Source organism: Pyxicephalus adspersus, chromosome 1 (assembly GCF_032062135.1).
Source record: "Pyxicephalus adspersus chromosome 1, UCB_Pads_2.0, whole genome shotgun sequence".
Lineage (NCBI taxonomy): Eukaryota > Metazoa > Chordata > Amphibia > Anura > Pyxicephalidae > Pyxicephalus > Pyxicephalus adspersus.
Genome location: NC_092858.1, coordinates 111963978 through 112108156, shown reverse-complemented (window position 1 = coordinate 112108156; position 144179 = coordinate 111963978). Strand labels below are relative to the sequence as shown.

The window sequence follows — 144179 nt, the reverse complement described above, 5'->3', positions numbered from 1 at the left end:
GAAAGCTAAGGCCTCCCTAGCAAAATGTCAATGCTTATTTTACATGTTTGACAGTAAATGCAGCAGGAACATGGCTAAGGCTCAACCTTTGTTTCAAAAAATTGTAGTTCAGGAGGCGGTATGCACCATCACACTAAGGATACTTCTAAAGCATATTATATTTAATGTTTTTAAAGCATATTATATTTAATTATAAAACATCCAAACTCCCCCAGCAAATACCTCAGCTAATCCACGTATCCCATCCATACAGGAATACCTCGCTTCCTTGAGCATGCCTTGACTGTTTGAGGAACAGCAACAATGGCTCTGGTCTGTTAGCAATTCTGCCTTAGGGAAGGACCCAGAACCAGATGGTTTAAAACTTTAACTACTGTAAAACACTACTGGCTTCTCTGTGCACTTACTTTGTAGAGACCTTTTACACCCCTGTCATCATAATTTTTTATAATCTGAGACCTACTTGAGGCCAACAAACTGGTGATACCCAGAGAAGGAATATACCCTTAGTCTTGTGTCAGTTATAGACTAATTAATTTGCTGAATACTGATGTAAAATTGTATTCCAAGATTCTTGCTGCATGCCTCCCCCTTTCCTAACTCGATTGATACACCTAGATCAAGTAGGATTCATGCCGCACTTGTCAAGGCTTCCTTCTCTCCCCTTTCATATTCATATTTACCCTTAAACCATTGCTCCGGGGGATCAGAAAACAAAATATACACAGGGTCCCCATTGTGGGTCGTGAATAGTGTTGGTGTTCGAATTTGGGTTGTCCTTATATTCAAATTGCTGCTCGAATTCGCATAGACCTGACCCGAAAAACATGGAATTTGATTTTGCAAATTCGTGTGTAAAAAATGTGTTAAAAATGTTAAAAAAATGTAAAAGTAATTTTTTGAATGTGTGTGATTTGTGTAACTAACTTTTAGTTTTTTACAGGATTGGGAATCCTTCTGTCAGTGTGGGATCCCCGGGCACTAGAGGTTAAATGAGGACAAGTCTCCCCATTCATCACCTCTAGTGCTCTGTGATTGGCTGAGGAAAGGAAAACCCTGATGACAGCTCAAGCGTCATTAGGATTTTCCTTTCCCCAGCCAATCACAGAGCACTAGAGGTGAATGGAGAGACTTGTCCCCATTTAGCCTCTAGTGCCCGAGGATCCCGTGGGACTCCTGTGTTCTTGGATAGAAAATTTCTATCCAAGAACACATACTACATACTACAGTTACGCTAGGGCTGCAAAAGCAATCCGGGGAGCGGAGCTGTCAGCTCTGCTCCTCTTATTGCTCTTACAGTTCTACACAGTCCCGAATTTTAACCCGAATTTTCCCCCCATTGACTTTATTGGTGTTCCAATTCAACGTTCGATCACCCGAACAATATCCCCCCATTCGATCGAATAGCTGTCGAATTGAATAGTGAGATATTCAACCAACACTAGTCGTGAATATAAGCTAGTGGCGTTTGGAGACGACCTTCTGTTCTATATACCATCTCTATCCTTCTTGCTCCCAAATTTACTATCTGAACTTCAACACTTTTGGTCTCTCAAATTTTAAAATAAACTATAATTAAAATCAGAAATCAGAAGTCCTGAATGTTTCATTGCCTGCAGACCTATGCAAATCACTTAAAGATTTTTTTTTTATTCCATAGGTCCACAGAGGCAGTAAAATACTTGGGGGTCCGCATCCCTATTGATCTGTCCAGATTGTACGACCTGAACCTTCTTCCAATTACTAAATGAATTTTGACTTAACCTGAGTGGGATGCAAAGTTACTCTCATGGTTCGGTCGCTGTAATGCTCCCAATTAAGATCCCTGATCTTTTTTGTTAGACTCACCGCAACACAGCTAGATGCACACACCTACAAATATTCTGGAAGTGTGCTAGGGTCCATCCTTTTTGGAACAGGGTTCATCCCCTGATCACAACTTTACAAATCTGCACTTTCCTTTTGGTGCTGGCTTCAACATAATGCACTACAATTTTTTCAGACACAATATATACCGTCAATCACTGCTGATCTGCCTAGTGGATGCAAGACTCTTTAGTCACTGGCAAGGTACCGATGGACTGCGTAAGGCCAATGTGGTTCCTATCTTCAAAAAAGTAATTCTGTAAATGGATAAAGAACTGGCTTAAAGACCGCTTTCAGAAAGTTGAAATTAATGATTCATACTCTGAATGGTCCAAGGTTATTAGTGGTATACTGCAGGGTTCAGTGTTGGGACGTTTGCTGTTTAACATCTTTATAAATGATATAGAGTTTGGAAATAAAAGTGCCATTTCTGTGTTTGCAGATGACACCAAACTATGTAATGGAATTAAGTCCATACAGGATGTCTATAATCTACAAGCAGACCTGGATGTACTGTTTGATTGGGCAGCCAAGTGGCAAATGACATTTAATATAGATAAATGTAAAGTTATGCACTTGGGGTTAACATCATGCATGCTTCAAACTGTCTAGGGGAATACATTTGGGGGAGTCAGAAATGGAAAAGGATCTAGGGGTTTTGGTAGATCATAGACTTAAAAACAGCATGCAATGCCAAGCTGCAATATCTAAAGCTAGCAACGTACTTTCTTGTATTGAAAGAGAAATAGACTGCTATAGATAGTTACATAGTAGGTTAGGTTGAAAAAAGACATAAGTCCATCAAGTTCAACCACTAGAGAATTAAACATATCCCAGATATAAAACCCTATAAGACATAGTTGGTCCAGAGGAAGGCAAAAAAAACCTTGGTACAATTTGCTTCAACAGGGGAAAAAAAATTCGTCCTGATTCCAGGAGACATAATGGAGATGGAGATGGAGACATAATCCTGCCCCTGTACAAAGCATTAGTCAGAACACATCTGGAATATGCAGTCTAATTTTGGGCACCAGTTCACAAAACTGACATTGTGGGATTGGGAAGAGTGCAGAGAAGAGCAACTAAACTAATAAAAGGAGTGGAGGAGCTCAGCTATGAGGGGAGGTTAGCTGAACTGAATCTATTCCCCCTTGAGAAGAGACGTTAAAGAGGGGATATGATCACCCTGTATAAATATATAACAGTCCATATAGTCCATAACAGTCCATATAGAAAACTCTCTTCCCCATTATTCATTTTGAGATCATTACAAAGAACAAGAGGGCACTCTTTGCGTCTGGAGGAAAAGAAGTTTAAGCTCCAGATAATGGGGGAGGAGGGGATGGGGAGAGAGAAGAAAAAATGACAAACAGAGCACAAAAAATGCACAAAGGAACTGCACATACCCTAAAATGTTTTTTGCCACATAACATGTATGACTTAATGACAGCAAAGGTGCAACAGAACACCAAAATACATATATCTGAATTCAATTGAATACAAAACATTTTATGTTGGAACAAATGTACAATGTACAAATGTACAGTTCATTTTTCTAGTACAGTACTTTATATTGTAGTACAGCACAGTATAATACAGTATATACAATATTATAAAGCATATAGGAATAAAACAAAATAATAATACGTGATTGTGTATAGTAACCGCCCAACTGGGAGAATAATTCCCAGTTGTTTTTGATTGATCTGCCAGACCCCAGATGGAAAACTTATACTTATTGGAAACATTATTGGTTCCGGTTTGAGTGTCTTTCCTTTTGCTGCTGGAGAGGGTTCTCCTGTCCCCCCTGATTGCATCCCTTGCCAGGTTCAGTTACACCCTATATTATTCATTTTCTGGTACGTACTTATACGGTTCATTTAAAATTATAATATTTGTAAAATGTGAGAATTGGTGGAATAAGGGAATTAACCCTTTTATTTGTTTTATTCTATAGTGTACTCTATTCATTGAGGTTCTGTACATATATATACCTGATGAAGCGGATTCATTCTGCGAAACGTGTTGGATTATCGGAATTTGTCATAATATCTCAATGATATAGATATGTGTTTGGTGTTGTGTGTTTTTATGTGTTTTTATATTTGAGTCACTCTGTGATATGTACTGAACTGCCTTTAAAGTCCCATGAACACAACTGTTTGTCTATATACTGTTTACCTTATTCAGTTTATTTTACTTTGATGTGTGCTGATATCCCATGTTAAATTCTTTTAATAAAAACTTCAAATTTAATTAAAAAAAAAAATAATCTCACATATCTGCTATTAAACTTTTTTTTGTATACATGTTTTGAGACTGCTGCTTCTACCAGTCAATTCTAGCTTAAGTGATAGGTTGAAATGAATCAAACTAGTATGCCACTGCTGCATTTGTTCCAAACTTTGGGATGTAGATATGTTTTAAATGTCTTATAAGAAGGAGAACCCTCTCCATGACGTGAAGTATTTTTTCTATTGTTATCTCCGGGGCTTTTTTTGAAAATAGATTGTCCACTTTATTTAAAAACTGACTGAATTTAACAGCAGCATCTAACTAAATACTTCATGTCATTCGCTAAATTATTCAAAAATAGGCATTTGGGCCTCTGATGCACCTCTACCACTATTTCAAAATAGCACAGTCAATTTAAAACTGAAGTATTTAGTACCATAGTGACTGCTGTGTGATAAATAAGTTTGATTCTGTTTTGGTGATTGTATGAAGTTGAGCATGTTTATTTGCTGCTTACATATTTGTGAAAAAATCACCACATAAAAACCAATCTGACTCAAAAATCTCCTTTAGATCTATCACCAAATTTGTAGAACCTGCCTAATTGAATACAAAATAATTGACTAGTTAAGGTAGGTCATATTGCAAATCAATTGGTCTTGATCTTTATAGATCAATTTTTTGGGGTTTTGACTGTTTGTGGATAATCAGATGTCTTGTATTGTATGTACGAACAGATCGGAACCTGTGTTTTGGGACTTCCTAATAATTGATTACCATTCATAATACTGTTTTTATTGGCTGGTCAAACGAAAAATTGGAAGCACATTTGCTCTTGTGTACTAGGCCTAAAGAAGACTGGTCATTCAAAGTGTTATGAAACTCATCATCTCAATCATTTTATTCCTATTTAATTTGGCCACTTATTTAATTACTTATTATGACAGTTTGTATGTGCTCTGTAATTCCTAATACCAGTACCTGTAAGGTATTTTTTTTTACACTTTTCATGCCTATATTCCTAACACTTTATCTGAATCAGAAGTGCATATAATTGATCTGTGATTCCATGATCTAATTTCTAAATGGAAGTTTATTTTAAATATGTAATTACTTTATATAACAGTATATAATATAGTTTAGCTGACATGTTCATCACATTTATATTATTAACACTGTTAGCAAAGTGCACTCTGCAGGTTAATTAAGTTTAAGGGGCCACACAAGCAATTTTAAAGTTATTACACTTTGTTAAATCAACACATGCACCATTTATTAACCATACAATGAATCCTATATACTTATTAAATAATAAATATCTGCACTGACAAAAAAATGATATGTGAGCCAAAACAAGTAGAAGGTAGCAGAATCAAATAAGGACACTAAACATATTAATTTCAAGTAGTCCTGTGCTATAGCATCCTACAGTCAGCGTTTGCATTTCTGATGTGCTCTCCTCCCTCTGTAAGAGTGCTACTCTCTTTTCTTCCCTAGGGATCCTGCAATTTGCTTCAGGGCACAAAGTGAATGATCTGGTAACACAGAAACCTCACAGTCTTGTTTAGTAGCCCCAAGAAAAGACAGATCCGAAAGCGCTAAGCACAGAAGATGCCTGCAGCAAAGTCAGTGCTAGAACAGGAATGTGTCACAGTTGTAAGATGTAATCATGGCTGGTCCAGGGATGCAAACAAAATGATGACACCCTTGTTGTCACAATTTCCTACTTCATTTGCTTGTATATTTTAGCTTTGTCTGCACAAACTTACTTGATTAGGCTTGATCTTGTCAACTGCAATAAAATGTATACCACATATGAATGTTTTAATGTTCTGGGAATAATAGAAATAGCTCCTAGTATCTGATTTGTAAATTTTACAATAGACAAAATGCATGTTTCCTCTAATGTAGTGGATATAGAGAAATCACTGTATTACAGAAGTGCATGTCTAGTTACAGAACTAAAATAATCTGATAGCTCTTTCTGTCTAACCATATTACTTTTTTTATGTATGTGAGCAGTTTGAATCTGTTTTTTTATTCTCAGTTTGGTACCACTGTCAGCAGATGAATATAAGATAGTAATGGCAAGATTGTGAAAAGAAAACAAAAACACTTATTCACACACAATCCCTGTTTACAGACTTCTGATAATGGCACAGTGACTTTTTTTGTAGACTTGAATAAAAAAAGATTCCTTGCTCCCTCAAATATTTATGACCCCATATCTATGGGATGTAATAGCATTGTTTTATTTATTTTTAATGATATTAAAAACACTGTACTTCTCATCCAGCATCTTCCATTTTTTTAACTTTTCATTTAAGTTTCAAGGTCATCCAGGACAAAACAATGCCACCAGCCTCTGTTTAAAATAAAAGCGCCATTGGCGTCCATTGCCACCGTTTCCGTGGCAACACAGTAACCATTAATTTTCAATTAAAGTAGACAAAAAGCTCGATGACAGCTCTAGGTCTGCTGAAGATGTCAAGAATCTGTATTAATATACAGCAAGAGAGTATAATTGTGTGTCCATCTTCACGAACAACAAAGATGGGGGATAATTAGCAGCTAGAAAGCCACTCTGTAATTTTGTGCTTATTGTCACCACAGCCCAGCACATTAGCATATATTAAAAGCCAGTTTATTCCTATTAAAGCACCCTCACGTGTTCAGGTTTTCCTTTCGACCAATATTTATTTTTTTCATTTTTCTATCTTGGTTTTATCTGCCAATATTACATCATACAAAGATATGAAATCAATAAAAATTTAATATCAGATAATGAAATGCAGATGGTTTAAAATGTATACTTGTGTTTTAGGAGTTTTAATATTGAAAATATCTGTACATATAAATGTATACACAAGTATACATTTTAAACCAGCTGTATTTCATTATCAGATATTTAAGTCTCATTGATTTCATGTCTTTATTTGATAAATATTTTGCAGGCTATGAGTTAAGACATTTTGTATAGGTAATATATAATATACATCTTAGCTGACAATAACCACCATTACCACACATGTGAGCAAAGTGCTAAGGGTTTTATGGTATTTCCAGAAGTAAAATTGTCAGTTGGCTTTTGTTTGTAAGCCTTTACAATTTGGTTTTCTACAGAACCAAATAAATAATTCTAGTGGCCCCGGAAATTACTTGTACTTTTTAGGAATAAGGATGAGAGATCCCATGTACTAGTTGAAACTCTGTAAAAACAATTAACCCTAATTCTCCAGATGGAAGATAAATCATATTTCAAATTTACTATAAAAATGGGCTTTGTGAGATATACTACTTCATTTTTTGTTTCACAATATAGAAAAATTAGCACCTAGAAACTAGCAAAAAACAAGCTATTTACTTTGCCCCTATATAAGAAAAAAAGTACACTGCTCATGTACAGTTAGACACAGAAAAAAATTACCCTAATTTGTTTTCTGGCTGATTGAATTTTGCAAAGTTCTGTTAAGTCATTTTAGCAATGTGTCCGTGGCAGACTGTTTAATAGGAAAGGTCTAGATGATTGTCCATTGTCCTCTAGCAGGCTCATCTTGCTTTTGATCATTCAAACATACTCTGCCTGACAAGGAATGGGCTCTGTGGATATAGACTAAACAAGGTGTGATGTTTAGATTACGTAATACAATTGCCTGATTTGCCCCTACAAAGATGTGGGTTTTTTCCCTTTCATGAACAAGTCAGAATGGTGAATTTAGTTAGAGGCTATTGTTGACACTACCATGATGACTCCATGAGAGATTCAACAGTTTTTTTTACACCATTCTCCAAGAGATGGAGCTGAGGTGTACTCCTATTTTTTATGCTCTTGTGTGAACCTGAGTCAGGAGCTCCTCTACTTCTTTACAATTCCCTTGTCTGAATGGTGATAATTTACATTTCTTAAACTTAGAGATCACACCAGGAGAGGTTGCTAATGTTATGAAATGATCTGAAAATGCAAAGACATCAGGTCTGAATGAGATGGCTAATACGTTCTTTAGGATACTATCAGACAAGGTCACTGCTCCATATACTACTCCTTAATACACTTTACATTCTTCTCACACTTACCTCGACTCATCGGGGAAAACCAACCTATTTCTTTAATTTTTTAAGATTTGAAACTTCTTTCCAAAAATCCAGCCAATCCTCTGACTTCCAACTTTCCTTTACTAATTGGCCCTGCTCTATCGGGATTTGTATTTAGTGAAATGACGAACTACAATATACATAGGAGAGACAGATAAAGAAGGCCTTTGACATCATTAAGTAGAGTGGGATTTAATTTGGTCCTGTAACATTTGGGTTTCCAAGGTAACTTGCAGGTAAAAAGCTGGTGTATTAGTAGGCATGTACTATGCAATCTAGCCATAGAGCCACTAACTGCATTGTTGCTTTTTCCCACCCTTTTTCCTGTTGGGGCCTTAATATACCAGATATTCAAAGGTGAAATTTAGCCTTTTCAGGCATACAAGGGATTGGTGGCACGTCTTTTTTTTTTACACTGCTCAAATTCCTAGTTTGACCTTGGCATGCTTCCTAGTTTGACATTGGCATGCTTCCTAGTTTGACATTGGCATGCTTCAGCCAACGTTGAGGATGTCATCTGTGCAGTCCTTTATCAAAGACTATGCACTCACCAGTGGCCATTTTCTGAGCTTGACATGGTTCACATGCTTTCTCATGACACAGTAGGCCTGATTTAATAAAGCTCGCCAAGAGTGGAGAAGATTGACTATTATGGGGAAACCTGGGTGATCCAGCAAACCTGCAACTGATTTCTTTTTATCAGAATAGAAACATTTCTATTCAATTATCTGGATAATGTTTTCAACCCTGGTCCAGATCCATTTCTGGTTTTAAGGGCCACCCAGGTTTTCCCCATTGTAGTCTATCTTTCCCAGTCCTGGTTAGCTTTAACAAATCAGGCCCAGTGTCTGAAACACAAGGCTGACAAGGTTTTGGTTATGAATTTCAGTTGTAAGGTATGATCTTCAGGAAAGATAAGGCATGGGCTTAATCAGGAACTATACTGAGGTAGGCTGTAGGATTTAAACAATGCTCGATTGGTACTAGGAGGCCCAAAGTATGCCAAGAAAATATACCCTATGCCATTACAACACAATTTTCAGCCTGAACCCTTGATACAGGCAATATTTAATAATACTTTCATGTTGTTGATGCCAAATTCTGACCTTACCATTTGAATGTTGCAGCAAAAATCATTATCAAATTAGGCAAAGTTTATTCAATTTCTTCTTCTTTTACCTATATTGACAATATAAAATTTTATAAGTGAGAAAGATGCAGAGAAGGATTTCCTAAAAATACCTATGACAAAAATAAGAGCATACTGAAGCATATTGGTTAAAAAACTCCAGGTAGACACCCACCTGTTGCTGTGGTCACTTCTTTGGGTTGCTTCTGAGCTCACCCCCATTAGGTTGCTGAAAATGGAAAATAATCTCTCCACTCTCTCTATTTCTATCTCTATCTCTCTCTATCAGATCACTTCTACTTTAGTCATTCTACCTGAGCTGATGGCCTATCCTGTCACACTGGGGTGTGTACTGCTTGCTGCCTAGTGCTGGTCTCTAGAGTCTATTCTCTAGTTGGAGTAGCTCAGTCCTAACATAACCACACCGATTCTTCCAAATCAGCATGAAACCAAACAAAAACACAACTGCACAAGACTAATAGTACCAGCAATGTGCAAGTCAGTCCTACTTTGTCATTCTTTAGCTGAAATAAAACATATTTATTTTTACCTTTGCATAAATTTATGATCTAGTCTTTTTTTCTGGAAGGAAGATTAAAAAAAAGGTAATTTTTCTCTTTTTCAGAAACCGGTTTTCCACTTTGTTTTTTTATTTTCTTTCAATATCAAAATTTTCTTTTTCTAATGTTTATATTTTTGAACAAAAAAGCAGGGATACTGTAGCATATAATGGAATAAAAAAAGGATTATATTTTTTGATTTTCCTACTACGCCCAATAAACTTTATTATTATAATTAAGAATATAGTCTAGGGTGGTATAGTGAGAAACCAGAGCCAGTAAAGCAGATGAGCAAATGTGCAGGATGCATCTGTTTCCAGTCATTTCTGTGATAAGCTGGGAAACAGAATGCTTAAAGCTCTGGAATTGGAAAGTAACACATTTCAGTGTGCTGTCTCTTTAGGAAATGGAAAGATGAAAACAAAATGAGGGAGACAGAAAGATGAGTAAACAGGAAACAGCCAATGATGTGGAAGGAATGTGTTTCAGGCAGAATGTCTGAAATGCTGCATTTACGTGATATTAGTAGTCCAGGCAAACACAGAGCAAAATGTGGACTAAAATACATACTCTGGTTAGTCAAATAATTGACTCATATAACACTTCTCTATTAGTAGGCAGATACAAGACTAGATAAGGACATAGCTCGGGGTGAGAGTATTTTCAAGCTATATGCATTGATAGAGTCTGCAAATACAAAGGGTTTGAGGCAGGAAAACATGTTTCCACTGATTACTATTATACCCCTTTGGTTCTCTCACACTCCTGGCTTGAATACCATATTGTTCTTCCTCCTCCTAGGTGTATACTTGGATTTCTTCCCTTCTCCTCATGGGACATGTAAAGTCTTACAGATTACACAAATTTCCACCAAACTTTGTACACTCCTAATACCTACTCTCTGGTTACACGATTTCTGCTCTTGATATTCAGGTATCTTCAGGGGTGTAGTTGCAAAAAAAGAAGAGGGGGCACTGTATGTGCCCGCCCCACTACACCCCTGCCTGTGTCACTCAAAGGGAAAGACACTTTCCCCAGAGTGACATCATCATACCAGACCCCAGAGTTGTTTTGAGAGAGACAACCTCGCCCACTGCCTGGAGTCTGCGATCAGTACGGGGGACGCGGTCCACCAAAGACTTCTTTTTAAAAAAAAGTGGGCACGCGTGCCCACTCCCAAAAAAAGTAAGGGCATGGTGTTTCCACCCATGCCTGCCCCACTACACCCCTGGGTATCTTCAAGCTCAATCCCCACTCCCCAAGCCCAATGATCAGTGGGTGGGGCATGCCAACATGCCACCTGCATCCCAGACAAGTAAAAACAGGTGGGCCAGTTGTGTATGGTTGCTAGGAGACTGTGCCCCTTGCAGCTTCTGCAAAGCATCTTCAGATTATCCTGGTAGCCTTGGCTGCTTCCCAGGTGCATAAAGGACAGTACAGAAGAAAACTGCATGGCAAGCACAGAACCCCCAAGTATGTGAGACAGGGCAGAAAAGACAGCTCAGAGAGGTACGGACATTGTCAGGGGCTCAAAAGTGGCCATGGCACCCAAGACCATTAAAGAAAACAAAAACATTTGTATAATTTATCTGGTGAAAATCCAGTAGATGTAGGCTTTTATTATAGCCCAATTGCGAACCCTAAGTTTAATCAAAGTGAGTAAAAGACAAAGAAAGTAGGGTTTCTTGAGGCAAATAATTCAATTGTATTTATAATGAAGTCAAGTAGTACAGTTCGATAAATTCATACAGTTTGGTATGACCTCAGACTTGAGTTTTGGTCAATACCAATTTGGCCCTAAGGGGGCACTAGACATCCGACTTATAACCAGAATATACAAATCCTTGGTACTTATGTCTTATACGTAAGTCAAAATACCCGATGCGTTTCGCCCGGTATGGGCTTCTTTAGGAGTGTGGTACCTATACCAAGGGTGTACAGAAGTTCATTTGCAGTGTCTATATATATATAGCAAAAAATATTCAATAACAGGTAATAACAGTGTTGGTAAGTGCATAATCAAAAATGTATATGGATAATCTGTCAATGAATAATAAATATTAATAATTATTGTACAAACCCTTCTCCTTAATCTTTCCTCTGCTTTTGACACTGTTGATCACCCCTTTCTAATACCGGTACAAATCATGTTCTCCATTGGTATCAGTGACACTGCTCTCTCTTGGTTAGCTTCCTATCTGTCTGACTGCTCCTTTCAAGTTTCTTTTGGTGGTAATTCCTCCTCTCCCACTTTTCTCCCTGTTGGTGTTTCCCAAGGTTCAGTCCTTGGACTGGTTCCCTTTTCTCTGTAGTCTCATATCCTCCTTTGACTTACAGTACCATCTGTATGCTGATCACACTCAAATCTATCTGTCCACCCCTGACTTGTCTCCCTCAGTCACTTACCTTTCTGACCTGGTAAGAAAATACTCCCCCAGCCGCTCTCTCCGCTCCACTGATGACCTACTTCCTCACTCATAACCACATCACACGCACGGCTCCAAGACTTTTCTAGAACTGTCCCAACTCCCTGGTATATATTAAAATGATTGTAAATCAATGAATGCAGTCACAGCTGCAATCATTGAGAAAATGTCCAGCACATGCGAACCTCCTGACATTGTAATAAAAGTATTGCTTACAAATGATACATTTGATTCTGTGGCTGCATTCATTGAGAAGAGTGTGCGATCCCCGGGGCACTAGAGGTTAATTACCTCTAATGCCCGGGGATCACGCGTACAGGAGATGCAGCCCTTGAAACCCTCTGCGATCCCCAGGCACTAGAGGTTAATTGCAAACAGGATTCCCAGGGCTGAATGCAGCTCTGGGAATCCTCCTGATTTAATTTCCTCTTCTGATGGTTTCGCAAAATCGGTTCGCCCAAATTTTGCAGAACCATTGGAAGTACAAGGAAATTTTTCGCCCATCCCTAGAAGTTCAAAATATTCCTTAATCATCTGCATACACACAGGCACACATATATACACATACAGTATATATTTGTACACACAGTCTCTTACTACTTTGATGGCATGGCTGGTTTTCCCTTTTTATACTTCACATCTCATTCCTGCCAGCTTGTGGTGTTTAAGCTGCCCTCCTAATGCACTGTACTAAAATGAAATGATATGACATGGAAGTCACAGGCAGGGACTTCGGGTCCCAGGGCACCAGGCAAGAGATGCAAGATACATGCCCTGGGTGCACAGGGAAATAAAGTTATTACTCTGAACAAAAGTGCAGTATGTCTGTTTTTTATATCATATACTGTAGGGATGCAACAAGAGATAGTCACAGACCATATATTTGTTATAGGATAAGGTCAAAGACGTAACAGGAGGTGGTTAGAAACTGCAAACATGCAACAGGGACAGCACAGAAAGAAGGCAGATGATGTGAAGGAAATAAACCAAACTACTAGAAACCAACCTAATGAATACATTTCTTCACTGGCCTGAGTAGGCACCATGATAACAATGATAAACAAAGATTTTTGTCTGCATGGGCTGTGCATGCCACACAAGAATAGCCAAAAGGCTTCATCTTATACACTAATGGAAAAAGGCCCACAGTACTGTGAATAGAAAGTGTTGGCTCTTTGCTAGCAATCAGAAAGATGGTTGGTACTTGCATTGTGGATTTTGGGTGTGTAGGGATAATAAATCGAAACAAGTAAAGAAAAACAATGTACCACACATACAAAAGTAACATATACCACGAGTAACTGTTACCCGACATCAAATTTTTGTTTTGAAAACCTGTCCCACCTTTCCTCACCCCTGTTCCTTACTTACCTGTATACTGTGGTCAGGTATTGCTTGTTGGACCAAAAAAAGTGTAGATGTCTTCCTTTGTATCTTTCTTTCTATCTTTCTTTTCTCTCTCTCATATATATGTGTAAATATTATTCATAGCACATGCTAAAATTACTAACTCCAATTGTCTGAAATCTTCAAAGTTGGTTGCAAAAACTACTAATCATGTATTTACCCTATTAGTTGAATTTTTGTGGTGTTGCATTTGTTCTTTTATCATGGACTCCAAACATTTACCCAACCTAACATTCTCTAACAACATTTCTTCTCTTTTTTACATTTTTATGTCACCTTCACTATTAAAATAGCAAGTTGTAATCAGCAGCACAGCCTAGTATACCTCACAAAAAAAGAAGTACTTGGAGAATATGTTTATCTTCTTAGGGATCTTAAACAAATCTCTTTTGATGCTCCCACTGATACCACTGCCCTGCTAAGAACCAATAGCTCCTTCAACATTGAATATTTTCATAGTTAAAAGCACTCTTGTGAAATCAAATGATAAGACCTCAAGAACCCTCCAAGATACTGGTTAAGCTTGTCAAGGAAATATGGATTTTTTACATAGTAATTCAGAACTAATAGTACTCTTAAAATTACCATTAAAGTGCTTCTTATTTACATTGATATCTTTTTTTTTTATTATTATAATAAATAAAGTAGGTGAAAGATTCTGTTGCATCAAATATCACACCAGACAGCCAATCAACCAAGCATTTGGGATGCCTCATGTTTAAATGAGAAAAGAACAGGTAGGCGGGGTGTAAATAGGAACATTTTTTAGGTATCTTACTCAATTAATAAAAATATGAACATTATATCTTTTGATTACTGTATCAGAGTGCTGTGCATTGAAACAGAGGATGAAAGAGTTTGTTGTGGAAAATGGTTTAATTTATAGAATGTGTTTTTATAGGCATGCTATTTGTTTTGGATGCCATTTAGTTTTCTATTAATCATTCTGCATTTCAATTATTACTTTACAAAAAAAAACACTTACCCTCCCTCCCTATAAACAATAAACAGAGAGCAGAGAACAGAGTCATGTGTAACACTTTCCTGTTGTCCACTTTTATTAATCAAGCACTAAATACTAATAGGAGAATTCCTTGGAATCCTACATACACCATTTAACCACTAGAAATTTTGAACCTGTACACATGGTTGCTAGTGCTCATTCTATTATGGACAATGCCTAGTTGTCTAAATGCCATTTAATGGTTTCTGAGGATCCTGCAAATTTTAACACTAGAGTATATGGCTGTTTGTGACAGCTGGGGTTCAGCACTAAGCCTTTTCTCAGTATGTATTGTATATAGAAGCTAGTTCTTTTTCTGTTTGCTGTAATTCTCTATATTTGATATTATGACCGGCCATGCGCTCCAGAGTTACAGTGTCTAAGCACCTGCTCCATTGAAAAATTTGTCAAACATGGAAATTTTTGTGGCAGAGACCTGCAAGGTCCTTTATATCAAAAAGCTCTACATCATAGCATTTTTTCACATTACGTTAGAAAGTAATTTCCTAAACTAAAATCCTGACCCTAAAAAAATGCCATATCATTGTTTGATTGCATTATCTGCTATGATTTTTTATTAAAGTGTATGTTCATCCAAAACATTTTTGTTAGTTGAAAAATAGGAAAGGTTTGAGCCTCTATGAGATGCTTTCCTTCCTGTTCTACTGACAATGTTTTGCTACACAAGAATGAAGAGGTACTCTACAGCAGCAACATAGAAAAAAGTAAAAATTCTTTCCTTTAATAGAGTAGGGAGACCTGGAACACCTGTCAGTTTATCTCTGTCTGTGTCTTTGTTGCAGATTTCCCCTCATTACCTGTTTGGTGTTGACATGTGTTAGAATGCACTTGAATTTTTATTATGCTTTTTTCCGAGTAGGACCAAAAATGTTTTTTTTTTTTTTTTACTTAATGTGTGTTGCAGAACACTGTGAATCAGTGTAACATATCGCAGCACGCTCCACTGCTTTTAAATACAGCATGTTTCCCAAAGAGTGTGGTGACGGTGTGACCTCGGCCTATTAGAAGAAATACAGTTCAGCTTGTCAACATTACTGAGCCCAAAAGAGAATCCGTTTTTTACATTTTACTTAAAGTTTAACAACTATTAGACTAAGTTTATCTGCCCATGATGACTTTCTTAGCATTTTTGCTAACAAGATAATTAACACATTTGTATCACTCATAAACTTATTTGTAAAGTTTCATAGTGTCAACAATACTGAGCCCAAAAGAGAATCCGTTTTTTACATTTTACTTAAAGTTTAACAACTATTAGACTAAGTTTATCTGCCCATGATGACTTTCTTAGCATTTTTGCTAACAAGATAATTAACACATTTGTATCACTCATAAACTTATTTGTAAAGTTTCATAGTGTCAACAATACTGAGCCCAAAAGAGAATCCGTTTTTTACATTTTACTTAAAGTTTAACAACTATTAGACTAAGTTTATCTGCCCATGATGACTTTCTTAGCATTTTTGCTAACAAGATAATTAACACATTTGTATCACTCATAAACTTATTTGTAAAGTTTCATAGTGTTTTTGGTTTTGAAAAAAAAAAAGGTCACTGTATCCAAAAGTTGCAGTATTTGGTGATAATTTCAAACCTAGTGCACAAAAAAAGAATTGGGTTTTTGTGGATGTACATCAATTAAACTTTATTTCATTTCAAAAACAAAGAAAAAAAGAAAAGTGTTTGAAAAAGGTTTGATTGACGTACAACCACAAAAAATTCCATACTCTGACGCAGGTTTTGGCCACAAGTCTCTTTTGTGCTTTATTTGTTTTTATTGGTTTGGTTACTGAACTAACTAAACTTAAAAAAGGTAATCTCTTGGTACGCTATTGTACATATCTCATAATAATAATTTGATACATTAAACATAATAAAAAGAATTTTAAGACTATAAAAAATGAGTTTTATGTCAGTTTTTTTTAGTTTAGAGGTCTGAGGGGAAAGTCTCATTCTTTAAACGCCCACTGACTATGATCATTAGAAGAGACAATAGCTTGCTCTACCAAACTGACTGCATGGACAGTTTTTATGCATGCTATCACAGCCCCCCATTCTTTAATCCAGATCCAAAAAAGGTGGTGCTTGTCAGCTCTGCACTAAACTGGCTGCTTTCTGCTTTTAAAGGCAAGCTATTGCCTTTACCTGCTGTTGCTGTATGGCATGGAAAAGCATGACCCAAACAGCTCTGACACAGTTCTTCCTTCTTGTAGCAACACTTACTAAGTAGGTGGTTGTTAGCAAGCAGTATGAGTCCCTGTATATCTCCCTCCCTACTATCACCAGTGGTCTTTGATTTGCTTCTGTCTAATAATATAATATAATGTTTTGTGGAATACCTTTTAACATTACCTAATTTTGGAATACCTAGTGGTTATCTCAGAAAGGGGATGGGGTGGATATATAAGGAGTGTTAGTGCTTTATTTAAACCTTAATTTTGTTTTTAGTAATAAGCAAATACAACAACAATAGAGAAAATAAACCAAAAAATACCCATCTCTAAAACAGTTCCCAATCTACTGACAACTAAAACAAAAGATTAGTGTAAAATATTAATTTGATAGTTATTAGTTTTAAAATTTGATATGATATAAATATGATTTCTGATCTGAATATCCCACTAATAATTTGGAATTTTTTGTGGTACTCATCTACTTTTTTATTTTTGTGTATATTTGGTAGATATATTACTCATGACTTGCATTTGGTTGCCTAATTATTTAATGATAGATTTGATGCTGTCCTCTGCTTGAAGAGCCTAACCTTCCCTGCATTCTTCTGTGTGGTTTTTGGTCTATCCAAATTATCATTCTGTGAAGGAACCACCATGTTCTATTTAGGCGTACCTACTACATATGACCATGGATGTAAGTTTATAAATTTTTGAGAAAAATGTATGATCTGTTATTATTAAGAATGGGAAATATTTATGTGTGTTCTTGGTTTTTTACATGCAAAGTGTACTGTGATTATTTATAAGTTATTGATATTGTAGGTCTCCTTGTTCCTGATGAAGCAGACCTTGTTCCGCAAAACTCGTAGAACATATGTGAGACTACACATCATATGGCTTTGTAATGTGATTTCATATTTGTTTTAATTTGATTTTAACTGGAACAAATAAAAAGTTTTTTATGTTTGTATTAACGACAAATTATGTGTAAGTTCTGTATGATTAGTATTGCCTTTAATGTCCTAAGGGATGTTGTTTTTTTTGTACTGTAAAATTTTGACTAGAGTTATTAAAACAATTTAATCATAAACAAAAACACCCCCAAAAAATAAATACAAAATTACTCTTTTCAAAATGGCTCCTTCCTCATGGAAACTGAGTTACATAAAACAACAATAGTCATTAGCAATGGCTTGTTTATTGTCTTTCTGTATAAGACACAACTTCGCCTCCACAGCACCAACTACATACAGAATGAGGGGTAAACATCCTTATGTCATCTATTAGAAGCAGGTTAGCTAAGAGAAGATTGGATCAACCTGCTTTTTCCTTAATCAAAAGGCGTGGCATGGGTAGGAAAGGTTAGCCGGATGTGAAAATAGCTTTGAGAATGTGTTGGGGTAGGAGATAAAATAAAACGTTATTGTGCTCCCTGGCTGGAGATTGGACATCCTCAAGGAATTAGTGCAAACTGTCGGAGATCTATGTGTGTGTGTGTGTGGGGGGGGGGGGGGGGCGGTGTTTGCAGGCTACTTCTATGCCTGCATTGTATTGCCTCTGTATTGCTGCAGCTGTTCTTTTGATGCAGGTGTCTTAAAATTATATATTATTTGTTGCCTGCTAAATGTAAATGTAATTACCCATTTGCAGCCCATGTTTTATCAAAATTCTAATTTGCTTGCCAATGTATTGCTAAATTTGCATTTTGAATAGCTGACAAGGACATATTTTTGCACATATCCCAAAGATATAACCAAATAGGTTTGTGGTTAGGGTTTACATAAACTTCAAAATCCTACATCATACTATATGTATCACCAATTATCATATGAACCTACATACAAATCTTGTGCTTAACATAATGTCAGAGATAAGCAGGATTGGCAGTAAAATTGCGCTATAACTTTTCTCATGGGCTGCTTATGAATAGCATGACTTTCTGTGAGATGGCTTAAGTATGAAAAGTTACTGTTCTATACTATTCTATATTTTTGGGAAATTGTTCTATAGCATTTAGCAAACACAGGAGATGTTATTCATGTACAGAAGACTAGTTCACCTGAAATCATTACATGATAGTGAGTAGTGTGTTGTATATTGTGGAAAAAAGAATAGCCTGTGTGTTTTTTTTACAATTTATCAGATTGACGTCTGTTGGGTTTTGCAGGCGGAAGCTGCTTTGACTCTGTATGTTTACATATAAGCAGCTGGATATTGCATTTTACCTGGAAGCCACAGGCAAAAAAACTCCCATGTTACTGATTCATGAAATTTTAAACCTTTCAGTGCTTAACTTAGGTCTTGCCACACTAAAGGTGCGTACACACTTCCAATTTTTATCGTTCCAATCGAACGACGAACAATCGATTGGGCAAAAAATCGTTCGTAAAAAAGTAACCAACGACGCCGACGAACGAGGAAACTCGTTGGAAACGAACGACCGGACCGGCGGATCGGATTGGACGACGATCGTTGAACATCGTCCGTGTGTACGGTCGTTCGTTGATCGTCCATGTTCAGAGCATGCGTGATGAACGAACGTCCGTTCACTTTCCTGTCATGCACATAGTTCCTCTATCGCTTAAATGATCGTATCTATTGTGTGTACAATATCTACGAACGATCGTGTCGTTATCTCTATGTGCAGGATCGGTGCTATACGATCGTTCGTATATATCGTGCAGGAACGTTCGTCGTTCGTTTTCCAACGATAATAATTGGAAGTGTGTACGTAGCTTAAGGTGCAATGGTGATTTAAGAAGAGTAAGATATAAATTGTTGATTTTATATTTTAGCTCCTTTGTCCCTGTGGCCAATGGTTAAGTGGTCTTAAACTGGAGGGTCCCACCGCAGAGTGTAAGTTGCAGAACACACATTCAAATTTAATGAATCCTATTCTATCAGAAAATACTAGGGCCAAAGCCAACTGTGTGGCACAAGAATATTTTTGCATTATCTCTACACAGGTGGCTACCTAATACTTGTTAAGGAATATTCTTTTCCTACTGACACTAAGGAAGGAAGCATACTATTCAACTGACACTGATATAAGGGAGAGCATGTTACATACATACATACTTCTGATTGCAACATCCATTATGTTGTGATATATGGTACAAACATTTGACTCACTGCTGCACTTGGTAAACAGTGCTGCATACTGTCCTGACCCCTGTACCCTCTTAGCTATGTTGTTTATGCTAAACAGTGTATATAGAAAGGAATCACTTCCTTCAAAATATTTACAATTAGGTGTAGTAACTAATTAGCTAAACGGGATTTGAAGTAAGTAAGCATGCCAATTTGTAGAGGGAATCTTATTATGCAGTCACTACTTGATAATACGGAAAATTATGGGGTGTCACTGTATAGCACCTGAGTAATATGTATGCTGTTTATGTAGATATAGTTGCACTTGATATGGAGGTGACTGTTAAAAACTGGCGTTTGTATATGGCTATGGAGTTGTGGTTGCACTTACTTTGGAGGTGACTGTTGAAATCTGGCAAACTTTTGCACATAGCATTTGTTGCATTGGTTGGGGCGCCTGTGTTTTTCTGCAAACTGGTGAAGTGCTGCACACTATGAAGATCTCATTAATTGTTTAATAAAGATCCAGATAGACCACAGGGATACTGGTGGCTGGCTCCCTTGCAATTGGACAGAACTATGTCCAGCTAAATAAGGTGAATAAAATGTTTGGTGGTGTGAATTGGTGAGGAGTGTACTATAGGGATATTAAAAGACCATTTGTTAATGATCTAGACAATAATGCCAACTAGTCTTCTTATCATCAGACCTAATGAAGCCTAGTAAAACAAGGCGAATAAAGATTATCTTTTTAATTATTCTTGTAACTACAGTATACCATTGCCGCCATAACCACCTCCTTCCTTGCAACAATTTTAAATACGAGGGCTGCTGGAAGTACAAACATCAGGTACTTGTTAATGTAATTTTGTGTATTTGTATTTTTGTTTTTGGATAGTTGTGTGATTTGGGTTTGTTTTTTATCTTGTATTTTCCATGCATGAGAGTAATATATGTCTCTATGGTTATAGACTTCTCTTCTCCTTCCTTCTGAAGAAGCGAAATTTTTCTGTGAAATGCGTCGAGAAGTAATTCAGAATTTAAACCCTTTGGGGGTATTCTGTAAGAAGAGGTCATTATATACACCCACAATTTTATTATGTTTTATGTATTTGAAATGGTGTTTGTTTTTAATGTTTATTATTAATAAAATTTTGTTATTTTTGTAATATATTGATGGTACTGGCATTAAAAGTCCCGCTTAAAATTGATGTCTTCATCGCATATCTTTTCCTATGAATGTTAGGGATGTGGCCTTTTTAAGATAAAGAAATGTATATAGGTGGATGTTTCTTTATACATTTAGGTGTAACCAATCACCTTCTCTACCACACACCCAGCCATGTAATTGCCTCCCACCATCAATTTTATTCTTTTTGGTGAGTTCTGCATAAAACAGCTATTCCTAGGGCATTCCAGTGCTGGGTAGTGCAACTGAAACAACTGTGGGTGGCAAAGCTATGTGAAAAGATATCAGGGAAAATTTTGTGCACAGTCACCAGTCAGAAGATGAATGGCAAAACATTTTTTAGGCTTTATTAATCCCCAGCAAGCAAAGTAAAATCTAAAATTAGAAAGTGGAAAGTATTTGATACTACTAGAACCCTCTCTGAATCAAGATATTCTTTCAAACTAGATGGAACAGCAATGAGGTAAATGGTCAACAAGGTCTATTACAACTTTCATAGGGTTACAGGAAGGTATGGTAAAAATGGTCATTATGTGAATGTGGCAACAATATCACTAATACTTAAAAGGGAACTAAACCCAGGCAGGTCACCTATACACATTCCAGAGCTGGTCTTCAGAGACATGGGAGTTCATTCATTCTAGCACACACAAGAGATGCTGGGATTGCTGGGTTTCCCTGGCAACCAAAGCTGACACTGCCCAAGCTTCCAACATTACAAAGACCTAAGCTGAAATTGAGAACACTGGCTGAAGGAGACAGAGGCAAATTTAGAATAATATACCATATACTGTATTTTTTTTTGTGTTGAGAATAATGTCCATTTGTGAGACTCTGCTTGTAACGCACCTATTAAGGCATATTTTGCTGGGTAAAAGCACCTTGGTATTTATACATAATGTATACAGCAAGGCACAGCATTTTACTTTACACCTAAGTATTACTGGTCATGTTTAACAATACAACCTCCAAAGGATCCAATATGATGTGCTTTGCAGATACAGTTGTGTTCTGCAATGAAAGATTGTGTCACGATCTGGCAACAGTCTTGGAGGCCAACAGCTGTAGCAACAAGCGAATACGCAATGATTAACACATTGGGTTCAGTACACAGGTGGATGTAACAATACAGGGGTGAGAGAAGAGTGTAGTCAGGGAGAAAGGCAAAATTCAGTATCCAAGTAAATAAGGTAAACACAGCAAGCAATAAAAAGTAGCCTAAGGTCAATACACAAGCAAGTTGCAGAAAAGGCAATGAAGCAGCAGTGGTAGGGCAAGACACTGGCAGGAGCACAATAATCTGGTTAACAGTAAATTCATGGCAGGGCTCAAATAGGATAACAGGGGGAGGGGCAATGAGTTCAGAGTTCATGGCAACGCAGGGTACCAGGGAAGGTTAATTGTGAATTCAGGCAGGAGCTATACAGCACTTTAGGTAGCTTAGTGGGTGGAGCTACTGCCAGACACAGAAACAGCCCTGGGTTTGGGTCCCAATCCTGACAGATAGAATGTTGTGCAATATGGCAATACCTCCAAAGTCACGTAGGGACAATGGGGAAGCACTCCTGGGCCAAAAAGTGTAGTGTAGTAGTAGTACAGCAGTACAGCCCCAACACTGTACTGTGTATGAAAAATCCTTTGGCAGGTAAAAAAAGCTGACTCATATGTTTCACCTGTTTTTCAAATCATACTATGTGAAAATCCAACATGGTAAATCCTACTTAAGTAGTCAAAAACACCAAAGTTTTAGAAATACACACTTAGCATGGGCTAAGCACATATCAGATAGATGAGGTCAATGTAACCATAATCGCAAAATTCTAGAGTCGTAAAAATCCAGGGTTTAGCAATTGTCAACCTAGGGCTACTAAATACTTTCAAACTCAAAATACCCAAAATTGCAGGTGTTTTTTTAAGCTAAATCGAAAAAAGTATAATTAAGCTTTTTTCCATTTCTCTTAGTACTTCAGAAGGGGCAGTTAAAGGAGATGTGTCCATTCATTTCACCTCTTAGAAAATGTGAGGGTTCTGCAAAGCTCTCTCATTATCAATAAACAAATTTTGTTTGCAGGCATTTAGCAGGCAGTGTGGTTGTGTTTTGGTTTTTTGGAATTGCTGAAGCACTACATGCAACTACTCAATTGCTTCTGAATGGTAATGCTTTTAAAAACCTGCTGAGTGGTCTTTAAGCATATTTAAAGCTTTTAGGAAGTTTTATAAAGAAGTAAAAATAACTAATATGTTTCTACTTCCTATACTGCCTTAAATGTCTGTTTAAAACATCAGCACTTGAAAACCACACATTTTTCATGCTTGCTAAAGTCCAATAAACACCTATCCAAACCACCTGTAACTGCTACTAGATTCCTAATTGGTAAAACTGTGTGATTGGTGGGTAATACCTGCTACGCAACTTGACCCTCTGTGTGAACAAATCATAATTTTATTATATTTGACACTCCATTGAGAGACTTCATTTCCACAGCACAGTACTTTTATCAACAGTAGTGTCTGATAATACTCCACTTTTGGTGGAAAACTGCAAGATACTAAAGGATACTGTGTATGTTGTATAGAGCAGCGGTCACAAACCGGTGGTCAGCAGCTCTGGCCGGTGCCACTCGAGCGGGGTCCGAAGAAGGACCCAGCTGGTGGGGTGCACCAGCCAGAGCCGCAGACCACTTCCCCTGTACAAATCCCAGGCTCAGGGAAGTGGGCGGGCTTTGTCCCTGGACACAACCTGCCCACTCTCTCATCGCAGGCTTCAGATCTGCAATGGAAGAGTGGGCGGGGTTATGTCATGATGATGTCACTACGGCGAGGTCTCATCCCCTTTGATTGACACCCGGCTCCTGCGCATACGACCACTGGTATAGAGTACTGTATAAATCCTATAATGTTTTATCAAATTTAAAAAATATATCTTATTTTACAGATCCTTTTAGGTATCATCTGTTAGCTAGCAGTACATTTGAACCAAAGTTTTTGGGGTAATGTGGCCAGATGCATGCATAACCACACAGGGCATTGTCCATGACCACAATGTTTCCACCCTCATCTGATGGTTTAATAGTAATCTATTACTTAATTTGCAGTTTTTTGAGACCCCGTTCTTGGGTGGGGGTGAAATTGCTTCTTGCATGTGTGCTGTTCAGGTTCAAATTCTTGATTTCTTTGGTTATCTCATTTACAAAGGTTTGGACATGGGGGTTGAATGAAGGCTGATTTCAGGTGTCTGGTATTGTAGCTGAATATGGGTTGTCTTTAGATATGGTGGAAGTTTGTGATTTATGACATTCATTGTTATCAAATATTTAGTAAAGCATTTTAGGGATCCTGAAGTTCTCCATTTCGAGGTCTTTGAATTGAGAAATGATTTGCAGTGCTCTTTTTTCAGGGGTTTCTTGAAACATCAGTTTAGGAGTGAGATTCCGTGTGAACAGATTGTTATCTTGTAAAGCCCTAGTCCAGCAACAGTACTCGCCAGACTCCAGTACCCCAATCTAAAAATGCACCCTTCGCCAATAGCAATCCCCCGCTCAGCCTCCATCTCAGCACATGGTTGTCCTCAGGACTTCTGAGCACAAGGATTGGTGTCTAGCAAAGGACTGACAGAGAACCAGGAGCCCAAAGATAATGCAGTACCAAGATTCCAGCAGAGACAAGTCCAGTATACAGAGCCAAAGGTAATTTACAGGTAATCCGTCAACCAGACCAGGTATTCAAGGGAAAGACAAAAGCTGAGTCGAGGTCACAGGCAAAAGGTTGGTCCAGACAGCATACATTCACAGGGTCAGAAACAGGGAAGGTCAGCAACAGTAAATCTTACAAATGCACACTTGTAAAACCCTAGTAGCCAATGACAGGATTGAGCCAGGAACTAATCTGCACCTAAAATCCCTTTCAGCAGTGTAAAGCTTCAGAGTGTGTGCTGAGGATGCTGATAAGGTACATCACTGGACAGAATAAACAGTGTTTATTACTGCACAGGATTGCCAGCTAGATAAGCATCCCCTAACATATCTTTAATTTGTTAAAATTTGTCCATTTCTTTAATGGCAAAGTATAAACCCATTTTAACACTTTTATTACTGTGGATGATAATGTGTATGATGGCAGGTTAATAATTTTCAAGTCTAGTGGTTGTCTTGGTCAGAAATTGGGTCTATTGGTGCCTTTTCCGGGATTGGTTATAGCAGATGTTGTGTACCCTGTTCATCATTCAGATTATCTTATGTCCTGCCAGTGTGGCTGTTTCTACATTGGCAAAACAAGATACTTTTTAACCCTTCAAAAGTATTAACAAGCATGTTTACTCCATTATTAGTGAAAAGATGGACACCTCATTAGTTATCACATAGGGACCAAGTACAAATTTAATGCTAGCGTCATTATGTTCTCAGCAAAAATTATTGCAAAAATAAAGTCTATGCCAATACTGTAAATCAAACACAATTTTGACTTTACACTGCTTAAGAGAAATGTATATTTTTTATTGAGGTATATTGTTTATTGCTTAATATATTGAAATGTAAGTATTCATGTTATGGTAACTATTCTCTATTATTAATAATATTAGTAAACAGGATTTATATAGCGCCAACATATTATACAGCGCTGTACATTAAATAGGGGTTGCAAATGACAGATATTCTCTAGTATTATTGTATTATTCCTAATCACACATATGACTTATCCCACACAAGTTCTACAATGTATTATTATTACACAGTATTTATATTTTATGTTGACATTTTACACAGTGCTTTACAAAGTCGATAGTCATGTCACTCAAAGGGGCTCGCAATCTAATGTCCCTGACATAGTTATATTTCTTTAATACAGTCTAAGGCCAATTTTAGTGAGAAACGAATTATTCTAACTGCATATTTTTAGAATGTGGGAGGAAACAGAAGTACCCAGAGGAAACCCATGCACACATGGAGAGAACCTGCAAACTCCATGCAGATAATGTCCTGGCCAAAATTTGGACCTGGGACCTAGCACTGCAAAGGCCAGGGTGCTAACCTCTGAGCCCATACTGCCCGGTCTCTTAATATTGACCTAACATATGTCTTTCATATACCCTCCGGTCCTCTCCTCTGTGCTTTGCCGATTTGTCCCCTGTATGGATGCAGAGCTTCTTTCTGTGTCCACATGATCCACATGAAAGTTTTAAGGGGAGGAGGGAACTAGGGTGCTAGGGTGGGTGGCAGAAAGTGAAGGAAGGAGGAGCTAAAGAATTAATTGAAAGATCTAGTTGGCACATGCGCAGTGTCAACAGACTTTCGATGCTGCCACTCTGCTGTCAATCTGGACTGGTCTAGGCTGGCTACACAAGCTGTTCCTTCACAGGCTGCTTCACAGGGAACTATGTTTGTCTCTCTGCCTGTTCTCCCAATTAAATACACATACCTCCTTATTTGCACTACAGGTAAGCCCAGAACATACTTCTCATTTATTCTTTTCTTTGAATATTTGTCACAGATTCCCACAAGATCAGGGGATCTGTGCTGCTGTCTATGTTACCCACCTCATATTCCTCTGCAGCCAGCAGTAGCAGCTGCAGCAGCCCAGTTCTGGAATCCTGATGGCTGGTCACTTCCTGGTCTCAATTATGTGATCCTCTGAGAGCTGCCACTTTACCCCAGATAACCAGAGTATTTCGCAGAAGCACTCCCTCTGCTGGCAGAAGTGTAAACTCCACCTGAGCTGCCTCTGCTTCAGCACTCTCTCTGGTGGTGGGTCCTCTCACTTGCTGGTCATGTGACTTTCATCTGCCACAAGGCCTCCCCTGGAACTGGAAGTTGCCAGAACAAGGAGTTCCCCTAGGCTCCGTTTCCAGGTTCCAGCTATTCCTGTCTGTGTCACCAGTTACTGCCCTGACCTCTGGTTGTTTGATCAAGCTTCTGTCTTACATTCCCGCATCTTGTCTGATTCCTGTCTGTCAGAAATCGCCTGCATCTGCATGCATGGGAGGCAACGTCAGTTGCCTGCAGTGTAACATCCTCACCACTAGAGGCTCTGGTGAAGACCGGGTAGCTGCTTATACACTGCTCCCCTTGCACGTCTGTGCCAACTGAGCTGGTGACACAGAGGGTTAACCATCCTGCCCTGTGGTCCCTTGACAATATTCTTTAAATACAATTTACTAATAATATTTATTTCCCATTTAGTGACATAAATACCCCTTCTTTTGAATGACTCTTTCGTCTTTGAAACCTCACAAAGATCAACAATTATGTAATTTTTCATTTACTAATTATCCATACACCAGCAAACAATCACCAGATCCTGAACATTTCTCAATCATACAAGCTTTACTACCTTTTAGTGAATTATTTACCTGGTCATGATTGACACTACTTTAATTATACAAATTCCACATTCATTTTGTATTCTATTCCAACCTTTTTAGGAACTAAATTTACCCACATTACAATTTCCACTTACCTTCCTATATATTTTATTTTTCTTCCTCTTGTTAATTGTGATCAAATGTGGAGGAATATTGTTCTGTTATTCAGTTTATACTACATCTTCAGTTTCTCTACCTCCCCTGAGGAAGCCTATAACGGTGAAACGAGATGACTTTGATCTTTTCTGGATTCCTAATATTCCTCATTCTTATTGGTACAATACAATTAGTATGTCATAGCACCTTTTTGCCACTTTTTCAGCGTAATAATATCTAATCTTGTGTATTTCGTTTTATAAAATTTAATGTGATGTTCTGTGATGCCATTTTATGTTGCCAGGGAATACTGATGGGTACTTTGTACAAAGAAAAATGTATTATCTTTTGGGTTGTGGTACTTTGTGTTTGTGTTAGGAATATTTTGTTATTCACAATCCCTGGAATGTGAAAAATACTGCATATGGGCACTGTGTTAGGAGCTTATCTGTCCAGCGATCTCACAGTATAAAACACTGTTTTTTTGTCATTTGCAGGGGAACTAAAATAGCAGCAGCCCCTGCTTCCCTGTAATGCAGCCTGTGTGAGGCTGTGCACAGCATCTGATTTACTGTTGCAGACTTTGCTTGTTACTCCGACTCTGCTTGTGTTTGCCCCTGAGTACTTCCTCTGGTGGATTGATTATCTGTTGTGACCTCTGGCTCTGTATTCTGGACTTGTCTGTTGGAATCTTGGTACTGCATTATCTGTGGGCCAGCTCTTCCCCAGGCACTATACCTTAAGCACTAGGTCCTGGGAGCAACCCTGTGCTGGGAAATGCAACCAGTCACCCGAGGCTGAGCGGGGGCCTGCTATAGGTGAAGAGTACGGTGTTACATTGGGGGACTGGTGTTTGGCGAGTACTGTTGCTGGACCAGGGCCTTACACACTTAGAGATAGGTCCTGAAGCATGTGCTGTATTACTTAGAGTCTGTTTACACCAGGGCAAACCTTTGTGTTGTGTGGTAATATTGTGTAATAACACTTGAGGTGGTTGGAACAGACAAACCAGATACCCAGGGATAAGAATGTCATAGTCCAGTGGCAGAACTTGATGAGTAGCAGAGAAGCACAATCATTACACATCCCTGAGGAAGTCATATCATGGTCTGTGTCTATAATTATTATTATTATTTTTATAAATTCATAGCAAAATCACTGCCTTAAATGAGTCACAATGGCTCAAAATTGATATGATTGCTAAACAGTTGGGAAAAATTAAGGTTGACAAAGCACCAGGACCCGATGGATTACATCCACATGTTCTCAAAGAGCTGAGCTTGGTTATTTCAAAGCCATTATTTCTAATTTTTAGAGACTCTTGCTAGAGTCACTGGCGTGGTACCGATGGTGGTTCCTATCTTCAAAAAGGAAGAATCCCTTCCTTATCTGGAGCTTATACTTCTTTTCCTCCAGACACAAAGCATGCTCTCTTGTTCTTTGTAATGATCTCAAAGTAAATAATGGGATGGGGAGTGCTCTATATAGACTGTTTATATATTTATACAGGGTGATCATATCCCTCCTTAAATGTCTCGTCTCAAGCGAAAATAGGTTCATTTCAGCTAATCTCTCCTTATAGCTGAGCTCCTCCATTCCTTTTATTGATTTAGTTGCCCTTCTCTGCACTCTCTCCGATTCCACAATGTCCTTTTTGTGAACTGGTGCCCAAAACTCGACTGCATATTCCAGATGTGGCCTGACCATTGCTTTGTACAGGGGCAGGATTATGTCTCCATCTCTGCAGTCTTTTCCTCTTTTAATACAAGAAAGTACTTTTCTAGCTTTAGATATTGCAGCTTGGCATTGCATGCTGTTATTAAGTCTATGATCTACCAGAACCCCCAGATCCTTTTCCATTTCTGACTCCCCCAAATGTATTCCCCCTAGACAGTATGAAGCATGCATGTTGTTAGCCCCCAAATGCATACCTTTACATTTATCTATATTAAATGTCATTTGCCACTTGGCTGCCCAATCAAACGGTACATCCAGGTCTGCTTGTAGATTATATACATCCTGTATGGACATAATTCCATTACATAGTTTGGTGTCATCTGCAAACACAGAAATGGTACTTTTAATCCCAAACGCTATATAATTTATGAAGATGTTAAACAGTAAAGGTCCTTACACTGAACGATGGCGTACACCACTAATACCCTTAGACCATTCGGAGTATGAATCATTAATTACAACTCTCTGGATGCAGTCTTTAGGCCAGTTTTCTATCTATTTATAGATTGACTTTTCTGAACCTATTGACCCTAACTTGCATATTAACTGTCTGTGGGGTACTATGTCAAATGCTTTAGCAAAGTCCAAGTACACTATATCAACTTCTATTCCACTGTCTACCTGTTTACTTACTTACTCATAAAACATCAAACTCTCTAGGACCTTTCCAACTATGGACGTTAAACTAACCGGTCTGTAGTTACCTGGTAATGACTTTGCTCCCTTTTTGAAGATAGGAACCACATTGGCCTTACGCCAATCCATCGGTACCTTGCCAGTGACTAAAGAGTCTATAAAAATTAGAGTACAGTAATGTAAAAAGTACAGTAGGGTTGCGTAAAAAAAAAAAAGAAATGTGCATATGGTCACAATTTTTCTAATATAAAGCAATACTTTTTTATTTTTATAATATACTGCTGATAGAAAGCATGACCCTCCCACTGGTGGTGCTATAAAGAAAACAATTGTAAGTGCCATTTACACTTACCATGAAATCAGGGCTTTTACTAGGACCAGTAATACTACAATTTTCTTTTTTTTGTATAATTTTAATTCATCACAGGGGTTTTAATGATTTGACTTTCATCAGTGCCCTTTCAGAAAGGGCCTGATTTATTAAAGCTCTCCAAGGGTGGAAATGATACAATTTCATCAGTGAAGCTGGGTGATACAGCAAACCTGAAATGGATTTCTTCAAGGTAATTTGCTATTTGTGAGCAAATGTTTTGAATCCCAGACTAGATACATATCGGGTTTGCTGGATCACCCAGCTTCACTGATGAAAGTGTATCCTTTCCAGCCTTGGATAACTTTAATAAATCAGGCCCATAGACTTTACTTTTAGCTGGATTCACTAACATGTGAACATATTATACCTTTATTTGTGATTGATTAATATGGAATCCAGCCATTCAAAGTGGCAACCTAATCAACAGATATTTTTGTTTTTTTTAATTTCTACTCTATCAGGTTTTAGTTTCAGCCTTACATGACATGGGGCAATGTATTATTATAAAGAATTTGCTACATACATTTTTTTATTTTTCAAAACTCCCATAAAAAATACAATCTAAATAGAATTGTGCAGATGTTATATTTTGATGGAGAGTTAATCATTGTCAATGCATTTTGTATAATGTGTAGCAAGTAGCATTCTATAGTTTTGCAGCATATGTTTTAGAAATTACATCTGCATCTTGCAGGGGTTAAGCTTTTTTCTGCTCACACTTGGGTTTCAGAAGACATTGAAGAGAAAAGGGAGAGCCCTGCTGATTTGAGAAGCCAAGCTCCCTGTATTTATACAAGCTGCATGTCAGAGGGGTAACCCCATTGCTATAACACACTGTCTTGACTACAGCCGCTTAACAGATCCCTGGGTTACAGACTGCACAGGCTCAAGGGACAGAAGCCAAGGAGAGAGGCTGTCTAGCCGCAGATCCAGATGTGGAGCCACTGAACGCCAGCACTCCCTGAAAAGCCTTTCAGACTAAACAATTGTGCCTTGGCTGTGAGAAGCAGGACAGCTCCAGCTGCAGCCTCCCCCTCATGTCCCTTTAATTGAGCTGGCAGGCACTGGGGTGCACTCAAAGAGGGTTGTTCTTGCCATGGGGCTACAGAGTTTTGGCTCAGCTCCCTTCAGCTACCTCAATGAAGAAAAGCAAAGGGAGGAGGAGAAAAAGAAAATTGGGAACATGCTGTTAAGGTGTTTACTACTAAATCCAGCTGGGCCTGCTCCTATTTCTCAAATGTTGCCCTCTGCTCCTTGTAGCACAGAAGTTGAAAAAGCCTTAGGGAGGTAGACTTTGTTATTTTTTTCTGAATTTGATCTTGGAATTGGAGTAATTTATGGTGGTTTGATGGAGTGGTTCAATTGTCAATTGTTTGTACCCTTGATATATATACAGTATTTCATGTATCAGTGAATGAAACTAAAATTACAGAAATACGTGTCAAGTGCAGTACTAGAAGGAAATTCATGAGGAAAATAAAAAATGAGCAAACAAGTACCTAAGTAGACATCATTTTAACAATTTGATTTGATTGGCACATTCTTGGAATTTTTTTTATAGTAAAATACCTGTCATTAATTCCCTAGTTTAGATCCAGCACACTAGCTACACACTTGAGGTTTTGTCCCTATTTTCCTGTCTTTGATCAGACACCAATACACCAAGGTAATAATGGGCAAAGCATAGGGTGCATAGATGTAACAAGCAGAGCACCCACTCAAAGTACAATTTACATCATATAAAATATGGGATATCCATATTTTACAGCCCAGTGGTGTCATCGTTGCGCCCTAAATTATTGCAGCAGGACAAACTATCATTTTTATAACTATGGCACACATCACAGTACTACTCAGTACTTCCTAGCTGCCCTTTGCCTACACATAGTGGGTGAAAAGTAATTTTGAAGTCAAAGTGGTGCTGTGAGTAGGGTTAATGGGTGTTGACAGAAAAGTAGAGAACTCCCCTCTTATCTCTAGAACACACTTGCCACACTTACCATGCATGTGCAGTATTATGCATTTCATAGTGGCAAACATTTAAAAATACCTAGTGGCAAGCCCTTTATTGCAGAATGAACAGAAGATGTTCCTTCTGCAAGTAAATTAGGTTTAGCTGTTTGATTGATCCTCACCTGGTCATATTCTGGGTTCTGGATCTTCAGCCATCTTGATTGGCCTCGCCAGAATGTTGATATTTCATATTTAGACTATTCCAGCAATACCCATCATCGTACACTAAGCACGCACAACTCAGTGTACATTTTATATATATTTCAGAAAGGATTACAAACAGCCAGATAGGTATAATTTATCACCTGCCCCTTGTGCAGTAAAGAAATTACCTACTTGTAATATTCTTTGTTAAACATTTTGTTCCAATCTAAGAGATGAATACTTGGGGACAAGGCAAAAAAGTGGTTGTTGCTTCATGGGGGTGGCTTGCAGTGTCAACATTTTGCATTAAACTTTGCAATTCCGGGAGCATGGCCCGGCACATGACGGAGTTGTGAGCTCTCCCGTCCGCCGCCAGCATTTGCAGCTTCCCTGCAGCGTTCTCTGCTCTTCTCTTCGTGCAAATGGGCAAGCACAGTCACCGAAAATCCGGCGCTTCCTCCGGTGGGTCCTAATCCTATGAAATCGGTACCTCTTTTCATCCAGGTGGCTCTTCAGCTCTGGCCACGAGGAGCCAGAAAAGAGGCAATGGACCAGTTCGCAACCATGGATTTTCCTGCAGCTGTTACACCGCTGGTGAGCCCCACTCCTCCCTCTCCTACACATAGCAGCCCCAGAGATCCTTTCTCAAAACCCCTTTTGGCCTGAAGCTTTCTCAATGTGGCAGCATCTACTCTGCAGCCCCCTCATTGGGACTTGGAATCCTACTTACAGGCTCTCCCTACTAAATATGACCTAGAAAACATGGTCCAAAAGATGCAGAGCACTTTCAAATCAGAGATAGGGGAACTTAAGTGCGATCTTGGGAGTAGGTTGGAAGAAATTGAAAGTACAACTGAATACACTAGGGGCCACCTCACTTAGAATACTGAGGCCTTAAATGCTCATTCCACTCTTCTACAACAACTCGTCTATGAACATGACGATCTTGAAAATAGGAACAGACGCAAATTTTTTAAAATAAGAGGGATCCTTGAAAACATTGGCACTGAGGAGCTGATTCCTGCTGTGACTACAGTGTTCAATGACCTACTTCTCAAGCCAAAAGATCATTACATTGAATTTGATAGGATCCATGGGACCCTGGGGCTCAAAAATCAAGATCACATGAGGCCTCTCGTGCGCAATCTTCTGTCCTGTTCAATAGTCTACCAATCATCCTCCTGCAGGATTTATCTCGCCAAACTCTCACCCAACATAGGGCTCTTAAGCCCATTCTGGAGGTCCTCAAGTCCCAGAATATTAAATACCGTTGGGGTTTCCCATTCCAGCTAATTGCCACCAACAATGGGAAAACAGCTTCTTTTCGTCAATTTACCCACATTTCAGCACTCTTTGGGGCTTTGGATTTACCTTTTCCTAAATGGCCTGTTCAACTTCATCCTGGATCCTCCATCACCATCGCCCTGGATACAGGCCAGACGCAAGTCTCAACGTAAAGGGTCCTCTCCTCCTGTGGTTCATAATACCCACGACCGTTGATCGAGATTGTGGTGATACATATATTTTACCCACTCCTTTTTTTTTAGGATCGCCCTTTTCAGGGATCCTACTGGTCCAAAACCACTGATGAGTATATTCTCTCCTTATTTGCCTTGTCTTTACTGCAGTTGTTACTTGACTTGTTATTATTATGTTTACTGCATTGCTATTTTTTGATTGCCCTTTTTTTACCTATCATGAGTATTTTGATGCTTTAGCATACTGTTATATGCTTGTGGTATATGCTGGTTGTTGATGTTGCCTCCTCCTGTCTCGCCACCCATGTTACCCCATTTAGGGATCTTGATGCAGGTTTTTGCGTCTTACACTTTAGTTTACCCCCTCCCATTCATCCCCTCCCAGGTTTCCTACACCCCCCTTCCCACTCACTTTTAATTGTATTGTCATTTATAGAAACAAGATCTATGCTTCCACTAAGCTTCTCTCCCCTCACACCTACTGATGGCGGCTGAACCCCTGTCTTTAGCCTCTTTTAATGTCGGGGGCTTTAACGTGCCATAGAAATGGAGACAAATCCTTTACCACTTTCATAAGGCAAAAGCTAAAATATTATTTTTGCAGGAAACCCACTTTAGAAGTGACTTGATACCTAGGTTTAAAAACCCCAGTACACAAAATGGTTCCATAGGACCAACCCTTCTGCCAGATCTAAGGGGGTCTCCATTGCTTTCCACAAATCTGTTGCTCTTGAAGTCTTGAATCCTTTATTGATACACAGGGCCGCTATATCTTTTTATCTATCAAATCCAGTGACCAGGTCTATACCCTATTTAATGTATATGCTCCCAATCAGGATCAACTCTATTTTGTTATTCAGATGATCTCTAAAATGGAACAATTTGGTTATTGCCAATTGATAATTGGAGGAGACTTTAATGTACCCTTAGTCCCTCAGAATAATACTTCACTGGGGAGATCGGTGGTCCCTGCCTTGGCCTTATCAAAGATTAACCCCCCTTAGCAGTAATCCTGAGTGTGAATTGCCCGGGCATTTGTAATCTGCTTTTAATTTTTTTTTTACAGTAAAAAACACTACAACACATAATAAAAGTATAAATACGTATTTTAGTGCATCGAGCATCTTTGCCCAGTGCCCTGATTTACATTTTGCTCACTATTAGCCCTGACCTAGATCTGACTTTTTGATGACTTTTAAATCACTTCCTAAAAGTATCATTTCATCACTTTGTCTTTGATCTTGATTGTTTCTGACTGATTGCTGGAGACCACATGGCATCCAAAAGGCATCTCGCCAGCGCAAGCGCTGTTTTGGAGGAATTTGAAAGCAGCAATAGCGATTTGGAGTCCCTTGTGGAATTGAGCGATAGTCATTTACTATTTACAGGAAATTTGTCATCAGACAGCGAAAGTGAGCTGAGCGACGATTCTGAACCTGAGGTCAGTGCTGTGAGCACATGGTGCTTCATTGACCTTGATGTGGACCATTTCCATTCACCGGAGCACCTGGGATGAAAATTGACGCTGAATGCGACGAACCTTTGGCAAACCTGAAGTTGTTTTTGACCGATAAAGTTATTGAAAAAATTGTTGCGGAGACAAACAGGTAAGCCGCTCTGTGTTTGCTAACTTTCTAAAAAAATGTTTATGCCAACATGTGTGCTGCTTTGCGTTTGCTAACTTTTTGAAATTTATTGCTAATTTTTTTTATGCAAACATGTATGCTGCTTTGTGTTTGCTAACTTTTAAAAAAAAATTATGCCAACATGTGTGCTGCTCTGTGTTTGCTAACATTTTGAAATTTTTTGCTAATTTGTTTTTTTTTGCCAACATGTGTACTGCTCTGTTTCCTAACTTTTTGAAATTTTTAAAATTTTTTGCTAATTTTTTTTATGCAATCATGTATGCTGCTCTGTGTTTGCTAACATATTACTTCCAACCTTCACCACACTATAAAAGAACATATCCTGAAATACCTTTATTATTTTGTTTTATGTCGATATGCTGGACAACAACAAAGTACTCCACACCTGAGGTTTGCAAGAAGCAGAAAGTGGGAACTTGTGACCAAGGATGACATTTGGCTGTTTTTGGGTTTGGTGATCCTGCAGGGAGTTGTGGGCAAACCCGTGCAGAAGGGGTACTGGTCCAAGAATAAAATGATTGCCACTCCATTCTTTGGCACAGTCATGCCAGAATACCGCTTTTCCCTCATAATGAAGTAGCTTCACGTTGCAAACAATGAAGAATTTGATGAGACTACCCATCCTGTACCAAAACTGAAGAAAATTTGGGAAGTGTCTTAGAAGATTCTACAAAAATTCCAGCAAACCTATGTGCCAGAAAGAGATGTCAGCACTTAAGAAAGTCTAATGGCTTACAAGGGGAAGCTAAGCTGGGTGCAGTACATTACGTCAAAGAGGGCATGATTTGGCATGAAAACGTATATGCTGTGTGAATTCTCATCTGGCTACATCTGGAATACAGTACTGTACACTGGAAAAGAGACACAGTTCAACCCCAGATACAGACATTATGGATTGGCAACATCTTCAGTGCTATCCCTCTTTGAGCCATTGGTAAAGCAAGGCTATTTGTCACAACTGACAATTTCTACACCTCTCCTGAGCTTCATGAGTTCTTTCTGCAACACAGAACAGATGCCTATGGAACCGTTAGGGCTAACCGGTGCAACCTGCCATCACTGTTTGCAAAAGGGAAGCTGAAGACAGGAAAAATTGTTGCCTGGCAAAAAGGCAAGATGATGGCCTAAGATGGCGTGACACGAAAGATGTGTGCCTGATGAATACTGTCCATGATGCCTCCACCGTTTTGGTACACACAAATCGTGGGAAAGAAGTAATGAAGCCACAGGTGGTGATTGACTACAACAACACCATGGGAGGTGTCGACAGAGCTGACCAAGCCATGACATTCTACCAAGCGATGAGGAAACAGCAAGGAAGTACTACAAAAATATCTTAAGGCATCTAGTTGAGCAGTACCTATGGAATGCCTACATTCTGTACAAAAAAAATAGTCAGAGGCCTGTGAATCATTCAGACTTCATTTTGCAAGTTTCCGAATCCATAGTCAAGAACCAGCAAACACCATCAGTGGCTATGAATAGACCTGGATGTTGTGCTTCCACTGGTGTCAACCCAGAATGCCTGGCCGGTCGTCACTTCATTGAATACATCCCACCAACCCAGAAAAAAGCAGCCCTACAAGGATGTGCTTGGTTTGCTGCTCAAAGACCGATGACAGAGCAAGCAAGAAACGCAAAGAAACCAGGTTCTACTGTCCTGACTATGATGTTGGACTTTGTGCAGCACCCTGCTTCAAAATCTACCACACCTGGGATGCCTACTAAAAATGTAAATATTTTTTTTTCTAAAATCTGCATTTAATTTATATTATTATTTATCAATAATATTGCACCCTTGTTTAGAAAATTTCAGTAAGAAATTTTTGATAAAATAGTTTTTTTTGATAAATTACATTGTTGTGGTCTATTATTTCATTATTTTTATAATTATGATTTATAATTATGTATTATATTATAATTTATGATTATAATATAATAAATAAATTTTAATTATTATACCGGGGAGTTAATCCTAAGAATTACAGGCCCACACTATAAACAAAAATTTCAAAATGCAAAAAAATAGGATCACTTTTTACATAAAAAAACTGACGGAATTAGAATGCTAGGGGGGTTAAAAATGTATGGCATAAATTAAGTGTTGTGGACACATGGCGCATCTCTCACCATGTTGACAGGGACTACAGCTTTTACTCCTATGCCCACAACACCAATAGCATATAGTATAGATTACTTTCCGATTGCATAGGCTTTACTTGATTTTCAACCGAGATCCAGGATTGGTTTGCGGATATGGTCTGACCATGCCCCTGTGCACTTAGAATTTGGTATTTCAAATCTCAATCCATGATAGCTAGAGATAAAGCGAGAAGACACTACTATGAATTTGCAAGTAAATGTGGTAGACATCTCGCTCGTACTATTTATCCTAGTCCCCCAAAATAAGGGGGAGCTCGGGTGCACGGCAAAATTGCTAGGGAATTTGAGACCTTCCACAACAAACTCTACAACCTACTCTCTCTCATGCACCTTCCCCCTCCCACTCCTCACTCCCTGTCTGAACCTATTTACTCTTACATTCAAGAGACTACGCTCCCTATGTTAGATACCTCCACCTCCACTCAGTTAGACGCTCCTTTGAATTCAAAGGAACTCTTGGGTGCCATTAAATCACTCCAATCAGGTAAATGTCCCGGTCCTGATGGCTTTACTCCCCGCTTTTATGAGGCTTTTAACTCCCAACTTTTGCTGCTCAACTGATGCCTACTTTGAAAAATGGATTTGATGCAGTTGACCGAGATCACCTATTTTCCCCTGAAATGCTCCTAGCTAACATAGCGGTCTTGCCTAAACCGGGGAAGGATGAGGCATACTATGGAAATTATCGCCTATCTCCCTACTTAATGTCGAAATAAAATTATACGCTAAAAATGTAGCTACTACGTTAGCCCCTCTTCTCCCCCCCTTGATACATAGGGACCAAATGGGTTTTATCCCGGGCCGGGAGGTGAGGGATAACACTACTCAGACCATACACCTCATCTCTTATGTCCAGAAGCACAAAATCCTGGCATGTCACAGTAATTTTAAAGTGAACCTCTCCAAAACACATTGCAAAAAAACAGCTGTCCTGGTTTGGTAATATACATGTTCTTAAAATTAATTCACTTCCCAAATTATTATATGTTTTTTATGTCATTCCTATTTCTCCCCCTAAAATGTTTTTTTAAATGCTAGGCTCTCGGGCTAATAAATTTGTATAGGGGCGCCACCGTCCCAGGATTAAACATATATCCTTATGTAGACACAAACAGATTGGGGGTATGGGCCTACCCGATTTTGAACTGTATGCTGCTGCCCTACTTACCCAGGTGGTAGAATGCCAATTTAAGCCAGAATGTAAAATATCTGCCCTGCTGGAACAGGATCTCTCCACCCTGGACTTAAGAGTGGTGGCTTGGACACATACTCCTACAGTTACCCCGCAATCTTCCTATTCCCCCCTCACCTTTGCCACTCTGAGGACTTGGCACTCTATTAGGGATCACCTTTCTCTTTCCTCTATTCGCTCACCTCTCAGCCCTTTGTTTGACAACCTCTCTTTTCCTTTCGGGTTAAACCAAATCAGGTTAGCGGGATTTATGAGGGAATGTAGGCCTCAAGCCAGGCATTTTCTGGATTCAACCCAAGGTAACCTCATTCCTGCAGACTCGAGCCCCACACGTTCGTTATCTTGGTTGACATCCATGCAAATATCAATTTTTTGTAAATCTCTGCATCTTCCACCTAATATACATAGGTCACTGACTCAGCCTGAACCCCCTCGGCACCTGGTTTCTCTAGTATATCAAATTCCTATTGGGCATTATGACTCTGTATGGCATAGGTATTTGGGACATGAGATTGCAGAGTCAGACTGGCTGTCAGCCTATGAACTCACACATAAATCTTCGGTATGTGGTTATACAGAGGAGAAAAACTTTGAAATTCTGTCACAATGGTATAGAGACCCGGTCTCTCTCCATCCTTAGGTCCCTTCTGCTTCTAACGTCTGCTGGAGATGCGGAGGAGGACTACTTCCTCATCTGGTGGTCGTGTCCGACTGCAACCATTTTGGGGTGAGGTGTTTACTATTTGTTCAGATTTATATGGTGTTCCTTTGGCTCCTTTGGCTCTGTTCTCTTTAATGCCTAACCCTCCCGGGTAGTATATGAAAAACTATACATTGTCACCTGTTGGCGGCTGCCCGCCAACTTATACTGCTGTATTGGAAGCAGACCTCTGCCCCTTACCTTGCTCTCTGGGTTGGCAAGATCGAAGATATCATGAGGATGGAAGAAATCAGTGCTTTTGATAATAATTGTATGGATACATTTGGAGCATGTTGGCCATGTTGGGAGCATTTTAGCTCCTCTCCTGCATTGAAAACTAGACTTGGCTCTGCCACCCCCCTCCCCAGCCCTTATTAGATCCAATGTTCTCATAAGGAATCTACTCCCTTACCCTCCTCCTCACCCAGTCCTTTCCTCCCATGTTCCACCCTCTTTTCCCTAATTAATTATTACCACATATGTTGCAAGAATATGGCTCATGTTGGGCTACTACTTGTTATTATTAAAATCTTTATTGTTAGTTTTGAGATGTAGGCATACTGACATAGTGACCTGGCCTGGACAATATTGTTATGTTTCAATCTAGATAATGCCTTTTGTCTTGATTTTTTCTTCTCTTGACCATTGTAACCTTTGTATGTTGTTTTGTGTTTGTATCTTTGCCACTTTCACTTTGTATCTTTACTGTACATTGTATTATATTTTTCATGTAAAACCCTAATATTATTTAATAATTATAATATTTACCCACAAACTTTGCAATGCCTTGGACAAAGTAGGCGATATGCTAAAAATTGGGAATAAATTATCCCAAACCACCCATCAGTGGGACAAATTATGTCCTAAACAAAAACAAAACAAGTCTTGTAATTGTTATCAAAGGAAAAAAATAAGCCCTATCATTGATGTGAGTGAAGAAAATTTGGATTATATCATATATGTCAGTGGTAGTGAGTAAATTCAATGGTGCAAGCAGGATAAACAAAAAAGAAAAACATCATGGCCCTCTTTGGGGTCATTCAATCACCTGGCATTATTGATGTCACTGGGAGAACAAAAAAAAATGCCTGGTCTACTATTTAGTTTTAAAGTAGGTCCTAAATACCATATATACCATTTGAACAATTTAAATAAAAGTAATCTATTTAAATAAAAGTAACCCTCACTAGGCTGCTATGACAATATAGTTTAAGGGGCTAATCATTGTTTGAGTACATTTTAATAAAAAGTAATGCCACAAAATTTAAAAGTGGTAATTGCAAACAGAATACAATAAGGTGGAAATCTGGCAATATAGAGGTTAAGTACAGATCTGCTTAATACTAGTGCCAGGGCTTTTGGAGCCAAGATCAGTGGAAGGTTTCTGTTGCAGTGAAAGCTGAGGCCTCACTGGACAGCCTTCCTTTGTTTGTTTTCTTAGATTGGGAGGTCTGAATTCTTTTTCAATGCCGTAGCAGTTTTTGGTGTTTTCAAGAGCAGAGGCCAGAAGTTACAGGTACTTCCTTGAAAACGGATGGTGTATCTCTAGAGCTACAATTGGAGAAAATGGCAGGTCAAAGGTGCAAAATCATACTAAAGTAAAAGTAGTTTGCAATTTTGGGCTAACTTTTTGTTTATCAGTATTTTCTTATGGTTAAAAATGTAAAAATGAAAACAAGCCCTTCTTTAACTTTCAGTGTAAAAAAATAGCAGTCCTTTTTTTTTTTTTTTTTTTTTTGGTCGAGACTTTGGCAGTGTTAATAATTCCCCCTCTGAAAAAAGTACTCCAATAAAAGAAAAACATGGAAAGAAAAACAAACTATTAGAAAATCGAGGAGGTAGGAAATGTTATTTAAAAGGTAACCAGACCGCATCATTTTCCAGTGGTATTATATTCTCCCCTCAGTATCCAAAATATATACGGGCTCTCCGCCAAGAATGTAAAAGAAAAAACACAGCAGCATAGACACAACATCTGGACAGAGGCAGAACAAAACCCCCATTTATCACACTTAATCCTGCAATGAAACAGTCAACAGTTTACTTCTGTTTTGCTAATTTAGCTTCTTTCATGCTATAAGGTGGAAAACCCAGAGGAGAGGCATGCAGGCCAGGTCACTTAAACAGCTTCTTAATATGGAATGTTCTGCCCTTTTCAGTTTTTCAGGACTTTTGTTATCTTTGCATTTGCCATAGAATTTTTAGTGACTTTTATATCTGATCTATTGCTCTGCCCACAGCAGCAGTTATTTGTTATGTTCTATGAACAGACCATCTACTGCATACCTAAATTTTAAATCTTGAACATTGTCTTTGTAGTTATTCTGTATTTTTATATGAGAACACTATTTATATGGGAAAACAAAAAAAAAAAATTTATTGCTTGGTCATTTTACCAGCTTGTATATGTATACTACTGTATTTAACTGTTTAATGCAACTAATCTAAAAACTGATAGCATGCGATGGGATTTTCTATAGCTATGCATCAAGGGTCATTCTTTGGCTTTTGTAAAATTTTAGGGCAGATCTATGGCTCAATTAGTGTATCTTCTAATGTATTTTTGTTTCATTGGAAAAATTTTTACAGGGAATGGGTAGATTTATATTCCCTTTTATTGCTAGTTGCTCACCCCCTTTAATACCTAAAGTCATCTACAGAAAGAGCATGGCTAAGATGTGAGTGTGGTTAGATGTGCGGAGGCAGTCCTCCTTTGATTCTTCCTATTCCTCCTTCCCCTGTGGTTAACTCTGGATTTGCTTTTGGTCTCCCGCCTACATGACTGAAGCAGACCGAAAAGCCCAGTGCAGTCATCATTGATTCTCAGGCTTAGGAGTTTACCCCCAACTCTTCTCCATCACAGACTGCTTGAGATGCCTTCCAGGCTGTAGATAGGGGATAGTATATCTGATCTGAACAAGTGGGAGGGCCTTTGTGCAGCCTATCATGCCGAGGAGCAGTCAGACTCTTTAACAGGCTTTGTTACAGGTCAAAAGTTAGTTAAATGTAGCCATAAATCTGGCTTACTGTTTATTTGGAAAATAGATGAAGTAGGTTTATGAAATGGGGAAGAAGAACAGAAAACTTTTGGTCATGCTTGTTGCCTAGTATAGACCTCAGGCCATTGTCCCATGCAACTGGTGACTGGATTTTTGATGAATGTTTGTTTAAAGTCCTTATCCACCTCAGTAGCAATATTTCTTAATAAGGAGTTTACTGAAAAGGAAATACCTACTGTTGTTACCTTGTAATAAAAAAATAAAAAACCCTGGGACCAGATGGTTTTCTGGCAGAATAGTATATAGCATATACTGAGACTCTTGCCCTAAATCTATTGAGTTTGTGTAAATGTTGTCTTGTATATGATACTCTCCCTGACTCTATTTATGAGGCTTGTATAGTTTTATCCATAAACCTGATTATTATACACTCTACTATTCTTCCTACCTGTTGTCTCTTTAACATAAACCTTAACATGCTCACCAAACTATTGAAAGATAGTTTTATGTGCAAGTAATATTATAATGTTTTTACTAAATCCCTCTTCCTCCATAAGATAAACCATAACTGTTTTCAATACATTTGCATTCTATTCTGGGCTTAGGTTAACGTGGTCCAAATCTAAAATAGTTATCTTTATAAATAGCAGGTATCTTCTATCTCCCCGTCTGATTCTCCTTTACGGTGAATATCTATATCTATTCAGTTCTTGACCCTCTCTGTGGATCTAAGCTTCTAAGGTGTCAAAAATGTACCACTTTTTCTTATGGCAAAATCAGTGTTATTATTTGAAATTAGAATTTTAAATTCCATGGGTATGCATACATGTTAGAATTCACCTGTCTGGATTGCCAGATATTTTTTTAAGTGGTTGTTCAGTTAGTGGACTAAAGTTTCCGCTAGCTACCCCTATTTTTGGATTTTGATCACTTCTTTCTTTCCAGGTGGATGATTTTGCAGTTACTATTGAAATTGCTTTGCTGGGGTCTTTTGGGGCTTTAAAGCAGTTATCCTTCAGAGGTCTTAAAGCACCGTAGTCCCTGACTTATATGCTTCACTATCAGGCCAGATGGTTTCCTTTCTCCTTATACCCCACTATGTTAAAATCCTTCATTCTTTTTGCCAGTATTCCAGAGTAAGTCATATGGGCTGCAAAGAGGGCTAAGATTTTGTCTGATTTTCTGTGGAAAAGCATTTTTGATTTAGATTTTTGATAAACTGAGGGATGCCTTTTAACTAAAAACATATTTTCTGTTTTAATATATTCAACCACATCATGTTTGGCACAGTGAATGTATGTCTTCAGGTTTCTACCTTGAATTGGTGTTATAGTCTTCCTCCATATGTAAAGTGCTCTCCAAAATATATTTCTTTTGTTTCCAACTTATCACCGTTTTAAACTAGCCTAGATGTGCCCGGACCAGTGATTTTCTGAGGATGGATGGAGATGATTGGAATGACATTTGGCACCTTTACTTTACTGGTTTTAGCAAGATATGGGCAAGTTTATTTATAGGATCTATTTTACTGTGGTTAAGCTTGCTTGAATTTGTAGCAAAATTTAGCACATCCTTCTTTTGGTCCTGTTCCCAGGCTTAGACCAGTTTCCTTCACTTTTTTTGGTATTGTTCTGTGATCAAGTTTTTCTGGCAGGAAGTTGTAGCTATAATCTTCCAATTCACTTTCATTTGTCCTTCATTCACCTACCATTTCTGTCTGTTTGTTGGGTTTAGTGGAGCCCTTGATATCAACTGTGGCAAGTAGGACTCTTTTGAGCCTTTTTTTATCATTCTAGGAAGCTGATCGTTTTGAAAAAGAAGAAATCTTTTCCCCTTTGCTGTATTATTTAAAAATCGTCAGTTAATATTTTTAGGTCGTCAGCTGTATAGCTTGTCAGCCTAAACCACAATACACATTTCACTATTTGTTTTCCACTTTTGACTTTACAAAGGGGCAGAACAATATTTCTTGTGCAGAGTCAGACAGGTTGTATGGCAGACACGCTTCTAGTGACCACTTGAACTTTGAACAGCTCCCACTAATATGAATAGACAAAGAGCTTACTGCAAATATAATGTCAACAGAGAACATTAGTGATCTTGAAAAGTACAAACAAACAAGAAAAAAGAAAGAATAGATACAAATTTAAAGTCATGCAAAAAAGCTCATACATGCAGGTTATCATTTTGTAAACAAAAATAAGACAAAAATAAAATAAATTGTAGATTATTTGTATGTAAATGAAAAAATCTAAAATAATATTATAAATTGTTTACAAGGAAATTGTTTGTATGGAACATTATAAATTATTAGGGAGAAGTAAATAGTGCGTAACTCTTCCCTCCTAATCTGTGAACTTTAATGTCACTATGGTTATTCTCTTCATATGACAGTTTTAAGCGAAATCCAATATATATTCAATATCAATATAATATATATCAATATCAATATATATAATATATAATATATATCCAATATATAGGATGCAATAAGTTATGCTGTTGAGCTCACTTAAAAAATATAGTCAGCCATTTTTTAGATGTTCCCCTCTCCCTCTCATGTTTACAATGAGCTTTAGTTAGATCTTCAATGGTGAGCATGTCTGACTATCGTTTAAAGCCTAAGTTCTTTACCTTGATTACCAAGCCCTGCAGATAATTATATTTTACCCAATAAGCATATGTTTTTTTTCTTAAAATCCTTTTACACTAACATTGTATATGTAAATTTACTTTTTCCACTTTTTATCTTTCTATCAGAGGTGCTAGACGAGGTTTAGGCCAATGTGACAATGTGACACACACTCAATTATACAGTTTTCACTGTACAGCCCTTTCTACTCACATTAAGCAGGGTGCCTGATAGTTTTTTTTTCTGCAAATAGAATGCTATTTCCAGCTCTCATACCGAAGGTAGTTTAGTTGCCTTTCTCTGCACTCTCTCCAATTCCACAATGTCCTTTTTGTGAACTGGTGCCCAAAACTGGACAGCATACTCCAGATGTGGTGTGACCAATGTATTGTACAGGGGCAGGATTATGTCTCAATCTCTGCAGTCTAATCCTCTTTTAATACAAGAAAGTACTTTGCTAGCTTTAGATTTTGCAGCTTGGCATTGCATGCTGTTATTAAGTCTATGATCTACCAGAACCCCCAGATCCTTTGCCATTTCTGACCCCCCCAAATGTATTCCCCCTAGACTGTATGAAGCATGCATGTTGTTAGCCCACAAGTGCATAACTACATTTATCTATATTAATATGAATCATTAATCACTACTCTCTGGATGTTGTCTTTAAGCCAGTTCTCTATCCATTTACAGATTGACTTTTCTAAACCTATTGACCCTAACTTGCATGTTAAACGTCTGTGGGGTACTATGTCAAATGCTTTAGCAAAGCCTAAGTACAAAATCGACTGCTATTCTACTGTCAACCTGTTTACTTACTTCCTCATAAAAAGAGAGTAAGTTTGTTTGACAACTTCTATCTTTCTTTAAGCCATGCTGACTATCACCTATAATATTATTTTCTAGCAGAAACTACTCTATGTGGTTCTTCTCTATCAAACTCTCTAGGACCTTTCCAACTATGGACGTTAAACTAACCGGTCTGTAGTTACCTGGTAATGACTTTGTTCCCTTTTTGAAGATAGGAGCCACATTGGCTTTACACTAATCCATTGGTACAATGCCAATGATTAACCTCCCTAGCGCTAATCCCTAGTTTGGCTCGGGTGAATTATCCATACCAAAAGCGGTAACCCCGAGCCACACTCAGGGGGAAATTGCCAGGAAGTTCCAAGTCTTACCTGGTCCCCACGTTCACGTGGCGTCCTCCAGTGATGCCCTCGGTCCTCCAGCAATGTCTGGCATCTGCTTCCCCTGGCGATGCCGGACGGCATCTGTGTCCTTGGCATGTCAACGTTGGGGATGCGAGGCCAAGGGAAGCAGATGCCGACCATGAAGTGGGAACATGTGGCTGGAGGGCGGACCGTGCAGCTAGGAGGTGGGACTAGGCAGAAAATTTAAATCAATAAGTATTTTTAAATGTACCGTTTTGACATTTAAAAAAACGTATTATTCAGACCACCAGGGAGGTGGACACGTAGATGTAATGCATCGGGACCTGGTGCTTTGTCAACCTTAATTTTGACCAACTGTTTCTCAGTCATATCAATTTTGAGCCATTGTGACTCATTTAAGGTAGTGATATTGCTATTATGAATTTGGACTTGAGCTCTGCCATTTTCCTTTGTGTACACAGAGCTAAGAAAAGTGTTTAGTAAATCTGCCTTTTCTTTATCCCCAGTTACCAACCCAGAGACATCCTTTAATGCTCAGATCTGATCTTTTTGCTAATAATATATTTAAAAATTTTGGGGGGGTTTGCCTTACTTTCCTTTGCAATCTGTTTTGCACATTTTATCTCCTTTTTACATCTTTTGTTATATTCTTTATAATGTTCAAACATTAAAAATGATCCTTCATTTTTATATTTTTAAAATTCCTTTTTCTCGTTCTTTATGTCTTTTTTAACATCAGCTGTGAGACACATAGGTTTTAATTATAACCTTTTAAACCTATTACCCATTGGAATATATTTTTCAGTGTGCTTGTGTAGAACAGACTTGAAACATTCCCATTTTGTTCTGTGTTCTTTGAGGACAATATTGTCTCCCAGTCCAAGTCACAGAGAGCCGCCCTTAATAATGGAAAATTTGCTCTTTTAAAATTAAATGTTTCATCTTTCCTGTTTTTGCTTCCTGTTTACAGCTTACATTAAATAAAATCATATTATGGTCACTGCTACCCAGATTCTCTTCTATATGCACATTTGTTATAAGCTCTGCATTGTTAGAAATAACTGGGTCCAGCAGAAAATCATTTTTAGTTGGGGCTTCTATAAACTGTACCAAAAAATTATCTTGTATTAAATTCACAAATTTCCTCCCTTTTGCTGTTCCTGTAGTGCCATTACTCCAGTCAATGTCAGGGTAGTTAAAATATCCCATGAATAAAACATTTCCAGTTTTTCCAGCTTTTTCTAGTTGATTCTCTATTTTTTTCCCTAGCACTGGGGAGCCTATAACAGACTCAAATAATTAATTGTGAATTATGCATCCCTACATTCAACTCCACGCATAATCCCTTAACCTTATCGCTTGCTCCATCAACAATTTCTTCTTTCACATTCAGATCACTCCTCATATACAGACAGACACCACCACCTTTTCGTTTGACTCTGTCTTTAAGAAAGAGAGTATACCCAGTAATATTGACAGCCCAGTCATGTGAAGAACAAAGTCAGGAATCAGCAGTGCCAACTAAGACATAACGCTCTTCATTCATTTAGGCTTCCAACTCCCCTATTTTGTTTGCTAGACGTCTAGGATTGGTGAACAGGCTCTTGAAACTATTGCTGCATTTACCATCTAAATCCTTTTGTTTTTCAGTACAAATAGTACTGCGCAATCCAATGTTTGTGTGTAACATAAGAAGCTCCTAATATTTATCCATATCCCTTCCCCAACTATCCCCAATCCACCCTCCACTAGTGGCTGACCCCTGACTAACCTTTCTGCCAACTTATTTAACAGTCCCACTCCTCTTTGTCCTAGTTTAAACATCGCTCCGCCATTCCCCTAAATCTTTCCCCTAGCACAGCAGACCCCCTTCCATTTAGGTGGAAACCATCTCTGGCATATAGGTTGTACCCCAATGAAAAGTCAGCCCACTATTCTAAGAACCCAAACCCTTCCCTATTAAACCAGGACTTAAGCCATGTGTTTAGCTGTCTCTGCCTTTCCTGTGTTGTCCAGAATCCAGGTTATATTCCAGAGAATATAACCTTGGATTTCCTAAGAATTGTAGAATTCTGACTGTAGAGGAATAAATCCAAAATTAAGTCACATTGATTAGATAGGGCATAGAAATTTGTAATAGATTTTAAAAAATAATAATAATAATAATTTCCACTTTATTTGATTAAACTTTGTAGACTACTTTTTGCAATTGCAAAATGTAATATATGGGGAATTCACAATTTTGTGGAGAATAGTCAAATATTTAACATTTTACTGTTAACGCAAAGAATCTACCGGTATAAAGTTGTAAGTAGTGCTTGTTTGCTCCCTTTTCTATGGAGATGAAAAAATGATAGTTTTACTATTTTATAGCATTTAAGGTTTAGTGAAACTATGGAGTATAGGTGATTTGAAGGAACTGCTTTCTTTCTCATTTACCACTAGCACATTGTATTGCAATGTAGTTCTTGAAATCACAATTTAATGGAACCAATGTGTTTTTTTGTGTGTCCTCTCTATAATATTAGTATTCCCCATACAAAACAAAAAAAGCACTCTCTACCACCAACAGAGGTTTGGAGGCCAGCAACAGTTAAACAAAATGTACAGTAGACTATACTCAGACTTACCTGCAGAAGATCTTGACACAGTAAGCAATAATGTAACTGAAGTTTATATATTCCATGTGTACATTGGTTTGCCAAGTCTGTAATTACCTGCTCAGGGTAAAGAGAAAGGTTTGCATACTTGTAACTGGCAAGGGTTTTCTAGCACATTGTTATTATTTTATGTTACCCCCATTGAAATATGGGCCAAAGGAAATACATAACACGTCCAAGCATGGTAATGCATCTGACTCACTCTATTTAACCATGATGGACTGATTAATGTACAGAGCCTTAACGCTAAGCCTCTAACAATAAGTTTTTTTTTATCCTAACAGCTAAATGAAGTGGAAGGAAAGTAAAAGGAAGGTAAGTATTTGTTGCTGAGTAAGGCTTAGTTATTGCTAATCTATTGTTTTGCCCGGTGTAGAAAAAGCACAGGTTCACTATAAAAGACAATTCCATGAAATAATTTAAAGCTTTTAGTGAGCTGCTACCACTAGTTATTGAACACAGTAACTGTAATAAGTCAAAAAAATTACCCAATTAGATACCTGGGAGTACTGATTCACAAGAACCCTGCAAAATTTTATAATTTGAATTTTACACAAGCTATTCGATCAATGGATAAGGATTTTAAGACATGGGCTTCCCTCGCACTCCCTTTCATGGGACACGTGGCACTAATCAAGATGATCACCTTTCCTGGGTTTTTATATTTGTTTCAAACTCTTCCAATTTTTCTAACCCAGGACCTAAAACGAATCAATTTTTTGTTTTGTTTGTTTATTTGGGGTAGCAAACATATAGTAGCCAGTCGCACTATCCTACAACCAACCACGAAAAATGGTGGGTTAAATCTACCAGATGTAGCCGTATACAATCAAGCAGCATTGCTGCAAATTTTGAAGGCTTGGATACACGAAACATCTTTTTACTCCCCACCTGAATCCCAAAGCCATCCTACATACAAATAAAGAACTTTTACTGGAGAAAATATGAATGAACCCCTTTTTTTATTCTCAATGGCAACTATGGCATTTTTTGAGAAAAACAGAATCGCTTAATGCTCATACTTCATTGTATCTCCAATGTAACCCCAGAGGGCTTACTACATGGGTCTTTCAGATCGGAACACTTGTTTTAGTGTGGGGCCCAAGCGGCTACACTCTATCCCAGATATTTGCTAAAAAAAACAATTCTTCATTGTTGGTTGGATTCCACTCCCCCAACGATGCATCTTTTTATGACTAAAATACAAAAATTGTTCTAAATGCAATGGATAGAGGCTAGCTTACACAAAAGGCCCTGATTTAATAAAGTTCTCCAAGGCTGGAGAGGATACACTTTCACCAGTAAAGCTGGGTGATCCAGCAAACCTGGAATGGATCTGGCCCAGAATTGAAAACATTTGCTAACAAATAGCTATTGACTCCATTCCAAATCCATTCCAGGTTTTCTGTATTTCTGTATAACCCAGCTTCACTGATGAAAGTGTATTCTCTCCAGCCTTGGAGAACTTTAATAAATCAGGGCCAATGAATCCAAAACTTAAATTTTCTTTGAAACATGGGAAAGTTTTATTGACACACTAAACATAGCCAACAAAACAAAATTGTACAATTGTTTTCAACATTCTACATGGTACCTTGAAAGGGAACTGGTAAGTGATCCCCCTATTGCTATGTGAGTTTATTTATGCCTGAATTTCGCACTATTGCTGCTGCGTATTTGATGTATATTATACAGTAGTACTTTGACTCGTTTTACTGTTATGTCTATTTAAAGAATGGGTAAATTCTCAACTGCTGTTGCAAATGTTGTATCATTTATTTTTCTATTGTAGGAAAACTTGTATTTACTATGTTTACCACTGTTTAACCTCAATAAAAATATATAAAAAAAATGTACTCAATATACCTGAATGTGAGTTCTGTGCAATACCCAGTAAAAGTGCTAGAATGTGGGTAGAAAGTGGCCAGCATAAGTATACATTCTTAAGACTGTGCTGTTTATATTTTCCCTAGTCACATTTCAATTCCCAATCAAGTTTGAATCTGATAGTTGGCTAGAAGGACAAAAAAGATCTTCATAAAATCATAACTTATAGGACTCTTGCTGGTCCTTCAAGTCTGGCACGCAAGCTGTCAAATGAGGGAAACTGTGCCTGTGTTATTTTTAATGTAGACCAAGTTATCTGAATAATGGGAAATCTAATTTAAGTGTATGTTTAATTGTCATTTATGTTGTAGTGCAACTAAAATGTACTAGTGTTATCGCTGAAGAAGTACATCTTGTGAAACACGTTGAAAGATATATGAGACTCAAATGTACACCATGTACATGATGCTAGTGGATGTAGTCTTAACTAGTTCCAATTTATGGTGGCTAGAAGAACTTTTTGCATCAGTCTTTTTGTGTTTTAACGGGATGGCTCAGAATTACTAGCAGGTGCATTTCAGAATCACCGAACTAAAGAAAAATTATTTCAGTAAATTGGCCTACTTCATTCCTGACTGAATGAAAACTGTAAGGACTCAAATAGTATACTTTGTTTCCTGTAGCATTGCAAGGTTTAATTATCACATTTGACTGGACTAACATCATTTTCAAACTAACCCTTAGAATACACAAATTCTAGTGAGATTATATTGTGATCTCTCTTGCTAAACTATCCGTGACATTATAAATCTGGTACCAGAATGTATTAACCCATTTATTATTATTATTATTACACAGTATTTATATAGCGCCATCATATTACGCAGCGCTGTACAAAGTCCATAGTCGTGTCACTAACTGTCCCTCAAAAGGGCTCACAATCTAACGTCCCTACCATGGTCGTATGTCATTTATACAGTCTAAGGTCAGTTTTGGGAGAAAGCCAATTAACCTCCTTGCTGTATGTATTTAACCTGTATGTATTTAACAATGCTTAAGCTGAAACCTTTCCATATTTAATGTACAGTGCTGCGTAATTTGTTGGCGCTATATAAATCCTGTTTAATAATAATAATAATAATAATAATTCACATGGAACTGGCTAGGTTTTCATCTCAAGTTGAGAGGAAGCACATATCTGCTATAAAAATAGAACCACACATTAAATATTTGGGTACAGCAATATTAACTGATGCATTCCATCAGACAGTGCAAAAATATTAAGTAATGTGCTATGATTAAGTGAACAAAATGGTTGAAGGGGCCAATTACCCAAAGGTTTTGATAATTGTCGCCTGCCTATTTATTTTAGATCTTGTTGTTTTCTACTGTGTAGCTAGAATAACGTTTATGCAATTGCAGCCAGCAGCACACGTGTTTCCACTATGTCCAGTTTCTTTAGTTTTTCTATCAAAATTCACCCTTCTTTGTATTAGGAATATCAAAGGCAGCGCTGCGGAATCTGGGGATTTTCCAGTCCTAATACGCTTGTGAGTGAGATAATCTGCCTGGGTTTTACTTTCTGATTTGGCTGTTTACAAAAGAAGAATAAACTATTGTCTCAGTATTTTTGTTTTCTTTCTGGTTTCTTTTCAATATCCTGTTCTTTTCTGCTCACTGGGACTTAAGAAAAGATATTGTTAAGAAGAGATCAGTGGCTACAGCCTTTGTAAAATTTTGTTTCCATTTCACACAAAAAGTATCACATTCATTACCTATCTTTCACTTTCTTTAGAAAGCATCTGCTGGCTCAAACTTAGGTTAAGCAGCTTTTTAGCATAAACCTGCTGTAGGTCAAAGAGCAGATGGGGAGCTAACCAGTATGTTTATGGGATGAGCAAACAGCCACATGTGCCTGTGATTACTGCTCAAATTTGCATTAATTAATTTAATAATGATTTACTATCCTTTAAGCTAAATGTAACTCTAAAGGTAGATGGTTGTCTGCAAATAAATAATAGCAGCACTAATGTGAATTACAAAGTTTGTGATCAGTTCAAACCCAAAGACATTTAAAAAAATTGTCATTCAAGGTACACAGAGCACTGTACAACACTATTACATGGAACCTTTGGCTGTTTTAAATTAAAACCTCTCTTTTTATCACTATATGAGCTTTGAATTAAGAAACTGAAGTTTTTGTCTAGGTAGAGTTGAAGTTTGAATCTTTGTATTATAAAATAAATGTCTGATAATCAAAAGCATTCAGTACTACATATATATCCCCAAGGTTTGAAATTAGATGAATAAAACCATAAACTTTGCTTTCACCCAGACTTACTTTGGTAAGATATTTGCAATTCTCTTTAGAGGCTAATGTGATTCTTTCTTTAACCTATGTTGATACTTTTAAATGGAAGGTGGCCCAGTGAACCATTTTGTTTTTTGTTCATGCAGCTTGTAACAATTGTTCTTCATTGTTTTAAATAGTTATGAACACCTGTGAAATAATCAGTAAAACCATCGTCTGGGTACTCTCCAATTTACCCTACTTTTAATCAAATCCTAAATGATTTGCTTTAGTTTCCAGACATGGATTGATTTTTTTTCTATATTGTACTTATGAAGAATGGCAGAACCATACACACACATCAGCTATTTTTACTTCATACAACTAATATTGTGTGCAAGAGACACATAGTTATAGATGGAAAAGGGTAAAGTATATAGAAAACAGTGGATGTTTTAAACACTATTGTGGTATGTGATTGGAAATTAGTACAGTTATAACTTTAAAGAGCTAAGTTTAGTCTTATTACATTAATAGAACTATACTCTTACCCAGCTATTGTACCAATCAATGTTCTAGAAACTGTAAAAAAGTGTAAAGTAGAGATTGGTGACCTTAAGCATGTCTTTTTCAGCACCCTAAAGATCATATCTTGGCATGATTGGACTGGCCTGCTAGAGTACCAGAGGCTCTTCTGGTGGACCCTGGATCCCTACAAATACAGGGCATTTAGTCAAATGCTTTCTGTAACATTAGGCCTTAAAGCAGGTAGAAGATATTTTGAATAGTTGCTTTAATTCAAGTACATCTTTTGATACACATTTTCAATGGCCTGCTATACATTTTTTAAAATGGAGGTGATGTTGGGTTTCTTACTTGGTCATTTTAAAATAATGTACATCTTAGTTTTGAGACACTTAACTGTTGACTACTTTGTTCACAATTGTTATCATGCTGCATGGCCTAAATTAAGTTTCATATTACATACATTTGACATTATTTTGTACGTATTCCAAAATTAGCCTTGAGAGATTCTCATATGTACACAATACGTAATAACTTACATAACGTGGTGTGCAATGATAGCTTACTTCTTACATATAAAACACTAAGGACAGGTTAACAATAAATGTGTCCTGATCACCCATGAACTTATAATGCTTATAATTTGACAGATGGCCAAGTACAGTATATGAACCATATCTTTTATTTCCACAAAAATTTTTCCATAATCAATTTTAAGGACATTAGAGGTGCTAATTATGAGGTGTATCACATATTTAAAGGGAAAGGTAAAAATGTAACTTATTATATAATTATTATATAATTAAAGTTCAAAGAAATGTTCACTTCTACAGAAACATTGTTCATACATTCAAAGTCACACATCCAATCTCCTGTTTTGCAACATAAGCTTCCTCAGGACTGATGAGATCGGTATCATATCTGAAATCATATCTGCCAAGTAATAAAACCAAAAGAAGTTGCCACAACTACTACTGTAAACTTTCATTATGGCAAATCCAAAGAGGGGAGCAAACCAGGTGGTGCCAATATCCTCCGTCAACCTGACATATTATATAGTAATATGGTCTATAAGCCTATATTGTACTTAATATGTAGGGTTTTTTCTCTTAGGCTCCTTCCTGTGATTCGAGTTATTAAATATGTTAAATAATCAGGGCTGTGTGTGGTCTGGTCTGCTCTGCTCTTCTTTTGGATTTGCCATCTTGAAAGATATGTTAAATTAGTAGATGTAACACTAAAATTATATACCAATCCCTGGTCTACTTAGAATAAAAATATTTCCATTAAATTCTGTGTGCATTTAAGATTTTATATATATATATATATATATATATATATATATATATTTTTATATTTTTTTTTTTTTTTTTTTTTTTAATGAAAAACCCTTACTTGAATAGCCTTTAATAGCCTTCAGCAGCCATTTGATTGTGTGCTACCACTGACAGCTGGCCTCTGTTAAGATACTAGGCAAAAAAGTCAAGGTGCCTTTACATATGTAGTGAAAAATATGCAGTGCCTAAATATGTAATGCTGATCTTTGAGGGTCTGAAATGTTCATCAGTGTGGTGGGGAAGGGGTGAACATGTGATCAATGGTATAGAAGATAGGAAGAGGTAAACAATGGTAAAAGAGAGAAACACTAAAACATGCATGGAGATATGAGTAGTGGCATTCCTATTTCAAAAAAATTGAGCCTATCACCAGAGATTTTACTTTACATAAAGGCTTAGACAACCCTTTTATGTAAGGTAAAAATGACCTTCCTTTTTTTGAGGAGGGGGTTTAAAATGCAGTGATGAAAAAAGAAAGGAATGCAGAGGTCACGCATACCCAGGCCAAACATCCCAGGAGGCATCTGGCTGCTCCTCCCAGATTTTGGGCATGCACAGAAGAACATTTTTCTTCAATGGGGAAAAAAATGCAGAGCTCATGCATGCGCAGTGAGATCAGTACTCTTTTTTTTTCTCCATTTACAGCAGGCTATGTTACTCATCTATCACCTGTGCATTGCAAGACCAGGCGAAATACATATTGTGTAATACTGTAATGATATAGGCAAATCCCGAAATATACAATACATAGAAACATTGAATATGACAATATGGGCCATAAGTACCAATTTTTGAAACACATATTACCGGTATCATATTTGAGACTCCAGATTTCTATAGTTTGGAACTGCATATAAACAGGGTATAAAGATATATTAAGGATATATCAGATAGAGTGCTGGAAAAGTGTTAATATACGCTTCTGATCTGCCTTGGTATATGTGTGGAGAATAAAGGCATACCATTTTTCAAAAAATCGATTGATGTGTTTATCATCGCTCCGTTCAGCATCTAAACCTATGTTCTGGAATATTATACAAAGAGCTGATGTGATCTTCTCCAATGTTGGCAGCATGGGATTAGTCCAGCCGTAAAGCAACGCACACCTTGCTGCCAGAAGACAGACCGATACCCAGTCCCTTCTACCCCTACCTGGGTTTTCTTCTCTCAGTTCATCCCAGCACCCAAACAGACATAAGCTAGGGCTAGCTGGTACAAAATATTGAGTTACCTCACATACATACTGTAGTATCCTACGCCAGTATTTTTGAATCAATGGGCACGACCATAGACGACAAACCAAATTGGCGGAAGGAGCCCCACATTTTGGACATGTAAAATCCAATGCAGTCGGGGCAGAAGACCCCTCAGCTTTCCTGAAAACTCTATAAGCCCTATGAAAAATTTTAAATTGAGTTTCCCTCCATACTTTGTTCACCATGGCTTTGCTTACCGTTTGGTAGCCGCGAGTAGCAGTGGAAACGACCTCTGGTATGTGAAGCCCTTCCCCCCATTTGGCCACATTAGTCCCTGTCAGAGGCTTATGGAAATAATCCTGTAATGATTTATAAAGCTCAGAGATAGAGGGTGAGGGTAGAAATAAAAGATTATCATAACGAATATAGCTCAGGGCTCCTTGAATGTCTGGCACAAGCGATTTATTATAGTTTGTTACCTGCAGGTAATGAAGTGAGTGTGGGAGAAGTTTCGGTTGTGACCCGCTTCCTGATTGTACAAATCACCTGCAATTGTTACATGTTTGCGGGCCCACCTCCGAAATAACGGATAAGTATCCCCCTGCAGAAACAGATGATTCCCACGGATAGGGAGATATCTAGAGAGGCTGAACAACAGCTTCATCCATCTCCTCACCTCCCTCCATGCCAAAATAGTGTCTTTATTAAGAATGCTACTACATACGTGTGCGGGAAGGGATGGAATTGGGCTGTGAAGCAGGGCTCTCAGATCCAAAGGATATGCAATTGCCTTCTTCAGCTTATAGTTAGAAAAAAATGAGGTGCCCTTGAGCCAATCAATTATATGTCTTGTTAAACAGGCCCGGGTATATGGCTTCACATCTGGAAAGTTCACCCCACCTGCTGATTTAGGTAAATACATTTTCTGTAAGGAGATACGTGGGCGTGCGCCTTGCCAGATAAACCTAACAAAAAACTTGTTGAGACACATTATATCTCGCCTTTTTAATAGCAAAGGTATGGTTGGCAAGGGATAGAGAAGTTTAGGGAAGGACATAATTTTGAATAAATGTATGCGTCTGAACAACGATACAGGTAGGTTGTGCCACATCTTCAGTTCTCTTTTTAATTTGGTAAATAGAGGGGGATAATTCAATTCATAGATGGACGAGGGTTGGTAACTATTTTCAATCCCAAATAAGTGATGTCCTTGGCAAGCAAAAAAGGGGAATGTTCGTCCCAATGATCTGCCTTAAAGGCAGTCAACGGGAGAATTTCGCTTTTGTGCACATTAGTTTTAAGGCCCGAACATTTTTCAAATTGGACAAAAATATGTAGAATAAATGACAGGTCGGTGAAGGGAGCCGAGGAGAATAAAAGTATGTCATCTGCAAAGCACGTAATTTTAATTTCAGAGCCATGAAATTTCAGTCTGTGTAATTCTTGAGTGTGTTTGAAAAACCTAATCAGTAGTTCAATAGCCAAATTGAAAAACAAGGGTGAGAAGGGGCAGCCTTGTCGGGTGCCCCTCTCCAGCTGTATATTCGTTGACAAATCCCTGGGGTGTGTACCTTGGCACGCGGTGCGTTGTACATTGCTAGCAATAATGCCAAGTAAGGTCCCTGAAAACCAATTTTCTCCAGAACTGAGAAATGCCAGGCAACATCTACATAGGCACACTACCGTACGCCTTCTCAGCATTCATACTTACAATAGCGATATCTTCGTGTGGGTGCTGCCTGGCATGTTCCAATGCTACGAGCACTTTTTGAATATTGCTCACCGCTGAGCGGCCTCGCACAAATCCCACTTGAGAAGGTGAGATCAGGTGGGGCAAGATCGAGGCCAATCAAAATTTTGTAATCCAGATTTATGAACGATATGGGGCGGTATGACTCTGGGCATATCGGGTCCCTGCCTTTCTTAGGAATCACTTTTATATGAGATTCCAGCCCCGAAGCCAAATATGTGCCCTGAGTCCACATAGTCGTATATAACTTATGTAAATCATCTAGGATATCTGCACTCATAGGCTTATAATTTTCAGCCGTATAGCCATCTAGGCCTGGTGATTTACCATTAGCCAGCCCTTTATTAGTAGCTGATATCTCCTGATCCAACATTGGGGAGTTTAAATAGTCCAAATCTTCCTGGTCAATACGACAGAACTAAACAGATGAGTCAGAGACAACATTTCCGGACCTCTTGGCATGAAGGCCAGTGTAAAAATCTGCCAATTGTGAGCTAATTTGTGCAGGGTCTGTCGTTATAGCCCCAGTAGAGGTCAGCAAGGATATAATTCCTTGATTGATATGTGGTGGTCATACGAGATTAGCCAACATCTTCCCCGCTTTATTCCCAAACTTATGAAAACGCATTTTGGTGTACCACTGTTTAAATTGTTATTATCTCTCCAGCCCTTCATCAAACTCAGCCTTTGCTGTCTTCCACTTATGTCTAGAGGACTGGGATGGGGATTACGTAAGGTTCAGTTGCACCTGGTGTAGGTCATTCAAGGTCTTGAAGTAGTTTTCACTAACCAGCTTCCTCTTCCTAGCAACATTGTTTCAAGGGCAGTATTTTGTACAAAATGAAGTAGTGGGGTTGAGCAGAACAAGTAATCTATTCGAGCATGAGAAGAATGGACGAGAGAGAAAAACGTGAACTGACGTTCTAGTGGGTACCTCTGTCTCCACTTATCGTGTAATTGCACTGAATTAACCCAGGTGTACAAATGAGTGGAAACAGGTGGCCCCCGTACAGTGTGACAACCCTGTGTCGCAGTAGGTCTAGATTGCCTATCTTCTCCTTTGTCCATGACCATGTTAAAATCGCCCCCTATAACCTTGTATGGGGCGGGGTCCTGAGATACCCAACGGGTCAGGTCTTTAAAGAAAGATAACGCGGGGGAATTAGGTGCATACACATTGTGAAAAGAAATCGTCTTGTCAGCAAACTCAATAGTGGCTCTGCAAAGCCTCCCCTCTGTATTGCAGTTAGAGGAAATAATCCTCCCTTGTAAATTTATATGAAGTAGCAGCAGAACACCTGCTTTCCGGTTCACTGCTTTAGAACCCAGGACTTCCCCCACCCAACGTTTGTGCATCCTAGGGAAGTCCTGTGTATCCAGGTGAGTTTGCTGTAACAAAACTATGTCTGCTCCAAGCCGCTTCAAATGGCGCAATACCGCCATTCATTTATTAGAGGATCTCAACCCCTTGACATTCCAGGAAACTATACGTAGAGCATGAGACATAGCATGTCAAAGAGCATAAACATTCGTGTACAAAAACATATACATATAATTTTATAACTATATAGGCAGCGCAGAACCGGTGCTTTTTCCAGCGCTTGGTCCATAATCTCAGGGAAACAGTGAACTAGAACAAAGCAGTCTGCCAGTAAATAAAAAAGGAGCTGGCCAGAAAAAAAACTGCATAAAACGCAGATGTGGGGGGAGTCAGTAAGTGAGGCGTCAGCCCTTGGTAGGTGACTGATTGGGCTAGTTCCATAGCGAATATCGACATGTAAAGAATTGTATAATTTGCGCTCTCGGAGGGAATGTAAAAACAAATAGGTAGAAGTAAAAAAAATGGAACAAAAGGTAAAACAAAAAGCCACAGTGAAATAAACATCAGACAAACAAATCCCGAGTAGGACTTTCCGTGTGGTCCCATGGAAGTGGATGTAAGTAGTAGGTAATATCCTTCCATTTATAAAATCAGTGAGAAGGAGAGATCGTCTCTCACTCAGAGGTGTAAACAGAATAATAAACTTACATTAGAAAAATAAAGGCAACGATCCACCTATAGTACGATTACTTTTCGGCCATGAAGGCACAAAAGGTGAACAGTCCTGACTAGACCCAGTGGGTCTTGCTTGAGCTTTTTCAGGTTGCCCTTCCATGGACTTCTTCAGCACAGCATCTCGATGGGATTTCACAGCTTGGGAGTATGTGGGTCCATCTGGGAGGTGTTGCCCTCAGGCAGCAGAGAAAGTCGAGGGTTCTGTGAGGTAGGCACGTTCTCATCTCCCAATGAATCAGGGTCATCAGTGGTACTCTTAATGAATTCCTCCGCCTCCTCTTCCGCTGTGGAAGTGTGGTTATTGCCTTGGAAATCATATAAATGCAAGGTGGCTGGGTAAGCCAGAGTAAACCAGATTTTGTGTTTAAGCAGCAGGGTGCAGACCTGTTGAAAGTGTTTGCGTTTACGCACCACCTCAGTGGAGTAATGGGCAAAAATCAGGAGATGATTTCCCTCCAAGGAAAGGTTGCGTTGTGCTCGAAAGGCAGAAGGGATCCTGGAGCGGTCCGCATAGTCCATGTATTTTACTATAACCGGTTGGGGCCGTTTGCAATCAGGAACAGGAGGGCCCAAGTGATACCGATAATTCTTAAATTATTCCTTCTTGACCTATTGTCCAAGTCATCCACCTTGTCAGTTAAAAGATATACTTGAGCTTCCATATTTGCCAACTGTGATCTAGCTTGTAGTAAATCATCCTCATTAGTGGAGATTCTGCTGTCAGCAGTATTGAGTCTGGTGGATTGACTTTTGATTTCCTGCTTCAGTGACTTTTACCCTTTAGACAGTGCGGAATCTATCACCTCCTGTATGGTGGGCTTTAAAAGTAGTGCCACTGCCTCTGCTATCTTGTTATGATCCCTAGGGGTACACATCAAATCTCACTCTGCATCCTCCGATTCTGCAGTAGCATGTGTGGAGGGGCCATCCGCCATCTTGGATCGCTGCACGCGGTTCCTGTCTTTCTGCATGCTCAATGCCGAGGAGCTGTGTTTTGCAGATTTAGTGATGAATTTATTCATTGCTAGGGTCCGGCTAGCCTAAGGAGCAGGTGGAGGATGTTTTTAGGAGTAGAATCAACCGATTAATTGTAGGAGCATCAGCGTTCCTCTACTCTTCCATTGCGACGTGGAACCGGTCACTCAACAACCCTTTTAAACCATGGTCCAATTTGCTCAGAAAGGGGGAAAAAATTTTATAATTCTAAAAGGCACTTTAGTCTAGAGGTCATGTTAGTAGGTTTCAGATGCATGGCTTTCCATCTCAAGTTTTGGCTAATCCCTGGAAAAACATTGATGACTGAATATTCAGCACAACAGCTATCTATTTTTGCCTAAAAAAGTTATTTGGAGATCTCCACCTGAATGTGTCAAACAGTCTGACAATATCTAATTTACACAGGTTCTTTTTGCTACACCTATTTAATGTACAGCGCTGCGTATGTTGTTATGTATGTTGGCGCTTTATCAATCCTGTTTATTATTGATAATAATAATAATAAAAAAAATTCACCTATTACTTATAAAGATATGTCAGGATCCTAAAGGGTTAAAATAGTATTTCCTGTTAAATAATTTATAGAATTTATTAGCATAGATGTAATAGAGCAACAGAAAATTAATTTTGACCGGAGAATATTTGAACATGTCAATTAACCAATCATGTGTTAGGGTAAGTGAAATAGAAGTTATCTTTGCACAGGACTAGATTTGAACTGAAAAGAACCCAGCAAGATATTTTTTTAAAACTTTATTTAAGACACTTTATTTAAACCCAGACCTACATTATCTCGAAAGTTTTTCATTGTCCTCAAAAGCCAAAAAAGTAGCCTAAATAGGCCTTTTCTCGGTGTAGATAGTTACATAGTTACATACTAGGTTAGGTTGAAAAAAGACACAAGTCCATCAAGTTCAACCACACATTTTGCTTCCTGATTCCATGAGGCAATCGGATGTTCCCTGGATCAACAGTCACTGTTATTTTTACTTTAAAGCCCTAATACCCAGTTATATTCTGTGCTTTTAGAAAAACATCCAGTTTTTTCTTAAAGCAATTCATAGTGGTTGCTGAAACTACTTCCTGAGGGAGCTGATTCCACAATTTCACAGACCTTACAGTGAAGAATCACTTCCTTATCCAGAACTTGAACTTCTTTTCCTCCAGACGCAAAGAGTGCTCTCTTGTTCTTTGTAATGATCTCAAAGTGAATAATGGGGAAGAGAGTTCTCTACATGGACCGTTTATATATTTATACAGGGTGATCATATCCCCCCTTAAACGTCTCTTCTCAAGGAAGAATAGATTCAGTTCAGCTAATCTCTCCTCATAGCTGAGCTCCTCTATTCCTTTTATTAGTTTAGTTGCCCTTCTCTGCACTCTCTCCAACTCAACAATTTTCTTTTTGTGAACTGGTGCCCAAAACTGAACTGCATATTCCAGATGTGGTCTGACCAATGCTTTGTACAGGGGCAGGATAATGCCTCCATCTCTGCAGTCTATTCCTCTTTTAATACAAGAAAGTACTTTACTAACGTTAGATACTGCAGCTTGGCATTGCATGCTGTTATTAAGTCTATGATCTACCAGAACCCCCAGATCCTTTTCCATTTCTGACTCCCCCAAATGTATTCCCCCTAGACAGTATGAAACATGTATGTTGTTAGCTCCTAAGTACATAATTTTACATTTACCTATATTAAATGTTATTTGCCACTTGGCTGCCCAATCAAACAGTACATCCAGGTCTGCTTGTAGATTATAGACATCCTGTATGGGCTTAATTCCATTACATAGTTTGGTGTCATCTGCAAACACAGAAATGGTACTTTAATCCAAAACTCTATATAATTTATAAAGATGTTAAACAGTGAAGGTCCTAACACTGAACCCTGGGGTACACCACTAATAACCTTACACTCACGTGTCACAGAGGATGGCGGTTCTCCTTATAATCTAATTGCAAGCCTGGTATGTATGAAATAATTTGATTGAATCTAGTTTTTGAAGATAATTGCTTATGAACACTCCACAATGGTAGAAGTACTAAATGTTACTGTTAGGAATATATATGGGATACCACCATCTCTGTATGTTGTAAGTTTAATCCTGCCTTTTGCCTGCCTTTATACCAAGGGAATAGGCATACTGGTGATTGTAACAACCTTTGTGCTGATACATCTACTAGCTGTATCAATTACATCCCTGAGGAAGCAGACATAGTCTGCAAACCGTGTCAGATGATAATGTGTACAATGTATCTAGTCCATGTACGTTAGAATGTCAAGTAGACTCTTCCTAAAATTTGGTATAGGGAAAGAGGCATGTACCCTTTAATTGTTGTTTATTAATGAAGGAAAAAAAAGATTTATTATAATTATATCATTTTTATAATATCCACTGCTGTTAAAGTCCCATATCCTTTTGCTTTTGTATTCTTTAATGTATTTTGGGGATGTTGGCAGGATTACAAGTGGTTTAAAACCAGATGATATAATTTGATAAAAAAATGGCTTTGAAATAACTGAGCTCAGCTCTTTGAGGACATGTGGATGTAATCCATCAGGTCCCGGTGCTTTGTCAACCTTAAATTTTCCTAGCTGTTTCTCAATCATATCAATTCTGAGCCCTTGTTACTCATTTAAGGCAGTAACATTGCTATTATGAATTTGGACTTGAGCTCTGCCATTTTCCTTCGTGTACACAGAGCTAAAAAAGTGTTTAGTAAATCTGCCTTGTCTTTATCCTCAGTTACCAACGCAGCAACATCCTTTAAGGGCCTACATGCTCAGATCTAATCTTTTTGCTATTAATATATTTGAAAATATTTTGGGGGTTTGCCTTACTTTCTTTTGCAATCTGTCTTTTATTTTAAAGTTTTGCACATTTTATCTCCTTTTTACATCTTTTGTTATATTCTTTATAGGTTTCAAATGATGAAGGTGATCCTTCATTTTTATATTTTTGGAATGCCCTTTTCTTGTTCTTTATGGCTTTTTTAACATCAGCTGTGAGCCACATAGGTTTTAATTTTAGCCTCTTAAACTTATTACTGGAATTATTATAATATTATATATTATTGGAATATTTTTTTCAGTTTTCTTGTGTAGAACAGACTTGAAACATTAACATTTCTGTTCTGTGTTCTTTGAGGACAATTTTGTCTCCCAGTCCGAATCACAGAGAGCCACATATAATAATAGAAAATTTGCTCTCTTAAAATTAAATGTTTTTTTTTTCCTGTTTTTGCTTCCTGTTTGCAGCTTACAATAAATAAAATCATATTATGTTCACTGCTAGCCAGATTCTCTTTTATTTGCACATGTGTTATAAGCTCTGCATTGTTAGAAAGAACTGGGTCGAGCAGAGTATCATTTCTTGTTGGGGCTTCTATAAACTGTACCATAAAATTATCTTGTATTAAATTCACAAATTTCTTCACTTTTGCTGTTCCTGTAGTTCCATTACTCCAGTCAATGTCAGGGTAGTTGAAATCTCCCATGATTAACCTCCTGAGCGTTACACTGAGGTCTAGATTTCTGTACCAAAAGTGATCCATCGTTTTTCATGAAATTTTTTTTTTAAATTGTGGACCTGTAACTTACAGAAATATGTCCGAACAGGGGTTCGTTTCAGAAGGCACCCGGCGCTGGAACGAGAAGGACGTGGGGCGATCAGCGGGACCAGGTAAGAAGGATGGGAAAAATCTCGGGGTTAACCATCCTTGCAATTTTTTTTTGCCCGAACGAAGGTCGGGCTTAACGGCAAGGAGGTTAAAACACTTCCACTTTTTGCTGCTTTTTCTATCTGTGCTAGTAGTTGATTTTCTATTTCTTCCTTAGCACTGGGGGGTCTATAGCAGACTCCAAAATTTAATTGTGTTATTCAACCCCACATTAAACTCCACCCATATTGCCTCAACCTCATCGCTTGTTCCATCCGCAATTTCTTCTTTCAGATAAACTTTTAGATCCCTTCTCACATACAGACAGACACCACTCTGTCTCTGTCTTTACGAAAGAGAGTATACCCAGGAATATTGACAGCCCAGTCATGCGAAGAACAATTCAGGATTCAGCAATACCAACTAAGTCATAATTCTCCTCACTTATTAAGGCTTCCAACTCCCCTGTCATACTGGTCATTAGTTCATAAAAACTTAACAGAATGTAAAAAAACAGAAAATAGGTTTCGGTTGGTTTTTAACAGCAAGCAAAACATGTTGCCTGTTTACATTACAAACGTCAAGTTTTTGCTGCTAAAGGAAAATAGGGGTAAATGGCCTGTGATTTCAGTCCATTGGTTGTGCAATTTGAATATGAATCCCTCTACAATGTGTGCCTCCACAAAGGTTTACCATGGTTTGTTTTAAAGTACTTTTACTACTTTCTGAGTATAAAACACAAAGTTAAGGCAGAGTTAAGGGCAATAAATATATTTTCAAAAGCTTAACTTTCAACGAACCATATTGAGGGTCTTGCAGGTTTTTTGTTTAAAAGAATAATTTACAATGTAATACTACATTTTAGTTTGTTTGTAGCAAAATTTGTATGTGTACTGCATCACTTTTCAGATGTATCTGAATAACCTTAGCTGAAAATAGGACAACATTAACAAAAAGATCCTACTAAACCTACTTGGCTAGTCTTTATGTTGCTATGAGTTCCATATCTACCATACACATGTGTATACACAGACAGGCTTTGTGTGTACAGGCTTTGGTACAAAGATATGTTTTTCTTGGAAAAGATTCCTAGCAGGTTTGCATCAGACGATAAGTTTTTGCGTGAAACTGTAAGAATGATTTATGAGTTCCTAATCCACATTCTTTTTAGCTAAATAAACACAGAAGTTTTGCTGCTGTTTAGGCTTTACCATGAAATTACAAATCACTATAGTTAAAAAATGAACCTTATAAATATGGAAAATGCTTTATTTGGTTATACAAAGTGACACACTACAACAATTTTTCTGTATAAAACTACAATACTTTATATATATCCTCTTTACTAACAACATCTGCTTTTTATCAAGTGTCAACAACACCAAACACTCAGGGAGTGTCATGTTTATATACATAGGTACCTTTTTTCTTTCCCATTCTAAACAGTTTGATTCCAATCTATTTAAAGAATAATGAGAAGCAAAAAACATACATTTATATACGAACAAGAAAAGCAGCAAGGGCAAGGAGAGAACATTAGGCCAGGATTGCCCCTTACTTTGGTTGTAAATATAGTTGTGGTTCTGTAACTATAAAATTGTGAGTTGAAAAATATCAAAAACTACTTTATTATCTTCCCATTTTATTGGAATGTATGATAACACTGTATTTTTCACATTGTATTTTTATGCAACATCTTGGCATTATTTCCTACCCGGCTTCTTCTGTCATTTGAAACCATCACTACTTCCCATACTACATATCTCCCATCCTTTTGTGTGTGAAATTCCCCCACCTACTAGATTGTAAGCTCTTCGGGGCAGGGTCCTCTCCTCCTGTATCACTGTCTGTATTAGTCTGTCATTTGCAATCCCTATTTAATGTACAGCGCTGCGTAATATGTTGGCGCTATATAAATCCTGTTTAATAATAATAATAATAATATTAATAATAATAATGCTTCTGCAAATGAAAGAATTGTGCCTGCTGAAGATGTATAGCTAGTGAGATCATATTTTAACTGCCACCCCCCTACTTTAACCACCAAAGAGTGGAATGCATTAACAAAAGCATTTCAACAAAGACAACTGACAGGACGTTGCAGGAAACCTAAGACTGAACCACTAGTTTGTTAAGTTTTCTGTAATATGTTGCATATTTAAAAATTAGCTTTCTCATCAGAAAGCATGGAACAATTACATATAGTGCAGAAAATTAGCAGTAAATTAATTAAAAGAACCAGTCCAATATGATGTGATGTTACTAGCTTAGAACTTAATTAAATAAATTAACCCATGTTGGCAAAAATTTCAGAAAAACTTTTTTGAACCCCACCCAAAAGTATCAACCTTGCTCACACTGGCCCATAAGCTGTTTAGCCACTTTTAAAGTACCATTGCCTAGTGTAGAAGGACAGAAAGATCGTACACATCTCCATAGCCCAGAAGGAAGGGCATAAATTGGTCATTTCAGTGAATCCGATTTGTAGTGCTTTAAGTTTCAAAAGCCCCCCCCCCCAAAAAAAAACTCTCATCCCTGTCTTGTAGCAATTTAAAAAAAAAGTTCAAAAATAAACGTGTCTCCTTTTCTGCTCCATTTTTGTTTGACAAGAAATACAGGGATCCTATCTTTAAATGTAAGTTTCTGATGCTATAATGAATTTGGCTTTTGTTTCTGATTCTCACACTCTGGCCCTGATTCATCAATGAAATGTGCGTACGCTGGATGCACATACGTTCGCGCCGGTCAGCGACCTCTATTAGCGCGAGTCGGGCAATGTGTCATTTTTTCCACAAGTATTGAGTACAAATGTCTGCATGGTTTCCACACCAAACTCCTACTTGACACCCCTCGTTGCCTTTGTCAGATATTGGTATTTGAATGTATTATGTGCATATTCATTTTCTGAATAAATTGTCATGATTTTATTTCTTTTTTTTTTGTTTGTTTTTTTTTTTATAGCCTGACATTTGCACTCATGTTGATTTGTCCCCACACAACTCCTGTGATCATTTGTAGTGTTATAAGTTTGTTCTCATTGTGCTGTGCTTCCTGATCTTAGCCCTATTGTATACAAACACACTTCCACTTGCTGTCCAAACTGGTTGTCAATTAGTTGTCCAGCTGAGTTGCATACTCATTCTAACACACCTGATGGGAATGGAAGGAGGTCCAGGTTGCCAAGCACAACATCAAAGCACGTTGATTGCCAAGCTCACAAGCAGGGTCTCACACTCTTAGAAATGAACAGATTTTGTGTTGTTACTTAACTTAATGCTCATAAATACTGGAGTGTATGCATTATTTAGGTGTTTACACAAAACAAATAGTACTAGTATATCAAAGTTCCAAGGCCAAATCCACTTTGTGCCAAACATTTTCTTGCTTTTCCATCCCTTCAGGGTGTTTTTGCAGATTTGAATGGCATTTTAGATCTTGGCCCACTATATATAATTGACTTTACTCACCTCAGCTTGGTAGTGGAAGCACATAAAGGTGGATTCCTTCTTTTAACCAGAAGCAATATCCTCCATGAATGTTGCTTGTAGCCAAGTCCATGATATCTGAAATCATAGGAAGAAATAGGAAATCTTTGCAAGGTGAAGCAATAGGGTCTAAAAAGCCCTCTTTGCCTATTTCTTCCTATAATTTCTCTTTTCTATGTATATGTACACACATCTAAATGCAAACATACATGTTTGGCTTTATGTGCACTCATGTCTACATACATGAGTGCATATGAAGCAAAACATGCAATATACACAAATAAAATACAAACTTACCTTAATGAGGACTGTGCAAAAGTGCAGTGCATTTTTCAACTGATAAAACAGTTCAGGCGCATGTAGCAGGTCCACTGTGGCGCACAACTATGAGCTACACGCGCCTGAAGTTTGGCGCAGAACTTTGCGCATCAAACAACTGAGTTGTAATAAGACAATTGTGCTGTTTTTAGCCTTTCAAATAATTCAGAGGAAGGAACAGCTTAAAAACAATCATAATTGTCTTTTTAAACTGTGTGTCGTTGGAGATTGGAAAGGAGATCACATAACAAACCCCCAAAAAACAAACAACAACATTTTAGAAACAACTTTATTCAAAAGAAATATTTGCTAAAAGGTCACAATAAAATATAAAAACACATCAAAAACAAAAACAAAAAAAAACAAACACACACACACACTATGCTTTTTTCTTAGCGCATATAGATGTTTTAAACATTTGAACAGCACAAACATTTTTTTTTAGGGCTAAGGGTGTGTGCCATTAGACTATGTGTACCATTAGAAAGAATGCTTTTTTAAGGGCTCATTCAGTTGCCTATAACTTTAATTAAACTTTAACTAAACTATAATTTTATTACGTAATCAATATTTTTTATATTTTCCCTCACTCAGGAAAAACCTTTAACACTTTCTATTGGATAAGTGAAATATCTACAGTAATAGTCCAGCTGCCTATAATATAGTAATAATATAGTAATATTATAATATAATATAGTAATAGGCAGCTGCCTCATTCCACCACCCCCTTATGGTGATCCTTAAAGGAACCCATCACCAATTGATCATCCAAGTTGTAAAACTCCTGTTGATCCGTTCTGTCAGGAGCTATGCATTCTTTTATATGTTGAGCAATTTTTGAGCTACTCTCCAGAAGATCCAGTACCATTATCATTCATATTACATCTTCCTATATTACATTTCTCATTGGTCTCCATAAATACTCCTAAAGGAAGCCTTAAAGACGAAATGCATTGGGAATTAGGAACCTTTACTTTTCTATAGTTTTTGAAAATGACATTAGGAGTTGTGTATAGTTGAATCTTGATCTCTGGTTAATTTGTAAATATAAACTGATTCTGTGTGACATCTATTGTTTCACAAATTTATATGTGTTTGGTTGGTACACAATCTATATGTTGTGCAAGCCTACTTTATAAATTATACCTCCTATAACTTTTTGTACCATTACTTATCTATTTAGTAGCCCTTGAAAAAAAAAACCCTTTCCTTTCCCTTCCACTCATGGAACCCAATCAAGGATATATACGAGAATCTATTCAAGTTACCTATAGTCTTGAACAATATCTTCCCTACTTCCTTTGCTCTGTGCTGGTAATGTGGTGAAGCCTATAGCTCTTTACTTCATATTTTTTGGGAACATACTAATCTCAGTGGCTTTTGGAATCAAGTTTGTTCCCTTTCCCAAAATATTCACAGTGCTGGATAACCCATCATTTTTTTCCACTGCTTCACAAAAGTAAACATATGAAATAATATCAGAAGTCTGTTTTGAATAATTTGATCAATGTCGCTAGGACCTTGATCTCCCAATACTGGATGAGGGTGTCATGGAATACAGGTATGATGGTGGATCCTCCTTGTCACCAGCCCACTAAACAGAGACATATACAAGGGCTCCGGCTTTACCAGCGCACACAACTTTTGGAGGCAGTGCCCGGGTTGCAGCATCCATACACACCAGGGCTGGTAAGTACTGACTGGTTAGGACCAATGCATAGTACCAGACCGAAGGACAGGAGCATAGTCAGGCAAACTAAGGTCAAAGCATTTGAGGATCAAGAGTAGCGAGTCAAGCCAAAGACAGGGCAGGCAACAATTAGTGTCAATAGCAGGGGATGCAAACTGGAACCTGAAAACAAAGCCTAAATTAACTCTTTGTTCAGGCAACATTCTTTTGCTAGTCACTTCCTTTATTAGGGGAGGTAATGTAATGAATGGAGATCTTTTGACCAGCAGGTATCTGAGCTCACCACCAGAGAGACCGCTAGAGAAGAGCTAGTTCTGGTGGCGTTTACATTTTTGTCAATAGGTGGAGTGCGTCTGCAGAATATTCTAGTCCTTTGAGGTAAAGCTATCAAGGAATCACATGATTTAGACCAGGAAGTAACTAGAGCACGGAGTTCTTAAGTTGCTGCTGACAGCGGGGAAGTGCAAGGTGGGTGATACAGAAAAGGGGAAAAATTAAGAGGAGAAAGGGGCTTTTTAGTGGCAGAAAAAAAAAAAGATTTTTACACATAACTTATAGTGAAATATATACAATTTTAACACCAACAGTAATACTAGAGATAAATACAACTGTGACAGATTTAAAGGAATAAGTTATATATGGTTGTCTCCTTTCCCAACACGTTTCGCCATTTTGGCTTCTTCAGGAGAGGTAGAGACATGAACTGGTTTATAGTATAATATGACAAAGAGAATGCATATTAACAAGTGCTACATATTATAGAAAACAAGTTACAAATGTGTAATCTAATATTTTCTAATATATGCTATATTGTCATAATAAAAATTGTCTAGCGATATCTACATTTATATATCTATAAATATGTGATAATGTATTGTTGGTAATAAAACATGATTGAGTGAAAAACATGGGAAAAGAAATAAAAAATAAAAAAAAAGAATTGACTCACATGAGATAATGAAGCAGATTGTTTGAAATTGACAAGTTAGGATTAAAAGAATCAATGTATATTCTAAATAGAAATTCTAAAGTAGGGATGGTATGAGTATTGTAAAGGGGGTAAAAGGGCTAAGAGTTGGAAAAGTGACAGTTACCTGGATTGGTATGGATTCTGGACACAGGATGGAATGGACACAGAAAAAAGCACAGATCCCCTGGTTTTGTGGGGATCTGTGACAGAGGGCCACTCCTCCACCACTCAGTTTAATTGCAAGGTGAACATTATTCTGGTAATGGAACATTGCACCACCAGCCAGCATCACAGTTCAGCCTCTTTTGCACCACTTGGTATTACTAGATGAACTCGGAGAAATCTAAGACTCTTTAGTGTCCTTGAATCAGTCCTGGACTGACCACCCTTTGACTGACTCAAACAATCCTGTTCATGTATGCCTGACTTTACAATATACCTGCAGATGAAATTCCCCTTCTAAAGTTTGCTTTACCCACCACATTTTTTCCTCTTTCTAACGTATTTCCCTTACTTTTACTCTGTTCGCTATGCTCTCTTTTGCCATTACATAAAACAATATTGAGGGATTGACCTTTAAATAGTTTTTTTTTTCAGATGTTACTAGGTTAAATGTGGTTAATTTGGTATTATGATGCTTTGTGTTATTTGTTTGCTTTCCATGACTGTTTTCATACCCTACACGTTCCCTGACTACAGAAAGAACTATTTCTTTAGGAAAGAGGAAATTTTATTTTTGAAATAAACACAAGACAAGGGTCTTTCAATCATCTCCTGTAATTTTGGCCAATGTGGCAGTGATGCACAGAGTTCAGTCTAGCAGGATGTGATAAATTGTCTTTGCTAGCCAACTAGATATTATGTGACATCACAGTGACCAATCTCTATGTTTAGTCTATTATATAAGGATAAGATCATCTTGCTATATTTTGATCATAGGTTACATACCATGTCGCAAATTGTTAATTGATGTCAGCAGTGTCTCAAAACCCAGCGCGTTTCGCCCTACAGGGCTTCCTCAGGGGATTGGGAGACCTTTAATAAATTCTTTGTATCATACGTTAGGGCTGTTATACGTTCTTCTGTACATTAGTGTGACTTCTCGTATGATTTAATGTGTTCCAGGCCTAATATGCTGCGTTGCTTTTGCGGGAGGGCACATTAATTAGGTCTTTTTTTTCATTGGGGTATAGTGGTAAGGGCGAGCCGGCAGCAGCTGTCCAGGGTGAAACTGTTGACATCAATTAATACTTTGCGACATGTTATGTAACCTATGATCGAAATATAGCATAGTAAAACTGTGTTAGCAAAGGTCTAGCGCAGTAGGACTATGTCTAGTTTTAGAATAACAAATAAATACCTAATAAAGTAAAGTTTTTATATAAGCATATTTTTTGCTTACAAAAGCCTGTCTTTTCTGTTTCCAATTTTTTTTCTATGTACCCCTCAGGCTAGGCATACAGTATCCACCATTTAGAAAGGTAGATTCTTTTTAAAATATATTATATAGTATATTTGTGCAAAAAGGTGGTTTGCTTTCTGAAAGGGTGATTTGCAGCTGCTCTTGCTACTTTATTTTTCCACTTGGCCAAAAATACAATGTATTGTAAAATGTATTGGCACTACATAAGTAAATTAATTTTATGACAGAATCCACAAGTGAGGTTGTAATATAGAGAAGAAACTTTATTTTGTATACTAATCCCGTAAAGATTACAAAGTCTTCTGCAATGTACTTGACATGGTATATTTATAATGATAATGAAGAAGGTAAAGTAGGGCTGCGGTTTCCATATTCACGAGTTGCAATCGCCTTTGAACGACTATATCATATTCAATATACCTTTCTATATGTATGCTTTATTTACAGCATCATTGTAGAAAGTGCTTGGTACTAAACTTACATACCTGCTGGGTAATGGTTATGTATTCATATGATTCATTTATTCTTTTTGTTTATTCTAAAATGTATTCATCCCATGTGTACATCTGAAACTTTTATTGTCTTCACTGAGGACTACATGTTTTTCTGTAAGGATATGATCCACGTATCTTTATATCAAACTGTTTTTCATCTATAGTGTCACATATTTTTGTTACTTCTGAAGAAGTAAAAGACTGAGAAGTGCATTAGGTTTTTATGTCCAACTCTCTAAGTCGGAAAGATATGAGATGTTGGTCACTTTGAAGTTGGTATATAACTTCTGATACTTACCCATACATATATGACTTCCTACAAAAAAGGCAGGAAGATATTTGAACCTTTACAGTAGTACCTTTTCATAAAATTGAATTTGATATGCCATCTTTTATATTGTAAAAGGTAATTGCTTAACAATCTTTAAGTATATAATTGAGATGTCAAAGCCATTACTTTCCAGTTCTAGCAGTTCCATGCTCTCAAATTATATAGCGGTTTGGTTTGCAACTACAAATACTTTTACGGATATGAATCAAAAAGCTAAAACACATTTTCCAGAAAACAGGCACCCAATATAAAAATACAATAATTGATTATTTCAAATTTTAAAAGTATTTCTATAAAGTTATAAATACTATATAATTATAGACACCCGTATTCAATGATTATATAAAAAATAAAATGTAAATTTCTGATGATGACATTCCTATTTCTAAAAATATTTAAAGGCTTTTCTATAGTAGTTTACAACTGGGAACCTTTGACACATGAATTTCCCCACTCTTCTTCTCTTTCTTCCTAGTGGAGAAGAACAATGGAGCTTTGTGTCTCCATCACTCTACGCTGATGTAGGGAATCTGACTCTTTTTATCATGAGTTTGTGCAGATGCAGACAAGGGTTATCATCATTATCCTAATTAGTGACTACTTATTAGAGAGTGTGCAATATTCAGGTAAAGGGGCAACACAAATGCTGCATAACAAAGGAGAAAGAAAGAAGTTCAAAGGATGAAAGTAACAGAATTTAGGGGGAATTTACAAAATCTGACACCAAGCAGAAATGCAGTAGTTAAGAAATAATTTCTTCATACACAATAGAAATTATTTCCTAAAATGATGCTGTTTAATGAAACAGAGAACACATCTCAAGCAATCTTAAAGGATTATAATCTAAGGAATGTTCTTAATTGGTTTAGTTAGTTATACTTGAATAATGTGTCACAGACTTTTGCTGATTTCTAATTCAATACTATCTTTATGTTACAATATACAAACCAGCTATGCTCAGGTCTTACTCTAGAACAAGTTATTTTGCATTCACTAAGGTATCATACTAAATGATCTGAAGCTTGCATAATAATAAAGTGAGAGTATTCTAGTATGCACTAGCTGTCACATACAGCCTAAATATAATACACTAAAACTAACACAGGTCAACAAAAAAATTGTTTTGATAATCATCAGAAACCACAGCAAACTTTTCTAAATCAGTTTTCGAGCAGATTTCAGATCTGTTTTCATTTTTTCCCCTAACATTTACAGTTCCTGAGTTATGAGTACTATTGTAGTTAACATTGTACGTGCATGTATTTTGTACTAAAACGTAAGCACCATCAAAGTGAATGTTAATACTAGTGTTGGTCGACGGCTCAGTGTTTTATCGAATAGCCCTAAATTTTTAGGTTGATCGAACTCCGAATTCGAACACCATTAATGTCTATGTGGGGGAAAATTTGGGTTATTTTTGTGACTGTGTAGAACTGCAAGAGCAATCAGGAGCTGTCAGCTCCTCTCCCCTAATTGCCTTCGCAGCCCTAGCGGAACTGTCTGTGACTCCAAGGCCCGTGACACTGACAAGATGATTCCCACGGCTGCATTCATTCTGAGCACAGCCGTAGGAATCCACCTGTCAGTGTGGGATCCCTGGGCACTAGAGGTTAAATGAGGATAAGTCTCCCCATTCATCACCTCTAGTGCTCTGTGATTGGCAGAGGAAAGGTAAAACCTGATGACAGCTCAAGCTCCATACATTTCTATCTATTTATACCTATTATACCCTAAAGTATATATCATGAGCATATTCATGCTTAGTATAATATTATATAGGAACGTATAGAATCACTTAAATGGTGTTATAATTGATTTGATATGCCCTAATCACAGATAATAGTCCGGGATACTTGGCTATAGCCTATATTTTGGTTGATTCAGTTAAACTATACTCATATATTCATATATATGATACAATATAATAATAATTTTTACCAATTTAGACCAAATTACTGCAAGTGCCAAAGATCTGTTGATAAATCGATACCCCTGACGCAAAATGCGTCGGGTACAGCAATCAAAATAAACAAATGATTGCAGATTGTATTATTTTGTATGGCAAAAAATGTACTTGATTGGTTAGATGTCTGATGTCTAGAGCCCCTTTGGGCCAAATTGAAAAACACACCAACAAACTTCTTTTTGGTTGTGAGTTGAAACGCCCCTTTGGGGCTATTGTAACACTATATGGATCACATGAAAGGATTGTGACCGATTTTTTGAAACTGTTATTTTTCCTATTTATATATTGTTTTTTATTATATTTACTAGAGATGAGCGAATCGAAGCAGACGAAGTTGAATTCGATCCGAATTTCAGGAAAAATTTGATTCCCAACGAATGCGAATATCCTCGCGCTTTGTGGTAATGAATCACAATTTTTCATAAAATGCCATGCATGCAGCCAATCAACAGCCAGCCAGCCCTGTGTGTCACAGCCCTATAAATAGCCTCAGCCATCTTGGACAAAGACATTTTACAGCGTTCTGAGTGCAGGGAGAGATGTCTGCAGGCACTAGGGAGAGTGATGGGAAAAACCTCATTGTGAAAAAAAAACTGAAAAAATGATTGATAAGTGCAGGGAAAGGATAGGGAGGAATCATTCACAGCATCTTAGTGCAGGGGGAGACGTCAGAATGTGCTAGGAACAGTGCTAGAAAAGTGATTTACAAGTGCAGGGAAAGATTATTTGGGGATCCAAATAGCCATTATACAGCTCTGTCATCACAGCAATTTGTTCTTGTTATTGGGGTGCAAGTGCTATGTTGAAAAGCCTTTAGTGGCTTATATCTGTGGAAAAAGAAAAATATATACGCATTTTACTTCTGCAGTTATATGTGGTGAAAGGTTTAGTGGCCTATTTCAGTACAAAAAGAAAAATATATACGCATTTCACTTCTGCAGTTATATGTGGTGAAAGCGTTTAGTGGCCTATTTCAGTACAAAAAGAAAAATATATATGCATTTCACTTCTGCAGTTATATGTGGTGAAAGCGTTTAGTGGCCTATTTCAGTACAAAAAGAAAAATATATACGCACTTCACTGTTGCAGTTATTTGTGGTGAAACCGTTTAGTGGCCTATTTCAGTACAAAAAAAAAATATATTCTCAGTTCACTTCTGCAGTTATATGTGGTGAAAGCGTTTAGTGACGTATTTGAGTACAAAAAGAAAAATATATACGCAGTTCACTGTTGCAGTTATTTGTGATGAAAGCGTTTAGTGGCCTATTTCTGTACAAAAAGAAAAATATATGCGTCGCGTTTAGGGGTGTTTTAATTTATTTAGTTCAGCTAAAAGTATGTCAGACAGAGAAGTGCCAGGCCATGCACAGAGGTGTGGCAAAGGCCTGAATGTTTCTAGCACAGGCAGAGGTCACAGCAGAGTAAGGGGGCGTGTCAGCAGGAGTCGCAGTGAGAGTCCTGAGCTCCCGGTTTCATCTAGCGGTCGTGTCTTGACCAGCAACCCAGCGGTTCTTGATTGGTTAACTTGGTCATCTACTTCATCCCAAGTGACATCAGACACCCCCGGCCAACAGTCGGTGGGTTCGTCAGACACAACCCTTAGTTGGCATGGAGCTGTGCCCTCACCTGTCCTCAACCTGCCCCTGTCCTTTGCTGTTCCCTCAGCCTCAGAAGTATTGTATGCTGTGGGCTCAGCTCCACTATACAGCGAGGACGAGCTAGTAGAGGACAGTCAGCAGCTACTGCCCAGCCAAGATCTGGAGGGGACATCCGCCGCATCCTCTGCTAGGTGGGCAAGTAGTGATGAGGAGAGTGGCGTGGGAGGTGGTGTTGTGAGCGGTCAGGCTCCTGACCCAGAGACCGTTGAGGAGGACATCAGTGACGTGCAGACACTACTCGATGATGATGAAGCCGATCGCACTTGGGACCCGGGTGAAGAAGGGGCTTCATCATCATCAGGAGAAGAGGGTGGCAGCTTGCCCGTGAGGCAGCGGCTGAGCCAGCAAGGTGGTAGCATGGCTGGGAGTCAGCAGGGTGGCAGCAGTGGGAGGTCGGGAGCCAAATGTGCCCGGGGTAGACCACCTGCTTCGCAACAGCCTACCTGCCGGGGAAGTAGTGGTGCAGGGGTTCACAGAGGCAGCGGCCTTAGCAGTCAGTCAGTGCGAAGTGTTGGGGGAAAAATTACCTACTCGGTGGTGTGGCAGCTTTTTGTTAAGCCGTCGGAGGTTTACATGGCAATATGTAGAATATGTGGGCAGAAGGTGAAGCGTGGCCAGGGTGCCAATGTTGGCACCACGGCCCTGCCACAACATATGCAGCATCACCATAAAGTGGCCTGGGAGAACCGTGGCTCCGATGTGGTGGTCCAACCTGCCGCAGCAACCGCTGCATTACCCAGTGGCACGCACGGCAGTCAAGGCTCCATCACCTCAGCCGAAGGGAGCTGTATGTCATTTCTATCCTCTGCTGGTCCAGATGCTCCTGCTCCTCCTACTCCCCGTCAGTCATTCCGTCAGCAATCGATCACTGAAGCGATTGCCAAGAGACAACAATATGCGTGCACTCATCCAACGGTGCAGAAGCTGAATGTGCTCCTGTCCAAGTTGCTGGTGCTGCAGTCCCTCCCTTTCCAAGTGGTGGACTCTGCACTTATAGGGAGAACTGATGGCTTGTGCCGAGCCGAGGTGGAGAGTCCCAAGCCGTCATTTCTTTGTGAAAAAGGCAGGTCCAGCCCTGCACAAATATGTAGAACACAAGGTGGGCCAGTCCTTGAGCCTGTCAGTGTCTGCCAAAGTGCATGGCAGTGCCAACGTGTGGAGCTGTCAGGGACAATATGTCCTTTACATGTCCTTTACAGGGCACTGGGCGAATGTGGTTCCTGCACAGCCACACCAGCAACTTGGCCAGCTGACACCGCTTCTGCCTGCACGTCCTCACGCCGCTGGTCCTGTGACAACGTCCGCCTCTGCCTCCTCATCCGTTACCGTGTCCTCAGCCTCCACTGCAGGAACAATTCACAGTGCCCCTCCAGCATACCACATGTGCAGGGCACGGCGGTGTCACGCTGTTCTACACCTGGTTTGCTTGGGCGAACGGAGTCACACGGGGGAGGAACTGATGAACGGGAAGAACATGGTGTCGGTGCTGCGTCAAGGAAGGCTGAGCCATGTGCCCTGCATGGCACATGAGTTCAATCTGGTTGTCAAGCAGTTCCTGAAGTCTTCCACCCATATGCAAGACATCTGCACAATGACCGAGTGTGGAGGGGGCAGCAGCATGAGGAAGCCACAGAGTGGCACAATGACAGAGTGTAGAGTTGGCGACAGCATCAGGAGGCTACAGAGTGGCACAATGACAGAGTGTGGAGGTGGCAGTGCCAACTCCAGACTCTGTCGTTGTGCCACTCTGTGGCCTACTCATGCTTGTGCCACCTCCACACTCTATCATTGTGCCACTCTGTGGCCTACTCATGCTTCTGCCACCTCCACACTCTTCATTGGGCCACTCTGTAGACTCCTGATGCTCTCGCCAACTCCATACTTTGTCATTGTGCCACTCTGTGGCCTGCCAATGCTGCCGCCACCTCCACACTATGTCATTGTGCCACTCTGTGGCCTCCTGATGCTGCCGCCACCTCCACACTATGTCATTGTGCCACTCTGTGGCCTCCTGATGCTGTCGCCACCTCCACTCTTTGTCATTCTGCCACTCTGTGGCCTACTCATGCTGCTGCCACCTCCAGACTTCATCAATGTGCCACTCTGTGGCCTACTGATGCTGCTGCCACCTCTACACTATGACTTTATGCTACTCTGTGCCTTCCGGATGCTGTGCCACCTCCACACTCTGTCATTATGCCAGTCTGTGGTCTAGGCCTGATGCTGCTGCTTCTTCCACCTCCACACTATGTAATTTTGCCACCCTGTGGCCTCCTGATGCTGTCGCCACCTCAACATTCTGTCATTGTGCCACCCTGTGGTCTCCGCGTGATGCTGCTGCTGCCACCACCTCCACACTATGTCATTGTGCCACTCTGTGGCCTCCTGATGCTGTCACCACCTCCAGAGTCTGTCATTGTGCCACTCTGTGGCCTACTCATGCTTGCGCCACCTCCACACTCTGTAATTGTGCCACTCTGTGGCCTACTCATGCTTCTGCCACCTCCACACTATGTCATTGTGCCACTCTGTAGCCTCCTGATGTTGTCGCCAACTCCAGACTCTGTCATTGTGCCACTCTGTGGTCTCTGCCTAATGCTCCTGCTGCCGCCACCTCTAGACTCTGTCTTTGTGCCACTCTGTAGCCTCCTGATTCTGTCGCCAACTCCAGACTCTGTCATTGTGCCACTCTGTGGTCTCTGCCTGATGCTGCTGCTGCCGCCACCTCTAGACTCTGTCATTGTGCCACTCTGTAGCCTCCTGATGCGGTCGCCAACTCCACATTCTGTCATTGTGCCACTTTGTGGCCTCCTGATGCTGCCGTCAACTCCTCACTATGTCATTGTGCCACTCTGTGGCCTCCTGATGCTGCCGCCACCTCAACACTATGTCATTGTGCCACTCTGTGGCCTCCTGATGCTGTCGCCACCTCCACACTATGTCATTGTGCAATTCTGTGGCCTCCTGATGCTGTCGCCACCTCCACACTCTGTCATTGTGCCTATTCATGCTGCCTCCACCTCCAGACTATTGTTGCACCTCAAGATTGTTAATAGGTTAATAGATAAGTATATGGGGGGGCTGTACTTGTATAAGCGGTTAAAAGAACAGGTTCTGTAGACATCTATGTGGAATCAGCTGACTGCCTATGTGGCCCCGTGACTGCTCAAATAAGTGAAGTTTGCAGTGATTCTAATAGCGACGCCTGTCATCTGGATGTCATACTGACTCACAGTATTATTTCAACACCACAGCAGACTCCCTATGCGTGTTACTGCTAGGCACAGTGTTCTTCACCACTATCAAGGCTCTCTGCAGGCCGAAAATAGACATTTTATAACGCGATTTGCCGCAAATAAATTCAGATTGAAGCGAATCTTTTCGAAAAATTCGGCGAACGAGCTGAATTAAATTTTTGAGAAATTCGCTCGGTGCTTGTTGGCACCTAACTCTATGAATATCTCTACCATTTACCAACCACCACTGACACTTCTAAATATTTAGTAAACTTGGTTTGGAATTGCCATTATGCAGTAAGACTGCTTTCAAGCTTCTTTTAGAGGAATCAATGAAGATACACCATTCAGATGGAACATGCTCTTGTGACAAACTGTGTAAAATGTGCATTTATATCATGACAGTAGCACAGTGAGCCATCACTTGTGAAGAACGTTGTCAAGTGCTTCTGTTTAAGCCTTGAAGCAAGAAGTTCTGCTTTGTCTTTGGAGAGATTAAGATCATGAACAAGATCACTCAGCTCTGCTTGTGTCTCTGGTTCTAAATCTTCATCAGCCAAGTAGCCAGGATCAGATGATTCAGGGTTGTAACTGACTGCAACTCCAGCGCACTCCTCATCACCTTCTACAGAAGCAAGTCCATCATGTGGCGGTACTGGAACTGGCAATGAATCATCATGGGAAACAGGCCTAATTGCAGAATTGAGGCTGGGATATACAATTTTGTGCTTAGTTTTACCTGAGTATCCACTTTTGTTGATGCCGCAAAAATAGCGGTCCATTAGATGGTCTCGAGGTTCTCTCCACACCATCCAGATTGCAAATGGCATTGTTGCTTTACACCGATATAGCCAGTCAAGCAGTCTGTTGGAACAACTGGTATAGATGACATGAGGAGCCCATGATTTATCCTGGTCACCAAGTGGACAGCCGAAATATAGTTTTTATATATTTTTAAGTTCTGCAGTAATTTGGCGAAGTTGTGATTTCATTGTAAATAAACCACACAGGTAACAGAAACTGTCTGGATCAATAAGGCATTTTCTATTCATGATGACAAATTAAATCATTCGCAGTTGGTGCGGTCTCTAACTTTAAAAGAAGAAAACTGTTGTTAAATGTTGTAATATGTTAAGGCTATTAATAACGAATTTCACACAATATTTAATTAGCTGCATCACAATAACTAGACGCGCTAGAGAAAAACTGAACACAGATTTGAAATCCGCATCAAAAATACTACAAAGCCCCCATAAAATTATATCTGATGAAAATGACATGTTGACTGTGTAATCAGTCCTTGAATTGCCTGCATTTGTTTTATATTTCCCCTTCTTTTGTTTCTAGCTTTTAAGGTGGAACTCTCTATGCATATATAAAAAGTAGGAGTGGCAGTACTTATACCACCACCCATATTTGTTTTTTGTTCCTGCCTTAATACAGGCCTAAGAGCATCAACAAGTATTAAGACTGTTTAAATTTGTGCTAGAGCAGAATTAAATCTGAGAAAGAAAATAAATAGTTACATAGTTACAAAGTTCATGAATGGTTCATTATTGCAGAAAGGTCAGGGGGTGTGCATGACATCAACTACAAGGGACAAGTGAATGTGCATGCACATGCGCAGCTCATTATATGATGCTAGGTATCCTGACTTGCCTGGAAGGAATGAAAGTATTTCCATGCGGATGTGCTGTATTCACAATATTCTGGCCTGGCCAATCAAGATGGCTGAAGAACCAAAGAATATGGTGCCCATGACAGTAAAAGTGTAAGGCTTCAGACTATCCCATCCTATGTCTGAGCTAAGCACTGATAACAGATATCCAAAAACTGTTTAAAAAAAAACAAAAAACTGCCAGGATAATGTGAAAGAAATCTATAGACTGAAAGTTGTACATTCCTTCCACAATCTAGGCTAATTGTCGGTCTTAAGCTGAGGCCAGACACAGGACAATGCTTACATCCTGTCAATGGCCTAACATTTCTGCTCTGACAGGCAGATAATACAAGCAAACATTTTCACATACTTATCACACACCTGCCTTACGAGATAAGGTTTTACAATCTTAAAATATATATATTTGGTAAAAAATTTTAATTTATGCTCCCTCATCCCAAGTGTTCCCCCAAATCCCACAGTGACCTTCACTGTGCAACCTGTTGAGAGCTGCAGAGCCACCTCATAAAAATGCTTTTGGTCTGGCCATCAAGGCACAATAAAATCCACAGTAATTTATATGGGAGGGCTTCACACATGGGCCTAATTTTTTAAAGATGTTACTGACTGTGTAAAGCAAGAAAATGAGTATTGGCTGATCCAGACCAGATTTTATTCTATTGAAATGTTATGGAGGGATTTGAAAAGGGCAGAAATGACATGCAAGGAAACTAAAAAACACCTTGCGATAGTGAGTTTTGCATGAGTAAATGGTAGTTGATATCAGAGATTGGTGGGCAACTAGGCAAAATCACAAATTAGAGTGAATTTTGCTAAAATGGGAAATACCAGCATCCAAGGCCATACTTCTTCCATATTAAACTATGAGATCTGTTGTTTTTTTTATTGGCAAATTGTTGAAACGGGACATTTTATATCTGTGTGTATGCAAGTATATAACTTTAATCTTTTGCCACTGTTTGAATAAAGATTGCCAAATAGGTTAAATAAAATCTAGAATTTCCACATTATACAGGGTTTGCCATATCACTACCAAAATCCAGACTTTGGAAACACACAGATGAGAGAAAAAGAAAGTTGGATTCAGGTAACTTATGGATTCAGAAACTGCTTTGATCTATGTATTACTTCTAAATTTGCATAAGCAAAAGCTCCAATAGGGCGAAAGGAGAACGTTGGAGCAAAGGAGGAATTTATTAAATTTGTCCAATATGTCAAGTATTAACCCCTTACTGAGAGCATCTATCTCTGAGTAAGATAACACACAATGCTAAAGCTTGATGTCTGTTAAGATATGAGCTGAAACCTTTACATATTTTTGAAAGATATCAGCATAGAACTAGGCAATAGATAATAGGCAAATGAACAAGGACAGTGTTGCGTTCCTATACATAGTTACATAGTTACATATATTGTTACATAGTAAGTCTGGTTTAAAAAAGACATACGTCCATCAAGTTCAACTACTAGGGAAATAAACATATCCCAGATAATAAACCCTATAGATATAGTTGGTCCAGAGGAAGGCAAAAAACCCTGGTACAATATGCTCCAACAGGGGGAAAAATAATTTCTGATGACATGAGGATATTGGATGCTCCCTGGATCAACAGTCTATTATCCTTATTTTAATGCTTTAATAGCCAGTTATTATCTGCGCTTCTACAAAAGCATCTCATTTTTTTTAAACAATCTATAGTAGTTGCTGAGACTACTTCCTGAGGGAGCCCATTCCACATTTTCACAAACCTTACAGTGAAGACTCCCTTCCTTATCTGGAGCTTAACATTCTTTTTCTCTAGAGGCAAAGAGTGCCCTCTTGTCCTTTGAATGATCTTACAGTGAATAGTTGGAGAGAGGTCTCTATACAGACCATTTATAGATTTATAAAGGGTGATCATCTCCCCCCTTTAATGTCTCTTCTCAAGGGAGAATAAATTCAGTTCAGCTAATCTCTCCCCATAGGTGAGCTCATCCATTCCTTTTATTAGTTTAGTTGCCTTTCTCTGCACTCTCTCCAATTCCACAATGTCCTTTTTGTGAACTGGTGCCCAAAACTGAACTGCATATTCCAGGTGAGGTCTGACCAATGCCTTGTACAGGGGCAGGATAATGTCTTCATCTCTGCAGTCTATTCCTCTTTTAATACAAGAAAGCACTTTGCTAGCTTTAGATATTGTAGCTTGGAATTGCATGTTATTAAGTATAAAATCTACCAGAACCCCCAGATCCTTTTCCATTTTTGACTACCCCAAATGTATTCCCCCTAGACAGTATGAAACATGTATGTTGTTAGCTCCTAAGTACATAACTTTACATTTCTCAATATTAAATGTCATTTTCCACTTGGTTGCCCAATCAAACAGTACATTCAGGTCTGCTTGTAGATTCTAGACATCCTGTATGGACTGAATTCCATTACATAGTTTGGTGTCATCTGCAAACACAGATGACACCAAACATACATGGTACTTTTAATCCCAAATCCTATACCATTTATAAAGCTGTTAAATAGTAAAGGCCCCAACACTGAACCCTGGGGTGCACCACTAATACCCTTAGACCACTCAGAGTATGAATCATAATCACTACTCTCTGGATGTGGTCTTTAAGCCAGTTCTCTATCTATTTACATCCATTTACAGATTGACTTTTCTAAACCTACTGACTTAGCTTGCATATTAACCATCTATGGCGTACTGTGTCAAATGCCTTTGCAAATTCCAAGTATACTATAGCAACTGCTACTCCGCTGTCTACCTGTTTACTTACTTTCTCATAAAAAGAGAGTAAATTTGTTTGACAACTTTGGCCTTTCCTAAATCCATGCTGACCATCACTTATAACATTATTTTCTAGCGGAAACTCCTCTATGTAGTTCTTTATCAAACTCTCTAGGACTTTTTTCAACTTTGGATGTTAAACTTACAGGTCTGTAATTACTTGGTAATGCCTTTGTTCCCTTTTTGAAGATAGGAACCACATTGGTCTTACGCCAATCCATTGGTACCATGCCAGTGAATTAATAGTCTAAAAAGTATAAACACTGGCTTTGAAATAACTGAACTCAGATGCTTGAGGACTGTCACGCTTGGAGAGATAGGGCCACTAGGGGCGCTATGGCTTGCACGGAGGGGGTTTGAGCCTTGAGAAGGGCCAAGGTGCAGTGTCTAAGCAGTAACCAGGTTATCTCCAGAGCCTCTAGTGGTGAGGATGTTGCGCTGCAGGTTACTGCCAGGTTGTGGTCCTTGGGCACACCAGGGTAGGCAGGGAGATACACAGTACCCAATCACAAGGCAGATGAATAATCAGAGGCCAGGGTCAGGGCAGGCAGCAAACAAGAATATTCAGGTCACAAGCCAGGCGCCAGATACCAGAGATCCAGGAAATAGACACCAGTGACACAAGGGTCACTGCAGACACAGGAAACAAGGGAGACACTGGAAGCAACAGGAGGCACTGGTGACACAGGAATATCCACAGACTGAGAGAAGCACTGGAACAGCACAAGGGAGTAGGCTAGGAACAACAGACTTGGCAACAGGGGACTGATTGCTCTTGCAGCCCTGTAGGATGTGTTTTTGGATAGAGATTCTTTATCCAAGAACACAGGAGAACCACGGTTGTGCTCATCATGAATGAATGCAGCCGTGGGAAGCATCCTGTGATGAATCATCGGAAGTTCAAGGAAATTTTCACCAGAATGTTATAGGCATTCTCGCTCATCCCTATCAAACAACAGATGTACAGGAACTAGCTCAACAGAAATAGGGTCTCAGCACTAGTGGAGACATGTTGCACGAACGCTGAGTGCTGTGTCTGAGCTAGCTTAAAAGCCAGGGATGATTAAGAGGCTATTTTCTGATTGGCCAGAGGATTGTGCAAAACTGATAAAGCTTTGTAGCATAGGCATGCAGTCAGAACTGACCTCATGCGCAGGAGAGAGGCATCTGTACTTTAGTGAGGAGGAGGTAAGTGTGACAACGTGGATGTAATCCATCATGTCCTGGTGCTTTGTCAACCCTAATTTTGCCCAACTGTTTTTCAATCATATCAATTTTGAGCCATTGTGGCTCATTTAAGGCAGTGACATTGCTATTAGCAATTTGGACTTCAGCTGACATTTTTCTTTGTGTACACAGAGCTAAAAAAAAAAAGTGTTTAATAAATCAGCCTTTTCTCTTTTCTTTATCCCCAGATACCAACCCAGAGACATCCTTTCAAGGACCTACATGTTCAGATCTGATCTTTTTGATATGATACTTAAAATAAATCTGGCGTTTGCCTTAATTTTTGTTTGCAATTTATTCTTTATAGTTTTCAAACGATGAAAGTGATCCTTCATTTTTTTATATTTTTTTTTTGGAATGCCCTTTTTTTACTCTTTATGGCTCTTTTAACATTAGTTGTGAACCACAGGTTTTAATTTTAGCCTCTTAAACTTATTACCCTTTGGAAAATATTTTTCAGTGTGTTTCTGTAGAACATAATTGAATTATTTTCATAATATATTCCAAGTCACAGAGAGCCGTCCTTAATAATGGAAAATTTGCTCTCTTAAAATTCAATGTTTTTATCTTTCCTGTTTTTGCTTCCTGTTTACAGCTTACAATAGATGAAATCTTAATATAGTCACTGCTACCCAGATTCTCTTTTACATGCACATTTGTTATAAGCTCTGCATTGTTAGAAAAAACTAGGTCTAGCAGAGTATTCTAGTTGGGGCTTCTTTAAACTGTACTATAAATCTATCTTGCATTAGATTCATAAATTTGCTGCCTTTTGCTGTTCCTGTAGTGCCATTACTCTAGTCATTATCAGGGTAGTTAAAATCTCCCATTACTAAAACATTGCCAGCCTTTGCAGCCTTTTCCATCTGCGCTAGTAGTTTATTCTCTATTTCTTCCTTAGCACTGGGAAGCCTATAGCAGACTGCAATAATTACCTGTGTATTTTGCATCCCCATATTCAATCCATCCATAGTGTATCAACATATCTACATGTTCCATCAACAATTCTTCTTTCACATTCACTTTTAGATCACCTCTCACATAGAGACACCACCACCTTTTCGTTTGACTCTGTCTTTACAAAAGGGAGTATATCCGGAAATATCCACTGGTCAGTCATGTGAAGAGCAAAGCCAGGATTCAACAATACCAACTAAGTCATAATGCTCTTCACTCATTTAGGCTTCCAACTCTCCTATTTTGTTTGCTAGTCTTCTAGCATTGGTGAACAGGCTCTTTAAACCATGTCTGCATTTACTCACACTGTTTGCCAAATCCTTTTGTTTTTCAGTACAAAAAGTACTGCACAATCCAATGTCTGTGTGTAAGATGGGAAACTCCCTATATTTATTCATAACCCTCCCCCCAACTATCCCCAATACACCCTCCATTAGTGACTGACCCCTTTCTGATCTTTCTGCCATCCTATTTATTTACCTGTCCCAGCCCCCTCTGTTCTAGTTTAAACATCCCCCCACCATTCCCCTAAATCTTCCCCTAGCACAACACATCCCCTTCCATTTAGGTGCCAACTATTTTTGGCATATAGGTTGTACCCCAATGAAAAGTCAGCCCAGTGCTCCAAGAACCCAAACAGTTCCCTTAAGCCATGTGTTTAGCAGTTCCCTCTGCCTTTCCTGTGTGCATAGCACAGGCAATATTTCTGAAAATATACCCTTGGAGGTCCTTTTCTTCAACTTGAAACCTAGTTCTTTAAACTGATTTTTAAGGATCTTCCATATATCCTGTCATTGGTTCCAACATAGACCAAGACAGCTGGGTCATGCCCAGCCCCTCCCAGTAATTTGTCCTCTCAGTCCACCACATGCCGAACCCTGGCACCAGGGAGACAGCAAACCATTCGGTTGAAGGAATCCGGGTGACAAACTGTTTTACCAGTCCTCCTGATCATAGAATCCCTCCTGTTAGGAGTAGCAGTAAAATCTAGGCTGCCACCACTGGGTCTTCTATCTGCTCTATCTGCTCATCTTCACATAGCTTTGCAAATTTGTTAGGGTGCTCAAACACAGGGCTTGCCTTCCTTCCCCTACCACTCTAATTACAGTAGCCCATACATAAAGTGGTCTAAAAGAAAAATTAGGAATAGAGCAAATAAAAAAAGCCAGGATGACAATTTTGAGAGATTGCCAATCAATTATAATTTTTTTTATTTGTAGGGTGTTCATTTTTAACAAAGGGAAAATAACTACAACTTTCTTAAATTAGACAGTAATATTTGATAAATCAAAGACAACATTCAGTAACACAAATATAGCCAGCATGACAACCCGTTGACAACATTCACTTGAACCTGGCATGGATTTCTTCAAAGTCATTTGCTATTTGTTAGCAAATGTTTAGAATCCTGAACCAGATCCATTCCAGGTTTGCTGGATCTCCCAGCTTCACTGATGAAAGTGTATTCTCTCCAGCCTTGGAGAGTTTTAATAAATCAGGCTCATAGTCTCTGTAACTAGAACAGGCTTTAATTCTGCATAGGTATTAAAGTGGAACTACAGTTCCAATTGCAAAGTCTGCGAGCAGCCAGGTCCTTATTGCAAAAAGGGACAGGTAAACAAGGCATATTATCTTGCCTGTTTGCTATCTTCTTCGAAAAAAAAAAATAATACTGAGCTGCACACACATGATGATGTTGGGATATGTGGGGTACTGAATGAACTCCTGCTCTCGGGGAGTTATCTCATCCCAGCATACATACATATAATGGTGGCTTAAGGGGGACCTGGAGTGCTGAGAATGGCTACTGGGTCTAGAATGCACTCTGTAGTCTACATCACTTCTATTTATGTGTCACATCTTGTTCTGTATTACTACATACAGAAAAATACATGAAAAATATTTTGCACCTTCAAAGTGGTGGGTATGTTGTGTATATCATCTTTTGCAAGACACTGTATATCCCCCCAAGGTGTACAAGTATAAAAAAAAGTGAGGAAAAATAATGAAGACATTTACTTTTCTCAGTAAATGTGCCCATGGTCGTGGGGTGATGCAGATTTAGCAGAAATGAATTGTCAACCCTTCCATATGAAAGATTGCACAGAAGAAAGTGATTGTAAATAAAACCGGGCTTACTTTGCCTTCCTCTGGGTCAACTATGTCTATAGGGTTTTTATTTGGAATATGTTTATTTCCCTAGTGTTCGAACGTAATAGACGTATGTCTTTTTTCAACCTAACTATGTAACTATGTATAGGCTGAAGCCTATTTGATAATTCAGACACTAGTTCAGGCACTGTAAGACTTTTAAATTTGTCTGGACACTGCCTACTGCAATCCCCTTCACACCAGCACTTTAGTTTCAGAGAATGAAGGCCATCACAAGCAGCCAATCAAGCTTAAATACAGTGCTCCTCTAGTAACCAGAGGAAGTGACCCAATGTTAATAACCAACTTACATTGTTGTTGCAGTGGAACTCTATAGGTGAGTTAATCTGGCTGCCCTGTCTGATCTGGCAGAATTTCAGAAAGAATTTCAATGTTGGTTACACAGACAGGTCAAACAATTCCCATATACAGTATGTCCCTGTGTATTTTGCTGCTTACGTAGAGTTCAGAAATAAAACAAAAATAAAAATAAAAATAAAATTATATATATTTAATAATAAAAGAAATGTCTTTTTTGTCACCCTTCTCTTTAACATGCTCATGCCCTTTGTTCTCTGTGCCTTATGTAGTTCTGTGGCTGATTACCGCTCCTGTCAATATGTAATCTGTTTTAGCTCTGTAAAACACACTGAAAACATCATATATGATTGCAGCTAAATGTAAAGGCCTAGCGTGTGACAAATTTAAATATTTTGTTTCTGTGGCAATGCTTACTTAACAAAGAAAGGGAGAATGGTATAAAAGGTTAAATAGGAACCCCAGCTTTAAAACATTTTCAGTTATCCAAGATCCCTAAAGACAGCTTAATGCAATGTTTATATCTATAACAAAGCTGTCTTCAAAGCAGCCAGGTCAGTGAAGGAGGCTATGGCTGTATTGTCCAACTTTAGGGTAAATGTGTGTTATTTGTATAATTCCTTACTCTGAAGGAACTTAGGCTAAACACAACTTTAGATCATTGGGAGCATTGCCAGTTCACACATATGGTATTTATTATCTACAGTGACTTAAGAAGGATTGTCTTCCTGCCACTCACCTATCTACCCGCTTGATAGAGGGTATGGTGAAGAGGTTTTTACAGCTGCAATGAATTAAGGCAAAAGGAGGGAAAGAGACAAAAAGACAACATTGAGCTAGAGATGGAATGGAGACCATGTTGTGGAAGTAATGCAGAAAATATGTGTAAGGAAAAGAAGACTAGATTTGTGTTTGTTTACTCCTGTCCACATACAGGCTCACAGCAAGAAATCGAAGAGTTTAGGGTCCACATACAAAGACAAGTCACATCTACACGCACTGGCTGTTTTGTCTAATCCTAAACGCTAATTTGTTCAGATACTAAGAAAATACACAAGCATAAACTAAAAGTAAACACCAAGCTACATCTTAGAATAAGAAGCAATGCTATGTTCAAATTGGAAGTATAATTGTCATAACAGCGGAATGATCTGTAAAGATTGTGTTTGAAATTACAGTATTTTTCAATTCATATGTTTTTGGCTGGAGTATTCAACCATCTCATATCTATGATACCCTCAGACAGCCCCAGCCAACTATATTACAGTGGGTATGAAAAGCAGAAGGTATGAAAACCTTCTCCTGTATTTTCTGCTTCCCTTCTGAAAAGATAGTCCCAGAGCTCCTTGCTCATTTTCCCCTTCCTTTCTCTCTTGCCCCTACTGACATGTATTATTATACTCTAAGAGAGTAGAGACTACATTTGTAGAATGGAAAATTGTGAATTTAGCGCCAGGATGGTCAGAATATGCCTATTTAACCAACTATTTATTGTAAGTATATAACATATGAGCATCACTAAAGCTGACTTATGGGAAAACAGTAAGGGCACAAATAAAATACAAATATGAGGGCTGCTCTACTTGCCAACTGTATTTCTGCTTATTTATGCAGTTGTGAGATGTGCAAAACTTTGCCCCACAACATCACAAGGGGCCTTATCTTTTTGTCCTTGGTTTTTATAGATTCCTTCCCAACACCCGACACTATAGATTCCTTCCCAACACCTACTCTGTACCTGGACAGTGAGAGGAAAAGCAGCACTTTGACATTTACATGTCAATTTGCTGTTTTCTTTTATTTTTGCTCAGGTATTACTGAAATGTTGGATTGAAAGCTTATAATTGCCCTATTCTGTTTCCTAAGCTATCAGTTATGTCTCAAATCAAATATAACATATATGCATGCATGCATGTTTATAGATCCATTATGATAATTATATGTTCAACTGAACTAGAATATAGAGCAAGCACTGACTATCAGAGTTCCTTAATAGAGAGAAGAGGTCTGATTTTGGCAAAACTGATTTTTGCTGCAAAATACTGTATGTTTCTCCCATGACTTCATAAGGGAAATTTGCTTGAAAATTAAATATTTTTATTTACATGGTATGGGTAAATGAAGTTTAGACTTTTACTTTTCATATTTAAGTAAAATCATTATTTTGTGAAGAATAATTAGGCTATGTTTTTGCCCAGGAACTGTTTAAGAATAGCCTAAAAAGGGGTTTCATAACTCAGGAACACACACACAGGAATTATTTAAAGGCTATAACACACAGAGATGAAATATGGTAGAATAGGGCCCTGAGCAAGGTAGCAGCTTTTACCCTTAAAAATGACAATGATAAGGATTAGAACTAGCACAGAAAAAGCCTCCCAGTTTGCATTCTTTATACTAAAATGGTCTTAAAATATCAACTGCGTAAAAGTTCATACTCTCTTGTGACTGGGAACTACTACTGGAACATACTGTAGGCAACATAGATAAATATCATATATGTGTTTTTTTCTTCTTTTTTTTTTTTTTTGAATCACCCTACAGTGCAAAGTACATGCTTTTACCGTTTTTGGGTGCACCACAGGTCTGCCGCAAGGTGCTATGGGATGCCATTCGGAAAAAATGACACCAAAGTGCACAGACACATGACATGTGCAATACCAAATGGTGTGGTATTGTTAATAATAGGTGGTACTTTTTGTGCATGTAAACAGAATCACTGAAGTCTTTGAACTGTAACATGTTAATTTCAAACATATTTTATACTTAATTCTCCAGCTTTAATTAAAAGTCCCACTTTGAACAAATGGCGATCAGGTAGGTTTTTATTGCAGAAATGGACAGGCAATGTCCCTTATGCAATAACTGATCCTTCCTGACTTTTACCGCTGAGACGTCAAAGCATTTTTTGTGAGGGATACTTGTCAATCTTGGCTTGCCTTGGGCATGCTGAAAATTATTGAACCAGTTACCTCATCCCATTGGCTGGCCAGTCAAGAAGGCCAAAAATGGTGGCGCCCTGTGATAGAAAAGGGAAAGGTGAGTATCATGGGTTTAGTTTCTCTTTAACCAACATATTCCACAGGCTAAGTAATTATACCAATTTGGTCTATGCATTGCTTAGGAATCTTTGCTCTACTACTGCACAGGGTATCTGTTACTTAGTGATAGAACTACAATGGGTTAATATCAAGTAATATAAACAAGTAATGTGTAACAACATTCATTAATGTGTATTGATATGTTCTTTCATGCATTTCAATTTTTTTCAAAGAGCTTCCCCCTTCTTTTTTCAATAACAAAAATTTCTGTTTTTTTTTTTTTACATAACATAAAAAACAATCACTTATTCATAACTTAACCCAACCAATCTTAACCAACATGACCTTTTTGTTCCCGGAGGGCCTCCAAACACCAAAATTTTTAGGGTACCCAGGTGGCCTGACATTTTTTTTTTTCCCAGCAGCCAAACTGTGACTCAGGTGCCAATATCAGCCATACACAGAGTCCTCCCAGGCTAAACAGTATCTCCTATTTACCAACCCATTTTAAAACTCAGAGAACACACTTATACCATAGACAGGTTCCCCATACTTTCTAGCACCTCAAAACACTTTCTTTCCAGAAACCCTTCCTTGTCATATTGTCAAATAGCACCTGCACCTACTAGCTTCTTTTCTGCCTCTGGGCCTTTATTTCTATTATTTCCTGAAGACTATTGACAGAAACAATATAGCTGTTTTACAGATCCCATATATTATATAAATATATCCAGACTATGCTCACTAGGGGGTTGGAGAAATTATAAATTAGATAACTACACTCACACACTAAATTATAGTTACTCTGTTCTAAAATAGTCTGGAGAAAAAACTTTTTAGGAACCTAATGATCTTTTTATGGCTCTGGTAAATTTTCCATCTGGATGTTGAACATGTTGATACTAATAACTGCATCTATTTTCCAAGTATGCATTTAGAACAGATCTTTCATCAATATCCAAGGTAAGTAAAATGTATAACTATACTATGACTATATATACTCTAACTATGCTATAGAGTCAGTGGGTCACTATTGAAATAGCACACCATGCATTTTTGTGCAAGGTTTTCTGTAAAATTAGATTTGTTTCTGATCGGCTTTTAAATTCATTTTATACATACACAATGACATTGGAAACAAGAAAAGCATTTTAGAAGAAACAGAATAAGACATACTGTATTTCTCAAAATATACATATAGCGTGCATAAAAAAAAAAAAAAAACAGAGAGCATCAACGCTGCCACCGCAAACTGCCTGTGAAATAAAGAATAATGAAAGGACCTATTTAGTCCAATAGTAACCATTTTTTGCAAGTGCTTGTGAGTGGTAAAAATGGCAGGAGTTAGAATAATGCATGCTAAACTTTTAGAAAATATTTTTTGACTAATTTCTGTTATGATATTTATGAAAATGATCATTATTACAATACAATATACAAAAGATTTAGGATTTTGTTTCGTTTTCATTAGACCAAAATGACGATATAAATGGAGAGAATATATATATTATATACATATACTAAAATGATAGTATAAATACAAAAACATATATAGAAAACACAGTTTTGTGTATTTTTATAGCATCTTGGCACCTAAAAATATGATTTTGTGAACAGGCAAAACTGCCCTATGCAAGGTCATCAGGTTTTAAATTGAGGCCCCTTTTCATGCTTTCCAGATGGAGAAAAATCCATGTAGGCTTATTCAAATTGACATTTCAGCTGTGATAACAACACAGTGTTTCTGTGAATTATCATCCTTTTTTCTACTGAAACTGGGTAGTTCAGCTCTCACAGATTAAATTTAATGAACCAAAATGCATATGTATGTTTTGTTTTCTGTGTAAATTTACCTATTCACTTAGCCCCGTAAAACATTGCCTCTCTTGTAATTTGTGAACATCGAGTATAAAAAACACTGCATAGGCCTGTTCTTGTAAAGATAATATCCTAAAGGTAATAAAATATCAAAACCACAGTTAAAAAAAGAGAATCAGTTTTATCAATGTTATTTCATTATTGAATAATTATAATATTAAACTATCAAAATGTTGGGCAGTTATGTTTAATATTTACTAACTCTATTATTCTTGAAAAAAAGGTACCTTACACATATCAAGCATAGCCTGTACAGGTTGGCACACTTAAATTAAGTTCAGTTTTCTATCTATATACTGTTTTATGGGTTAATTATTGTCATTAGTGAAGTTTTACTTTATTTTGTAATTATTGTACCTAACTCACTTGAAATTTATTAAAAATCTTGATCACATTATATAATGAATTTCTCATTTGTACTGTTTGCCTAATTGTTTTTTGCGGTATCAGCAGCTCTAGCTGCCTGCCATTAAACTCTGCCATCCACGCTGAGGCAATGTAATTTAAAGCTATGGTTAAATTATGACTTTTCTGAACTGATTGTGGCAATGACGCATAACCCTAATTAAACGATCACATCCATTCTGGAGGTGCTCTCTTCTCCCCTCAAACGTTAATTACAACATAAGAGTCTTTAATGGCCTGCCTCACCTCCAGCTTCTCCAAAGAAAGGTCATGCGATTAATTTTTGTCATTAATCTTTTCCCAATGTGGACACTCTGCTGTCACTGCAGCCTATTAACCCTCTATCCCACCCTCTTCGCTCGCAGTCCCCACTACTTCCCCCCTCCCTTCCAGTTACTGAAGAAAATGAAAATATTTAAGTATCATTTTGTCAGGATGTACGGATTTGGATAGATCTAGAATGTCAGGTGCACTTTAGGATTACAGCAGGATAACGGAGGGGAATTGCTTTCCAATTTTTGCAAGGATTCTTCAGTTGTCATACTTAAATAGGAGAAAGCTGTTTGCTAAATAAGCACTTTGCATCATACACACCTATTTACAAGACACTTAAGAACTCAAAATACAAGTGAGAAAGTCCTTTCTCAAAGAAAAGATAATGTTCTTATTTAAAGGGTGGCCATATACTATTGTATTTTGTCAGGCTCAATGACTTCTCAAACATCCATATTAGTGCAAGGGCTGTAAATTCTCTGCTTAGTTCAGTCTCTTCTTAAACACTCTATGCAAAGCATGCCTAAAAATCTCAAATAATGAGAAATGTTATTCTAAGTAAGTACTGATTGGTACTTGAGTGCTAACCACATGCCATACCATAAAGAAAATCATGGCTAGACAAAAAAAATCAAAAAATTAGGACTGAACACTATGTATGCAAAAAAGCCAGATTAGGTTAAATGTTGTTGATAAAATTATACTGTCATTTTTATAGGATTATATATATATATATATATTACAGTACAATGATTATACCACAGTGGCATTAACATTAGTGTTCAAATACTACCTAGTTCATAATAACAGCATTTTCAGCAAAACAGGAACACAGAAACACAGACTACTATGGTGTGATTTTTGGTGAACATATAGTTTTCTGTCTAAATGGATATGATCTTAAAATTAATGTATTTAGGGTTACCATGTGATAAACATGCATTATAGATAATCAATTCTGTGATTTGTACCTAAGTATTTATATTCCTCTGCTTTAGTATCACTAGTACACTGATTTTTGGTTCAAAACTGTCAAATAAATCATATTTGTGAAAATGTATTTGTAAAAAAAACCTTCTTTAGTATTTGATAATCTTATAGGAGATCAAAGAAATCCCAAGGGGCTTAACATACATGAAATGGTCTATTGTGACAACATAGATTTCATATATAATTTCAGTATTCTTTCTCAGAGAACTATAGAGTATAGAGTAGAATTTTAAAACATGAGGTTGCTCATGCACAAAGCAATGAATTTACCACCAGCTCTAAGTCAAATTGTGTTTTTACAGAATTTACCACTTTAGGTAAAAGAAAAGAAACTGAAAAACGAGGGAAAGTTTTCATTGTTGTGCCTCAGAGGCTAGCACTCCTGCCTTTGCAGCGCTAGCTCCCAGGTGTGATCTTGACAGGACGCTATCTGCATGGAGATTGTAGGTTCTCCCCGTGTTTGCATGGGTTTTCCTCTGAGTACTCTGGTTTGTTCCCACTTTCTAAAAAACATGCAGTGAGGTTAATTGGCTTTCCCCTAAAATTGACCTTAGACTGTATTAAAGACATATGACTGAGGTAGAACATTAGATTGTGAGCCCCTGAGGGACAGCTAGTGATATGACTATGGACTTTGTAAAGCGCTGCTCGATATGTTGGCACTATATAAATACTGTGTAATAATAATAATAATAAACGAGTAAGCAATCCACCAAATTAATAATAAAATTACTTTTAAATATACCTGGCAAAAACATCTGCCATCAGAAGCCACACCAAAGTGGGTTACAAAGCAGTACCAACGCTCACCTCCTTCACAGCAACATCAATGCAAGCCCACACCCCTTAGAGACAAGGACATCACGGACATCACATCCTCATCACAGAACTCAGCCTAATAATTAATAACCATTAGGAACAATAAGGCTAATGCCGGCCACAGCCGGACTCAGTGTGCCGCTTTTCTACTTTAATGAAAACAATGATTTGACTTTGAAGAAAGTGACTTTTTTAAGTGAAAGCTAGATCCACACTCCCCCACACACTCCTTCACCCCCACCCCCCCTTGCTCCTTTTTTTTCTTTTCTTTTAATACTCTGCATTCTATCATGCAAATCCCCTTTCAAATTATGAGCGTATTAGAGCCATCAGCAGTAATGTCACCGACACAAAATGAGAACTGGGACTTAAGCACCTAACGAACAATGAAATGTGTGAGCCCTGGGACAGGACAATTAAGCACTGGGCTTAGCCAGCGATGGAAATTTATTGCCATCAAATCCATATTTCTATTTTCCCCCTGAACAGTAACCTATTTGAATATGATTAAAGGTTTTCATTAGAGGCAGGAGCGAGGCCCACGACTCTTTTTCCTGTTAGCTCACAAACACCGTGAAATACCAGCTAGTTTGGGCAGCCATTGGGACGTCCTGCAACCGTATAAGAGTGAGCAGAAACCAGTATTCTTTAAAGGGTTACACCACTGAAATTGGGTATATTACTTATAGGTAATAAAATATTTAACAAGGTTACTCCACCCTAGCTGCTAATTGTATGCCCTGCCAGCATTGTTGTTTTAGATATATATATATATATATATATATATATATATATTTGGTAATAAATTTTAAGTGGACCTATCACCCTAATTTTTACTTTATATAGAAGGGTAGATAACCCTTCTACATAAAGTGTAAAACGTGTTTTGTTTTTTGCTTTTTCTTTCTTTCCATTTAGGGCTATTTCTTCTAGACTAAGCCCCTCTGTCATGGACGTAAAGATAGGATGAGGGTGCAGAACACCCTGGGAAAGTACGTCCTGAATCCCAGGAGGCTTGCGTAGATCAGTCATTGAATGAAAGCCGATTGCCGATCAGCTCTTTTATTTTTACAAATACAGCAGGCTATGTCACCCAATCTCACGCCTGGGCAGTGCGAAATCGGGTGACGTAGCCAGAAGACACAAGAAAAAGGAAAAAAAAATCTGGTGCCTGGCGCTTCCTCAGCACCAGGGCAAAGCAAGGAACCAGGACAACACCACATCCAGAGGGATCAAGGGATCTGCGGAAGTAAAGTTGACTTTTTTTTTTAGGTTTTTACTTTAGTTTCGCATTAAGTAACGAGATAAGGAAAGGCTGGAATAAAGGTCTCAACGTCATCTTAACTTTATTGCTGTTCCCACTGCTATATTAGAGCAAATACCCAAAAACTGAAAATAACTATTTCACATACCTAATTATTTACTTATGGAGCAGGCAGATATAAGAACTTAGATTGAAGGGCAATGACTCTATAAAGACAGGTTAAAAAGGTCTTCTTTGGTGTTTGGAGGGCTTTTCCATTCCATGTATGGGACAGTAGGTACACACAAGGGAGAAAAAGGGTGGATTTTACATCAAGAAGTAACACACTAATTTTATGGGGCTATAATGGCAGATGCTCTTGTATCCTGAGATAAGCATAAAGCTACTGACACAAATTAGAATGGCTGATATGAGAGTGATAGAGTAAGTCTCTATGAGTCAGCAAAGTAGTCTACACTCTTTTAGAGCCAGCTGTATTAAAAGTGGGCCCAACCTAAAATACAATTTTAGAGGTATAACAAAGAACTACTGGTGTAAAACACATTCTTTTTGTTTCGCTTTTTATTAATTGTTGTACATTTTAGGGTGCAACTCAAATCAAGTGAGTCATACTGTTACTCTATCAAAATGATGACATATTTGATTGCATACCTACATTCTATAACATGTTGTAAAGAAAACAAAATAGGCTGTAGCCAAGCCATGCTTATTTTTACCATATATGAAATGTATTATCAATATGAAAAATATTTATTAGATTTTTAATCATTAAATATTTCATTAAATTGATACATAATACTTAACTTTAAGTAACTCCATTTCTAAACTTTAAATACATTTTATATTGAGGAAGAGAAGAAGTTAAACAATATATAATAAATTCTATTCCAGTTCATCTTCCTCCTGTTCACCCTCCTCCTCTAGGCTCCTAACGAAACGGAACTGCTGCCAGATGAAATATATTACTATTAAATACTTAATTCTTCTAGTGTGCTGAAAGCAGGCAGAATGAATATGATTATTAAAGAAAATTACTTTGGCTGATCAGATATTCCTGCATACTAATTCCTGACCCCTCTCTTCCTAGACGGCATGTATCTCATCCCTCAGAGACCAGGCCAGATAGAATTCCATCACAAATAGCTGATTACTGGAGCTCTCTGTGGGAATCACATCTCCACTCTGGTGTCCTTGCCTCAGGGTGCAGGAAGCTGCCAGGACAGCCCCAATTTGAGTACCAGTTACTTTTTTTTTCTTTTTGGTGAGATTTCGTTTTGTAGCATACACTACATTCAAAGATTAAACAGATGAAAAAGAACTGTTTAAAGATAATCTTCATTATTATTTAAAAAAAAATAAAAGCAAATTTTTTTTGAGAGTTATAAAATAATTTATCGTTCTTAGCAAAATTTTTACTAAAAATGTAATCTGTACTGTATGGATATACACTGTATGTGCAGAAAAATTATTTTGGCTTGATTATGGTAAACATATAACTGTTACAAACATTAGAAACAAAAGCTTGCAAGTAAAAAGGTAATGAACTGCAAGGTATACAGTATGTATACAGGTTTTATGTATAGATCTCTGATAAAATTCACATCTGAAGTATAGAAAAAATTACTTATTGAAAAAAGTCATTTTGGGGTCTGTTTGTAAAGCAATGATTCTGACATTTACTGAAACATTCCCTGATGGAGAAACAATTACTGCCATTGAAACACATGGACCTGGGTAATTCTCTACCACGAGTGTTTCAGTGAAGGTCAGATTGACTGCTGAGTTTAACTTTTTTTTCAACCTTGATTTACACATTTTAAATTAAATAATACTTTATTTGATTACAAATACTAAAATCTTTATGAATGTTGTGCAAATTTTGTGAAAAAACACAGATGAACAGAACTCTAAATGTTAGCTGGTTACTGCAATATGTTACCTGTATATTGATGCAAAAATATTGTGGAGTATAAATTACCTAATGCAAGTTTTAGCATATATCTATAAGTTTTATCATCAGAAAGTTTTCTTCAGTTAGATCAGTCACTGCTACACTTGAGCTGGCAATCTAATTTTCATACTTGTTTCAAACTACTGGGCACATGTGTAAATTCAGTGAGATGAAGACTGAAGATTTATTTCCTTTTATCCGGGCAAATATTAAAAAAATCTAGCATAACCTCCCACAGGTTTTCTTTTTTACCTGAAAAGCTTAATTATTAGGGCCCTCCTAGCTTCAACATTCTTTTATTGCTGTATAACATCATCTGCTGATATCAGGCTTGCTCTCTATTTTAGGTTACTTCAAAATACTGTATATGTTCAAAAGTAAACAAAAAGTGGAAGCGAAGCCTATGCAATATATGTGAAGTATGTATGTAGTGTTTCACCTCCTAATTAATATTCTCAATATGTAGAAACAATTTCTACTATATTGTGGGGCTATTTGGGACCATATAGATTCAGTCTGATATTTGACATCAAGTTTATAATTGGGAGTTAAACATACAACAACTGAATTATTGTGTTGATTTTTTCATATATGTTTTTCTTATTCAAAGTTAATCTTTAATGTTGGTATGAAAATTGTTCAATAGATCTACAAAAACATTTACTACAATTTTATACATTTTATATGGTTTTCTAATAGCTGCAACATGCCACAATATAGTGCAAACTGTTTTCACTGATTATTTTTGTCACAGTATATTATAAAAGGTATCACCTGAAATATATATGTGCTTCCTAGACTAATTTATGACTGCCAGGAATAAACAGGGAGGATGTACATCTAAAGGGATTACTGTTTTCTTACAATATAAAACGTTTCTTACCTGTTTCTCCTGCGTTTTCCTCACATGTTTTTAAACACTTAACTGTGTATCTCTACAGAACTCCTTCTTATTTTATGGAGTCGAGGAAAGGTATGCAGTGTGACAGCAGGAACATGGGCAGTTGGCAGAGCTGACAAGCCTGGCCAGAAAATGCTACTATTTCATACTTACCTAAAAAGAAGAAAAATTATTTGAACTAACCTTATCCCAACTATCCTTTTGTGGTTTGTATGCAAGGAAGGCCAACATCCTGTGAAAAGACCTTGCAATAAACTGCAGTGCCTTCTGAGATTTTTCCTGCTCTGCATTCCACAATTTACTTGTATTCTATATTAAACAATATCAATTGAGAAAATAACACCCACAACCTGTTTTTAGCAATAATGTGTAGCCACACACAACACTAGTTTAATCCTATAAGATTTTAAAATAACTTAAAACTTAAAAATTTCTCTAATGGCCAGGAAGAAGGGTTGCCACTATTTTTATATCAAAACATTCAGCTGTATTTGAAATCTTGTAAAAAAATGTTAGCCACTGTAATATTATTCATGATCTACAAAGTTTGGCACACTTTGCTAACCTTCCACAGTTTAATAATGACTAAACATCCTGAGTATGTCAGCAACCCATCACCAACTTGCAGTCTGTTGTAATTGTGGTTTTGCCTGCTCACACTCAGCATATAACCATCATTCCCAGAATTCCTTGTATATAGACAGAGGGAAATATCTAAAAATACCTTTTTAAAAAAACATGTAGAGCTCCAATTTATCTGCCCTGAGAGCAGTGTCTGAGAGTGTCAGTAAGCATGGTAGACAAAATAATTATAGCTTGTACATGCTAATTTACAGCTTTAGGCTGGCATAGTCAACCGGCTTCTCTCAATGGGGGTTCAAGCAGCATGTCACAGGACTCAAGTGTCTTTTCATGTAGTGTGTTCCAGTGTATCACCTTGTCACAATTCATTGTCCAACAGACTTCATAAACATGATATCCAAATGAGTATTCCATCAAACGGTATCCACATTTTCCTTTTCAAATATCAAATAAATGCACTAAACAAGTTGAGTAGGTGATTTCAACCTAATAAAAAACATTTCCCTAGCAGGTATTGTAAAATGCATGCAATATAAATAGATTGTAAAGTAAAAGTGAAAAAAATTCTCTTTTATGGCTTTAAAAAATGTAGCAAGGACAGAAACATTACTGATCCTTCTTTAACTTAAGTGTGTTCCTACCTTACTCTGCCTTTACTGCACTGATCTAAAGGCTGATTGGAAAAAATTGAAGAAGCAGCATACTAGAAAATGGCCTGTTTTTTTCAGAAAGAATTACAAAAAAAGAGAGTTCATTTTCAGGGCCCTACTCAGCCCTACAGCACAACTAAAATTATAATATCATAAATCAAAGCCCACCCTTTATATACAATGCACACATATGTCACAGCCCTTATATATGAAACGACACCATCACAAGATACCCATTTTATTGTTTAATTTCAAGACACATAAAATAGTGTTTTATTTGTGAAAGAATATTGTCAGAGAGGCTAGTGACTTTGGTATCAATATACACTCCCCAATTGAATGAAAAGGGTTTTCTCTGGGGAGTCATGGAGAAATTTGCTGAGGGCCTACTTGTATGTGGACAAGACTTCCGGTCCTTGTTCTGGATACGTCTGGTGCTCCCCACTTTCAAACTCAGGGCTCTGGCCATTTAAAATGCTGTCTCCAACATCAACTTTATAATGTTTGGCATGTACTTAATCTCTCTGGCAGGGATTAAAGCTTTTACTACCATCCACCCCGGATGTATTCCAGAATAGGCATACAGACCTGACAGAGGCCTGACAATGCTTCATTTTCTAATCATGTTCTGGTTCTGTTGACATCTCTAATCTCTAAGTTATCTCTAACCTATGCATCCACTCACTAGGTCTTGGCAATGGAAACTGAATGAGTTTTTCCTCTCAGATCGGGTAGTAGTTTCGAACCTTACTTAGTAGTTGCAACATTACTTGAAAACGAACAACACACCAGATTGTTCCCCACAGTATTGTGGGTAACACACAAAATGTTGATGAAAGGCCTACTCATTTAGCATTGAGCTAGGCCTAAAAAGGCTAGACAAGCAGAAATCTCCTCCACCCTAAAGCATAGATAAAACGATAGGGATGAAGTTGACATTGATGAGACAAAAATTAGCATTCTTATGTTTCCGAAAGATGAAGGCCGCTTTAGTTAGATGTCACAGGCCATACAATGAGTACGGTGATAAATGTAGGAAAGAGGCTGAGAGGGCTGCGAGCATGTGCACACGTTCCTTTCCTTTCCTCCCCTACTGGGCTGGCTGGGATATATTTAGTAAAAGACACTGCAGCCAAATTTAGAGACTACTACATCTCTATATTATCTTAACCAGATAAAGAGGTACCTCCAAAACATGAACCTCCCCACTCCCTCTGAATCAGATAGGCTTAGGCTAGAAATCCCAAATATGCAGACAAAAACAAGAAAAGCACCTGGCCCAGACAGCCTTTCACTCCCTTATTATAAGGCTTCTGCATAGACCCTAGCACCCTATTTTGTAACAGCCTTCAATTCTTTGACCTAAGATGGGGTGTTACCCAGGCACTCGCACAGAGCCCTTTTCATGGTCATTCCTAAGACCGTAAAGATTGTGACCGAGAAAGATCCGCGAACACCAGCTACAGACCCATCTTTCTGCTAAACCAGGATCTGAAACTGTTCACTAAAAGTTAAATCAATAGAATACATACATACATATACATAGGTTTGTCCACTTCCATCAAGTGGGCTTCATGCCATCAAGGGAGGCAAGGGACAACACCTCTCAGACCAATAATTGGATACATTCTGACATCTCATTGGAGAGGCCATCCATGTTTCTTTCCACAGATACAGAAAAAGCCTTTAATAGAGTGGAACTTTGGGAACCATGGGGTTAGGAGATAATATGATGCAATGGATATCGGCGATATACTCAAATCTTTCGGAGTCTGTGCCAGTGAGTGGAGAGGTTTCTGAACCCTTTCCTAATACTAACTACACCAGACAGGGATTTTCCTTGTCTCTCTTTTTTATCCTGACTTTGGTACCTTTGCTTATTGCAGTGCGCTCACATTCGGACATATCAGGCCTTCTATTGGGGGGTGCAGAGCAGAAGGTGGAGGCCTACACTGGCGACCTGCTGTTCATCATGACCAATCCCATGATCTCTCTCCCCAAATATGCTCCAGACAAATAGGTAATATGGTGCTTTTTGAAATTTAAAAATTAACTATTCCAAATCGACAGCCCTTAATATCCCCCCACCCCAACCATTGTGTGCCAAATTTACTTTCTCCTTTCCCTTTAAATTGGAAAAAATGCAATTAAATACTTGGGAACCCACTTTCCTGCTGCTCTCTCAGTTCTTTACATTAAATTTCTAAAAAAAACCTGGAGGGGTGGTCTTAACCTGCTTTCTCATGGTTTGGCCGCATCCATGTTAATAAAAAAAATGTCCTCCCACAGATTTTATATTTGTTACAGGCCTTACTGATTCTCATACCCTCCTCTTACTTTAAAACCCTGCACTCCTGTATGTTTCGGTTTATTTGGGGCAAAAAGGGCCACCGCCTTTATCATAGCCTGTTGTTATGGACTAAAAGAGGGGGAGGGCTGGGCCTAACCTTTTCCTGTAATAAATTGCATCCCACATGGTAAAGGTACTGCACTGATTCAGACATGCCCAAAATAAGCAATGGGTGAACATTTAGCAATCATTTAGTTTAACTCCACCCACATCCATTCCATGGTTGCCCACTATGACAAAATCAGTTTTTAGGGCTCATCCACTAAAATACGCTACCTGGAAGGCATGTAAAAAACCTACATTCCAACTAAAGGTCACTTTATACAGCAAGGTCAATGAGTTTCTCAAGAGATGTTAATGGCTGCCCCCTCAGAATACAAGTTGGATTTCTGGAGATCGACATAACTCCTACATTTTCTCCACTCACTCCCCTCAGAATCGTGCAGTAGCCGCACTTAAACAATCTTCGAAAAAGTTTATAGTGGCTAGGTTCTACCCGGCACTCATTGTCGTCTCAATATTCTGAGCTGAATTCTACTCCTGGAGATTACTCGCCCTCATATCTTAAGGCTTGGGAAGAGGAGTTGGGACATTTTCTAAATGCAGAGCAATAAACTAAGATATTTAGCCTGATCTATAAATCCTCAATCAGTTGGAAATATCAAAAAACGAATTATAAGATTTTGACCCAGTGGTATAGGACTCCCAGAAAACCTCATAGCCTTTTTCCATTTGTATCTAATATTTGCTGGTAGTACAGAAGAGAGAAGGGCAGTATGTTACACATATTCTGGTCATGACCTTTAATCTGCTCTTTCTGGGATCAGGTACATTCCCTCATTCGAAAACTCACAACACATTCTATATCATCTGACCTAGGTTTCTTTTTATTACACCATAAACCTGTATCCCAAGTTTCTGAAAATCCACCACCACACCACAACCATACTGTTGGATTATGGTTACATAGGGTGAATGGTGATGGAAGACCTTACAGCTAGTGCCTGAGGCTCCACTGACAAATGTAATGCTATTTGGGGTAGGTGGTTGTACTATAGAGAAACACTGGAGTTTATGTGCCACCTGGACCCTACCTGGTCTTGATCTGTATGTTATATGTCAGCACTTTGTACTTGAACTTTGGTATTGTTCCACCAGCAGCGTTGTATAGCCTTACTCATATACCTTTTGTTCCCAGGTAATGTGCACATGCAATTTTCTCATAACCCATATTTTTCCCTTTAAGACTCCTATTGGAATGTTTATTTCGTTCCCCGATGTTTCCTTGTTGTTTTTGTCTATGTTTATCTGGTTCATTTTTGTATATTGTTTATTTTAAAAAAAATTAAGAATGTTTAAAAAAAAAAGGGATCACACAAAACAAATGTAATTCCTCCATCACAAATGATTTTCTGCACGCAGAATTTCTCACAGAGTTTTCTCACTTAAAAGCAGACAGTATTTAAAAATCTTTTACAAAATCCAATCACGTAGGTTCTCCCACATTGTCTTATCTTCTCCAGATTTGAAGAACCTCACTTACCTTGACAACTTGCCATTTCACCTTTCTGATCACAATCTTATCACCTTCAACCTATCTAATTCTTGCCTCCCTTTGCCACATCCCAGACCTGGTCAATGGCAGAGAGATATCCGTAGCCTTGACCACAACCTATTCTCAAACTGTCTTACGTCCCAAACCCCCACCTCCACTCCACTAATATCTCCAGATGAAGCTGCCACTCAGTTCAACCACATTCTATCTTTGGCTCTGAATAGAGTTCTCCCTGTCACCTTCAGCTACCCTACCAACCCCCGACCAGCAGGAGATTTTCAAAGCACTGGAGCAAGGGGTGAAGAAATCGCAGGGTTAATTAACCTACAGTACTCTGGTGTGACACTAGCACTAAGAGTTTGGTGGATTCTCTTTTCAAAGGGTCCTTGCTAGTATTTCATTCATTAACAGCAATGCATATGTATTGATTGACTTTTTTTTTTTGCTTTTATTCAGATTTTTATCGGTTACTGTTTATGGTCAACAAAGCTTTGGAAGTTTTGTTTCTGTGTCTGCACGTTACTCTATGAGTCATATGTTAATTGTCAGCACATTTTCTTGTTATGTTGCACTTGTTTGCTTATGTATATATATACATAATGGTATATATAAGCATTATATATATACTTTATGTATACGAATAAATACAGATTTTTGTACATGAATAAATACAGATTTTTGTACATGAATCAATACAGATTTTTGTACGTGAATACATATATATTTTTTGTACATGAATAAATACAGATTTTTGTACATGAATAAATATATATTTTTTGTACATGAGAAAAATAAGAGGTAAAATAAATATAAGACCCTGTCATATTTCCGGGGAAACACGGTACCTGTCCGCTAACCCAACTATTCAACTTCTTCCTTTCTACTGGTATATCCACTTTCAAACATGCTAATATTCTCCTTATCCTGAGGAAACCCTCACTAGATCTCTCCCTACCTTCTAGCTACCGTCCTACAGTATCTCCCTTCTCCCATATGTTTCCAAACATCTTCAGTGCCTTGTCTATAAAAGACTCACCGATAACCTGAACAACAACTATCTCATTGAGCTCTTCAGGCTGGCTTTCGAGCTGCCTATTCCACCGAAACAGCTCTTACTAAAGTGGCCAATGACCTCATCAGAGCTAAGTCCCAAGGCAACTTTTCCCTCCTCCTTCTCCTTGATCTTTCCTCCACTTTTGACTTTGTTGATCACCCCTTTTAACCCAAATCATGCGCTTCATTGGTATCAATAACACTACTTTCTCTTGGTTTGCTTCCTACCTGTCTGACCAGTCCTTTCAAGTTTTCTTCAATGGTAATTCCTCCTCTCCCACTCCCCTCCCTGTTGGTGTTCCCCAAGGGTCAGTCCTTGGACAGGTTCTTTTTTCTCTGTACACCTCCTCACTTAGTAGTCTCATAGCCTCCTTGGGTTACCAGTACCATCTGTATGCTGATGACACTCAAATCTATCTGTCCACCCCTGACTTGTTTTCCTCAGTAGATGGCAGACAGATTTTTGAAATTCAATCTGGATAAAATAGAACTCATAACCACCCCCCCCCCTCCTATTTACCTTTCATATTCAGAACATTTCCAGGTCCAGTCACTTTCACTTGCGCAACATCTCCAAAATCTGCCCCTACCGGTCCCAAGAGACCAATCTCCTTGTACATGCTCTCATCATATCTTGTCTGAACTACTGTAACATCCTCCTTTCTGGTATTCCACTAACCTAACTCTCTCCTCTACAATATATTATAAATGCTACAGCCAGACCTAATATTACTATTTGTTATTATTATTATTCTACAGTATTTATATAACACCATCATATTATGCAGCACTTTACAAAGTCCATAGTCATGTCACTAGCTGTCCGTCAAAGGGGCTCACAATCCAATGTCCCTACCCTAGTCATATGTCTTTATTACAGTCTAAGGTCAATTTTGTGGGGAAGCCAATTAACCTAACTGCATGTTTTTGGGAGGTGGGAGGAAACCCACACAGACACGGGGAGAACTTGCAAACTCCATGCAGATAGTGTCCTGGCTAAGATTCAAACCTGGGACCCAGTGCTGCAAAAGCCAGGGCACTAACCTCTGAACCACTGTGCTGGATTCCTTCTATCATCCTTCCCAACACTCCTTTTCTGCTGCATCTCATTGTAGTTTTCTTCATTGGCTTCCATTTCACCTGAGAATCGAATTCAAGCTCCTCTGCTTTGCCTTCAAATTCCTCCACAGTTTTTGCCCCACTTACTTTTCTGACCTGGCAGAAAAATACTTCCCTAGCCGCTATCTTCGCTCTTCCAGTGACCTACTAATGACTTCCTCACTCTCCTAAACCCTCACTACTTCCCACCACTCCATATCTCCCCTCCTATTGTGTGATACTTCCCCCAACTCCTAGATAAGTAAGCTAATAATGTAATGTAAGCTCTTTGGGGCAAGGTCCTCTCCTCCTCCTGTGTCAATGTCTGTATCTGTCCGTCATTTGCAACCCCTATGTAATGTACAGCGCTGTGTAATAAGTTAGCACTATATAAATCCAGTTCATTAGTAATAATAATAATAATAATAATAAAAATAATAACTTTGGTAAATCAGGCTCTTTTTCTGTCAGATCATAAATATTTGGCAACCGGCATCTGCTGAGGCAAGAAACACTTTTCTGGACTATGTAATATAAACCAAAAGGTAATGCAAGGCCTGGAGAAGCAAGGACGGGGAATGGGGAGGGGAGGGTTGGAATAGGAGCGGTTTATGGGTAAGGGGGTGGGGGGAAAGGGTGGTAGATGAGGGGCTATGGTCTAAGAACAGTTGAGAAAAAGGGAGAGGTAAAAAGGGGGGTCCGGTGGGACAGGAGGTAGTGGCATACCTGCAAAGGGTGCTGGCAGGTTTGCTCCTGGTGGAATTATTCAGGGGTGGCATGGGCTTCGGCGGGAAAGGTGTTCAACTGGGGGGTTTCTTTCCCTTGTGGTGGGGAATAGTGGTGGGAGGCTATTGGGGCAGGAGCAGGGGGGACAGGTCGAGCGGCAGAACACAAGCAGCACCAGTGGGCGTTTGTCTGGAGGACCTAGCAGTGGCGTAGGAGGGGATGTTACCTGAGGCAGGCGATGTGAAGGGACGTAGGGGGAGTATGTGCACTTTGAAGAGCTGCTTGGAGCCCATTTGTGTCAGGAGATAAGGAAAGAAAGGGGAAGAGGAACAGTGGTTAGCGAGGACCAGTCCTAGAACATTTGCAAATTGGCTATAGGCCTTTGCAGTGTTGGCAGGAGTGATTGGGGAAAAAAAAAACAAAACAATGTGCCTCACTTTTCTGTCATATGGATGTGATACATAAGGTCTATAGGATGTATGGGGGGGGGGGGTGACATGGTTGCGCTATGACAAACAATTTTGTCAGCGCAAGGTGGCTCACCCGCAATTTGGTGCATTTATTGACAGCCTTTTCTGGAGGCAGCCAGTGTAAGCGGATCCACGGGTCCATTGGCTGTGCGCAGGAAGGGGGTTTGCTGACTATTTAATAAAGGAGCCTGCAAATTTGGCATTTTCTGCCGATTTAAGCGTGAATGCTCCAACTGTCGAGAAGCCCACAGGGTGGGTGGGTGCTTCAAGCAGGTCAGTAATAGGACTGGGGACCACACTGGAAAAAAAGGAGGACTCCAGTGAGTCTTGCAAGAATGCAACCTTTTTTAAGTAAGGATACACAGAGGGGGGCGGCGCAATTACTGGAACATGGTTTTAAAGAAGGTCTTCACATTCATTCGGCCGCTGCTGTAAGCTAGGAATTTACAGTCGGCACTGGCTCACCCAGAGTGATGAAGGAGGTGGAGTTGGGAAGGGATGGGCGGCCTATGTTTGACCCCTCCTTTGCAGGATTTGATCATAGGGAACAAGGGAAGTTTTGCCTAACTCATCACCTGTCACTTCCATCGGGGGGGGGGCAGTGGTCAAAGCGGCTATTGATCCTGAATTGTGTTCCGTGTCATGCTTTGGCATGGTGAATAAGTGGGTGTGTAGGTGCGGACACGGGGCACTTCTGGCAAAAGTGGACATTGAGTCAGCTTTTGGCTTGTTATCTGTGCATCCTGTAAGTATGCGTCTGCTGAGATGTACATGGCAGGGTTCCATTTTCGTAAATAGATGACTGCCCATGGGCTGTTCAATTTCATGCACATGCTTTAAAATCATTACTTTCTTTCTGGAGTGGGTGATGAAGGAGGTGTCCAGAATTAGTTTGATCATCCACTATGGGACTAAAGGCTGTGTGATGCTGTTAGGAACATTGTAATATGTGGCGGATCGTTTTGGGGTGCCATTGGTCCTAGATAAGATGGAAGGGCTGATGACAGTCTTTTCCTTCCTGGGAATTGTTATTGACTAGGTACAGATGGAATGTCGATTACTGGCAAGTAAGTTGGGGGAAATGTGTGAAGAGGTATGGGATGCAATTTCACTGTGGAAGATTCAGCTTCGGCAATTGCAGTAGCTGTTGGGGAAGCTAAATTGCGTGCAAGATTCTGCCAATGAAGAGGATTTTCTCACACAGGTTAGCGGGGGCTATTGTGGGTGTGCAAGCCTCCACACATATTGTCAGGATGATGAGGATGTTAAAGGAGGACCTTAGGGAGTGGGCAGTGTTTTCTGGAATAGTACAATGGCACTCGGTGTGGCTGGAGGGGCCGGTAAAAAATGTGAATCTGGAATTGTTCACGGATGCGGGGGGCGGCAGAGTGGAAAACAGCAGATTTGCTGGGCAACTTGGTTTTATTGGAATTGTTCCCTATAGTGGTTTCAGTGAAGTTGTGGGGAGAGTTGCTGGCAAATGAGAAGGTGCGTTTCCACTGCGACATTTTGGAGGTGGTACAGGCGTTGAGCCGGTGGTTTGCTTCTTGCGCTATTTAGTCTGCTGTGTGTGCAGTTGAATGTGGTGATCTTTGCTGTACACATACCAGAGGTGGAGAACTGGCTCGCTGATTCTTGATCTTGGTTAGAGTGGGGCGTCTTTCAGGAACTAGTGCCAGAGGTGGAGAAGCACATGCGGCCTTGCCCAGAAGTCCTTTGGAGGCTTTTGCTGGAACCCTATCAGGTTTGATTCAGGGATCAGTTAATGTGGGGACTTGGCGAGCGTATACAGTGCGTTTGAAGGGAATGACCTTTACTGTGTGAGGACTTAGGCGTACCAAAAACAGAAGAGAAATATGTGAGTAGGGTGGGCTATTGGGTGTGTTGGTGCTTTGTAAGAGGAATGTCTTTTATGGGAGTTAGCAAGCGGATGTCGGGGCTGGCTTTTCTATTCAAATTTTGAGGGAAGAAGAATTTTATGACAGAGTTTCTGGTGAGACAGGCACTACAGAGTTACAGGAGGGATCGGGTGTGCGGTGATAAAAGGCATCCAGTTTACAGTAGGTATGCTCTTCAGCTTATAAGAAGGTTTTGTTTCGAGCAGCCTTTTTGTTGGCTTTTTTTGGAGCATTAAGAGTGGGGGAATTAGTTAGCTTCAGCAAGGGGGAAAGGACATTGTTGGGGGATTGGGGTGGTTGATGGGTGCTTCAATTGATGAATCTGGTTGGCTCTTTCTGAATTATGCTGTTTACGTTAAAGGCAGGGCAGGATGCCTTATTTGGAAATTGGTGCACACATATGTGTACTGGGGTGCACAAAGAGCCAACGTCCGTTCTAATTGGATGTGTCAAGGTACGATGACTTGGTCGGCTGGATTGGTGTGCCTGGGATGATGTGGAGCAGGGTGGTGCCGGAGGTCCATAATTTTGTCAGATGCGATCCAAAAACAAATGTTTTGGTTCTGCATGTTGGGGGTAATGATCTGGGTAGGAGGCCCTCTAAGGAGTTGATTGGGATATTAATCTCCCTGGCAGTATTCCAGAGTGTGGCTCGGGGTGGATTTTTTTAACACCAAAAGCAGTAACCCCGAGCCAGACTCGGGGTGGAATTGCCAGGGAGTTTACCAAGTCCTCCCTGGTTCCCACGTTCCAGCGGTGTCCTCAAGCAGTATCTGCGTCCCTGGGTGTGAACGTTGGGGACGTGAGGCCAGGGGACGCAGATGCCGGCCGGGCATCTGTTTGCGAGTCTTGGGCTGGGGGGTGGTACCAGTGGGCAGGTAGGCGAGACCAGGCGAGAAATTTAAAATAAAGAGGATTTTTAAATGTACCGCATTTACATTTAAAAATCCTCATTATTCATACTGCCAGGGAGGTTAAATGATATTTTCTGAGGCTGAGTACAGCGTTCCCTGGGATGATCATTGTATGGTCTGAAATTATGGCTCGCACACAGGGTGGGTGGTGAGGTCAGTGGAAGGGCTGAACAAAGCTAGGATTAAAGTGAACAAAGAGGTATACCGCTTTATGGTCAAGAATGGATGATTAGTTGTTCATAAAAGGAATTAGAGGTGGAAATATGGCAGTACCTGTGAGGTGATGGGGTTCATCTGAATTCTATTGGAATTAATATGTCATTCAAGTGTCTTGAATTGCAGGATGGTATTCAGCAGGCCCTGTGGGTATGGGGCAGCTTGCAAGCATAGGGTGATCGCTTGCACGCAATGTCAGTTGAGGTCCTTGGGGACATCTTTGGGCTTGATGAAAAACGGGGAGAGTCATCTTCGGTGTGACATCAAACAATCACAATCACAAAATAAAGGTACAGGTAGTTTGGGTATGTTGCCCCTGGGAACAGTTATGTTTGTTACAGACCCCTAAATTTATATAAGTGCGTAAGTGGTCCCTTCAAGGACCTGAAACCTGAGAATGATAGATAAGGTGGACATTTGGTTCTATACAGTTGTTATGGATAATATTATTGTTACTGTTTATCATTATTTTGTTGAGGTAATGTTAATATGCAAATGGTTAACAGTGTATATACTTTACATTGTATATTTTTATACATATTGTATATGGTCACTGATACAGTAAATTGGTTATTTATATAGTTTATCAAAAAAGGGGTCATTATTCAAGCCAAGCGGCCACTTCCCAAAACAGAAGTATGTGTGCTGTATTAATGGGAAAATGGAGTTGGGGAGTATGAAAAGGAGTAAGAGGGGAAGGTAGCGAGCCTCCAGGCTACCTAGGTCAAGAAGCTAATGGTCCAAAGTAACTACCTCCGATGTATGTTTTGTTAACACATTGCTGCATGCATTCCTGTCTGGCCCTATTTGTAATGAATGGAGTCAGTATCGCTTTTGACATCCACAAAGATGCCTGTGCGTTGAAGTATTATGCATGGCAATGCACTTTCTGATGCATCGAAATGAAGACTTAAAGCAGTTTTACTACTTGAAAATAGGTGCAAAAAATAGTTAATACTGAGATGAAAAGGTCATTTTTTTGCAGGTGCTTGGAAGTGTTGCTGCTCATTTATAAGCTACTACATGCAGCACAAGGCGTGTCCATATACTTGAGTTGGAACTGCTTGTCACTGCTTGAATGTGTTTTTAGGAAGATTTTGATTGTTTTTTATCTTTAAAACATGTGACCAGAGACCTAGCATTCATTGAACTGGTTGAATCAAATTTTTTATCAAGCCATTTAAGTTATCAAGGTGTAATGTTGAACAGAAGTGGTATTACACAATACATACACAAGGTGACTATCTGCTACTGCTACATCATACAAGTGGTATGATGTGTTTAGAAGTTTTAATGCGTATAATGAGGCCGCCTGCCCACTGCCCAGTACCCAGCTATAGATGCCAGGCTAGACTCAAGCTCAACAGGGTCTTCTTTCCCCGCTGATTCCGCAAAGCCTGTTCCCTTTCATGTGCTTTCGCTACATAGTAGGTAGGGACAGATTGGAATCTCGTTCATTTATTCATGTCTCCAATAGCTACAGCTTCTACACTGTCCATATAGGTAATAGCCTCAACTTCTAATGCCGCCCTTGCGCCGTCTCAGGGTCCACCGCCTCCTTCTCATGCTGTTACTGCTGCCGCCTGCCCAGGACCCAGCTCTAGATGCCAGTTACCAATGCTGTCCACACTCTGTCTCAGAGCCCACCACCTCCTTATCCTGCTGTTCCTGCTGCACGCCCCAGGCTTGATCAATATGAGCCATCAGGATGCAGGTATACTTCCAATGAGCCAGATGATTCGAGTGGGTGGCATCTTTAACCCTAGAGCGCAGCACGAAGCGGAAGTGGAAGTGCATGTCAATCACATAAAATTGGTGCAAATCACGGATCTTTGAATGGAGTCTCCCAGGACGGCCACATACTTGTTGTGGAGAAGTCTCCCGACGTCTGCTAAGCTGAATAACTTCATGGCTCAATGTGGTCATCCAGGACCTCTAGGTTCCCGTTACACATACCGGTGTCTCCCATCTCATCCCCTCGACATATACAGAGGGACTGCTGTCCCACTTCCCAGTTCCGGGGTAACATACACAGAATGTCAGTCCGATAAAGCGTGATACTGATGGATGAAGCAGAAGACGTGGCCTTCTACATTCAATCACAAATTTCAGATTACACACTTGCATTACACACTTCGGGGTGTCATCAAAGATGCACTACACCCAGCTCCAGATGCCAGTTACAAATGCCGTCCACACTCCATCTCAGGGCCTGCTATCGAGTGAAAGCACATGAAAGGGAACGGGCTTGGTGAAATCAGCGGGGAAAGAAGACCCTGTTGAGCTTGAGTCTAGTCTGGCATCTAAAGCTGGGTACTGGGCAGTGGTCATGCGGCAGCAGTAAGAGCAGGAAGAGTAGGCGGTGGGCCCTGAGAAGTGTGGGTGACATTGTTAACTGGCATCTAGAGCTGGGTACTGGGAGGAGGAGGTGGTAGGCCCTGAGACGGAGCTAGGACGGCATTAGTGGTTGAGGCCATCACCTATATGGACAGTGTACAAGCTGTAGCTACTGGAGACATTGCTGTGTAGGGGACTGCCTTTTCCTATCTGCTAGCTGTAACTTTGTAAAATGTGGCATGAACAGCATTGTTAACTGGCATCTACAGCTGGGTACTGGGTACTGGGCAGGCAGCAGCAGTAACTGCATGAGGAGGAGGCATTAGGCTCTGAGACGGAGTGTGAACAGCATTTGTAAATGGCAGCATCTATAGCTGGGTACTGGACAGGCAGCATCAGTAACAGCAGGAGGAAGAGGTGGTGGGCCCTGAGACGGTGTGTGGACAGCACTTGTAACCGGCATCAAGAGCTGGGTACTGGGCAGGCAGCAGCAGTACCAGCATGAGGAGGAGGAGGTAGGCCCTGAGACAGATCAAGGACGGAATTAAAGATTGAGGCCATCACCTTCATTGACAGTGTAGAAGCTGTAGCTACTGGAGGAGACATTGCTGTGAAGGGGACTGCCTTTTCCTATCTGCTAGCTGTAACTTTGTAAAATGCGGCATGGACAGCATTGTTAACTGGCATCTACAGCTGGGTACTGGATACTGTGCAGGCAGCAGCAAAAACAGCATGAGGAAGAGGCATTATGCCCTGAGACGGAGTGTGGACAGCATTTGTAAGTGGCAGCATCTATAGTTGGGTATTGGCCAGGCAGAAGCAGTAACTGCAGGAGGTGGCGGGCCCTGAGACCAAGTGTGCATCTAGAGTCGGGTACTGGGAAGGCGGCAGCAGTAACGGCAGGAGGAGGAGGTGGTGGGCCTTGTGACGGAGATAGGACCGCATTAGAGGTTGAGGCCATCACCTCTATGGACGGTGTAGAAGCTGTAGCTATTTGAAACATGAATAGATGAACGAAATTCACTTTCCACACCTACTATCTAGTGCAACCACATAAAAGGGAACGGGCTTGGTGAAATCAACGGGGAAATACATACATTTTCTATCATTTGCAGATATCTAACAAGTGCTATCACAGTTAAATATCTGTATTTGTTTCAGATAAATACATACATTTTTAGGGTTTTATGATACATACCAAGTGCTATCAGAATAAAATATCTGTATTTTTTTAGAGAGAAATATATAATTTTTTTATGGCCTTTTGGATAGATACCAAGTGCTATGAGAATTAAATATCTGTATTGTTTGGAGAGAAATACACACATTTTTTTGGCTTTGGGGATATATAGCAAAGTGGGATCAGAACTAAAAATCTGTATTTTATGGAGAGAAATATAAAATTTTTATGGTCTTTTGGATCGATACCAAGTGCTATCAGAATTAAATATCTAGATTTTTGGGCGAGAAATCCAGAAATTTTTACGGCTTTTAGGATATATAGCAAAGTGGGATCAGAATGAAATATCTGTATTTTTTGGAGAGAAATACCGAAATTTTTATGGGTTTTAGGATAGATACCAAGTGCTATCATAATAAAATATCTGTATTTTTCATCAATAAATACAGAAACCTTTATGTTTTTTGTGATAAACTGCAAAAGGTATCATAAATTATGATACCTCTTGCAATCTATCACAAAAGCCTGAAAAAATTCTATATTTATCCAAAAAATACAGATATTTCATTCTGATAGCACTTAGTATCTATCCAAAAACCCATAAAATTTTCAGTGTTTCTGTAAAAAAAAAATACAGATATTTAATTCTAATCCCACTTGCTATCTTTTAAAATAGCCATAAAAATGTCTGTATTTCTCTCCAAAACATACAGATATTTAATTATGATACCTCTTGCAATCTATCATAAAAACAAAACAAACGTTTCTGTATTTATCTATAAAAAAAACAGATATTTCATTCTGATACCACTTGCAATCTATCAAAATAAACAGAAAAATTTCAGTAAAAAAAATACAGATAAATAATTCTGATACCACTTGCTATCTATCAAAAAAGCCATAAAAATGTCTGTATTTCTCTCCAAAAAATACACATATTTAATTATGATACCACTTACAATCTATCAAAAAAAACAGAAACATTTCTGTATTTCTGGCCTCAAAGTAGATAGTGTTTTAATCACTATGCACATTAAAAAATGCCCACACAGGTGAACATCTAACTGGGCCAAAAGGTGCCCTGGAGCTGGTACTTGTAGTGGCGGTTCACGGTTGTTGAGGCATAGCTGTGGTGACAGCTTCTGACAATGATGACTATGATTTGCCTCACTGGTACGTGAAGACTGCAGAGTGTGGGCAGCTTTTACCCTCTTCCTCCCTCTCCCCCTTTGAGGGTGCTCTGCAACCTCCTCTTCCTCTTCTTTCTCCTCCTCCTCCTCCTCTTCTTCCTGCCTATGATGATCTCCTTGTTCGCCCCATGTCGGATCAAGGACATCATCATCATCATCAGAAAAGACAGGTTCCCTATATGTGCCAAAAGGAAGCAGTGGCCTTTTGGGGCCAGTTTGAATTGACTCATCTGGCTCAGAGTGTTCGGGTGAAAAGTAAGTGGGGGAAAGTCTGTGAACTGACTCTCTTTGTCAGATGAGTGAAACAACTGAGCATCTTAAAGGAATGCTTGTAGCTCCGCCTCTCCAACCCCTCGGTGGGACTCCTCTACATACTGCTGTACACGAGACTTTTCAGCCGCTGATGAAGAACCAGGAGGAACAGGTGTATCATGGACTGTTTGGGACACCTGTGAGGCCTGTGTCTGGGACTGGGATGAAGAGGGGGTACAATCACTTGACCCAGGCTGGGTCATGTACTCTACTACCTCTTGTTCATGGTGTGGTAATAATGGATGCCCACCACCAACAGCAGCGCTTCTTGTTCTCGGGTCTGCAGCTAAAAACAAACAATACTGCTTTACCACCCCTGCCAAAGCTGCCCCTTCCTCTTTGGCCAGACATTGTAGAAATTTTTTGTGTGGCTTGACACCCTGCAAAATACTTTGTAGCTAATATGCTTAACAAAGTGGAAATTTGTACAGTAAGTGGATTTTTTTATTCGGGGGGGGGTGTTGACACCAAAAATGCAAGTGCGTTGTGTATGTTGTATGCAGCACTTTCCTTCAGTGGTGACACTTGTAATATGCAGCACAGTATACAAACTATATACTGCAGTATACACTGCGTCTGTCTCTCATTACAAGTGTGATACTGTGCACCCAGTCAGGGAGGGTACCCTGCCTCTGGCTGCGTGTATGTAACACACTGACTGACTATCTATGTATCTATCTAGCTAGCTAACAGTGAAACACTCTACCAATCTGAGTACAGTAGATTTCAGGACTGTACCAATACAGTACAATCCAACAATCTATTTCACTAATAATGTGAGTGTGACACAGTCTAACTAAGTAAAGCACTTTTTTTTTTACTTTGTCAAAGCAAGCCAAGCAGCACAGAAAGGCTGTGATGCTAGCAAATCTTTATCAGGTGTGGTAAATGCAGGCACGAGCTGGCCTTATATAGGCTAATGGCTGCTTGTGTGGCATGCAGTGACAGACAGCCAATCGGCTGCCTGCCACAACAAACTTGGAGGAGAGCATGCCTGCTGTTATTGGAGGGCCCTAGGCATTATGGGGGAGGTTCCTAGGCGTTGCAGGAGGGTCAAATTTGGGGCGTTGAATCCAACAAAATTCGGGTCGGGTCGACCCGAATTTGAACGACCATATTCACCAATTCGACCAATTTGAACAACAGCACTAATATTAACATTAATAAGCTTTCCCTACAAAATTTTGCTGCCCTAAAGAATATGTCAAAACCGAGACAAAGGACCCCTTTTGGATAGGTGCATTTACACAGCGAAGCAAGCTCTATACACTATCGGGCTTCCTGTGCTATTAACAGCATTCCTACTTTAGCTTTCAGCTTTATGTACATTGTCTTGGCTTTTTGAATACTCACCTACTCATCTGGATGGGTCCACCATCCAAATCACGTTGCTGCAGCACATCTGCTGGAGCAGGATCCTGTCATAGCACGGCCCAGCTTCCAAGATGGCATCTGTCTCAGCTACTCACTTGCCAGCACTGTCCCCATCTGTGCTGGAATCCAAGGATATCTTAGACTTTGAGAACATAGCCCACAGATGCAACTTGAGAATTCGAGGTCTGCCTGAAACTAATATAGATTTACAGAGCTCAGTAACAGACATTTTCCAGGAGCTTGTCCCCGATTTGGGTCCTAAGAGACCTGAGGGTCCTCCTTGGGATGTTATTGTGAAACTACAATCTTCTGTACAAAGGAGAAACTAATACAGGCAGTTCACAACTCCAACCAGCATTCTTTCCAAGGATCTGCCTACAGCATATACACTGACCTGGCACAATCCACACTGGCAAAAAAGCATGCCCTTCGACCTTACCTGGCTATCCTCTGGGACAATGGTATCAGATACTGATGGGGTTATCCCATTGAGCTACTCTTTCAGCTACGAGGCCGTACAAGCTGTACCAGCTCCAAACACCAGAGGACATCTCTGGATATCGCACATCTATGTTTTCAGGACCTAGAACTGCAACTTACAAGTAAACGATGCCAAATCTAAAGCGTTAAATGTCACTACCAACTCATGTAGTAAGCACACTGCAGCCGCACTATGCCTTCCAATGGCCACACTATGCCTTCCAATAGTTGTCTGTTATCCCGTATTTGGGGGTTTATATAACCCCACAGGTCACTTCACTATATGAGGCTAACTACCCTCCCTTTTTAGGGAACTGACAGAGTTGCCTAATAAATGATGTAACTTCCCAATTTCCTGGATAGGTAGGATTCACGCCCTCAAAAATACATACCTCCCCAACTATTATATTTTGTCCTCATCCTCCCTATTCCAGTTTCTGCACATGTCCTCTGACTAGAGCAGAGAAAGATATGGAATTTTCTTTGGCACCCCGTCACCCTAGAGTTCCTGAGAGGTTTCTTTATTTCCCCAAGGTCTCTGGGGGACAATCAGCTCCTAATCTCCACAAAAATTTTGTAGTGGCACAAATAGCTCAAGTTATTGGCAGGATTGGTTTACCCACACCTACCCTAATAGGGATATTGGCATGCCTGTTGTTTTTACTGATGGTTGAAAACCCCTTGGACTCACTGGTGGACTGAGAGGCCTGTGCAATATGCATATGCTTTACTTACTTATACTGGTGTTAAATCCTTCGTCTGCCTTCAAGAGCATTGGTCCCCTCCAGCAACATGACATTTTTGACAAACTCCTGGGTAGTGTTGTTGAATATGACCGTTCAAATTCTCGTGGACCCAACCCGAATTTTGCTGGATTCGAATACCCGAATTCGACCCTCCCACAATGCATTGAAACAACTGGGGACCTCCCCCATGATGCACAGTGCCCTCCAATTAGAGAAGGGATGCCCCCTCCATCTTTGTTGTGGCAGACAGCCGATTGGCTGTCTGTCACTGCATGCCACACAGGCAGCCATTGGCCTATATAAGGCTAAGGCGTGCCTGCATTTACCACTCCTGATAGAGATTTGCTGATAGCATCACAACCTTTCTTTGCTGCTTGGCTTGCCTTCTGTGTCAAAGTGAAAAAAGTGCTTTACTTTGGTAGACTGTGTCACACTCACACTATTAGTTAGATAGATTGTTGGATTGTACTGTATTTGTGCAGTCCTGAAATCTACTGTACTCATATAAGTAGAGTGTTTCACTGTTTGCTAGACAGATAGATAGATAGATAGATAGATAGATAGATAGATAGATAGATAGATAGATAGATAGATAAATAGATAGATACATTGATAGATAGAAAGCTAGATAGATAGATAGTCAGTCAGTGTGTTACATACACGCAGAGGCAGGGTCCCCTCGCTGACTGCGTGCACAGTATCACACGTGTACTGAGAGACAGACACACAGACGCAGTGTATACTGCAGTATATAGTTTGTATACTGTGGTGCATATTACAAGCGTCTTCAATGAAGCAAAGTGCTGCATACAACACAGCGCACTTGCATTTTTTGTGTCAACCCCCCCCATCAAATTGACCTATACATATATCATATACAGAGTGTCTTATTTTAATTATTTTTTCAAAAATCGGGGGTGGCTTATTTAATGGGGATGACTTAAAATCGGGGAAACACGTTACCTCTGCCCAGAGCACATCGCCATGTAATTTCCTTCTCAACCTCCACTTCCACCTCCTCCTTTGAATCTTGTGCCTCAACCTCTTCCTCAAGAGACACTTTGCAGTGGAGACCCAGCACCAGCACCTCCCATTTGGCAGCATCTGTTCAGCGCCAGCAACAACCTGCAGTTTGCTATTTCGGTGCACAATTCCGTCGTTGCCACGCAGTCCTGAAGTTGCGAAGCCTGGGTTCCCTCAGCCACACGGGCGCAGCCATTCTAAGTGCCTTGCGGGAGCAGGAGTTGAAATGGCTAACTCCCAACAGACTTCAGCCAGGCAAGGTCGTGTGTGACAATGGGCCAATCTGCTGGCAGCCCTGCGTTGTGGGAAACTCACACCCGTACCTTGCCTGGCTCATGTCATGAACTTTATAGTACAGCGCTTCCTTCGGAATTACCCAGGCCTCCAGCCGTTGTTACTGAAGGCCAAAAAGTTGCCAGCGCATTTCCGCCAGTCGTACACAGCCAGTGCCAGATTGGTGGAGTTACAGTGAAATCTGAACCTGCCAGTGCACTGGTTAATTTCTGATGTGGCCACACGTTGGAACTCCACATTTTACATGCTGCAGCGGCTGGCTGAACAACAGAAAACGGTGGTGGATTACGTGGCAGAGTCTGTTCGTTTCAGACACATACCCACACTACCTTTTTTCAGCCCTGCAGAGTGGCTGCAAATTGAGGACTTGTGCACTGTATTGTCACCCTTTGAAGAGGCGAGCCACATGACAGCCTTCTTGCAGGAGTGCCTAGCCAAAGATCCACACATAGAACACATAAAAACTAAGATTGACGACTATTGGATTGCTACATTACTGGATCCACGTTACAAGCCTGAGATACAACAACTGATCTTGCCCCAATACAGGGGACATAAAATTCAGCACTACCAAGAAGTGCTTGTAAGGGACTTGTGCTCAGCCTTTCCAGCTAGCAGCAGCAGCAGCAGCAGCAGCAAGGATCCCTATGGCAGTTCCACCAGGTATGGGAGCCAAACAACTGCTTTAAGCGGCATGGGTGGCAGCAGCAGTAGAGGTCGTCTAAGCCTAACTAAGCAGGCTTTTTTTCAGCGGAACCAAGCTATCAGTCGTGCAGCCATTGCCAATGACACTATTTACAGAAATACAGAAATTTTTCTGTTTATTTTGATAGGTAGCAAGTAGGATCAGAATTAATTCTCTGTATTTATTTTACAGAAATACAGAAAATGTTCTGTTTATTTTGATAGATAGCAAGTTGCTATCTATGAAAATACACAGAAATTTTTCTGTATTTCTGTAAAAAAAATACAGAGAATTAATTCCGATGCCACTTGCTATCTATCAAAATAAACTGAAAAATTTCTGAATTTCTGTAAAAAAGATACAGAGAATTAATTCTGATACCACTTGCTAGCTATCAAAATAAACTGAATTTTTTTTGTTTCTGTAAAAAAAAACACAGATAATTAATTCTGATACCACTTGCTATCTATCATAATAAACAGAAAAATTTCTGTATTTCTATAAAAAAATACAGAGAATTAATTCTGATACCACTTGCTATCTATCAATATAAACAGAAAATTTGCTTTATTTCTTAAAAAAAAGTACAGATATTTAATTCTGATACCACGTGCTATCTATGAAAATAAACAGCAACATTTCTATTTTTCTATAAAAAAATACAGATATTTCATTCAGGATACAACTTGCTGTCTATGAAAGACATAAAGATGTATGTATTTCTTTCTCAAAAATACAGATATTTAATTATGATTCAAAATTAAATTTTATTTTTTAGAGAGAAATACATTTTTTATGGCTATTTAGATAGATAGCAAGTGGGATTAGAATTCAATATCTGTACATTTTTTTTAACAGAAATAAAGAAAATTTTATGGGTTTTTGGATAGCTACTAAGTGCTATCATAATGAAATATCTGTATTTTTTATCGATAAATATAGAATTTTTTCTGTTTTTTGTGATATTTTACAAGAGGTATAATTTAGGATACCTCTTGCAATCTATCGCAAATAAACTAAAAATGTCTGTATTTCTGTAAAAAAAATACAGATATTTTATTATGTTAGCACTTCGTATCTTTCCTAAAACCCATAAAAAATTCAGTATTTCTCTCTAAAAAAATAGAGATATTTCATTCCGATCCCACTCTGCTATATATCTCCAAAGCCATAAAAAATTTCTGTATTTCTCTTTCAAAAATCTATATATCTAATTCTTATAGCACTTTGTATCGATCCAAAAGACCATAAAAAATTCTATATTTCTCTACAGAAAATACAGATCTTTAGTTCTGATCCCACTCTGCTATATATCCCTAAAGCCATAAAAATTGTTGTATTATTATACAAACAATACAGATATTTAATTCTGATAGCACTTGGATATGTATCCTAAAACCCAAAAAAACGTATGTATTTATGTGAAACAAATACATATATTTAACTGTGATAGCACTTGCTAGATATCCACAAATGATAAAAAATGTATGTATTTCCCTGTGTATTCCACCAAGTCTGTTACCTTTTATGTGGTTTCACTAGATAGTAGGTATGGAAAGTGTGATTTTCGTTAATCCATTAATGTCCCAATTAGCTACAGCTTCTACATTATCCATAGAGGTTATGGCCTCAACCTCCAACGCTCCTTACCAGGGCCCAACGCCTCCTACTGCCTGTTACTGCTGCCGCCTTCCCAGTACCCAACTCTAGATGCAAGATACTAATGCAGTTCACGATCCATCTCAGAGCCCACCGCCTCCTCCTCCTGCTTGTAAATGATGCAGCCGCCTGCCTAGTACCTGACTTTATTTGCCAGACAATAATGCCATCCATACTCCGTCTCAGAGCCCACCGCCTTCTCCTCCTCCTATAAATGATGCTGACGCCTGCCCAGTACCTGACTTTAGATGCCAGAAACTAATGCCGTCTGTACTCCGTCTCAGCCCACCGCCTTCTCCTTCTGCTGTAAATGATGCTGCCACCTGCCCAGTACCTGACTTTAGATGCCCGACAATAATGCCATCCATACTCCATCTCAGAGCCCACCGCCTCCTCCTCCTGCTGTAAATGATGCTGCCTGCCTAGTACCTGACTTTAGATGCCAGAAACTAATTCCGTCCATACTCTGTCTCAAAGCCCACCGCCTTCTCCTCCTGCTGTAAATGATGCTGCCGCCTGCCCAGTACCTGACTTTATTTGTCAGACAATAATGCCGTCCATACTCCGTCTCAGAGCCCACCGTCTTCTCCTCCTCCTGAAAATTATGCTGCCACCTGCCCAGTTCCTGACTTTATTTGCCAGACAATAATGCCATCCATACTCCGTCTCAGAGCCCACCGCCTTCTCCTCCTCCTATAAATAATGCTGACGCCTGCCCAGTACCTGACTTAAGATGCCAGAAACTAATGTCGTCCATACTCCATCTCAGCCCACCGCCTTCTCCTTCTGCTGTAAATGATGCTGCAACCTGCCCAGTACCTGACTTTATTTGCCAGACAATAATGCTGTCCATACTCCGTCTCAGAGCCCACCGCCTCCTCCTCCTCCTGTAAATGATGCTGCCGCCTGCCCAGTACCTGACTTTAGATGCCAGACAATAAAGCTGTCCATACTCCGTCTCAGAGCCCACCGCCTCCTACTCCTCCTGTAAATGATGCTGCCGCCTGCCCAGTACCTGACTTTATTCCTCCTCCTGTAAATGATGCTGCCGCCTGCCCAGTACCTGACTTTATTTGCCAGACAATAATGCCATCCATACTCGATCTCAGAGCCCACCGCCTTCTCCTCCTGTAAATGATGCTGCCGCCTGTCTAGTACCTGACTTTAGATGCCAGACAATAATGCCATCCATACTCCGTCTCAGAGCCCACCTCCTTTTCCTCCTCCTGTAAATGATGCTGCCGCCTGCCCAGTACCTGACTTTATTTGCCAGGCAATAATGCCATCCATACTCGGTCTCAGAGCCCACCGCCTTCTCCTCCTCCTGTAAATGATGCTGCCGTCTGCCCAGTACCTGACTTTAGATGCCAGTCAATAATACCGTCCATACTCCATCTCAGAGCCCACTGTCTTCTCCTCCTCCTGTAAATGATGCTGCTGCCTGCCCACTATCTGACTTTAGATGCCAAACAATAATGCCATCCATACTCCGTCTCAGAGCCCACCGCCTTCTCCTCCTGGCCCGAATGGTGCTCTGGAGCTGGTGCTCGTGGTGGCGGTCCGTGGTTGTTGAGGCATAGCTGTGGTGACAGGCAGCTTCCGACGATGGAAGACTATGACTTGCCTCACTGGTACGTGAAGAATGCAGAGTGTGGGCAGCTTTTACCCTCTTCCACCCTCTCCCCCTTTTAGGGCGCTCTACAACCTCCTCCTCCTCCTACTCTTCTTCCTGCCTATTATGATCTCCTTGCTCGCCCCATGTCGGATCAAGGACATCATCATCATCATCATCATCAGAAGAGACAGTTTCCCTGTATGTGCCGAAAAGAACCAGCGGCCTTTTGGCGCCAGTTTGAATTGGCTGGTCTGGCTCAGAGTGTTCTGGTGAAAAGTAAGTGGGGGGAAAGCCTGTGAACTGACTCTCTTCATCAGATGGGTGAAACAACTGAGCATCTTGAAGGAATGCTTGTAGCTCCTCCTCTCCAACACCTCGGTGAGACTCCTCTACATACTGCTATACCTGAGACTTTACTGATGAAGAACTAGGAGAAACAGGTGTATCATAGACTGTTTGGGACACCTGTAAGGCCTGTGTCTAGGACTGAAATGAAGAGGGGGTACAATCACGTGACCCAGGCTGGGTCATGTACTCCACTACCTCTTGTTCATGGTGTAGTAATAATGGATGCCCACCACCAACAGCACTGCTTCTTGTTCTTGGGTCTGCAGCTAAAAACAAACTCAAACTGCTTTGCTTGACACCCTGCAAAATATCACTCTGCATTCTTCACGTACCAGTGAGGCAAGTCATAGTCATCCATCGTCGGAAGCTGCCACCACAGCTATTTCCCAACAACCGCGACCGCCACCATTACCACCAGCTCCAGAGCACCTTTCGGCCCAGTTAGATGTTCGCCCGTTTGGGCATTTTTTAATGTCCATAGTGATGACAACACTATGGTCATCTGCAAACTGTGTGCTCAACACTTCAAACGAGGCAAAAACACAAACAAACTTGGAACAAGTTGCGTGAGCACTCATTTAAAAAGCCACCACCCGGTAACCTGGCGGGAACATCTGGTGAATGCACAGAGCTCTGTGCGACTACCTCCTCCCAAGAAGCAAGCTCAAAGTGCTTGATGTTCCTCCGCTGCCTTTCCTCCTTCTGCCACCAAAGTTACCCGTGCTGCTGCCATCAATTTGAGTGGGGCATGTAGCCGAGCATTACCTTTTTTTTACCTTGTAGCTAATATGCTTCACAAAGTGTACATATGTATAGTAAGTGGATTTTTTTTATTGGGGGTGTTGACACCAAAAATGCAAGTGCGCTGTGTGTGTTGTATGCAGCACTTTCCTTCAGTGGTGACGCTTGTAATATGCAGCACAGTATACAAACTATATACTGCAGTATACACTGCGTCTGTGTGTCTGTCTCTCAGTACAAGTGTTATACTGTGCATGAATTCAGGGAGGGTATCCTGACTCTGGCTGCGTGTATGTAACACACTGACTATCTATCTATCTATCTATCTATCTATCTATCTATCTATCTATCTATCTATCTAACAGTGAAACACTCAAACTGAGTACAGTAGATTTCAGAACTGCACCAATACAGTACAAGGAAGCAGCGGCCTTTTGGAGCCAGTTTGAAAAACCAACCTGGACTACCTGTTTATTCGGCTCACCGAAGTGCTGAGCCCCAAATGTCTGGTGATATGCAACATGTTCATGTCTGTTGGATTCAAAGCTGGTGAAGTGCTAGACTACCCCATTCCTAATGAGCGCTGGGACATCATAGAAGGGAATTTCTACAGGGCCACACTGGCACATTTGCATCAATTGGATGTGATTGACCAGGTTTTCCCGCCAGGTTACCAGGTGTTGGCTTTTTAAATGAGTGTTCATGCAACTTGTTCCAAGTTTGTTTGTGTTTTTGCCTCGTTTCAAGTGTTGAGCACACAGTTTGCAGATGACCATAGTGTTGTCATCACTATGGACATTAAAAAATGCCCACACTGGCGAACATCTAACTGGCCCGAATGGTGCTCTGGAGCTGGTGCTCGTGGTGGCGGTCCGTGGTTGTTGAGGCATAGCTGTGGGACAGAGGGACATGAGACAGAGGGACATGAGAAACCCCCTCATGTCCCTCTCTGGCTGTACTCGGAGACCGTGTAAAATCCGGCATGTTCCCTTGGCCGACACCCATACAATGGCATGAGCTATTCGACCAAAACTACTTGCCAGCAACAGAAAAAAGACTTCCTTATTTTTTTTTTACTTGTACAGCGTTGTGCAGAGTCTTGACATGTCTTTTTAAATGTATTTATAAGCTGTGGGAGCTCTCCACCAACCCGAATAACAACACAAATTTTTCCCCCTTGACTTTAATGGAGTTCGAATTCGATGTTCGATCACCCGAATAATTATGCATTATTCGACCGAATAGCGGTCGAATCAAATAGTGAGCTATTCGATCAACACTACTCCTGGGATGTCCCCTTCCCCTTACTGCCTTTGAATATTGCTGCCTCTGCAATCCGACATCAGTCTGCTTAGTATCGATGCCCTATGCAACCCTAACCTCCGCTGGTACTCAAAAACTCCCTTACTTGCTGAAATGGGAAGCCAATCTAGGATATACCCTGACTCCAGAGGAATGGGGAGAGATATGAATGGTGGTGGCAGAATGCTCTTCCAACACCTTGACACAGGAGAACGCATAAAAATTGTTGCTTCACTGGTACATGACTCCAGCAAGAATAGCTAAATTTGTTCCAGTGGGTTCCCCCAAATGTTTCAGCTGAGGGCACCCAATTGTTAAATGCTTTTGATTTAGGGTATACAATCACATGAGGATGGTTTCCACTGCAGAAGAGCCCGGGCGAAGCCCTACTGCAAAGGTCTGTTTCCTCACTACGTAAACACTCCATTAAATAGGTATCTTTTGTTTTATTGCCACAAGACAACCTTAGCAGCTGCCTTAAAGAAGCCCTTTTTAAATTTTGCAGTGGTAATAAATAGAGTTATTGATAACATGGTTCTAGAAAGGATGACTGCAATTACAGGAGATTCCTTACTTTTGTAAAGTCTGGTCTCCCTCGCTATATCATCATAGCTCACCCGATATTAATGCTAGATTTCTACATTTGTGATAAAATTGGGCAGATCCACAGGAGTTCTGATAGTTTGAAACTAGTAGACCATGGGGTTCCTACCCAATATTCCCTCATATTTTACCTTGTTCTTGGTTCCCCCCTCCCTTTTCCAGGACAAACTGTTTCCACAATTTGTTATTCCTTTTTTGGTGTTATCTCTACAATCACAGCTGGTTTGGTAGCTGATTGTCTATATCAGGGTGGTTACTTGTCTTTTCTTTTAACTTTTGTCTCCCTGGTCTTCTGTGTCACCTGTAATTTCCTATTGTAGTTTCATGGTTTATTTTTTAATTTCTTTTGAATGTCTATTTTGTTGTTTAAAAGCATGAAAAACTCTAATAAAAATGTATTGTATAAAAAAAGAAAACAAGACAAAGGCTTAATGCCCTCTGACACACCAGCTCGTGTATGGACTTTGGGTACACTATAAATTTCATCTGACCATTATTGTCCCTTGTGAACCTGACCCTAATAGAAAAGAACTTCCATACATCTTCAAAATTGTACCCTAACTCAACAGTCTAAAATGTCATACCTTTTCAGTTAGTTTCAAATGGCCTGAAAAAAACACCAGGCAGGTAGACCTCAAAGTTCCCTCCTCTCCACCCTGCCCAAGATAATAAATGTAGAATTTTTATAACCGGTCAGTAATATTCTATGCTGTTTAAAAAAGAATTATACATATTACATTTCTAGTACTGACATTAAAAATAACCATATTCTTGTGCACCCAAATTGTGTATCCCACAAATTCTCCCAAATCGACAGTTAACAATAAAAATATTGGGTCACACTTCTCACTTACGGCCACTTAAGATGAACCTTTCATATATTCTAAAGACCCACAACTCTTCTTAGTATTTTAACCAACAAGCATATGTCCAATCAGAACCCTCCTCATCAGGCCACAACAAATATAATTTACATCTCACCAATGTGACTATCACTGGTAATAGACTGTAGAGAGGTAACTTCCGATTCCATAAGAGCTTGAACCTTTCTTTTTTGTGTCATTGGTATACAGATGGGCCAAAACACTAAGGCAACTGCCCTTGGTATGTTGATGCACCTAACGATACATGCAAAGGAGCAACACTGCAAATCCCCTTGAGTCACCCCTTCAACCCCCATATCAGAATTATTGTCCTTAGAATTACCTTAGAATTACCTTGAGCATCACTGATTTGTCCCTGGGCCTTACTAATATTTGTTGCTTGTGATCCCTTTTCCAAGCAGGCAGCATCTGAAACTGTGTCCCAGTGTCTGTCCTGCTTGACATGTGTGTTCCTTTTGATGATTGGAGATGGCAAGTTCCTACTTACCCAGAACAAGTCTTCCATGCTGAATATGTAGCAGCTTCACCCTTATGGGCTACAATGCCCTGTTCTCCAGGCATGGCGTCATCAGTGAGGGGAATCTCAATCATGCTGCCACTTCTACATGTTCAACAGGACACCGTGAAAAAAACAAGCCCTGCTCTGAACACTGTTTCCTGATTGAGTGCCAATACTTCCAAACTGCCAACAATCCCAACCCTCCCTTGTGACATTTGATTGCTCACAGCTCCCATCCTGAAGCATCATCACATAGCTGATGAATTCTAAAAGAATTCTAAAAATGAATTATATCTTGCCCGCCCGCTACTACGTATTGCCGCTACTACAATTCCCGGCATCACTCGCGTCTATAGACCAGTGGCCTATGCCTGGTCCCGCATTGTTATTCTGTTCTATTGACTGTTCTATAGACGCAAGCAATGCAGGGAATTGTAGTCTCTGCATTACTTGCTGCAATACGTAGTAGCGGGCGGGCAGGCGGGCAAGATGTAATTCATTTTCAGAATTCTTTGGGGGGCCAAAAAAAGGACCTTGCAGGACAGAGTTTGACACCCCTGGTCCAGAGGAACCAGATTCGTCTATGGAATACGAGGTGAGATATCTCTGCCCCTCCCCATCTACGTCCCACATATCACAGGTGCCTACAGTATTACATTGTAACAGTAGTTCTGCATGCAAATGATAGAAGCGGCACAGCGGGTAATTTGAATCTTCTATATCAGGCAGTACCAGCAGCAGGAAAACAATGGGTTAAATCGTCCCAACTGTATTTCTATGATTTTAGTACATAGCTGGGAGGACATACAGTCAGTATTAGTCTGAGGATCTATTATAGTGTGCTAGAACATGCACAGAGAATCTCCATTCATTTCCATACACATGGCAGGATCCACATGAATCTCTATAATACTACCTCACATCATTATTTTCAATACATGCAATACATAAACATTATACCTGTACACCCATCATGTGACACAAAGCCTAGGTAATGATCACATGGTGCCTGACTACTAGGGGCATTGTGTTTTTTCAATCTATTAGAGACTGCATAGTGTAATATTTAGTGTCAGACAAACTTGTGATGTGAGAGGATGAACAACAGACAGGCTGCAAAGATAGATAGAAATTAGTCTTTTCAACCCTAAAATGTGTGTAGAGGTTTGGGGGTTTGTTTTTGTTATGGATGAAGTGGTAAATTTCCTCAAATTTTTCAATAAATTTGAAGTTTGGCCCCTGACTTGGTCTAAGTTTTTAATTTCGGCCCTCTGTGTATTTGAGTTTGACACCCCTGCTCTAGACCACACTGTAGGGCTTCATCCTCATACTCAACATGACTCCATAGATATTTTCTAGACTGATGACCTGGGTCACCTCCAGGCATTATACCAGACACTTTCTCCTCATCTTCTTCATGTAGTAAACCTCTCTACCTCATGCTAAAGTTGAAACTCCCCAAAAAATAATACCTCCACGATACTGTACAAGCAGTTCAGCAAATGCAACACTGAATTCCAGTGGGTGAACCTGTCATAGCCTATTTTGATAAATTGGAGATGATTGTGTGCCAAAGTGGGTGCAGATTTTGAAGGCATTTTGAAAATCAGAGTAACTCTTCAGAATGTTGTTCACTGTCAGATTCAGCACATGGTAAAAGGAGGGAGTGTGAGTTTGCCCTGGTACAGCACAGCCACAATATTGGTCCTGTTGCCAGTGACCACATTGCTGATTTGGTGGTAGGGGGAGAACAGTGCACAATTTGTTTTTTGATAGTGGGAAGCAACTCAGCAGTGTGACATTTTCACCCAGTCATTTACCCATTGGGCCGTGAAAGGCATGTACTATCTTTGCCAATAGCCAGTGCTCCATGTATCTACCATTGCATGAACCTGGCTACACTGTGCAAATTTCAAGGAAATGAACACATTACACTTTATATGTTTGTAGAGTGCAGGGATGGCTTAGTTTGCAAAAACAAGCAAAGGCTGAGCACACTCTATATGTTGTTTATAAAAGATTGCTTCCAACAAATTGTACAGTAGTAATTGTACCACCAGTAGCTTGTTTTTTAGACTGTTCAGCTGGCATTCCAGAGGATAGCTGAGACCAGCTTTTTAGCTAAGATCAAGTGTAGTATCTGTTCTTATCAATTTTTAGGAGGGGACAGCACCGCTATCCTTTCTGCAGCAATGTATGCTGGCTGCAGTGTGCCCCCTTATATGATTGGGGACGATCTCTCCATAAAGGGGTTCTCCAGAAGGACTGGTCCACTGGGTCTGACCAGCGGCTGAAAAGGGTTAAACCCATTGGCCCTGATTTATTAAAGTTCTCCAAGGCTGGAAAAAATACACTTTAATCAGTGAAGCTGAGTAATTGAGCAAACCTGAAATGAATTTCCTAAAATCAAGCTATTTGTTAGCTTTTTGTTAGCAAGTGTTTTCAGTCCTGGGCCAGATCTATTCCAGGTTTGCTGGATCACCCAGCTTCACAGATGAAAGTGTATTCTCTCCAGCCTTGATAAATCAGGGCAATTGTGTCTGCCTCACCTGAGGATAACATTTCAGGAGCACTAGAAAATTCTTTTGGGTTTGGGATCCCCTTTGATTTCTGATTTACGGGTCGTAGCACTTAGCTTCCCTAGCGGTAACCCTGAGTGTGACTCGGGGTAGAAAAAAGTTGCTGAAAGCGGTAACCCCGAGTCACTCAGGGTAGGTAAACCTATAGAAAGTATAGTAAATACAGCCTTACCTGATCTGCCGGCGTCCCGTGTCGTCCATCGCTGCGATCTCTGTCCTCTTCCTTCTTCCTCCAGCCGGCTTCTGCACCTGATGAGTAACCGGGAGAGTTCCTGGTGACGTTGGTGCGTGTGTACATTGCCAAAATAACTGTATTAAATGCAATACATTGTATTTATATGTGTAAAAGCAGTAGATTGTTTTCAAGAACATTTATTTTACAGTATATATAATAGTATAAGTATAATATGTTTTTTTTTTTTTTAAATTTAAAAAAAATTAAAAAATTAAAAAAAAAAAAAAATATAAAGATTTTTTAATTTCTTCAATTTATTATTTTTACATGATTTTGTGTTAAAATGTTATTATACTCATACTATTATATTATTCTGTAAAATAAATTTTCATGAAAAACAATGAACCGCTTTTAGACATATAAAACCGTAAAGAAATGAACTGCTAGGAAGGTCAATGCTATACCTCTTTAGAAAAGACCATATGGTCAACTTTAGATCATTTTTTTCTAGTTTGAAGGGGCTGCACTCTGCATTACCCACAAGACACTTGTTTATTTATTCACTGTGCACTTTGAGTGTAGGTTTTTTGAGGCTTGCCCTCACACTAGTGGAGAGGTCCTATGGCATTTTGGTTGGTTCCCCTGGTCAAGAGGAAGTCTGTCTTCAAGAGAGTTCCCAACTTATTACTCTGTGTATTGACATTGGCATATCCCTGGGGATCTACTTGGCTTTAGCTTTGTGGGCTAGAGTGCTTTGGCAGTGTCTGCTTCCCCCCTCCCTTTATTTAATCCTATATGTTCCTAGACTTGCAATACCAGAAAGTTGTGTCTTGGTTAGCATTGCACCATGTTTTATAGAGGGCTAGATTGATATCAGCCCTCTGTAGAAGTTGGAGATGAACATGCCAACATGACTTTCTTTGCTACTGACATCCAAAATAGGAATTTGAGCTCAGTATTTTAGTCCATACAACAACTGACACACCTTCACTGAGCTGCCCTGCACACCGTGAAGGTGGTAGGGGGACCAGAAATAAAAGAAGAGTAGTATGTGTAGTAGTCAGTGGAATTGGGGACAATATTGGTTGTAAATTTGACACATATTAAACCTACTGAAGCCAAACAATAAGCTTTACGTCCAGGCAATTACCATTCTTCAGAATGTATTCAGCAGCTTCTATAATTCCTCAGTATGTGTTTACTTACCCCCACATTTACTTGTGGTGTAATGTACATTTACTGTAAACTGGTCATTAATGAGTTAACACACACACACACACACACACACACACACACACACACACACACACATACATATACTGCTTGTGTACATACTATAAAGTGAGGTGTTTGATAGAGGTATGTTATTATGCCAACATATATATGCAGTGCTGTACATTAAATAGGGGTTGCAAATGACAGATAGATACAGACAGTGACACAGGAGTAGGAGATGACCCCACCCAGAAGAGCCTAAAATCTCTGTGGTGGCTGTGGCCAACTCTGTGTGCTGGGAGCTCCTACACTTCCACAACACTCTGGCCTGTGTTCCTCTGCAGACCAGTAAACATGTCCATTCCCAGGGAAGACCTGGGACCTAAATCCCCTGCTGGGGAATCTAGAGGAGATTCATTCCTCATAAAGGATTTCTCTCAATCCAAGGAGGAGACAGTGGAGGAAACAACCAGCCAGGTAGTAGACAAACTGTCATGGATAAAGTCTGAGGAGAAAAGACTTGCAGCTGTGCAGAGTTTATATGATGAGAGTAGGGAAGCCTGTAACCATGCTCACAGCAGCAAATGAACATGAATAATAACAGTTTAAATATGAATTGCTACAATTGGATCAAGATTTAAAGATTCACAAAACTTTACTTAGAGACGTAAAACAAACAAGTGGTCCCTTTAAGGAAAAGTTCATTAATGAAAGGTGCTTCCAAGTGCAGCAAGGGCAGACAAGTGCAGCCAGTGATCTGGAGGAAATGGAGGTAAACTGCTGGGGTCAAGATGGAGCCAGAAGGAAGCCTTTCCTTTCTCTAGGAGGAAAGGATCTGTCTGCTTGTAACCGAATCTGTGACTGCTTTGTATTTCAAGCTGATGAACCAGATGAAGACAATTACACTGTGCCTAGCCCTGCAATGACGACTGTAGTCCTAGCATGCTTTCAGCCATGGTCTGCTGATTTCCCCATCAGCACACATGTGCAGGATCTGTCTGAAGGTGACACCAAGGTTGATGGGCTTCCTAGTGCTGGGAGCTTGGTGGCAGATGGCAGGACTGGGGTGCCTGACATTCAGCGGTCATCCTAACACTGTGCAAGGTTTGGTGGCTGAAGCAAGAGTGTGCAAGGTTTGGTGGCTGAAGCAGGAATATCTGCAGTTTTTGGAAAGCCTATGGAAGGTGCTAATGAGGAAAATGCTGGACTCTCTAGTGATGGGGACCCATTGGATATGTCTGAGGCAGATAACATGATTGCTGAGCCCATATTTAATGATTAAAAACCTGCAAATTCTTATGCTTGGGGGAAGGAAAGCTACAAATATTACATATAACGAAAGAACTGTAAGAGAAGAAATCTGGTACAATTAAAATGGACAAATGAAGGTAGCCCCCTGGCAGAAACTCTGTCATCAGTTTGATTTTGAAAATGGGTTTTGTTGCCTCTGACATTTTTGTGTTTATATCCCCAATATCCATTGGGGAATATGATTTGTCTTTTTTTAGGCCACTAAGCCTTGATGCCTTTTGGGAACGCTATGAAGCCTATTTTTAAAGATGATTCCAGCTGGAATGTCCTGGTCCGCACAGTGATCGCAGGCAAAATTTAATAAAACTTATAACCATTCTGGTTAGGAATTATTCTATCCCCTCAGCAGATTTTTCAGTGTGGTTGGGAAGGTATGGAGAGATTGTGACCCCATTAAGGAGAGTGCATGATGAGTTTGGCATCTGGACAGGAGCGTGGAAGGTGAATGTGAGATTGAGAGTGCTAGAGAACGTGGTGCAGCATGTCTTCTCTGCATTCATAAAGTGAGAATACATTGTGGCTTTTTACCCAGAGCAGCCTAGTCTGTGCCCCAGATGTGGAGAAAGGGGGCACTTTGCAGCATCATATGTGGTGAGGAAGTGTTCTTTATGCCGGGGGCTAGGACATCCCACAAAGGACTGTAACATAAAGCAATGCAACCTCTTTATGCTAACTGCCAGCTCTGCACAACTTGGCCCTTGAGGTAGTGGATGATTTGATGCGTATGGACATGGAAGAGGATATAAGTGGTGCAGTAAATGAGGCTCAAATGTCTAAAGACATTTCTGTTGAGGGGAGTGTGAATAAGATTGTTTCTCCTTCTGTGTCTGTTGATGCAACCCCTTCTGTTTCTCTCTCACCTTCTGTGTCTGTTATGCTTGGAACGCAAAAATGTGAAGAAAATTTTAGAAAACCAATCCCTCCACCCCATAGGTCAGGTAAGAGGTTGGGGCAGGTGGTGAAGGCTAGAAAGTGGGAGGTGGAGAACAGGGAATTGTCAGGTAAAAAGGGGTAGGAGTCTGAAGTTGGGGGAGGGGGAGGTAGCACAAAAAAATATGGGGCATTGTCCCAAGGGTGATGGAGGAATCAGGGGGTCCATATTTAAATTGTTCTTCATGTAGTTTGAGTAGGAGCAAGTCCAAGAAACAGCTACTCCATTCATTCTGATGGCAGTGCCGATTCTTCAGGCACAGGCTTTTTTAGATCCCATGGTACAAAAAACAATGTGATAAATATGTAAACTATCAGAAATTGCACAGAAGGCTTTACCAGCTTGTCAGAAAGGCAACCCAGAAGAGATCGCAGAGGTAAAGCTCCTTTTAAGAGAAAACCATCAGGCCCTTTGGTTCTGGAAAGGGATTATGGGAAATACCACTCGCCTGACACTTACCAAAATTGCAAACGGGGCTTAGCAGTTAAGCTGTGGAGGGTCTGATTGACAATACAGGTTCCCTGGTTAAGTCCAGGGCAGGTATCCTGGATGATCGTCAGAACATAATATGCAAATCTCCTGGGAAGTAAAACTCTTGATTGTGACAAGATGGAGTGTTTTTTAAGATCCATGTAAGGTTTTGGGAAATGGTTCACATTCTGCTATGGATTTGACAGTACCAATCACAGCGGTTGAGGTGTGTTATGCTATAAATAAGCTGACAACCAAGAAATCATCTTAGCCAGATGGACAGCCAAGTTTTTAAATCCAGCCCGGCCCCTTGATTAGCAGAGGTTTTTATTGGCTGTCCGGAATAGGGTTCGCTCCCTGCCTCCATGAGGCAATCTGCTTTATTTATCCTGTCAAAAGGGAAAGATTCATTGAGAAATTTGAGAACTGGTGTCAAATTAGCCTCAATGTTGATGTAAAGATTTTGGCAAAAAATTTCTTCTGGCGCTTGTTGTCAGAGGCAGTGTAAGCCTTCAGAAGGGGGAGCTCTGTTTGAGGGAACTTCGATGCTGATTGACCAGGAGATCACACACACATGTATTGGTTATCAGGGGTGAATGTCCCTTGGTTTTATTTGCAAAGAGACAGTGATAAATGTCCAGAGACTTTGCAGATAAACAGCAGTGATAAATGTCCAATGACTTTGCAGATAAAAAGTGGTAGCAAATGTCCAATGACTTTGCAGACAAACAGTAGTAATAAATGTCCAATAACTGCAGATAAACAGTGGTGGTAAATGTTCATTGACTTTGCAGATAACAGGTGTGGTAAATGTCCAATGACTTTGCAGATAAACGGTGGTGATAAATGTATAATAGCTTGCAGACAAACCTCTGAGGTCATACATGGATGATCAGATGGAGAGCGGAGGTTGCATGAGGAGCAGGAAACAGGAGCAGGAACTGGGAATCAGGAAGATGTCACGATCAATCCTCACTGGAAGGAAATCAGGGAGCCTTCACTGAGCATGTGCGAAGTGCGGTGCAAACTGAGCATGTGCAATAAGATTCATTTAGACATACATGTAGGTCCATAAATATTTGGACAGAGACAATTTTTTTCTAATTTTGGTTCTGTACAATACCACAATTAATTTTAAATGAAACAACTCAGATGCCGTTGAACTGCAGACTTTCAGATTTTATTCAGTGGGGAAAAATGTGAGGAACTAAAGCCTTTTTTTTACACACTTCATTTCAGGGGCTCAAAAGTAATTGGACAATTGACTCAAAGGTTATTTCATGGGCTGAAGTGGGCAATTCCTTTTGTTATATCATTATCAATTAAGCAGATAAAAGGCCTGGAGTTGATTTGAGGGGGAGGGGTGCTTGTATGTGCAAGATTTTGCTTTGACATCATGTGGTCAGCTCTCCATGCAGGTCAAACAGGCCATCCTTAAGCTACAAAAAAAAAAATCCCCGAAATTTCTATAACATTAGAAGTGGCAAAATCTACAGTTTGGTACATCATGAGAAAGAAACAAAGCACTGGTGAATTCATTAAAGCCAAAAGACCTGGACGTCTATGGAAGACAACAGTGGTGGATGATCGCAGAATGGTTTCCATGGTGAAGAGAAACCCCTTCACAAAAGCCAACAAAGCGAATAACACTCTCCTGGAGGTAGGCATACAGATCAACTCTACCATACAGAGAAGACTGCATGCCACTCATAAGCCTCAAAAATAGGCTAGATTGGACTTTGCTCAAAAACATCTAAAAAAGCCAGCACAGTTCTGGAAAAACATTCTTTGGACAGATGAAACCAAGATCGACCTTTACCAGAATGATGGCAAGAAAAAAGTATGGAGAAGGAATGGAACAGCTCATGATCCAAAGCATACCGGATCATATGTAAAACATGGCGGAGGCAGTGTGATGGCTTGGGCGTGCATGGTTGCCAGTGGCACTGGGACACTAGTGTTTATCGATAATGTGACACAGGACAGAAGCAGCCAATCTAATTCTGAGGTGTTCAGAGACATACTGTCTGCTCATATCCAGCTAAATGCGGTCAAATTGATTGGGAAGCGTTTAATACAGGTGGACAATGACCCAAAACATACACCCAAAGCAACCCAGGAGTTTGTTAAAGCACAGAAGTGGAATATTCTTGATTGGTCAGTCACCTGATCTGAACCCAATTGAGCATGCATTTCACTTGTTGAAGACTAAACTTCGGACAGAAAGGCCCATAAACAAACAGAAACTGAAAGCCGCTGCAGTAAAGGCCTGGCAGAGCATTAAAAAGGAGGAAACTCAGCATCTGGTGATGTCCATGAGTTTAAGACTAAAGGCTGTCATTGCCAGCAAAGGGTTTTCAACCAAGTACAAGAAATTAACATTTTATTTTCAGCTTTTTAATTTGTCCAATTACTTTTGAACCCCTGAAATGAAGTGATTGTGTAAAAAAAGGCTTTAGTTCCCCGCATTTTTATGCAATCGATTTGTTCAACCCCTAAATTAAAGCTAAAAGACTGTGCAGTTCAACTGCATCTGAGTTGTTTCATTTAAATCTAATTGTGGTAATGTACAGAACCAAAATTAGAAAAAAGTTGTCTCTGTCCAAATATATATAAACCTAACTGTAGGTTTGTCACACAGAGGCAATCTTTTGTCCAGCAATCAGCACTGCTGGATTCAAGGTAGAATTACATTCTCAGAGGTTTTAGTTATCCAGGAGGCCTTGGAGAGATACAGGACTGCTGGTTGGAGGAAATATCTGCTGGCATTGGATAAGGTGAACGCTTTTGATCTGGTGAATCCTGAATATCTCTAGTTGCTGCTTGGCAGATATAGCTTGCAATCTAAATTTTTTGATTGGCTAAAAGTCCTCTATGGGGGCAGAAAGCTCTCCACTTGTGAATGGCTGGACTGGTAAATCATTTAAAGTGAACTCAGCAGTGTGACAATATGCGGAGACCTGGGTTCTAGGATCAACCATCATGACAACCATCAACAATCATGACAGTTGTGAAGTTTTTTGAATGGATAGGGAAGGTGAGAGCTTTGACCTCCAGGATACCTTCCTCAGGAAGAAGTTAAAATTTGGGAAATTTTTTTTTGTGCCAGGTGATTTATAATCTGTTAAATTAGGAGAGTATCCTGGAGATTGCAAATGCCAAAACTGTAAAGTGGAAGAATTGAAGAATGTCATACAGGGAAAATGTTGATCTGATCAAAACATACCTGGTTCCATTGTTCCTATATGTCAGCTTTGTCTGTCTTTTGCCAGCTGTCACGTATTCCAGGCTATATAGAAGTTTCTTCCAGATGCTCTGGGGAAACAGGATGAATCTGGTGAAGAGGAATGTGACCTACCTATTTAGAAGGGAGAGTTATTCTTTTCTCTGCTGTTAATGAAGTTTAATTTTAGTAATATGCTTGCAGGGAACCCTCCTGAATGGGTGGGGATTTTTTAATCCTGGTTCAAGCCTTTTTTGCATGATTCGGAAGATCCAGCAGGACAGACTTCCAGCTTATGTTACCCTGAGCCTAAAAACACTGAATAAATGTCAGATCACAGTGGAGGACATTAAAAACCTTTCTAGGTTTGATGGGTCAGTGGCCTTAAGGGATTGCCTAGGTCCCGTTTTTAGGAAGAGGTGGAGAATAATTATTATGGAATGGTTTCCCATTAAGTTTAGGGACCTAAATTGGCTCGCCTTTCATGGTAAACTTTACTCCCTATGTGCTTGAGACCAGAATGTAGAGAATCAGAAGAGACCATGGAGCACTTTCTGCTCCAATGCTCCTACAATGTGGAAGGGTGAGAAGAACCCTAGATATTTCCTGTCTCAGTCACATGAGTTTTACAGAATGAGTATATGGAGCATTCAAGACTAACAGGGATTTTGATACACTTTTTTTTTAAACTTTATTTGTGAAATTAGATAGACATTGCAAAACCATGAGTTTAAATGAAAACAATGGTGTAGCATATTACAGAGGCAACTTTTTGAAGTGAGAGTATGGGACAATGTCACTAGAGATGAGCAAATTTCTCAAAAATTAGATTTGGCCGGTTAGCCGAATATTTTGAAAAGATTTGGTTTGATACAAATTTATTTGCAGCGAATCGCGTTAAAAAACTTCTATTTCCAGCCTGCAGAGAGCCTTGATAGTGGTGTAGAACACTGTGCCTTGCAGTAACACGCATAGGGAGTCTGCTGTGGTAGTGAAATAATACTGTGAGTCAGTATGACATGCAGATGACAGGCGTCGCTATTGGAATCATTGCACACTTCACTTATTTGGGCAGTCATAGGGGCCAAAACTGACCAAATAACTCAAGTAGAAACTCAGCCTTACAGGTCCATGTTAGCGTCAAGAAGAAGCACACTCCTTTTACACCCTTGTCAGCTGATTCTACAAAGATGTCTACAGAACCTGTTCTATTAACCGCTTATACAAGTAGAGCCCCCCCGACAGAGTGGAGAGGGTGTCAGCACTAAGTTTGTGTTGATGTCACTGATTATTTTGCCCTTCCTCTAATCCATCAAAACAATAACCCACAAAAAACGGATCCTGTCTGTGGAGCATCTGCCTTCACTCGGTCAGCATTTGCTCAATAATCCATCAATATTGCTAAGTCCAAAAAAAAACAGGAGTGGATCCAAAACAGAGATGACACGTGATTGGAATATTTGCATGTTTTCTGTGTTTTGTACCCACTCCTGCTTTTGGCCACCAAATCATAAGCCAATTCTGATGGGACCATACAGGCCTTACAGCTGCTACACAGACAGGATCCATTGTGCGTCTCTTTTTTCCTTCCTTCTGACAGATCAGAAGAAGGGTCAAATAAATAGTGATGTCATCCAGGACAAAAAGGCAAAATATTGGCCCAGTCATGGAGTGGGGAGGGTGGGAGAACAGCTTAAGAAATCCACAGAGTGGCACAATGACATAGTGGTGAGGTGGAAGCAGCATGAGGAAACCACAGAGTGGCCCAATGACAAAGTTTGGAGGTGGCGGCAGCTTCAGGAGGCCACAGAATGGCACAATAACAGTGTGGAGGTGGCAGCAGCATCAGGAGGCTACAGAGTGGCACAATGACAGGAGGAGGTGGCAGGAGCATTAGGAGGATACCACAGAGTGGCAAGGTGACAAAGTGACATAGTGTGGAGATGGCAGCAGCAGCATCAGGAGGATACCCGAGAGTGTCAAGGTGACATAGTGTGGAGATGGCAGCAGCATCAGCATCAGGAGACCACAAAGTGACCCGGTGACAGAGTGGGGCGGTGGGTGGCAATACCAGTAGACGAAGGTGGGTGAAAGAAGGAGCACTTGGCATCTGATGTGTGGCATCAGGCGGGGACTTGACTCCGAGGGGCTCTCACTTTTGGCTGCAAGCACCCAGCGTGCACAGGGTGCGACCCGCTCTGAGACCACAGAGTGGCACAATGACAGAGTCTGGAGTTGGTGACAGCATCAGGAGGCTACAGAGTGGAACAACGACAGAGTGTGGAGGTGGCAGCAGCATGAGTTGGCCACAGAGTGGCACAATGCCAGAGTGTGGAGGTGGCAGTAGCATAAGTCAGCCACAGAGTGGCACAATGACAGAGTCTGGAGGTGGTGGCAGCATGAGTAGGCCACAGAGGGGGGCGGTGGGTGGCAATACCAGTAGACGAACGTGGGTGAAAGAAGGAGCACTTGCCATCTGATATGTGGCATCAGGCGGGAACTTGACTCTGAGGGGCTCTCACTTCTGGCTCCAAGCACCCAGCGTGCCCCGGGTGCGACTCTCTCCGAGATCACAGAGTGGCACAATGACAGAGTCTGGAGTTGGGGACAGCATCAGGAGGCTACAGAGTGGCAAAACGACAGAGTGTGGAGGTGGCAGCAGCATGAGTTGGACACATAGTGGCACAATGACAGAGTATGGAGGTGGTGGCAGCATGAGTGGGCCACAGAGTGGCACAATGACAGAGTATGGAGGTGGTGACAGCGTCAGGAGACCACAGAGTGGCACAATGACAGAGTATGGAGGTGGCAGCAGCATCAGGAGGCCACAGAGTGGCACAATGACAGATTCTTGAGGGGGCAGCAGCAGCAGGAGGCTAAAGAGTGGCACAATGACAGAGTCTGGAGGTGGCAACAGCATCAGGAGACCACAGAGTGGCACAATGACAGTGTGGAGGTGGCAGCAGCATCAGGAGGCCACAGAGTGGCACAATTACAGAGTCTGTGGGTGGTGGCAGCAGCAGCATCAGGCGGAGACCAGAATGGCACAATGACAGAGTCTGGAGCGCACTAAACACCCGCTCTGATGCCACACTACTGGCCGGGCAGGACAGCTTTCCAGGGCAAACTCGGCCAGTTGCGGCCACAAATCCAGTTTGGCTGCCCAGTAGTCCATCGGATCTTCAATGACGGCTGGGAGGGTGCACTCCAAGTATGCCACCACCTGCTGGTTCAGGTTCTGCTCTATGTCTAGCTGCTGGTGAGTATTTTTTTCACTATGCGGGTGCAGAAAGCTGCTCATCAGCGACTCTAGACTCAGGCTGCTGCTGATGGAGCTGGTACTGCTCCTGCCACCCCACCGCTCCACAGCAGCCATGGCAGTGGAACGTGAGGGCAGAGGGCCCCCCCGGTCAGACCTGTGAGAGGATGGACGATGGCGCAGATAGGCACCGGCCAACTGACTAGAAAGGATGTCTCTGTAGTAGTTCATCTTGTCCGCCCTCTCAGCGGGTGTAAAAAAGGCCTGCATTTTGGACCGGTAGCGAGGGTCCAACAAGGGGGAAAGCCAGAAGTCATCCCTCTGACGAATGGTGACAATTCGGCTGTCACTGCGCAAGCAAGTGAGTAGTGTTGGTCTAATAGCTCACTATTCGATTCGACCGCTATTCGGTCGAATAATGCATAATTATTTGGGTGATCGAACATCGAATTCGAACTCCATTAAAGTCAATGGGGGAAAAATTTGTGTTGTTATTCGGGATGGTGGAGAGCTTCCACAGCCTATAAATACATTTAAAAAGACATGTCAAGACTCCCCCAGCTCTGCACAACACTGTACCACTGTTGCTGGCAAGGCCATTTTATGGGGCGGCCAAGGGAACATTCCAGATTTTACACGGCCTCTGAGTAGAGGCAGAGAGGGACATGAGGGTGTTCCTCTGGTCCAAAAATTAGCCACCAGGTTTCACCGCTCCGTTACAAGCCATACACAGGCTTCAGAGTACAGGCAGAGGTCTCTGAGGGGGGTCTTTCAGTCCAAAAATTAGCCAGCTTCACAGGTGGCAGCAGCAGCAGCAGGAGGAGGAGGCAGTGGGCACTGAGACAGAGCGGGGACCACATTGGTAACTGGCATCCAGAGTTGGGTACTGGGCAGGCGGCATCAGTTACAGCATGAGGAGGAGGCGGTGGGCCCCCGAGAAGGAGTAAGGATGGCATTACTGGTTGAGGCCATCACCTATATGGACAGTGTCGAAGCTGTAGCTTTTGGAGACATAAATGGATGAACGAGATTCCAATCTCAGTAGGGACAGAAGGTCCAGGTTGGTTTTGTACATTTGCAGTGATTGCTCATGATACCTGCTAACATCCTATATACACGAGTTGATGATGACAACGTCGGGCTGAGGTCCATGTTGGAAGTTGGCCAGCACACTCTCTATGAATTTCGA

The 144179-nt window shown here is 39.7% G+C and overlaps 1 long non-coding RNA gene across 1 annotated transcript; it reads left to right on the top strand.

The window, feature by feature from the left end:
• The first annotated feature begins 26501 nt into the window (after window positions 1–26501).
• Window positions 26502–101376, top strand: LOC140322366 (uncharacterized). The gene is made up of 3 exons (XR_011919196.1): window positions 26502–26626; window positions 49476–49506; window positions 101083–101376. It is a non-coding gene; the product is annotated as an uncharacterized lncRNA (long non-coding RNA).
• The last annotated feature ends 42803 nt before the right edge of the window (window positions 101377–144179 follow it).